Here is a 144179-nt window from a genome sequence, read left to right as displayed (position 1 = left end):
ATAATAAAGTATATGTGTATGAATGCTTGAAGGACCTGTGATGAGGTTATAGCCATGTGACCCAGGGGGCGTGACTACAGACTATATAAGGTAACCAGAGTAGGTCACATGAGAGAGAGCGCATGGATCTGATTGAGCCATGTGGAAGGTCCCGGCAGGCCTATGTGGAAGAAGGTGTGCTACTTTCCTGAAGACCACATGCTGAAGCTGCTGACCTGAGGAGGCCTATTTATATTGGCTGTATGTGAGGAGGGATAAGCCTCCTGTGTTTTGCTGAGGCTCCAGGACTGAGCCTGAAATAATGGACACTTATGCTTGCTTTCACCTGAGCTAAAGGCTATTCCTTATGTTATGGGCTGCTTTATGGGTTGTGAAGCAATAAACCCTGTGAACTTTTAAATGGAACGTGCCTCCTGGTTGTCTCCCATCGCACCTAAGTGAGTAGAATCCCTACAATTGATGGAGAATGCGGGCAGCGGTTCCAAGAAGCACATGTTACCGTACTGGTGGCTCTGAGCCAGGAGAGCAGACGGTCTGGAAAATCGTGAGTAATACTGACCGAGGTCAGAGAAAGTGACTGTTTTGATATTTGTGGGATACCACAGCAGATATACGACACTGTTTGAGAAGCAGACACCTCTGTACGGTGTATGGAAAAATGGAAATGTTTGTATATGTATTTCCGGAGTCTCACGCACACACGCTGTGTCTGTATAGATGTGACCGTAATCCAAACAGCAGATATACGATACTGATTGAGAAGCGGACAGCTGTATACAGTGTTTGTATGGAAAATTTTAAATCTCTGTCTATTTTTTTCTGGAGTCACACACACGCTGTCTCTGTATAGATGTGACCCTAATCCAAACAGCAGATATACGATACTGTTTGAGAAGCAGACAGCTCTACACGGTGTATGGAAAAATTGAAATGTCTGTATATGCCAGGATGTACTCGGTGGTACCATAGACAGACTGCATACGGCACTGCTGTTCGCTGCGGATAACGTCGATCATATCATCACGTTAGATGGGAAGGGGACTTTCCACGGCATGGGGATGATAGCTACTGTGACTCCAGGAAGGAAGGTCAGTCGCACTGTTCTCAGACGGAAGACTGCGGACTTGGAGATAGTTGAACAAAGCAGAGTTGATGTAAGGGAATACCATTTCGCAAAACACACTCACCGAAACATAAAATTCAAGCCCTTGCCATTTCTCGACGCCATTGACCATCGCGTTGATGTATTGTGGGAGATGTCTTTACGCTTCAAACAGCCTGCACCGAGCTGGAATGGAATGATGCACATGCTACATAAAGACTGTGATCATCCGGGGTCGTCTTCGGTAATCTTCCTGCCCATCATTGACATGTATTCCGGAGACAAGTCATGCATCTTCTCTACTCTTGAGTATCTGTGCAACCTTGCTGATAAACACCGATCTGCTGCAGTTGTTACATTCGATCAGCCACTCTACTGGAAAGCGTCAGAAATCAAACACGAGGTGCCTGAAGACAGCCCGGTTCGAGATGTTGTCCTGATGCTCGGGAGCTTCCACACATTGATGAATCTTATGGGTGCCATAGGAACGTTGATGGATGGGAGTGGAATCAAAGAGATCTTGGGAACAATTTACAGTGACAATGCTGTGCAACACATCATGACTGGAAAGGCAGTTCAGCGTGCAGTTCGTGGCCATCTCCTCCTTGATCAGTGTCTTACTCAGCAAGTTGCAGACAAAGTACTTTGCGACCATCCTGGTTTTGCAGACCTGTTGCAAGAACTTGAGCAGTTGTATGCTCGGACACTGACAGGGGAGAGTGACTTGAATTCGGTCATCACTTCTACCTGCCTTAGTGAAATTGTCCACCTCTTGTCCACCAAAAGAAACGGATTATCCGCTCACTCTCGCACCAGTAAACTATGGCTGAATTACCAACAGATGGTGGGAATTGCAAGGGAGCTTATTGAGGCCGATCTTACAGGATCCTGGCTGATGCACCTTCATGCTGTAGCTGAATGTTTGCCCATTCTTGCAGCTGCTGGGCATGGGAACTATGTGAAGGCCGCCTACCTTTACCTCCAGTCTATGACCACTCTGGAAGATGATATGCCATCAGTCTTCCATAGATTTATGAATGGCTTGCATGTTGTGAGGTGGACTGATCGGTACTGGGCAGGCCTGGGTTGTAACCTAGTCATCGAGCAAACTCTGATGTGCTTCATAAAAACTGCAGGAGGACTCACCAGAGGAAGTGGAATGTCCGAACATCAGAGGGCCTTGTGGACTCTGTCTGTGCCAGTGTTCTCTTCCTACAGTGATGCAAAGCAGGGTTTCACTCGCCAGAGCTTTGTCACCAGTGAACAACACAAGGAGGCAAGAGCGTCAAGGATGAGAAGAGATCGTGAAGACCTGGAGAAAATTGCAGATAAACTCAAGACCTTTTCACCTTTCTCTGATGAAGTGTCTCTTCGCAACATTAACACCAGTGTCAATGCAAATAAGAATGTGAATGTCCATAACCTGTTCACCATTGACAGAGAAATAGTGTCAACGATGGAGGGTCAATCACTGTTTTCAGTTAAGTACAAGCGGTCAATGAAAGCCAAGACCCTGGCATCCAGTGAGGCTATTGACGTTGCTAAGGACAAAACAATAGACCCCGCTCTTTTGTTCCAAAGGTTTCTTGTGGTGTCTCAAACTGCTGATCTTTCCCTTGATGAGGTGATGGCCTATGAACTTTCACCATACCCACCATCCCTCTTTGAGGCAAAACATCTCTTACGCAAACCAAACAAAGCACAACTGATGGCTGCTATAAAAGAACAGAGTTCAGATGACGCAGTACTCAAGGATGTACCAGAAGTGGAACATTATGTTCTTGACGGAGGTTCTCTTCTCCATCGACTGAAGTGGTCAGAAGGAAAGACATATTGTTCAATCGCTGAAGACTATGCATCTTTCACACTAAAGCTCTATGGTAAGGCTACGATAGTATTTGATGGTTACATTGGAGGACCAAACACTAAGGACATTACCCATCAGCGACGGCGCAAAAAACGATTGATGACGTCATGACCTCGCCTGTCCATGTAGTTAGTATAAAACTTTGTATAAAAATTGTTATATGAAAATATATAGTATACAAAATGCAAACTTTTCTGTAACCTAAAGCTACAGCTTTGAAATAGGGAAATATTTGTTATTTTTAGTGCGATGGCTGTCATCGTCTTATGACATCATAGTTAGGACCTTTGTGGTGATCAATTTTTGGAAAACTTTTAATATGTTGTTCCCCACATATAACAGTAATAAAAAAATCATAAAACGCTTTCTTGGAATTTGTCCCGATCAAACCGTATTTTGACTGGACTAGTTCTCCGCAGGAGAGTTTATGTCCCAATATAATGACCATTGCTTCATTTCCATACACGCTATTGAGTTCGCTTTCACTGTAGACAACTGTTCAATAAAGTCCCACTGATAAAATTCCTTCTGGTTCAATCCCTTTTAAGTGGGCCTTCTACTTTCCCTGGGTTAAGTTTTGTACAGTTTAGGTTGCCTCTCTGGCCTGAGATTTAATCTGTTGAATCTCTCCATCAAATCTCTCAGTCAGATATCTCTTCATGATTCTTTGGTCCTTAGGATATATTACCTGATGTCTTGTTGTCTTCACACACAACACACTACAGCATGTCAGTCTGACAACTATCAGACCTTATGTCCATATCTACTATACTCTGAGCTCTAGCTAACTCTCATTCAGGGAGTCATCTTTTGCCTACCTACATAGTCCCTATGCTATTAATCCCCCAAAAAATTGATTATAAGTAATTAAACACTAAATCACTTTTAAACAGTGCAATGCATTATTATAACACAAGCATATCTTCAAAGAGGTGTGTGGGCAGCACTTCCACTTGTTAGCATGTGCACACAGCATCCCAGAACAGCAGAGCCAGGTTGGTGGACAGACACGTTGTTGTAGAAGTGCTGAATGTGCATTCAGTAAAAAGATACAACAGACCTGTATTGATAGACATTCACCTTCTTGGCCTTCTTGTAAAAGCAACAAGTGTCCAGAAAGCACATAGACTACTAAGGACTAGATTGGTTGATAGACATTTTGCTGTAGCTGAGTCAATCGTGATCATAGAGGAGATTTTTTGTTGCACAGTTTAGGTGAACTGAAGCAGAGAACAGCAATGTAGAGTTAGGTCTCTTCTATTATAGTGTAGGGGAGGTGGACTGACGTACGGACCTGTCTGCAGTGGGAAGGTAAAGGTATAGTGTGCTTTAGGTGGACTGTTGCATTTATAGATAGGAGACAGCTGGAGAAGGGAAAGATGGGTGTAGTACTACAGTTTGGCCCCAAGATGGGAGTAGAGAGAGTTGTGAGAAATGGACTTAACATCAGATTATGGCTACGGAACCACACAGTCATGGGGGGCGGGGTTACAGGAACTCTGGGAAGAATCCTCAAGGAGGGGGATAAAAAGCAGGTAGAGAGTTCTAGAAGTGGTCAGTCCAGGGAGAGGAGCTGAGGAGAAGAGAAGACTTCAGGAAGTAGAAGTATAGTGCTGAGGTTCCAGAATGGACTGACATCTGAGACAGTCAGGGGGTGACACTGAGAGGAGAAGCCGCAGATGGAGAGACAAGAGAAGCCGCAGACAGAGAGAGCCGCAGACTGAGAGAGCTTGGGGGTACCACAGACGGATGGAATCGGGCAGGCAAAGTGCTGTAGTGGATAGGCCTAGGGCAGCTGCAATGAAAGAGCCGCGAGGGCAGTCATACAGAAGTAAGAAGGAAGCGAAGTTACCCGGGCCTGTGTGCGGAGAGTGTCTAGCTGCTGCTGTATGTTGCTGCGGTCGTCAAGAGGACAGCCAATAAAGAAGACCTGTTGGACGCACTCCAGTCTCCGTCTCAGTCTGTTCACGGCGAAGAAAGGGGTCACCCCCCAGCCGGTCCCCTTACTACATTGGCAGTAAAAAGCAATGTTGTCAGTATAAATCTGACATTACCTGAATACTCAGGAACCATGCAACTGCCTGAATGGGCCTCTAAAGTTCTAGAGCCATGATTTCAAATGTGAATGGTGATCTGGTGCTAATAAAAACAGAGGGAGACTGCAGCCAAAGAAGGAAGACATGAGCACTGGAGCCAGGACAGATGAGTAACATTTAGCACATGCAGATGATGTTCTCCTTTGCTCAATGATCAATGCATAAATATTTCTGTTTAGTTCTTTTTGTGTAGAGATATATCATTGTCTGGTACACTTATTTAAAACTTTCTAATTATCAACATGAATGTATGAATTAGGAAATGTTCATAGTTCTTTATACATTAGGTTTGAAGACATGAGAACTGCTGAGTAGTGATGAGTGAGTATACTCGTTACTCGGGTTTCCCCGAGCATGCTCGGGTGGTCTCTGAGTATTTTGGCATCCTCAGAGACTTCGTTTTTGTTGCCTCAGCTGCTTGATTTGTGGCTGCTAGACAGCCTGAATAAATGAGGGGATTACCTAACAAACAGGCAACACCTACATGTACTCAGCCTGTCCAGCAGCAGCAAATATAAATCTCTGAGTATGCTAAAATACTCGGAGACCACACGAGCATGCTTGTGGAAACCCGAGTAACGAGTATACTCGCTCATCACTACTGCTGAGCAATTATTTTGAAAAGGTATAAGGCTTTGCAATTTTTCATTGGTATAAATCGTTAAAGCTGATTGAAGATGTGGCTAGAACCAGATGGGTGACACAGAGGCCAAAAACGTGATTATCAGGATTTTTTTAATTTTTTAACATTTTGATGGCCTTTTATAGCTCAGAAAAATTTTGGGCTGTGGCCAGCATTATGCTGTGATTGCACTGAAGTGAAATACCAAAAATCCACATCTTGGCAATTTTTTTGCTCATCTCTAGATTACACTCATGTGGTATAATTACAAACTTACTGAATTGAACAAGCTGGAAGGGGTGGATGGAAAGGGGCATATCAGCAGTCGAGAAAATTCAGAATTAAGGTGTCATATACTTCGATATGCTCCAAGGGTATATTGGCATTGCATGTAGCAATTTTTTTTAAAATACAAGTGCTTCTCACTATCATCAAAAAGTTAATGCCATGACTGCAGCCGCAGACGCGGCCCAGCAGGCGCCTCCATGCCGAAGGCAAGAGGGCGGGCGTCCCCCGGGGACACAATATGGACCCTCCATACCAAAGAGGGGGACCCGGGCCTACCCGAACTAGGGAAGGGCAGCGACCGGGATACTGGGCAGCTGAGCATGTGGACAAGGACACGTAGGACTTGATGACACCGCACAACTTCAGGCATAAAGTAAAGTTTACTTAAAGTAAAGACACAGTACATAGACAAAACCAGGACACACGAGGTCATCAGGAAATCAGGACACACGAGGTCATCAGGAAATCAGGATACACGAGGTCATCAGGACATCAGGACACACGAGGTCATCAGGACATACAAGGTCATCAGGACATCAGGACACACAAGGTCATCAGGACATCAGGGTACACAAGGTCATCAGGACATCAGGACACACGAGGTCATCAGGACACATGAGGTCATCATGACATACAAGGTCATCTAGACGCAGGCAGGACATCAGTGTCACCCACAGGACATCAGAGTCACCGGCAGACATCAGACGGGAGTCGTTTGGTTCTGGACATCCAACACAACCTACAGGCACCACTGCAGTCATCCAACTCCAGGCTCCAGGCAGCGGTCATCAGGTTCCAGACTGCAGTCGTCAGGCTCCGAGCATCGGACCTAGGAAGGAACTCAAGCGTGATGGTGCTAACACCACAGGATTGCTGGGCCTGCATGGAGCTAGCACCGCATGGTAGTCAGAGCGCAGGGCAGTAGATGCTCAGCAGGAACACCGGTTACAAGAGACTCAGAGTCACTGGGTGCAAGGCTCCAAACACAGAGGGATTCCAGGAACACAACATAGCAGACAGTTCAGACGTGGTCAGGTACAGGATCAAGGATTCAAGTCTGGATACACCGCCTCCTGGCCAGGGCGAATTTAGACGGGGTCAGGTACAGGATCAGGGATTCAGGCTCAGATATAAAGCCTCCGGAGCAGGGTGAGGGAACAGGACAAAGCAGGAATCAAGCCAGGGAATTTGGTACCATAACCGAGACAGACGAGGTTCACAGACACAAGACACACATGGCAAAGTCCATGAGCTTTGTGAGTTGTGAGTAGCTCTGGCCCCACCCATAGGGCAGGGTCAGCTTTTAAAGGAGCTGCCCCTATGCAATTGGCTAGGGACAGCATTCCAAGTACACACACTAACCCTGATAAAAGCAGGGAAGGTGTGGCTGTGCACGCCCTAAGCTCACACAGAAACCATTGCAGCACAATCAGTGCAGGAACTGCAGCTTAGAGCACCTGGCCATGGCTGCCAGCCAAGACACACGTGGAGAGTCATGCACCAGCTGCAAATGACCTCACAACCCGTGGACACCTTCTACAGCGGCGACCAGGGACCGCACATGTGGATGGCCAAGCAGCAGAGCAAAGACGTAACATCACATGTGCAGATACGCAGCAGAGCAGGGAACTGAGCAGGCTCCATACAGGTAAAAGCCAGCAGTATCCCAGCTCAATTAGCTGGAAAGGAGTAAGGGGTTAAAGCAAAAAACATGCATTGTCACGCCAACAACCAAATACAAACAGAACGGCGTGACATTATCCTCTCCTAAAGCCCCTTCTTCTGAAGTCCCCAAAAAAATACACAGAAACTTTTTCTTGGGATGGGCAGTAAGTCCCAGTTCACAAGCAGCAGAGTTCATTGCTCCAGAAATTCAAACCACTTACCAAGCGCAGGGTTGAGCAATCTAGTCCACTACCAGCTGGGATCCGAGCCATCTCATCCACTGGCCAAGCGGGGCTCGGAAAAAGTCCTACCGTCCTTACATGTTCAGCTGAGTCCAAGGCCAGAGCTTCTGTCACGACTGCAGCCACAGACGCGGCCCAGCAGGCGCCTCCACGCCGAAGGCGAGGGGGCGGGCATCCCCCGAGGATGCAATATGGACCCTCCATACCACAGAGGGGGACCCGGGCCTACCCGAACTAGGGAAGGGCAGCGACCGGGATACTGTGGCAGCTAAGCATGTGGACAAGGACACGTAGGACTAGATGACACCGCACAACTTCAGGTATAGCTAAAGTAAAGTTTACTTAAAGTAAAGTCACAGTACATAGACAAAACCAGGACACACGAGGTCATCAGGACATCAGGACACACGAGGTCATCAGGACATCAGGGTACACGAGGTCATCAGGACATCAGGACACACGAGGTCATCAGGATACACAAGGTCATCCAGACACAGGCAGGACATCAGGGTCACCCATAGGACATCAGAGTCACCGGCAGACATCAGACAGGAGTCGTTTGGTTCCCGACATCCAACATGACCTACAGGCACCACTGCAGTCATCCAGCTCCAGGCAGCGGTCATCAGGTTCCAGACTGTGGTCGTCAGGCTCCGGGCATCAGGCCTAGGAAGGAACTCAAGCGTGATGGTGCTAACACCGCAGGATTGCTGGGCCTGCATGGAGCTAGCACCGCATGGTAGTCAGAGCACAGCATAGTAGATGGTCAGCAGGAACACCGGTTACAAGAGTCTCAGAGTCACTGGGTGCAGGGCTCCAAACACAGAGGGATTCCAGGAACACAACATAGCAGACAGTTCAGACATGGTCAGGTACAGGATACGTACAGGATCAAGGATTCAAGTCTGGATACACCGCCTCCAGGCCAGGGCGAATTTAGACGGGGTCAGGTACAGGATCAGGGATTTAGGCCCGGATATACCGCCTCCGGGGCAGGGCAAGGGAACAGGACAAAGCGGGAATCAAGCGAGGGAATTTGGTACCATAACCGAGACAGACGAGGTCCACAGACATGAGACACACATGGCAAAGTCCATGAGCGTTGTGAGTAGCCCTAGCCCTGCCCAAAGGGCAGGGTCAGCTTATAAAGGGGCTGCCCCTCAGCAATTGGCTGGGGACAGCCTTTCAAGCACACACACTAACCCTGATAAAAGCAGGGAAGGTGTGGCTGCGCACGCCCTAAGCACACACAGAAACCATTGCAGCACAATCAGTGTAGGAACTGCAGCTTAGAGTACCTGGCCATGGCTGCCAGCCAAGACACACGTGGAAAGTCATGCACCAGCTGCAAATGACCTCACAACTCGCGGACAGCTTCCACAGCGGCGACCAGGGACCGCACATGTGAATGGTCAAGCAGCAGAGCAAAGACCTAACACCACATGTGCAGCTACGCAGCAGAGCAGGGAACTGAGCAGGCTCCATACAGGTAAAAGCCAGCAGTATCCCAGCTCAATTAGGGGGAAAGGAATAAGGGGTTAAAGCAAAAACCATGCATTGTCACGCCGACAACCAAATACAAACAGAACAGCGTGACAGTTAATTTATTTCCGTTCTTCAATACAAAAAGTGGAACTCATATATAGAGTCATTACAAACAGAGTGATCTATTTCAAGTGTTTATTGCTGTTAATGTTGATAATTAATGGCTTACAGCCAATGAAGACTCAAAAGTTATTATCTCAGTAAATTAGAATACTTTATAATACCAGCTTGAAAATGATTTTAAAATTCAAAATGTCCGCCTACTGAAATATATGTTCAGTAAATGCACTCAGTACTTGGTTGGGGCTCCTTTTGTATCAATTACTGCATCAGTGCAATGTGGCATGGAGGCGATCAGCCTATGGCACTGCTGAGGTGTTATGGAAGCTCAGATTGCTTTGATAGCAGCCTTCCATTTGTCTTCATTGTTTGGTCTGGTGTCTCTCATCTTCCTCTTGACAATACCCCATAGATTCTCTATGGGGTTAAGGTAAGGCGAGTTTGCAGGCCAATCAAGCACAGTGTGGACAGGTGCCAAGTCCTGTTGGAGAATGAAACTTCCATCTCCAAAAAGCTTGTCTGCAGAGGGAAGTATGAAGTGTTCTAAAATTTCCTGGTAGACTGCGTTGCTGACTTTGGTCTTGATAAAACACAGTGGACCTACACCAGCAGATGACATAGCTCCCCAAACCATCACTGATTGTGGAAACTTCACACTAGACTTAAAGCAGCTTGGATTGTGTGCCTCTCCACTCTTCCTCCAGTCTCTGTGACCTTGATTTCCAAAAGAAATGAAAAATTTACTTTCATCTGAAAGCAACACCTTGGACCACTGAGCATCATTGTAGTTCCTTTTCTCCTTGGCCAAGGTAAGACACTTCTGGCATTGTCTATTGGTCATGAGTTGTTTGACACAAGGAATGCGACACTTGTAGCCCATGTCCTGGATACGTCTGTGTGTGGTGGCTCTTGAAGCAATGACTCCAACAGCAGTTCACTCTTTGTGAACATCCCCAAATTTTTGAATGGACTTTTCTTAACAATCATTTCAAGGCTGTGGTTGTCCCATTTGCTTGTGCACCTTTTTCTACCACACTAATTCCTTATACTCAACTTTCCATTAATATAATTGGATTCAGCACTTTGTGAACTGCCAGATACTGAAGCACTAACCTTTTGTGGCTTACCCTCCTTGTGGAGTGTGTCAAAAATTGCCTTCTGGACATCTTTCAAGTCAGCAGTCTTCCTCATGATTGTGGAGCCTACTGAAACAGACTAAGGGACCTTTTTAAACACTTAGGAAGCCTTTGCAGCTATTTTTTGTTAATTATTCTAATTTACTGAAATAATGACTTTTGGGTTTTCATTGGCTGCAAGCCATAATTATCAACATAAACAGAAATAAACCCTTAAAATAGATCTCTTTGCTTGTAATGGCTCTATTTAATATATGAGTTTAACTTTTTGAATTGAAGAACTGAAATAAATTAACTGATGATATTTTAATTTTCTGTGAAGCTGTCCCGCACAGTTTAGGAAAGACTAAGTGTAACATGAAGGGAAGAGGGGAAGGGAGCCCAACACTATTGAAGTGGGGAGTGGAGACGCCTATGCAGACCTAAAGTCACCTTGTCTGCTCTAAACCTCCCTATAAAGGTTCTGCACCTATCGCAGAGCAGGAACCTAATCCCCGCCTAACCCTGGCAATGAGCCCTGCTTAGGGAAGGACTGGATGTACACTAGTCAATCCCCACTACCACTAAAGACAGCTGGGATAAACAAACAAGGGGAACACATCTTCAGTAGACTCAGAGATGTAACACAGATGTCCTTCAGCAATGCTAAAGAGTAAGATAGCCGACTACAATAGCTCTAAGCCTCAATAGGGGAAAATGGAAATATCAGCGGTGATTCACAGCAGCAGCTTGGGAGTCTATAAACACCCAGGTCCAGGTGTGTCAATTAGAGCTGGAGAATGGTTGCCATTAGGTCAAAGAGTCAGAAGGACTAAGGAGGTGTCAGCAAAGCCAAACACAGAGATCTTCTGCAGCTAGATGCAGTGCGACTGTCTGCAGATTTTAATGTGCACAAAGAGTGTGGATTACTTCTGCGCTGACGCAATAATACAGTTCCAATTTACAAATGGCAATATACATCAAGGATAACAGATTAATTAAATCTGTTATCCTTGATGTATATTGCCATTTGTAAATTGTGACTTCTTGTGCCGGAGAGGGCTATCTCCTAAGTCAAAGTGCAGGTTGATTTACTGCGGATATCTCCTTCTGACAGGTTGGCTTGTAGTGCTGCTCTTCTGTAGCTGTGAGCAGTAATTGACAGTCTCTTGGGATTATCTACCTTGCTGTCGGGAGGAACAATTTCATATTATGAATAGTCCTACTATTTCAGCTTTATTGTTTTTAATAAATTTCTAGATAATAAACTAAAGAAAAATGACAAAAAGGACATTTTCAAGAGGCAAATAATTTATATTTATGTTTTATTAATAATTTTTAAGAAACATCCTAACCCCCCAATTATTTCTTTTGACACATTTTTTGGCAACATTTTTAATAATTTTTATTAATAAAGATTTAGTGCTTTTTTGGGGGAATTCAACAAAATAGTTCATCTCCTTTCATTCAGTACATATCCTTTTTTGAACTTCATTGACTCTTCTGGTGGTTTGACTGCAGCGTGGCCAAATGTGGTGCTTGAGTGCTTCCATCTGCAGGTTCTTTCCAAACTCCTATTCTCTCTCTTTTTTTTGCATTTCCTTTTGTTACGCTTTTGCAGATTATTTAAATGATGGTAATATTTTTTTTTCCAATTTTTGGTTTCATTTCCTGTAATAGATAGAAATTTATTAATAAGCAATTGGAAATTTATTTAATTTGCGCTGTTAAATGTTCAATTACTGTCTTTTATTTTTGAATTGTGATATCACGTGTCATTTGAATGTTTGGTGCCATCTTTTTTTTATTCCGGTATGTACTTAAGGAATGTAAGTGTATTGCGTCTTTATGTTTTGTGTGGCATTTTCTGAGGAAAGGGTCATTGAGACCCTGAAACGTGTTGAATAAACCACCATTACTATTCCATTATTTCTGGAACTGTATTATTGCAGCAGCGCTGAAGTAATCCACACTCTTTGTGCACATTGTTTCATATGGTCGTTAACCGTCCTGTGGATCTGCAGCAGCCAACATTTGAGTCTTCACTAAAGCCCCCTTCACACATAGCGAGATCGCTAGCGATATTGCTAAAGCGTCAACGATTTTATGACGCAACAGCGATACCGGTAGCGATCTCGCTACATGTGACATTTACCTCTGACTCAGCTCCCCGCCGGATATCGCTGATTGCGCGAGATTGTCCTGGTCCATTTCTCGTCATCGGCTTCTGGCTGGCGCCGACGAGCGATTCAATGGACGCGGGCAGAAGACGTCACCCTCGCTGCGTGTGACAGATAAGTGACGACCGCCGACCGCTGCTGCATTGCTGGTGAGATCTGCCTGTTTGGCAGCTCACTAGCGACTATTTAGCGTTGCACCAGCAATCCTGACCGGGTTGTATCGTTGTCGGGATCACTGGTGCATCGCTAAATGTAACGGGACCTTTAGGTGAGCAGTTTTTCTTGAGTTTATCCCACTAAATCTGTGAGATAAGACCCTCTTTGCACTTTTTCCATCCCGTCTCTAAAATTCCTTTCTGCAGATTTAGACATACCCATGACAGAAGCACTTATACTTGCAAATAAAACATGTCTATGCTACACAATCAAGACTGGCATAACAATTAATAATAACCCATTAATTAATATACCTGCTTTTTAATCCCGAGGTCAGATATCATCTGTTTATCCTTCCCTTCTCTATTTGCATTTATTCCAGTTCATCACACAAGCTAAAATAGAACTAGGACTTTAGGGAAGGCAGAGCTGATTGGCGGCAGTGCTCACATGATATAACAATATGATGCAAGGCCTGGGAGAGTGATTGGCAACACGGCTGGAATTACGCTGGCACTGTGAGCAGAAGTGTTGCTATTTTGTTCAGGGCAAACTTGTTGAATGAAATTGGATTGTCCTTGTAGTGGCCAACCCCTTTCAGGTTACTTTCATCCCTTTAGAGCAATTTTTTTTAGAGACAGGGTCTGTAAGGCTTGGTTCCCATGTTTTCAGTGAATCAGGCTCAATTATTTTTGGCCTGACATGATACAACAGATCAGAACTGATGGTAAATCTGATGGATAAATATATCAGTTGCCATCAATATTTATTACCTTTTACTTCCAGGTGCTGTTACAGGGATGGATCACAACAATACATAAATTAATTAATTTTTAAATGCTAACTGAAAGTGAGGACACAACAACATCCATATATGAACCTTGTCTAACTTGTACATATTCAAAAAACATTCCAATCAACTAAAGTCTTCCTTTAGCTAGGTATAGTTAAGATGTATTTGTGCAGGTCCTTCAATCTGCAGTCAAAAAATCATGTACACTTAAGAATCAGCCGCCTCTGTAGGTTTAGTCTAAATAAGCATCTTGTGGCAGTGTGATTTCATGAGACTTCTGAATGACAGAAATGGGATGACTATCTGGCATTTTTGCCTGAGGCATAAGTCTGGCAAAGCACAACTTATGATTTTCAGTTTCAAGATTGAAGAGGAAATTCTTTCCTGTAATTATGCCATGTAGTCACTGCAAAAAGATAGTTTTGGCATAAATAAACTAAGACAGTTTCTTACAAAAAAAACCCACAGATATAGATTGGTTATTAACCCATATGTGTGATTTTATTAGCAGAGTTAGGTATGAAAAAACTAACTGTCCTCATTATTATCGGTGAAACATCACTCTAATTAAAGGCTTTGCTGATAAGCAGTGTCATCATCTGAAGATGAACTACCAGTTTATCTAAAGTTAAAATAAATAGCAATGCGTGGGCATTAAAATTTAACCTTTACTAGGTCAAATAAAATAGTTAAAAATTGTCAGAAAGACCCAAAACAAACACTAAAACAATACAAAACAAAAACCAAACTTGACACACAGGCACACCAGTATCAGTTTCAAAATGGGTGCTCTAATATAAAAATATACCACCTATTGTGCCACACTTTAACAAAATGTGTCCAGTAAGTCAACCCTTGGTGTCTAGGTAAACAAATAGGAATGGTACATTACATGGAGACATGTAATAATAAATAAATTAATGAAACAATCTCACCAGATTTATGCAGAAATGTCGACAAATGTTCCTCATAGAACCCTCAAACAGGTATGTAGGAGGAAGGGTGGAGGATACATTCTCAAATCCACCTTCAGTTTCCAATATTTTCCAATGCTTATGGAAAATATTGATGAGTTGATCCCATTGATTATTAAATGGCATAATCAGTCTAATTTGTTGTGATTTCTTACTACTTTGAGGTGATGGTTTGTAAAGTAGTGTATTTCTGGGAACATCCCTCGCCCTTTGATAACCTCGACGAATGGACCTGTGGCTATACCCTCTCTCACAGAACCTAGAATAAAGGTCCCTTGCTTGTGTTTGAAAAGTTTCTTCTGTGGAACACATCCGTTTGATTCTCAGATGTTGACCTATCGGGATGCCACGAATAATTGATTGAGGATCGGATGATTGTGCATGAAGTAAGGTATTGGTAACGGTCGGTTTTCAGTAGACATCAGTGGTGAGTAGGCCATCAGCAGTTACCTGGATATCAACATCCAAGAAATTCAGTTGGTGATCATATGTATACGTTAACTTAATATTAAGGTAATTAGTGTTTAACTCATCCATCAAACAATTTAATTAATCTATGGAGCCCTCTATGTAGGAGACCTCTGGTTATCATGCCAACCCATTGGTGACCCGCGATTGCGTGACAAAGTCACCGATGGGCTGGATTTCTGGTTCGCTTGCCGGAATCGTGCATTAAATGCCGCTGTCAGAGTTTGACAGCGGCATTTAACGGGTTAACTGCTGCGGGTGGATTGCAAGTCCACCCATGGCTGTTCAGGGCACATGTCAGCTGTTCAAAACAGCTGACATGTGCCAAAATACATGTGGGCTCAGTGCTAAAGCCCTCATCAAAGGGGGAGAAACGACATGTGCAGTATTAGTATGGCGCATGTCGTGAAGGGGTTAAAGAGATGTAACCAATCAGAAAAATCAAACTACATTTTTATTTAGAGGTATTTGCTAATATTATTATCACACCTTCTACATATTGGGATAGGATATGGGAGATGGGAATACACCTTTAATTCATTCAAAGGTTTAATATCCAAATGATGCAAAGCTTTCCTGAATGAAAAAATAAATATCTTATTTTCAGACTGTAAAACACACCCAGGTTTGTACAACAGAAAATAGGAAAAAAATGTTTATATTAAAATTAATTGTTCGGCTGATCCCACCGGACCGAACATCCAGATGTCCACCCATCTCTAATTGTGACCTTTGTAGAAGTTAGCAACATTTAGGTGGTGAAAATAATATTTTTCTTTCCTGTCTTGACAATTTGCATTAATTTCTGAAAAGCTCCTTAATAAACTACCCAGCAGCAGGGTATTTTAGGGGTGCTATTTTTAAAATGTTAACACTGTTGGTGGGTTTTCAATACATAGGTCCCACAAAGTCACTTCAAAACTGAGGAGGTCCCTAAAAAATTAGTTTTGCAAATTTCCTCCTTGAAAAAATGAAAAATTACTGCTACAACTTTAAAGCTTCTAATATCCTAACAAACCAAAATAACATTTTACAAGTGGTGCTGATGTAAAGCAGACAAGTGGGAAATTATATTTATTAACTATATTATTAGTGATAATCGTTGAAAGTTTGAAAATTTCTAATTTTTTAATTTTTTTGGCCAAATTTCTGATATTTCTATAAATAAACATATCAACCTAAATGCATCAATATCATAAAAGATAATGAGTCACAAAAAAGCAGTCTCAAAATCACTGGGATACGTAGATATATTTCAGCGTTATTGCCACATGACGTGACACGTCAGATTTGAAATATTTGGCTTTGTCATTAAGGTGCTAAACTTATGCACAATTTAAGCAACTGTACACTTTTGTAGAAGTTATTCTATTTCCCACAATATAAAGAATTTTTATTGCAGATTTTATATTAATCATTAATGTGCTACACTGCTTGTCTGTGCTTTTTATTACCACACATAAATGTGAGCAAACAAGGACTGTTTCACATACAGTATGTATCATATATGGTGCACAGACTGAGCAATGCATGGAAATGCAGATCGGCTTTTGTCTTGGAGACCTCTCCTGCCAAGTGTAAACCAGCGTGTTTTCTTCTTGTGACAATTTTATTTTTTTCAGCCTGTGCACCAAATATTTAAGCACTTTATCCCTTAATGACCTGAAGTATTTTTGGTTTGGCATTTTCATTTTCTGCTCCCCTTCTTCCCAGAGACATAACGTTTTACTTTTTGGTCAAAATAGCCATATGAGAGCTTGTTTTTTGCAGCACAAGTTGTACTTCTGAAAACACCAATGGTTTTAACATGTCATGTACTGGAAAATGGAGAAAAAAATCCAAGTGTGGTGATATTGCAAAAAAAAGTGCAATCCCACAGTTGTTTTATGGTTTTTTTTACTATGTTCACTAAATGCTAAAACTGACCTGCCATTATGATTCTCCAAGACATTACAAGTTCATAGACACCAAAGATGTATAGGTTGTGTTTCATTAAAGTGGTGAAGAAAATATGTTAAAAAAATGTACAATCTTTTGATACCCGTAGCATCTCTATTTTTCATGTTCTCAGGTTGGGTGAGGGCTCGTTTTTTGCGTGCCAAGCTGACATTTTTAATCATACAATTTTGGTGTGGATACAACCTTTTGATTGCCCATTATTGCATTTTAATTCAATGTTGCAGCAAAGAAAAGAACGTAAAATCTGGTATTTTTACTTTTTTTATTGTTACGCCGTTAAATGATTAGGTTAACTTTCTTAAATTGATAGACAAGGTGATTCTGATATCGGCGATACCAAACTTGTGTATGTTTGATTTTTTTTATTGTTTTATTTTGAATGGGGTGAAATGGGGGTGATTTAAACTTTTACATTTTTTATCTTTTAAATATTTTTTTAAATTTGTTTTACTTTTGGCATGCTTCAATAGTCTCCATGTGAGATTAGAAGCTGCCATAATCCAATCGGCTCTGCTACATACAGGCGATGATCAGATTGCCTGTATGTAGAAGAAATGCTGACTTGTTATGAGTGTAGACCACTGGGCGGCACTTATAGCAATCTGGCAGTGACAAACATAGAGGTCTCCGTGATCGCGGGTCACCGATGGGCGGCATTTCCGGTGTGCTTGCCGGAAGTGCAAGTTAAATGCTGCTGTCAGAGACTGATAGTGGCATTTAACTGCTTAGCAGCCGCGGGTGTATTGTGATTGTACCAGCGGCTGTTAGTGCCACATGTCAGCTGTTAAAAGATGTGGGTTTAGTGCCGGAGCCCACATCAAAGGGAGGGGGTGCGACAATGGCGTACTGTTATGTCCCATGTCAGAAAGGGGTTAAGTATGCTCTACAGTATGATTTATGGAAGCAGTAGGAAGGTCAGACACTGATGAACTTATGGACTGCAGACTATTAGACGCACATCAATTTTAGCAAGATGTTATCTTGCTGAAAAATGCATCTTAGGCCACGTTAACACATTCAGTTTGTTAGGGCTCATGGAACACATCAAATAAGAAATTATAATAAGGTGCGTTTGCAACCCGGAATCCACTTTCCGGTGATGGAGAAACTGCAGCTAGCACAATGGCGGTGCAAGGCTGCAAGAAAACACTTAAAGTACACTGAGATAAATGTCCCTCAGTGTGCACAGAGCGCAAAGTAACACGCTCTGTTACACCACAGAGCGGTACTATGAAGCAAAGCAAAAGGACTATATACCTTGTTAGATTGCACAGGCATATAGAAAAATACTAATTGGGGTTTCTATAACTTAACCCCCCAGGGAACATTAAGCTGTTGGTTGACCCTACTCTGCCACATGGTGTGCTTTAGCATGTGCACCTGAGGATGCCCAGTGCAAATGCTAAGTTCAAGCAGGAGTTTCCACCCTACACTGCTTGTATAAACCAAAACTCACAGTGCTATTAGCGGCACACGTGCACACAGGGTGGTAAAGTAATAATAATAATAAATTTTATTTCTATAGCGCTGACATATTCCACAACACTTTACATTTCAGGGGGGACTTGTACAGACAATAGACATTACAGCATAACAATAATCACATAGATCATAACAGATACCAAGAGGAATGAGGGCCCTGCTCGCAAGCTTACAATCTATGAGGAAAAAAAGGGAGACACGAAAGGTGGGTGGTAACAGTTGCCCTGATTGTATGGACCAGCCATAATGTTAAGTGTGCAACAGTACAGATGCAGAGGGCTAATGGATGCATAAAGCATGTGGGAACGTGATGCGGGGAACCTGGTTATGGTAAAAACGATTGGCTGTGCCACATAGGGATAGATTAGGTTAATGTGTTGAGGCGGTAGGCCAGTCTGAATAAATGAGTTTTCAGGGCACGCTTAAAATTGTGGGGATTGGGGACTAATCGTATTGACCTGGGAAGTGCATTCCAAAGAATTGGCGCAGCACGTGTATATTCTTGTAGACGGGAGTGTGAGGTTCTGATTATTGAGGATGCTAACCTCAGGTCATCAGCAGAACGGAGGGCGCGGGTAGGATGGTATACTGAAACAAGGGAGGAGATGTAGGGTGGTGTTAAGCCATGAAGAGCTTTGTGGGTGAGTGTTAAAAGTTTGTACTGGATTCTGGAGTGGATGGGTAGCCAGTGTAATGAGCCACCAAAGTAGCCACCAACACACCAAACACACATGATACTAGCACACAGGAGTGCACCATTGAGAGATTTTTATACCTTGTTCAAGTCCAGACAGACAGAACCTTGCCTGTGGACCAATCTGAAACTGCCACATCACCAGAGCACCTGACGTTCGAGCACGAGTGGGAAGACACCTTATCATGGACATGCTCAGTAGGGTGAAATCTGGATCTAGGCTCCAGAGCACAGCACTGCAAGTGTAAACTAGTAGTCACCATAGGCTTAGCTGGAGGGCCAGCAATGACTACACATGCAGCATGAGCCTGGGTAAGGTGCTGGGACCAAAGTCTACGCTGAGCAGTTATCCCAGCAGTCAAGTCTGAATGGGAGACCACAGCACCGGACAAGGCTTGAGATCCATCCCGTGCAGTGGGAGAATCCCGGCGCCTAACACAGTATTTGGTCAGTATTTTACATCAATATTTTAAAGCCAAAAGCAGGAGTGCAGCAATCAGAGTAAAAGTATATTAGAAACACATGCATCCCTTCTGTGTTTCTCACTAGAGATGAGCGAACTTCTTCGGAAAATGTTCGCCAATCTCAAATTTGGCACAAATGTAGCACATTCGGATTTGTGTTCGATTTCACAAGTATTTGAACTCAAAGTCAGAAAAATTTGGTCACCGTTCTCTAAATAATCTCGTTTTCACTAATGCCTTTGTCATTACTTTGGCTAGGATAGTGGTGCTGTATGATGAGCAGGAGAGATGGGGGACTTGTTTAATGAGAGGAGAGGGTGTGGAGAGAGGAGCGTGGTGCTTTCTTTCCACTTAACTTTGTGTGTTGATTCCAGCAACCAATAAGGGCTCAGAAACTATGCACATCATAGATGACACAAGGTCTTCTCTGATTGGCTGCCGAAGTCACGTCCCTGGCCATATAAAAAGAGGACATGTTGTTTTGCTGGTGCCATTTTCTCAATGTCACAGTGCTGAGATGCTGCTACTGACAGTGCTGCAAGTAAAGTTGTCAATGAGATAGGATCCTGTCCTGCAATGAAATCTTCCAGCATCTCACTAGATTGTGCAAAACCTGTGTTGAAGTCTCAAGAGGCCCCATTTGCTAATCCAAATCCTGGTGATGGCACTAGGTCGGGGCAACTTCACACATGTGCCTTGCCTGGCTCACGTCCTCAAACTGATGGCATAGCAATTTCTCTGCCACTATCCCAGCCTGGATGCGCTACTGCACAAAGCACGGTTGCTGTGTGCTCACTTCAAAATGATTGCACCCCGTAGATAATTGACTTGCATTGCTATAGGGATTTTTCAGTCTACTGGTTATCCAACATGATGGTGTTTTAATCTGCAACTGTTGCATTTACTGTGGTAGCAGTGATGAGCCCTGGTGCATTATGTCTTTTTGCATGGCCAGGGCAAAAGCAGTACGGATGTGGTGCAAATCACGCTTGCAGAGTTGGCACAGAAGAAGGAGGTCTTCACCCTTCTGCACAGTTTTGATATGGCTACTAAGATGGTTAACACTGACGATGCCATCATCAGCATCAGTACTCCAGTCATCTGCATGCTGGAACACACATTGATTAATCTGTGTGAGGACATGGTCCCAGATGAAGAGGTGGAAGCAGAGGAGGATGCGAAAGAGATAACAATATCTCAAATTTCCAGACTTTTGTTGCAAAGGCATGTGCAATGGCAGGGTGGCTTACAGCAATCAAGGGGTTCTCATGATACTAGACAAACTGTTAGTGAAAGTGCAGGAGCTGAGGAACAAATGAAGAAGGACAAGGTGATTGACATGCAAGTCAGGAGATGAAGAGGATAATGATCACCTCTCTGTTGTCTGTGGTTGGCAAGAGGGAATGAAGGAAGCAATCATGAGTGTTACCCCACCACCAAAACACCATGGACTTGGACCTTATGGAAGCTCCTGACACAAGATGCTCATGTTCTTAGGGCTAGAAATAGTGCTAACCACTGTGTTGCCCCTCTGTTAGATCCACAGTACAAGAGTAAATTTAGTCAGATGCTTCCCCTCTGGAAAGGGACGTATGCATGCTGGAGTATCGAAACACGCTTGAAGACAGTCTTAACATTGGTTTTCCCCAAGACAGCAGTGAGCCACACAGTGTGCATCCTAGTTCTAGACATCCAACCCCGGGAGCAATAATCTATCATAGCAAAAATATTAGCAGCTGCAGTGTAAGTGATATAAGCAATTTGTTGTCATGCACAGTGTGGGAAAGACTAAGTGCAACACAAAAGAATGAGGGGAAGGAAGCCAAACAATAGGGAATGGGGGAGTGGAAATCCCTAGGCAGATCTTATAACACCCTATCTACCCTACCACCCCTAAATTGGTTCCACACCAATTGGCGAGCAGGAAAGCTATGCCACTTTAGTGGTGTGTGACAATAATTTTTAGAAATGTGGAGACTCCAAGTTGGGTCTCCATCTGGTAGGTTACCTGTAGTGGAATGTGTATCAGAGGCTTATTATACTGTTAGTACTCTGTGGAAATTGATGGCACTTTATTAGTGTCTGACAATATTTTTTGAAATGTGGAGACTCCAAGTTGGGTCTCCATCTGGTGGGTTGCCTGTGTAAGCAGGGCTCCTAGACAGGCAAGCTTGCACTTACTATCAGCCATCTACATGTCTTACTTTGCTTATAGTTTTCTACAAATAGTACTGTATGAAACTGATGTTTGCATAATCTGAGTGTGCCTGGAAAAAAAAAAAAAATTGGAGGTGTTGCATTACACCAGAGGTTCCCAACCTTTCTGACCTTGAGAGTCACATTCATCTATGAAAGAGGGTCGCAAGCCACATTTTGCTTTAAGGGAAGGTCTCGAGCCACATCCAGCTTCCACCCCACTCACAGTAGTGACAACGAGAGCCCCATTACTGGTATAATTACTGTCAAAGCTTTCCACTGAAATCACACCAAGACAGCTTGCCAAGCTTCAGGGTTTCCTATCTTACCCCCATTCAGATCTGCTCAACTGTGCAGGGCTACAAACACAAGTCACCATCTGGAGATCTGCTCTTAACAGCTGTTTGCTACACCTGGTGATATTGCACCAAGCTGGCAGATAGTCACGAGCCACACATCACGCACCTATGAGCCACATGTGGCTCCGAGCTACAGGTTGGGGACTCCTGCATTACACTCTCTCTTAACCATCTGATCCTCACTGAAACTTCAATTCCATTCTGTAAATGCTGGCCCAGACCCTGTTACCACATGCATGGCCCATGGGTGCTGCTGAGCCTTTTGAGCCATTTGGAAAGTTCTACTGTGGGTCAATTTATGCCAATTTTCCTTGTTTCTGTCCCTAATTTTAGCTGTTTGGAAAACTTTCTGTCACCCTTTAAGGTGTTGTGTATATGTTTGGTTTGGCCTTATATTGAATCTAATGGGGTTCGGGTACGTTCACTGAACTGTTCGGCGAACAACGTATTTGAAGCTATCCTTTGAAGAATTTTGAGTTTACCATTTAGTCCGGCATTAAGGATCACTCAGTTTTTCATGATACAAAAAGTATACTACTCTCTGATGAAGCTAGATAGGCTTTATCCTGACAGCAAGTCATTTGGTCCCAAATAAAGAACCCAGAAAGCTGATGATTTTTCATATTGTATAGATATACAGTAAATTTAATGAATGTATAAAGAATAAATTAAAATGAAAAATCAGAAAAAAAAGGATATGGTACATCATGCATATTTCATAATTGGGGTTGCATATCAAACTGGTGCAAAGGAAAAATGGACAATGGGCCATGTATCTCAACTTTTCTTATAGCAGTTGTGATCCATCTTTTTTAATTAATTTTGCCTAATAATATGTTTGCTTTTCATAGCAATATGATATTACTGTATACCATGTAAATAAGAATGTAGCTATATTTTAATGTAAAAGTCCCAGACTCTTTTAGTAAATTTATACAGATGCAAATATGATGTTAATCCCTTCACATCATGGACATTTTCTGTTCTTTTGCGTTTGCTTTTTCTACCCCTTCCTCTAAGAGACATAACTTTTTTATACTTTTGTCAATAGAGCCATATGAGGATGTATTTTTTTGCGGAATGAGTTTTACTTTTAAATGGAACTATTCATTTTATGATATAGTGTACTGGAAAAGTGGATAAATATTCCAAGTGCTTTGCAATTGCAAAAAAAAGCGCAATTCCATAATTTTTTTGGAGGGGTTTTATTTACCATGTTCAATATATGGTAAAATTGACCTGTCATTATAATTTCAGAGGTCAGTATGAGTACCCAGATACCAAACATATATACACTGCTCAAAAAAATAAAGGGATCACTAAAATACCACATCCTAGATATCTCTGAATGAAATATTCCAGGTGCAAATTTTTTTTCATTGCATAGTGGAATGTGTTCAGAACAATAAAAAATAACAATTATTAATGTAAATCAAAATGAATATCTCATGGAGGTCTGGATTTGGATTGATACTCAAAATTAAAGTGGAAAATCAAATTACAGGCTGATCCAACTTCAGTAGAAATGCCTCATGACAAGGAAAAGATTCTACATATTGTGTGTGGCCTCCACTTGCCTGTATGACCTCCCTACTGTACAACGCCTGGGCATGCTCCTGATGAGGCTGCGGATGATCTCCTGAGAGATCTCCACCCAGACCTGGACTAAAGCATCCGCCAACTCCTGGACAGTCTGTGGTGCAACGCGACATTGGTGGATGGAGTGAGACATGATGTCCCAGATGTGCTCAATCAGATTCAAGCCTGCGTAATGGACGTGCCAGTCCATAGCTTCAATGCCTTCATCTTGCAGGAACTTCTGACATACTCCAGCCACATGAAGTCTGGCACTGTCCTGCATTAGGAGGAACCCAGGGCCAGCCGCACCAGCATATGGTCTCACAAGGGGTCTCTGAGGATCTCATCTCGGTACCTAATGGCAGTCAGGCTACCTCTGGCGTGCAAATGGAGGGCTGTGTGATCCTCCAAAGAAATGCCACCCCACACCATTACTAACCCACTGTCAAACCAGTCATGCTGAAGGATGTTGCAGGCAGCATATTGCTCTCTATGGCATATCCAGGCTCTGTTATGTCTGTCACATGTGCTCAGTGTGAACTTGCTTTCATCTGTGAAGAGCACAGGGCAACAGTGGCGAATTTGCCAATCCTGGTGTTCTGTGGCAAATGCCATGTTTCCTGCACGGTGTTAGGCTGCGAGCACAACCCCCGTCTGTGGACGTCAGGCCCTCAGATCATCCTCATGGAGTCGGTTCCTAACCGTTTGTGCAGACACATGCACATTTGTGGCCTGCTGGAAGTCATTTTGCAAGGTTCTGGCAGTGCTCCTCCTGTTCCTCCTTGCACAAAGACGGAGGTAACAGTCCTACTGCTGGGTTCTTGCTTTCCTATGGCCCCCTCCATGACTCCTGGTGTACTGGCCTGTCTCCTGGCAGCACCTCCAGCCTCTGGACACTACTGGCAAACACAGCAAACCTTCTTGCCACAGCTCGCATTGATGTGCCATCCTGGATGAGCTGCACTACCTAGCCACTTGTGTGGGTTGTAGAGTCCGTCTAATGCTTCCACGAGTGTGAAAGCACAACCAACATATTCAAAAGTGACCAAAATATCAGCCAGAAAGCTTTGATACTGAGATGTGGTCTGTGGTCCCCACCTGCAGAACCACTCCTTTATTGAGGGTGTCTTGATAATTGCCAATAATTTCCATCTGTTGTCTATTCCATTTGCACAGAAGCATGTGAAATTGATTGTCAATCAGTGTTGATTCCTAAGTGGACAGTTTGATTTCAGAGAAGTTTGATTAACTTAGAATTATATTCTGTTGTTTAAGTGTTCCCTTTATTTTTTTGAGCAGTATAGTATAGCAGTAAAAAATCAGAAATTTGTATGAAAAAAAGTCAGTTTTTACATTAGTCGCTATTTTCCAAGACCTATAGAGTTTACATTTTTTGTCATCTAGGGCTGGATGATGGCATATTTTTTGCACATTGAGCTGATGTTTTTATTGATAGGGTAGATATGATCTAAGAGAACATTTTATTGCATCTTTTGATGCAATAACCTTCTGTAACTACAAGAGATTGGAAGATCATAAAGACATGATATGGAAACATTTTACAGGAACCAGGTCACAGACTGACTGTGGCACAAAGGACCATAAATGGAGTTGCTTTTCAAGTGGGCATTGTCTGTCCTATCTGAATATGGAGAAGGCTTTCTCTTTTAAATTAAGTAATAGATTTCAGGAATTTAAATTAATGTAGGGAAGGTGACCTGACAGACGGACTCACTGGTCAGATTTCAAAAGGGAAAACAGCTAGGAAAGTGTAGGTGACATGCAGTACCTTGAACTGACATTAGCGGGAAGGGAGGAGTGTGAGCATAGGACTTGATATCAGCTTAGGTCTAAGAAACCGTTGGTCATGGGGGGCGGAGTTATAGGGAATCGGGAAAGCTATAAATTTGACAGGAGGGTTCCAGAAAGTTCCAGTCCCCAGGGGGAGCTCAAGTGATGAGGAGACTGTGACAGTTGCTGCACTGTGAGGAAAACCCAACCAGGGCGACTGAGGAGAAAGGAAGTCAGGGGGGGTGGTCCTGACACGAAGTACCGCAGAATAGACGAGGCTCCAGGTGTGGGACACCGTATTGGAATGACGCTTGACCAGTAACATTACTGTTGGTGTATAGAAAACAATAAAAAACAAATCTGAACTGAGAAAGTAAGTTAATGTGTATGCACAATGTAAGTGCATATTAACACATGACCATTAACCAGAGAAAACAAAAAGCAAAAAACACAAATATCCTGAACTAAAAAGTAAAAAATATACTGCAAATAATGCATAAAGGTAGTAATAATAATAAGGGTATTTAGTAAACATAATTTTGATCAAAATAATGCACAAGCCATCCCGCCACGTCACAGCAACCCTTGTGGGACAGTCCCTACTCTAGTATTTAAAACCTTTTCACTTGCCAAGTGACGTGAATGTGAATAAGGATCGAGCGGCTGAACCACTAGTAACAGCTTAGGCCAGACTGGATGGCTTTCCCAGCTCAGAAAAAGGGCGGTCACACCCATATATGCACTGAATGCACAATGAAATGAATAAAAAACAAATCTGACCTGAGAAAGTAAGTTAATGTGTATGCACAATGTTAGTGCATATTAACACATGACCATTAACCAGAGAAAACAAAAAGCAAAAAACACAAATATCCTGAACTAAAAAGTAAAAAATATACTGCAAATAATGCATAAAGGTAGTAATAATAATAAGGGTATTTAGTAAACATAATTTTGATCAAAATAATGCACAAGCCATCCCGCCACGTCATGGCAACCCTTGTGGGACAGTCCCTACTCTAGTATTTAAAACCTTTTCACTTGCCAAGTGACGTGAATGTGAATAAGGATCGAGCGGCTGAACCACTAGTAACAGCTTAGGCCAGACTGGATGGCTTTCCCAGCTCAGAAAAAGGGCGGTCACACCCATATATGCACAATGAAATGAATAAAAAACAAATCTGAACTGAGAAAGTAAGTTAATGTGTATGCACAATGTAAGTGCATATTAACACATGACCATTAACCAGAGAAAACAAAAAGCAAAAAACACAAATATCCTGAACTAAAAAGTAAAAAATATACTGCAAATAATGCATAAAGGTAGTAATAATAATAAGGGTATTTAGTAAACATAATTTTGATCAAAATAATGCACAAGCCATCCCGCCACGTCACGGCAACCCTTGTGGGACAGTCCCTACTCTAGTATTTAAAACCTTTTCACTTGCCAAGTGACGTGAATGTGAATAAGGATCGAGCGGCTGAACCACTAGTAACAGCTTAGGCCAGACTGGATGGCTTTCCCAGCTCAGAAAAAGGGCGGTCACACCCATATATGCACTGAATGCACAATGAAATGAATAAAAAACAAATCTGAACTGAGAAAGTAAGTTAATGTGTATGCACAATGTAAGTGCATAATAACACATGACCATTAACCAGAGAAAACAAAAAGCAAAAAACACAAATATCCTGAACTAAAAAGTAAAAAATATACTGCAAATAATGCATAAAGGTAGTAATAATAATAATAATAAGGGTATTTAGTAAACATAATTTTGATCAAAATAATGCACAAGCCATCCCGCCACGTCACGGCAACCCTTGTGGGACAGTCCCTACTCTAGTATTTAAAACCTTTTCACTTGCCAAGTGACGTGAATGTGAATAAGGATCGAGCGGCTGAACCACTAGTAACAGCTTAGGCCAGACTGGATGGCTTTCCCAGCTCAGAAAGAGGGCGGTCACACCCATATATGCACTGAATGCACAAAACACAAAAAACACAAATATCCTGAAATAAAAAGTAAAAAATATACTGCAAATAATGCATAAAGGTAATAATAATAATAAGGGTATTTAGTAAACATAATTTTGGGAAAGCCATCCAGTCTGGACCTGTTGCACCAGAAACTTGCCTCCAGCTTGTGTCTATACGTTACTGCGGGGTATCCAGAAGGACCACCCCCCAGCCCGGCCCACCGACCCTACAATAACACACCACATCATCTGTGAAACTTGTGAAACTGAGGGGAAATTTATTATGCAACCTACCCCTATAACATGATATATATCAGCCTCACATCAAGGAAGCTAAATACTAGGATAAGGGATCTTGTTCTAGATATTACTAAAGCAATCGAAATCCATGACCCCTCAGTGCTCAAATCCATTCCCAGGCACTTTATTATTGCATGTGGATGTAATGACAGACTGTAGAAAGTCAGGGGTGTAAATATAGTAAGATCAGAGAGCAGATGTGGGGATCTTAGGAAAAGACTTTCTCAAACTGAGGCTTGGTGGAAGATTACACAGCATGGCTTCTGCACTCCTATGTATTGCATAAATCTCAATTTCCTATGATTGACGGCCCCAACCCACAGTTCACAGGAGTATCATAATGACATGCATGGGGTTTTCTGCAGACCCCGGCTGTCATGACATCTAGGTTCTCGCAATGGCGTAAAAAAGACACCAATGAGGCTGCCAGAATTATGCGCTTCTGGCTGGAGCTTTTTAAATTCTGCTGTCAGAGATTGACAGCCAGATTTTACTGGCTAACAGCCACAGCTGAAGTAGCAATCCAAAGCAGATGTTAAAGGCCAGTGACAGCTGATTAAATCAGTGGCTCAGTTGTTAGCATTTCAGCCTTAGGCCGGAGTCACACTGGCGAGGAATACGGGAGAGTGAGAGGCGCAAAAAGCACACATTAGACACGGACAAATGATTCTCTATGGGGTCCCTCGCACCAGCCGTATATTTCTCATCCGTATTCTACACTCCGTGCCAATCGCAGCATGCTGCAATTGTCAGCATACTACGCCCGTAGAACGCCATTGCAAGTCTATGGGTGCGCAAAAAATACGGATTACACACGGAACACACATGTGACTTGCGAGAAATACGCACCAGGTGTCTTTTAGAAAAGCCGGCAATTCAATGCACTATACAGTAAACTCACACTGACAGGTTTAATAAAGAAAGAAAGAATAGATATAGACACATAGAATATATATATATATATATATATATATATATATATATATATATATATACACGCATTCTATGTGTCTATATCTATTCTTTGGTTTCTGTTATAAACCCTGTCATAGGGCTCCATTATATGTCCATTTTGCAAGTCTGCGAGAAAATCTCACCATACGGATTGCATACGGATGCCATACGGATTACATACGGATGCTGACATGCGCAAAATAAGCGACCACACCTTGATTACGGATGAGATACGGAGCACTATTTAGGGTTCTGTCATCCGTATTACGCATGTAAAATACTGACCGTATTTTGCGTTGGTTGGTGTGACTCCGGCCTTACAGTGATGGGGTCATGGGTTCAAATCCCACCAAGGGCAACATCTGCAAAGAGTTTGTATGTTCTCTCCCTGTGTTTGTGTGGGTTTCCTCCAGGTACTCTGGTTTCCTCCCACATTCCAAAGACATACTGATAAGAAATTTACCGTAGATTATGAGCCCCATTGGGGGACAGTGCCAATAATGTCTGTAAAGTTCTGTGGAATTAATGGTGCTATATAGATGAGTAAAATAAAAAAAAAAAATTCATGTGCAGAGAAATATGTGGGGTCTAGTGAATAGCGAATTTGTTTTGAAAACAATCTCCAAACATAAATTCGGCATGAATATAGCACATTTGAATTCGTGATCGAAAACACAAGCAAAATTGTATAAAGTTGAGAAGAATCGGTGACATTCGGTAAAAAGTGCAAGAGAATATTTGCATTGGCACAAAAGCACTTTAACAATGATTATAGTGGCGAATCATGAGAATTTGGTACGTGTTTGATGAAGGGAGGGGGTTTGCAGAGCTCAGAGGCGAGGCGCTCTTGTAAACAGTCATTTTTTTTCTAACTTTATGTGTGCACGTTGCGGCTAGCCAATCAGGGCGCAGGAAACACCCACAATGTCCTTGCATCATTGGTTGCTCAAATCACATGTCCCTCTCCATGTAAGTAGCGGGACATGCAATTGGAAGCAGTCTTACTCATATAAGCTGATGGTGCACAAGGACTTATATGGGTAAGACTCCTTCCAAGGTCACCGTGAGATTTGTTGATTGACCTTTGGTGTCTCAATATAATTACAGCAATGGTGGCATTTTTATCTCTATGCTGATGCTTATATTGAAGTCTTTTTACTATATCAGCCATATTGCAGTGGGGCTACCATAACATACACTGTTACGACATAGTGTCCATAGGAAGCTATCTTCTCAGTCCACATATAATTTGTGTTTTCCTCAGACCTTGGTTTGTTCTCGTCCTTCATTTTGAATTCCTTTGTCCATGTAATCTCTCGTAATTATTTTATTATGATGTCATGATATAATTTAATAAAAATATTTTTGTAAATTTTAAACGGGGTTTTTTGTACTCCCTGTTTTCGCTGTTTGCATAGTGTGTTATAGAGGCCTTATCCACAAAAAATTCTTCTGTTATTAATATCATACAGTAAGGGACCTGACTTTAAAATAGCTTGTAGCATCTACTGTGTTATTGAGGCCTGATCCAGAAGCCATAAAAATTCTTTTATTCCTAGTGTCAGATATTTGGGGACCTGAAATTCAAATTGTTAGGAGCATAACTTCTTTGTCATACAGGCCTCAACCACACACAAACAATTCTTTTTTCTGTGACTGACATGATACAGCATGCCATATTTCAACTTGGAATTTACTGTTGCTGAAACTCAGCTGTTTTTAGAGTTTAAAATCTATTTTTTTTGTTGATAATACTGTGCTCCTACCACACTATCTGAGCAACATGACTGGGAAAAATTGAGTCCATGGAGGAAGGGGAGTTAGGCTTGGTGTTCAAGGGGTATGTGGGGTAGGTGGTGATGTTTGTGAAAGCACTAGTGAAGCAACATCACGTCCTATGCAACAACAACTTATTTTATTGGGGAGGGAGGTGATTCTGGTGGGTGGTGATCCTGATGAGTCTCTGATATCTGAGTCTCACTATGACTGTACTGTGCTTTCAGGCCAAAAAGAGGAGGAGGGTGACTCAAAGGGTGAGGAATGTGATAACACAGAGGAGGATGATGATGACGTTTTAGATCCCAGTTGACATGAACATAGAGGCAAACAGCTAAGCAGGTCATCTGAGGAGGAATATGAGGAGGTTATGTTGCACCGTATGTCACAGATACGTAGTGATGCAGCCACAATGAGCAATGCATGCTCAGCCACAACTTTGCCTGTGACCAGCAGCATCCGCGGGTCTGCAGCTCGCAAGCTAGGTTTGGGCCTTTATTGACGCTGGAAAGGATGAGCCAACTCACGTAATCTGCAAACTTTGCAAAAAAAGTCGAGGTAAAAAGTGCAATAATTTGACTACTACATGTATGAACCTTCACATGCGCAATCAACATGCTTTACTGTGGAAGTCCCACTGCTCAAAAATGCAGACCAGTGGACCTCAACAACCATCAGTTGTGCAATCAATTGCATCTGCTGCTTCTTTCTCCTCCTTTGTTACTGTGCCAACTATTGAGATGCATGTCTTTGACCTCAGAACCTCGGGTTCTTTACCCGCTCCAGTTACGCTAACTGAGAGCCAACTTCAGCTGTAATGGAAGCGGACATGCCTACTGTTTTTGACCAATGTCAGAGAACAAGCACCACCACAAGTTTCTCAATCCACCATAACATCTCCACCTGCATCTCTCTCATGGTCCAGCAGAATATCCAGTTCATCTTGATGAAAGTTAGGTGGTCTACACTTTCAGGGGACAGCTGGCTGCGCTTATCCATCAATGCTGATGTTAACACTAGTGATGAACGAACATGCTCGCCACTACTCGTTACTCACCCGAGTATCACGGTACTCAGTGTACTCAGCGAGCACCGATCTTTTCCGGGATTACTCGGCGGGAATTCTGGTCTCCACCCAGCTTTTTTGATGGACTTTACAGACCCAATCACGATGCAGGGATTGTCTGCCAGGCAATATCCCTGCGGACTTGCCAGCTCAAACACAACACCCTCTACTGAACGGTAAGGGCATCATTGCCTATCTTATTGCTACAAAGGGGATCTGTGTGTCAGTAGTGTTGTTACCACCTTGGGCTAGTAATTGATTTATTGAACGGCTACCAGTACATTATATACATCTGTGTGTTTATCGGATCTACATAGTTTTTTCTTTGCTATTCTCTCCTGGAGTACTGTCTGGGGCCAGTATTTGTTTTATTGGATGGCTACCAGTCTCTATACATTCTTTATACATTCTTTGTTCATCGGATATATGTAGTTTGCACTGTGTTATTCTCTCATGGAGCACGGTCAGTTTATTTAACACTTGTCTATTTGTCTATAAGGTGACACCTACCCCTGACTGACCTTAGCAGCTGAGGGGATTCTAGCTGTGGTTTTCTGCTGCATGGTCAGGTAGCGTTTGTGTGTTTTTGTATTTTCAAAAAAATACAGGCCACACATTTTTCTGGGTGGTATCTCCGTTGCAGCTGATATCTGTGCATGCTCAAAGTTTGGCCAGTTTAGGCCGGTTTTCCTTTTTTTTCCTGGGTGTCACTGTACTTATATACAGCACTATGTTGCATTATTTTAAAAAACAGGCCACATTTTACAGTGGGATATATCTCTGCCACGCCTCATACATCCGTTTGATTATAATTTGTGGATTTTAGGCCAGTATTCCAATGTTTTCCTGTCTGTTACTCAAGTTATATACAGCACTATGTTGCATTATTTAAAAAAAACAGGCCACATTATACAGTGGGGTTTATCTGTGACATGCCTCATACATCAGTGTGCCAAAAATTGAGGTATTTTAGGCCTAAATTCCCTTTTTTGGGCAGTCTGTCACTTTCCTTATATCCAGCACTCTTTTGCATCCAAAAAAACCCAAAAAACATATTTTACAGTGTGGTATATCTGTGACATGCCTCATATGTCCGTGTGATAAAAATTTGTGGATTTTAGGCAGGTATTCCAGTGTTTTCCTGTCTTGTATTCAAGTTATATACAGCATTATGTTGCATTATTTTAAAAAACAGGCCACATTTTACAGTGGGGTGTATCTCTGACACGCCTCATACATCCGTGTGCCAAAAATTCTAGCATTTTAGGCCTAAATTCCCTTTTCTGGGCAGTCTGTCACTCTCGCACTCTCTTGCATCCAAAAAAAAATATTTATTTATTTTTATACAGTGGGATATGTCGGTAAGAATAATTCTGCGTCAAGTTATGGCAGCATCATGACTATGTTAAATGCTCCAACTTCTACCACCATCATCATCTTCAGCCTAGAGGCAGTCACTGCACAGATATAAAGTCTGAGCAGCAGAGGCTGAACACATAGGTGGTGTTGTACTCTGTCTTGTGCTCTGTCTCTGTATTACGAAGGCTAAATCTTTTTGATGAAATCATGCCTGGAAGAGCCACAGCAAGATAATGTTGAAGATTATGGGGACAGGACTCAAAACTACTGAAGCCTGGTGTTCCTGGGCAGGATTGTGACAAGCCCTCACCTACTAATACTGAACTGGTTGGATGATGACGTTTAAAAGGAGCCCATGCATTTTTTATAACTCAAGCTAGAGATTTTGACATTTCGGATGCATTTCCAGAGATGTCAATTGGAGAGCGTGGAGGTCGGAGATGTGACTTCTACTCCACCACACGAGATGCTGTCTCTCCACCACCCGAGGTCCAAACCCACCACCTTCTGTCTTTCCCATTCTCTTGAAGAATGAAAGTTGACAAGGTGACAAACTGCATAGCCCGACAATCTAGAAAGTCCAGTCCAGGCTCATCACACATACCCTAAGATTTTATGTCAGAGGGAAAGAAGAGAGGATGGCGAAGCAACAGAAGCACCAGCAGAAAACCCACATTATGACACACAGCTAACAAGCCACTAGAAAAGCAACAACAAACACGGGACCACCTGGCTACTACAGCCAAGTTCAGTTATAGGTCACACAGTACATGCTTTAGAACAAGAGGAGCATTGACAGCAGATATCCATTTTAAACATGGATCGACCAAAGCACTGAAGTTAAACAGAGTAGACCATAAGATGAGTTAGGTAAAGCAGATGAGTGGGAAGCATTCAGTACAGATGACATAAAATGCAAAACAAGTAGACAGTGTGGGGTGGTGGAGCAACACCGCCTACATCCACCCACAAGCTCACCACATGATATTTCTTATTTTGTCCTTTAATTCTAATTAAAATTAATGCATTTTTAATTTAGATATTCTTATTTAGAACAGTCACAATCATTTTAAGTGTATATTTATGTAACAGTTTCCTTTAAACAATGAAAAAAATAAAAGTAGCAGCTAAAATGGCCCTTCAATAATATAACCAAAGTTCCTATGACCAAATAATATAACCCAAGGGGATATAGACTACTGTTAAATGAATGACCTTTGTTTTGAATAGGTCACCAATGTTAGATTGGTGGTGATGCAACATCCGGCACCCCCAACAAGTAGCTGTTCCCTGTGCCAACAGATTTAATCCATTACAGTACAGCTCTGTGAATTGTATAGTGGCCACATCAGATCCATTTGTATTCATTTACATATGGTTGGATGTGCATTGAATTCACTATGTAATTTAACTCTAAAATGGAAATTTAATTTTCAGACCTTTATCCTTCTATATGGATAATGCTACTTTAAATTCTATCAACATACTGTACATGAAGTTGCAAATGAGCATGTGCTTGGAACATGCAGAATAAACTACATTCAATTTGACAAATTTTGACAAAATCTCTTTGTCCATCTTTAATTAATGCCCAAGATGTAGTAAAGTTATTTGTAAAAAAAAATATGAACATATTACATTTATTCTACTGATAGATAATTGGGATTCACTTCAACCAATAATTTATCAGTTCAAGTAGCATTTCTTGAACCTAAGTCTATATACCCAGAAAAAAATATGTTTCAGGGAAAAGAAATAGAATGAACTCCTTATTTCATACATGCTCTTAGTTTTGTGACAAAACATGGTAAACTAATATGTATTCCTATGAAATATTGTTCATAATGAAATCTGATGCTGCTGATGCCAGGAAATATTTTGCAGTGACATTTCAAAAGGCTGAGAGAAAACTAGAAGCAAGAAGTAGTAAGATAAGCAGCAGATTTTATACAGCCTCAGGGACTGAATACAAAATACATGATGTATACTCATATCGCTAAGTTAATAATAATGTTTCTAAGTATAGGATGGAAAGCAGGTACTTATATAAATATAAAAATGTATGAAAAGCATATGATATCTAAATCTAAAATAACCCCTTACATTTACTTTTTAGTTGTTTTTTACCAATATTTCTGTCATGTAGTTTGCACAATGTGAAAATGTGTGATGCTTATCAAAAACACACCACATAATGTTGGAACTGCTGATAGTTGATAGCATTGAACCAAACACATATCAAATTTGACTATGGCAAGCATATTAGTGGTAAGTAGCGTTGAGCGCATCATTTTAAATTCAAATTTGCCAACTTCACCACATTTTACCAAAAACTTTGAATTGCGGCGAACAAATTTGTGTAAATCTCAATACTGGAAAGCTTGTAATTGCTCAGAAAATGCACACTGACCATAAGAGCTCACAATCTGCAGAAGAGAGAGAGAGAAAACCAGCTGGCCATAAGAGCTTATACTTTACAGAACCAAGAGAGAGAGAACAATGCTGATCATAAGAGCTTACACTCTACAGGAAAGACAGAGAGAGGACCCAGAAATCTTGCATGTTTTTAAGAGACGAAATACTTATTTTCCACCATAATTTTCAAAATAAATCTTGCCAAATCAGACAAGGTGATTTTCTGGATTTGTTTTCTCATTTTGACTCTCATAGTTGTGGTCTACCTATAATGTCAATTACAGGCCTCTCTCATGTTTTTAAGTGGGAGAGCTTGCACAATTGGTGGCTGACTAAATACTTTTTTTCCCAACTGTACATGATTCTGTGCTGCCCCTTATTCCCCTATACCATAGCACTATGGTAACCAAGGAATATTCTACATCAAAATATTTTTTTTCCATTTGATTTATTGGAAGAAATAAACGGTCAGCTTTTGCATTTGGATAACATTGATCCAGTAAGGCATGATTCCTATGCCATGCTGGATTTTTGGCTCTTTGAGCTGTGGTGGTAGATGTACTGGTTATTGAAGCAGCACTCTAATCCAATTCAATCCCTGAAATGAGAAGCAGACAAAGACCAAGAAATTCATACCATTTTCCACCAAGAATAAACTGTCAGAGAAATCAGGGATTATGATGAAAATTATGATTCTGCAATTAAAAAGACCTGGGAACAAAACACAGGTGTCAAGATGATGATTTCAACAGTCAAGTGCGATATTTGACTATTGCAGGTGATGCAAATCCAAAACAGGAATGCATACTACTTTTTGGCTAATTTTTTTCAAGAAGTACCATATTTTTCGGATTATAAGACGCATCCCAAATTTTGAGGAGAAAAAAGGAAAACTTTTTTTTAATAAAATGGTGGTGCTTCTTATAATACATGAATCTTATTGCTTACCAGGGGTGGTGGCTGCGGTGAAGTGGGGTCCCAGGGTTGCTGCTGGAGGAGGCAGGAGTGGGGTGATGCTGCAAGCCGCAGGCTGGGATCAGGGGGTGTCCGATGTGAACTGCGCCTCTGCAGGTGTCTGGTGCTGCTGGGATGCTCGCTACTGCTGCCTGGGTTGCCCGCCATTGCTGCCTGGGGTAACCTTCACTGCTGCCGACACTCCGGTCAGCAGCGGCGGACACCCTGGGAAGCATCTGCATCACCCAGGGCAGCAGCGCCAGACACCCCAGGCAACACCGCCGGGCACCCCCTCATCCCAGTCTGCAGCAATGGTACTGGTAAGGTATACACACATTATAAAATGCACCCCATCCCCCCAAAAATTTTTCCCCCCAAAAAATGATCTTTTCACCCCCAATCTTTATTTTCCCAAGGGACATAAGACCCAAAACGTATTGTGCAATTTGTCCTGAGTACGCTAATACCCCATATGTGGGGGTAAACTACTGTTTGGGCATATGGCAGAGCTCGGAAGGGAAAGAGCGCCATTTGACTTTTTCAGCACAAAATTGTCTGGATTTGAGATCGGACGCCGTGTTGCATTTGGCCCCTGATGTGCCTGAACAGTGGAAACCCCCCACAAGTGACTCCATTTTGGAAACTAGACCCTCCAAGGATCTTATCCCAAGAAAAAAATAGGAAGCTAAATGCCTTAAAATAAATGCAATTTTATTTGAACAAATACTAAAATCAATCACAAAAAAATACAGTAGTATGATAATATACTTACAATGAGGGCAAACAAATGCAAAAGACAGGCATTGATAAAGGTACATATGGGTTTTAAACAAACATGTATATTTGGATCTTATTAGTCCATAAGCAGAAGTGATGCAGGAGTAATTATAAAAAGGAGTGTCTTACATTGATGAATGGAGCCTAGTAATAATGGCTTCCCTTATAAAAATCTCCTTATATATCTCCATGTTGCAAATGACCAGTAAAAAATCCTAAGTCAATAAATAAGCCTCATAGAGTAGCAAGCCAGCTGAATTCCAATTTGTAATGGCTGCAGTGTGCATCAGCTATAAAGAAGCACATAGTGCAGTGCATTCAGTTATATCACATATTGCTGGCCAGATAAAAGAGAGGAAAAAATAGCTGCTGCAGAGTGAATATCGTGCCTTATCAGCCTGGGCACCCCTGAAGCACGTTGCGCAGTTTGGGCTTCTTCCAGAGGGAGCGTGTGCATAGAAAGCTCTTCATCAAATAGGAGGCCCATTAATCTGATCACAGCGGTGTATTAGTGGCGCTTCCGCCGGCGAGCTCTGTGTGACGTCGGCTCAGATCAGCATCAGATGGTGCCCGCCACACCCCCTGCCCGACTTGTCAGATCTGGGGGGCGGTGCGGACAGCAGGGGAGAAGCGTCACCATGTCAAAGTCAGGAACAGAAAGCCGTCAGGAGCATGCATCGTCATGATCAGTGTTCCTAATGAATGTCTGCAGCAGCAGGAAAGATAAACAGATGAATGCTTCCAAGGAAGGGAAAAAGGGGGATGAGGAGACAGAAAATATATGAAAACTAATCCTAAGAGAAGGAGGGAAGTAAAATATGCAAACCGAAGAAGTATGCAAATTGCTAAAGCGCACATACATAGTACATGTCTAATGCAACATTACAGAAAAGTGATATAAAGTGCAATTATGCATAGAGAAAAACATTATATCATCAGGAATAGTTAATTATAAACATATAAAAATTATATATATATATATATATATATATATATATATATATACCAAATATAAAAGGTGCATTAATCTATTAGCAGCAACTGATATACCACAATTATATATTATATGGCATAAATAGTAATCCATATAAAATGAATAAATAAATATAAGTGACATGTTTTTGCAAAATCTCATATAATATCAAAAATATTGCATATATTAATAAAGTGCATCTGTGCATGTGTAAAATTAATCGTGATAATACATTAATATTGCATAAATGTGCAAAGGACAGTGCATCTTAAAATTGCGCGGATACAAATTTGCGAGTTTTTTCTTCTTTTGTCTCTTCTCCCTCATAGGTCCTCCTTGCTGCTTTTCAAATCGGTCAAAGGGATGGATAGCAGAATACAATGGGCCTCAATCGAGAAAGGACATCATCCAATATATCAGACATCAGATAGGTAAATATAAAATATCTAAAAAATATATACAAAGACACACGTTAAAATCAGAAAAAAACAAAAGAGCATTCTACAGGAATGGAGCAAAACTTAATATCTCATTCAGACCCGCTGGTTGAACTGATTGGATCCCAGAGATCCAGCGGGCTTCTAGCTACGCCAATGTCTTGCGCCAATTGCCTCCCCGCAAATCAATATACACCTTATTAATACCCGTGCCTTTCAGGAGTTTAGCATTACAGTCGTGATGTGCTTTAAAGTGCTTTGCTATTGGTTTCAATAAAGCCCAATTGTCTTCAGTTTGTGCATTCACAGTGTCATGGTAGTGTTCTCTCACCCTAATTCTTAGAGGCATGGATGTTAGTCCAACATAAATCATAGGGCATGGACATACTGTGTAATAAATTACTCCTATGGAGTCACAGGTGATATGTTGGGAAATGGTGAATTCCTTCTTACCGCTGCTTGATTCAAATTTGAGAGCTCGATTCATGTTGGGACAGGCTATACATTTGCCACAGGAATAAAATCCCCATTTGGGCCCTTTGGATCCAAAGGTTCTATTTAGTTTTGGTCCTGAATAATGACTGTGCACGAGCTGATCCTTGAGATTTGGTGGGCGCCTGTAAGTTATGGACGGTTGCAAAGGAATGTATTTAGCTATAGTACAATCTGCTTGCAGTATTGGCCAGTATTTGTTCAGAATGTCTCTCATCTTCATCCATTCATGGTTATAGGTAGCAATGAATCTTACCTTTGATTCGCCTTTGAATCTAAAGGGCCTGTCACACTAAGTGATATCACTAGCAATATCGCTATAACATCACTGTTTTTTGTGACGTTATAGCGATATTGCTAGCGATATCGCTATGTGTGATATTTACCTCCGACCGCTCCCCCGCTGGTTATCGCTGATCGCGCGAGAACGTCCAGGACCGTTTCTCATCATCAGCTTCCTGCTGGGGCTTCCTGCTGTGGAGACGAGCGACTCGTGGATGCGGGCGGGAGGACGTCAGGATCGCCTCGTCTGACAGGTAAGTAGCGACCACCGACCCCTGCGATGTCGCTGGTGAGATCTGCCTGTGTGGCAGCTCAATAGCGACCACTTAGCGATGTACCAACGATCCTGACCGCGTCATATCGCTGGTTGGGATCACTGTTGCATCGCTAAGTGTGACAGTACCTTAACTTGCGGTTGCAGCAAATCATTTCTATTAGCCTTTCTGGCCCGTGAGAAACATTTCTTAATACTTCTTTTGGAGTATCCACGTTCTTTAAACATGTCAGATAAAAGATTGGCTTGCTGAGTAAAAGATTGTTCAGTGGAGCAAATTCTCCTGGCCCTCAAAAATTGCCCAGTTGGAATTCCATTTACTAACGGTTGCGGATGTGAAGAAGTAGCATGAAGGATGGAATTTACTGCAGTTTCCTTATGGAACACATTCGTTTCTAGGATGCCATTATCCCCTTTTGTGATCAAAATGTCCAGAAAATCAATATTTGTCTTAATATACTTACAGGTCAGTTTGAGGTTTAGAGTATTGTTGTTCAAGATATCAACAAAAGCAAGAAGATCTTGCTCAGAGCCTTGGCAAATTAGTAGGACATCGTCTATATAATGAACCCATAGCAGGGCTCCCTCAATGTATGCTACAGGGTTCATGAAAAAAATAGACTGCTTCCCATTTTCCCAAGAATAAATTAACATAAGATGATGCATATGCCGCCTCCATTACAGTGCCCTGCTTTTGTAAGTAAATGCCTCCCTTAAAGTTAAAAATGTTATGTTCCAAAGCAAACAGAAGGATCTCCAATAGGAATTCAATAAATTCAGCATCATAGTAAGAGAGCTGTAAAAAGATTTTAACCGCCAAAATGCCTTCTCTGTGCTGAATAGATGTATATACAGTCATGGCCAAAAGTATTGACACCCCTGCAATTCTGTCAGATAATACTCTGTTTCTTCCTGAAAATGATTGCAAACACAAATTCTTTGGTATTATTATCTTCATTTAATTTGTCTTAAATGAAAAAACACAAAAAGAATTGTCCTAAAGCCAAATTGGATATAATTCCACACCAAACATAAAAAAGAGGGTGGACAAAAGTATTGGCACTGTGCGAAAAATCATGTGATGCTTCTCTAATTTGTGTAATTAACAGCACCTGTAACTTACCTGTGGCACCTAACAGGTGTTGGCCATAACTAAATCACACTTGCAGCCAGTTGACATGGATTAAAGTTGACTCAACCTCTGTCCTGTGTCCTTGTGTGTACCACATTGAGCATGAAGAAAAGAAAGAAGACCAAAGAACTGTCTGAGGACTTGAAAAACCAAATTGTGAGGAAGCATGAGCAATCTCAAGGCTACAAGTCCATCTCCAAAGACCTGAATGTTCCTGTGTCTACCGTGCGCAGTGTCATCAAGAAGTTTAAAGCCCATGGCACTGTGGCTAACCTCCCTAGATGTGGCCGGAAAAGAAAAATTGACAAGTGATTTCAACGCAAGATTGTGCGGATGTTGGACAAAGAACCTCCACTAACATCCAAACAAGTTCAAGCTGCCCTGCAGTCTGAGGGTACAACGGTGTCAACCCGTACTATCCGTCGGCATCTGAATGAAAAGGGACTGTATGGTAGGAGACCCAGGAAGACTCCACTTCTTACCCCGAGACATAAAAAAGCCAGGCTGGAGTTTGACAAAACTTACCTGAAAAAGCCTAAAACATTTTGGAAGAATGTTCTTTGGTCAGATGAGACAAAAGTAGAGCTTTTAGGGCAAAAGCATCAACATAGAGTTTACAGGAGAAAAAAGTGGCATTCAAAGAAAAGTACACGGTCCCTACAGTCAAACATGGCGGAGGTTCCCTGGTGTTTTGGGGTTGCTTTGCTGCCACTGGCACTGGACTGCTTGACCGTGTGCATGGCATAATGAGGTCAGAAGACTACCAACAAATTTTGCAGCATAATTTAGGGCCCAGTGTGAGAAAGCTGGGTCTACCTCAGAGGTCATGGGTCTTCCAGCAGGACAATAACCCAAAACACACTTCAAAAAGCACTAGAAAATGGTTTGAGAGAAAGCACTGGAGACTTCTAAGGTGGCCAGCAATGAGTCCAGACCTGAATCCCATAGAACACCTGTGGAGAGATCTAAAAATGGCAGTTTGGAGAAGGCACCCTTCAAATATCAGGGACCTGGAGTAGTTTGCCAAAGAAGAATGGTCTAAAATTCCAGCAGAGCATTGTAAGAAACTCATTGATGGTTACCGGAAGCGGTTGGTCGCAGTTATTTTGGCGAAAGGTTGTGCAACCAAGTATTAGGCTGAGGGTGCCAATACTTTTGTCCGGCCCATTTTTGGAGTTTTGTGTGAAATGATCAATGTTTTGCTTTTTACTTAATTCTCTTATGTGTTTTTTCATTTAAGACAAATTAAATGAAGATAATAATACCAAAGAATTTGTGTTTGCAATCATTTTCAGGAAGAAACTGAATATTATCTGACAGAATTGCAGGGGTGTCAATACTTTTGGCCATGACTGTAGGGACTCAATGTCCATAGTATCTAACCACCTGTCGTCTTCTATTGGAATTCCCTCTATTTTCTTCAAAACATCCCCTGTATCCTTAACATAAGATGGAAGGTTACTCACCAATGGCTTCAAATAAAAATCCAGGTACTTACTAATCGTTTCACATAAATTACCATTGCCGGAAAAGATAGAGCACCCAGGGGGGTTCAAAGAATCCTTGTGTATTTTAGGAGTGAAATATATACACGCCATTCTGGGGTGTTCGGGCACTAAATGTTTGCAGTCTGCAGCAATGGTACTGGTAAGGTATATACACATTATAAAATGCAACCCATTTCCCCCAAAAAAATTTTCCCCAAAAAAAATGATCTTTTCACCCCCAATCTTTATTTTCCCAAGGGAAACAAGACCCCAAAACTTATTGTGCAATTTGTCCTGAGTACGCTAATACCCCATATGTGGGGGTAAACTACTGTTTGGGCATATGGCAGAGCTCGGAAGGGAAAGAGCGCCGTTTGACTTTTTCAACACAAAATTGTCTGGATTTGAGATCGGATGCCATGTTGCATTTGGCCCCTGATGTTCCTGAACAGTGGAAACCCCCCACAAGTGACTCCATTTTGGAAACTAGACCCCCCAAGGAACTTATCTAGATGTGTGGTGAGCACTTTGAACCCCAAAGTGCTTCACATAAATTTATAAAACCTGGGCGTGAAAATTGAAAAATCAAATTTTTTCCACAAACATGATCTTTTAGTCCCCAATTTTTTTTGTTTTCCCAAGGGTAACAAGGAGGAGAAATTGGACCCCAAAAGTTATTGTGCAATTTATGTTACGGTACTGCAGTGCAGGACTAGGGTAGGAGGGGGAGAACTGACCCTGCACTGCGACTAGGCTGATACCCTACGATGGAGTGGGTGACCCATTCCTTGTGAATTGAACCACCGACGATCCTAGGCTAATCTCAAGTGAAGACCTATAGATCGGGGGAAGGGGGTCCCTGAAAGATCTGAGAGCTGGGTACAAAACGGGTCACCTCCTAAGAGAAAACAATGAGAAGGCTGCAGAAACAAACTGAAAATAGAAACTAAGACTAGCAGAACCAGAGGTTCCAGAAATGCACTAATTAAACACACAGAAGGCAAAGCAAGGATCCAATGGATTAACACTATTGTCCAGCAAGGAATGGAAGACAGGTGAAGGTTAATAAAGGGTGATATAATCACCTGACCAAAGACAAACCCAGCACCAGGGGAAAAAGACAAGCTGCCCAAACACTACAAGAAAATGGCGGATAGTCACAAACTGAACAGATCCTAACAATTTGTCCTGAGTATGCTGATACCCCATATGTGGGAGGAAACTACTATATTGGCACACGTTGGGGTTCAGAAGGAAGTGGTGATGTTTTGGAATGCAGACTTTGATGGAATGGTCTGCGGGTTTCATGTCGTGTTTGGAGAGACCCTTAAGTGCCTAAACAGCGGAAACTCCCCACAAGTGACCCTACTTTGGAAACTATACCCCCAATGAACTTATCTAGATATGTGGTGAGAACTTTGTACCTTCAAGGGCTTTCATTATTGGCGGATCTTGACGGATTGCCGTCCGTTGCATCCGTTTTTGTACGGATCCGCCAAAATGTTGCTGTCCGTCAACATCCTCAAAGACTTCCAAACGGAGCTTGCAACGTTTTTTTGGCCAGCGGATCCTCCACACACTAATTTAACCCGAAATTCTGTCTGGGTGCCGGACAAAAAAAAAATCTCTCTCTCTCTCTCTCTCTCTCTCCGGCCAGTGGCTCCTTTAAAATTATTCATTCTGCGGATCCATCATAAAACGGATCCTATTGCATCCGTTCACATCAGTTACAGACGGATCCGCTTTTCTGCCTTTTTGGCGGATTTTGACTGATGCAAATAACTGAAGTGGGAAAGAAGCCTTAGGGTTTCACAGAAGTTTATAACGTATAGCCGTATGATTAAAAAAATCATATTTTTTCCACAAAAATGATCTTTTCACCTGCAATTTTTACTTTCCCAAGGGAAACAGGACCTCCAAAGTTATTGTGCAATTTGTCTTAAGTACGTTGATACCCCATATGTGGGGGTAAACCACTGTTTGGGCGCATGGGAATGAGCGCCGTTTGACTTTTTCAACACAGAATTGGCTGGACCCCATGTCGCGTTTGGAGAGCTCCTGATGTGCCTAAACAGTGAAAACCCCCCACAAATTACACCAATTTGGAAACAAGACCCTCCAAGGAACTTATCTAGGTGTTTGGTGAGAACTTTGAGCCCCCAGGGGCTTAACAGAAGTTTATAACGTACAGCTGTAATATTAAAAAAATCATATTTTTTCCACAAAAATAATCTTTTCACCCCCAATTTTTATATTCCCAAGGAAAACAGGACCCCAATACTTATTGTGCAATTTTTCCTGAGTACGCTGATACCTTATTTGTTGGAGTAAACCACTGTTTGGGTGCATGGCAGAGTTTGGAAGGGAAGGAGCGCCGTTTGACTTTTTCAACGCAAACTTGTCTGGAATTGAGATCGGATGCCATGTCGCGTTTGGAGAGCCCCTGATGTGCCTAAACAGTGGAAACCCCCAACAAATGACCCCATTTTGGAAGCTAGACCCCCCAAGGAACTTTTCTAGACGTGTGATGATCACTCTGAACACCCAAATGCTTCAAACAAGTTTATAACGTAGAGCCATAAAAATAAAAAAAACATTTTTTCCATAAAAATGATATTTTTGCCCCCAATTTTTATTCCCTAGGGTAACAGGAGAAATTGGACCCCAAAATTGTGCAATTTGTCCTGAGTAGGCCCATTTGTGGGCATAAACCACTGTTTGGGAGCATGGCAGAGCTTGGAAGGGAAGAAGCACTGTTTGATTTTTTCAATGCAGAATTGGAATTGAGATCAGATGCCATGTCGCGTTTGGAGAGCCCCTGATGTACCTGAACAGTGGAAACCCCCCAATTCTAACTCCAACCCTAACCCTAATCCCAGCCCAAACCCTAGCCCTAACCCTTGCACTAACTCTAGCCCTAAACCTAGCCCTAACCCTAATGGGAAAATGGAAATGAGAGCTATAATTTTTACATACTTTGGCCCATAGAGTCATTTGAGGTCTTATTTCTCACGGGACGAGTTGACATTTTTATTGGTACCATTTTCGGGCACGTGACATTTTTTGATCGCTTTTTATTACGATATTTGGGAGGCAGAATGAACAAAAACCAGCAATTCATGAACTTCTTTTGGGGGGGGGGGGTCATTTATACCATTCCACGTTTGGTAAAATTGATAAAAGCAGTTTTATTTTTCAGGTTAGTGCGATTACAGCAATACCTCATTTATACAATTTCTTTATGTTTTGGCACTTTTATACAATAAAAACAATTTTATATAAAAATAATTATTTTGCATCGCTTTATTCTGCGAGCTATAACTTTTTTATATTTTCACTGATGATGCTGTATGGTGGCTCGTTTTTTGCAGGACAAGATGTTGTTTTCAGTGGTATCATGTTTATTTATATCCATCCTTTCGATCGCATGTTATTGCACTTTTTGTTCTGCTGTATGATGATAAAGCATAGTTTTTTACCTTGTTTTTTTGGGGAGGTTCTCTAAAGGGGTTAACTAGTAGGACAGTTTTATAGGACGGGTCGTTACAGGTGCGGCAATACTAAATACCATATTTTTTGGACCATAAGACGCACTTTTTTCCCTCAAAATTTTTGGGGAAAGTGGGGGGTGCGTCTTATGGTCGCAATATACTTACATCCGTCCATGGCTGGTGCGGGTGCCACGGGGCTCTGTGGTGCGATGGTGGCAGCAGGCTGTGCTCCGGTTCAGGGGTAGCGGCTCTCTGTGCTCCGGGACGAGATCTGAACCTGTGCATGCGCCGTCCCCGGACGGGCGGCCATCTTCCTGGCGTCCATGTTCCTGAAGGCCACCGCAACATGGCAGCAGCCAGCAACGGATGTGCGGAGGGCCTCCGGGCTTCGAGGAAATGCCGGCGGATCCGCCGCCCCTGCACCGGAGCACAGCCCGTCGCCACCCTCACCCCACAGAGCCCACCTGCCCCAGCTGCTTCAGCCCACCTGCCCCAGCCCAGCACAGCCCACCTGCCCCAGCACAGCCCACCTGCCCCAGCACAGCCCAGCTGCCCCAGCACAGCCCAGCGCAGCCCATCTGCCCCAGCACAGCCCGCCGCCACCGCACCAGCCTGGACCACTGAATGACCCCTGTAACCACTCCTCCACCTGTGCCAGATCCCTTCCCAGGTAAGCTGAATTCAGACTGTAAGACGGACCCCCATTTGACACATTATTATTTTTTTCCCTATTTTCCTTCTGAAAATTGGGGTGCGTCTTATGGTCTGGTGCGTCTTATAGTCCGAAAAATACGGTATATACTTTTATTGTGGTTTTTTATTTACAAAAAAAGAATTTATTAGGGAATATTGTTTTATTCATTTATTTAGGAATCTTTTTATTATTTTTACACTTTTTTTACTTTATTATATTGTCACGGGGGCATTGCTACATAGTGTCAGATCACTGATCTCCCTGCAAGACCCCGAAGGCCCCTGTGGCCATCTTGGTTCAGGCGGCATGCAGTGAGGAGGCCCTCGGAGCAACACGAGCACATCGCGTTGCTCCGAGGGTCTCAGGGAAGCATACAGGGAGCCCCCTCCCTGCATCATGCTTCCCTATGCCCCTGGAACACTGCAATCATGTTTGATCGCAGTGTGCCGGGGGTTAATGTGCCGGGAGTGGTCCATGACCACTCCCCGCACATAATGCCTGGTGTCAGCTGTGATATTCATCTGATACCCGGCCGTGATCAGCCGCGCTCCCCCAGTGAGCGCCGCCGATCTATGTTGACATACTATCCTGTCCTTGGTAATTAAGTCTCTGGGCACATGGATGGAATAGTACGTCATCTGTCATAAAGGGGTTAATAGGCTGTTGGTTACCACTAGTTACCATTCATTTTTCTCTAACAATGGAAATTTAGGTCACTTGGACTGTGTTTGAGGGCTCCAAAGAGATCAATATACTCCAAGGAGACCTTAGCGTGTTGCATACATATTTTTCAGTCAATTAGAGGCTTTACAGTTTTGAGATTTGCAGTAAATTTATTTGCTATCAATCAAATTTTATGGGAAAAATGGTCATAGCAATCTAATTTGAATTTTAAAAGATGTGCTCATCTCCTCTAATAAGTCTAAATATGAGATTTTTAAAAGTCAGGATGCATGTGGCAAATCAATGAAAGATTCTTCGAACCATGACTGCAATAATCAGTTAAGCATGATGGAGTATCAGATAAGTTTGAGGATGTTTAGCACATCTGGAGTTGGTGATTTTCTTTTGATTGAAAGCATCATGAATGCCCATTACCTCTGACAATCTGGCCTCTTACAGAGTGTGTCAGGGACCTGATCTCCCTACCGTGATTTTGTGCTCCAACTATTTTCAGCACAAACTTCATTTGCCTGTCATGTGGTGATGTGAATGGCTATTATTTATTGCAGTAAGAGTTTACAGAAGTGTTTTATCTGATTTCAACAAGTTTTTGTGACTTTTGGAAAAGCTAAGTGAAACTAAGAATCGTATCTGTTCAGAATGTGTTTTTCAGCATGTTTGAATTATATGGTGCATAATATTTGTCTATTAATATATCTATAAGTTTCCTTATATCAAACATATATTAAAAGGTTGCATAACCAAACGCAATTCAGCTCAATGAGAGGCAAAAACAAACGCATGCACAACACCTTATAACGGCCCCAAATGCTGCCAAAACACATCAGTGAGGGACAGACACCAGGGAAGTGGCCCCAATTGACCCACAGTACCAATTTTGGCATGGAACTGCAGCAACCAGCCAGGCATGAGGTATCTTGGTCTGGGACAGCATTTACAGCTTTCAATTTAGTGTCACAGTAAAATGAGATGGGTGAGGGATCTGTGTAGGTCCCCTTTGCTGGGAGCCCTGATACCAAATTAAACACCTATACATACTTTCAGGCTGAGCCACTCTCACCTGGCACAAATATCAGTTTTGTAGATGACCATTGTCAGAAAAAATTAAGGATAGTAACATGGGTAGTTGAGTCTAAGGAAGTGTAGGTCTGACGGTGTCAGAGACCTACTGCTACAGGCAACACGCATTAAGGAGACCCAACCAGGAATGTTCACATTTACCAAAATTATTGGCAGACACCATGTTAGGCGTCGAGTTTCCCCCACTGCACATGGGGAATCGCAAGCCATGTTCTCTGCGGTCTCCCATTTCTCTGCAGCTGCAGAGATTCCTGTTAAGCAGAGATGTCGGTCCAGACGTCTTGCCCAGGCTGATGCTACGCGTCTGCTTGCTCGTTCTGGCTCTGCTATAACTCAATGCTTTTACCGCTATCCCCCGGGGGTTCTTTTAAGGTCTAAAAGCATCTGAAAATGATGGAAACACTGCTCAAATGACACAGGGACATCATGGGGATCGCCCCTGGAAGCATTTCTGACTCCTAGTTCACAGCTTTAAACAATGTTGTCAAAGTTTCATGCAATTTTTACCGGACCACCAAAAAACATACCAAAACAAAAACAAAAAGGATTTTGCTTGGAAATATGTTAAGGTACATCCTTTCCAGGTTAATGACTTGTATATAAGGCAAAATTATTAACCCTACACCAAAATGTTCCTCTCCCACTTGGGCTATGTTCAGACGCAGAGTTTTTGAAGCGTTTTCAACTTTAACATTCCTTTCAACCAGTACAAATGCATTTAATTGGAAATATCACTGTAACATTTAACAACCCTAGCTGGCCATGTGGTGTGTGAAAAAAAAAGCAAACACATCTTGCTTCATTTATGATCGAGGGACTCTTAAAGTCACAGAGCCTATTTTTACCAGGGCATGAAGCAGCATTAATCTTCTTAACCCCTTAATCCCATATGACGTACTATCCCGTCCATATGCCCTGGGACAGCGATCTGTCACAGGACAGTGATGTCCCACCTGGGACAAGGTAATAAAGTAAAAAAAAAAAAGTGTTAAAATAATTTTTAAAAAATCGCCAAATAAATTAGAAAAAAAAATATTCCCTAATAAATTCATTTTTTGGAAATAAAAAAAAAACAACAATAAAAGTACACATATTTCGCTGCATCCGTAACGACCTGCCCTATAAAACTGTCCCATTAGTTAACCCCTTTAGTGAACCCCTTAAAAAATTAAAAAAAACGAAGCAAAAAATAATGATTTATTATAATACCGCCGAACAAAAAGTACAATAACACGCAATCAAAAAGACGCATATAAATACCCATGGTACCGCTGAAAACGTCATCTTGTCCCGCAAAAAACGAACTGACATACAGCATCATCAGCGAAAAAATAAAAAAGTTATAGTTCGCAGAATAAAGCGATGCAAAAATAATTATTTTTTATATAAAATTGTTTTCATTGCATAAAACCGACAAAACATAAAAAACGACATAAATGAGGTATCGCTGTAACTATAACGACCCGAAGAATAAAACCGCTTTATCAATTTTATCACAGATGGAACGGTGTAACCGCACCCCTCCAAAAGTAATTCATGAAATGCTGGTTTTTGTTCATTCTGCATCACAAAAATCGGAATAAAAAGCGATCAAAAAATGTCACGTGCCCGAAAATGATACCAATAAAAGAGTCAACTCGTCCCGCAAAAAATAAGATCTCAAATGACTCGGTGTGTTAAAAATACGGAAAAATTATAGCTCTCAGTATGTGGTGATGCAAAAACTATTTTTACAATAAAAAGCGTCTTTTAGCGTATGACAGCTGCCAAACAAAAACCCGCCATAAATAGTAAATCAAACCCCCCGTTATCACCCCCTTAGTTAGGGAAAAATAATAAAATTAAAAGAAAATGTATTTATTTCTATTTTACCATTAGGGTTAGGGTTAGGGCTAGGGCTAGGGTTAGCGCCAATGCTAGGGTTAGGGCTGAGATTAGGGATAGGGGTATGTTGGGGTTAGGGTTGGAGTTAGAATTGGGGGTTTCCACTGTTTGGGCACATCAGGTGCTCTCCAAATGCAACATGGCATCTGATCTCAATTCCAGCCAATTCTGAGTTGAAAAAGTCAAATGATGGTCCTTCCCTTCAAAGCTCTGCCATGCGCCCAAACAGTGTTTTACCCCCACATATGGGGTATCAGCCTACTCAGGACAAACTGCAAAACAACTTTTGTGGTCCAATTTCTCCTGTTACCCCTGAGGAAAATAAAAAATTGGGGGCAAAAATATCATTTTTGTGGAAAAAATGATTTTTTTATTTTCACGCACTGGCGTTATAAACTTCTGTGAAGCACTTGGGGGATCAAAGTGCTCACCACACATCTAGATAAGTTCAGTGGGGGGTCTAATTTTCAAAATGGGGTCATTGTGGGGAGTTTCAATAGTTTAGGTACATCAGGGGCTCTCCAAACGCACATGACACCCCCAGACCATTCCATCAAAGTCTGCATTCCAAAACGTCACTACTTCCCTTCCGAGACCCGACGTGTGCACATACAGTAGTTTTCTCCCACATATGGGGTATCAGCGTACTCACGACAAATTGGACAACAACTTTCGGCATCCAATTTCTCCTGTTACCCTTGGGAAAATAAAAAAAATTGGGGACTAATTGATAATGTTTGTGGAAAAAATACGATTTTTTTATTTTCATGCCCGGGCATTATAAACTTCTGTGAAGCCCTTGGGGGTTCAAAGTGCTCACCACACATCTAGATAAGTTCCGTGGGGGGTCTTGTTTCCAAAATGTGGTCATTTGTTGGGGGTTTCCAATGTTTAGGTACATTAGGGGCTCTCCAAAGGCAACATGACACCCACAGACCATTCCATCAAAGTCTGCATTCCAAAACGTCACTACTTCCCTTCCGAGCCCCGACGTGTGCCCATACAGTAGTTTTCTCCCACATATGGGGTATCAGCGTACTCAGGGCAAATTGGACAACAACTTTTGGGGTTCAATTTCTTCTGGTACCCTTGAGAAAATAAAAAAATTGGTGACTAAAAGATCATGTTTGTGGAAAAAATACGATATTTTTATTTTCACGCCCGGGCGTTATAAACTTCTGTGAAGCACTGGAGGGGTCAAAGTGCTCACCACACATCTAGATAAATTCCTTGGGGGGTCTAGTTTCCAAAATGGTGTTATTTGTGGGGGGTTTCCACTGTTTTGGTACATCAGGGGCTCTCTAAACACGACATGGTGTCCGATCTCAATTCCAGCCAAAAACATCAAATGGCGCTGACTCCCTTCCGAGCTCTGTCATGCGCCCAAATAGTGGTCTACCCCCACATATGTGGTATCAGCGTACTCAGGACAAATTGCACAATAACTTTTAGGGTCCTGTTACCCTTAGAAAATTAAGAATTGAGGGTGAAAAGATCATTTTTGTGGAAAAAATATGATTTTTTAATTGTACCGCTGTATGTTATAAACTTCTGTGAAGCCCTTGGGGGTTCAAAGTTCTCACCACACATCTAGATAAGTTACTTGGGGGGGTCTAGTTTCCAAAATGGTGTCATTTGTGGGGGGTTTCCACTGTTTTGGTACATCAGGGGTTTTCCAATCACGACATGGTGTCTGATCTCAATTCCAGCCAAAAACGTCATATGGCGCTGCTTTCCTTCCGAGTTCTGCCATGCACCCAAATAGTGGTTTACCCCCTCATGTGGGGTATCAGCGTACTCAGGACAAATTGCACAATAACTTTTAAGGTCCTGTTACCCTTGGGAAAATAAAAATTGAGGGTGAAAAGATCATTTTTTGGAAAAAATATGATTTTTTAATTGGACCGCTGTATGTTATAAACTTCTGTGAAGCACTGGAGGGGTCAAAGTGCTCACCACACATCTAGATAAATTCCTTGGGGGGTCTAGTTTCCAAAATGGTGTTATTTGTGGGGGGTTTCCACTGTTTTGGTACATCAGGAGCTCTCCAAACGCGACATGGTGTCCGATCTCAATTCCAGCCAAAAACATCAAATGGCGCTGACTCCCTTCCGAGCTCTGTCATGCGCCCAAATAGTGGTCTACCCCCACATATGTGGTATCAGCATACTCAGGACAAATTGCACAATAACTTTTAAGGTCCTGTTACCTTTGGGAAAATAAAAATTGGAGGTGAAAAGATCATTTTTTGGAAAAAATATGATTTTTTAATTGTACCGCTGTATGTTATAAACTTCTGTGAAGCCCTTGTGGGTTCAAAGTTCCTTGAGGGTTCTAGTTTCCAAAATGGGGTCACTTATGGGGGGTTTCCACTGTTTAGGTACATCAGGGGCTCTCCAAACGTGATATGGCGTCCGATCTGAATTCCAGCCAATTTTGCACTGAAAAAGTCAAATGGCGCTCCTTCTCTTCTGAGCTCAGCCATGCGCCGAAACTGTGGTCCCCCCCCACATATCAGGTATCAGCGTACTCAGGACAAATTGCCCAATAACTTTTGCAGTCCAATTTCTCCTGTTACCCTTGGTAAAATAAAAAAATTGAACCTGAAATTTTTTTTGGTGAAAAAAAGTTAAATGTTCATTTTTTTAAAATATTCAAAAAATTCCTGTGATGCACCTAAAGGGTTAATAAACTTCTTGAATTGTGGTTTTGAGCACCTTAAGGGGTGCAGTTTTTAGAATGGGGTCACTTTTGGGTATTTTCTATCACATAGACCCCTCAAAGTGGCTTCAAATGTGATGAGGTCCGTAAAAATAAAATGGTGTTGCAAAAATGAGAAATCGCTGGTCAAATTTTAACCCTTATAACCTCCTAACAAAGAAAAATTTTGGTTCCAAAATTGTGCTGATGTAAAGTAAACATGTGGGAAAGGTTACTTATCAAGTTTTTTGTGTGCCGTATCTCTGTGATTTAAGGGCATAAAAATTCAAAGTTGGAAAATTGCAAAATTTTCAAAATTTTCGCCAAATTTCCGTTTTCTTCACAAATAAACGCAAGTCATATCAATTAAATTTTACCACTACCATGAAGTACAATATGTCATGAGAAAACAATGTCAGAATCACCGGGATCCATGGAAGCATTTCAGAGCTATTACCTCATAAATGGACAGTGGTCAGAATTGTAAAAATTGGCCCGGTCGTGAACGTGCAAACCACCCTTGGGGCTTAAGGGGTTAAAGGGTCATTATTAAACAGTGGGTTTCCTAAACTTTTATTGCCTATGAAGTGAATGGATGGGCTGCCAAGAATGACGACGCACCACAATACCCCTTTCACGACAGGTACAGGAGGGCTTCCAGAAAAAATGCTGCATTGAATGCAAGGCCTGTCTTTCCCCAAAGTGACATGCACCACAATAAGCTTTTCAAGCCACAAACTGAATGGCCACCAGAAAATCCACTTCACATTATTCATTTCATAATCCCAATCTCTTTTCTTATACGTTGACTGCAAGGCCTGACCTGCTGCCAAGCCATATGCACCCTAATATGCCTTTGAACCCAGGTACTGGATGGACACCGGAAAATCCACTTCACATTATTCATTTTGTACTCTCATTCTGTTTTCTTATGTATTGACTGCAAGGCCTGCCCTGCAACCAAGTAATATGCACCCCAATAACCCCAATCCCCCTTGTAAGAAACATGGAGGAGGGACACTTAACAAAAAATGTCCTATTAAAAAGGAGCTGGTCTCCTAGACTTGTAATACCCATACACTAAGTGTATGGGCTGGCAAACATATTCCCCTGTGGGGTACACCTCAGCCTTTTTCATAGCAATTATTTTGCAGCCAGCATAACCACCCACCCATGTTAAGAAATCGACACTTGCTGCAGCAGCATGGAACACGTTAACCCTGGTGATCTAGTGCAACGGGGTCTACCAAGCTGGAGTACCTCTTTCAGTACCACCCCGTGTTTTCGGAGGTCCGCTCTGCATTGGCTGGAGTCTGAATGAATGATGCTGGCTGGAATTCCTTGGTTACATGGGCGCATATAAAGATCACTGCTTCTCCATGTATCTCCAGTCTGACAACACTTTACTCACAGGACACAGAATATATCACACAGATACAGAGGGCAGGCCAATAGAAAAGCGGCAGGCCAGACATGCATTACAAAAGCCGCAGGTGGCCGGAGCCTGCCGATGTTTACTGTGGGAATTACAAAGGTGGGGGGAGGGCGGACAAAACGAGAATATCGTGTCCCCTCTGCCCAGGGGCGCAGCCTGTGGGCTGATGCATTAGGGACATGCATCTCACATAGAACCTATTATACATACATATAACTGCACAACATATTCTGGGTGCTGAGTGGTTCGGTAGCACGTAACACCCACCCTTGTTAAGAAATCGACACTTGCTGCAGCAGCATGGAACACGTTAACCCTGGTGATCTAGTGGAGGTGGATGATGAGACGTGGAGGAAGGCCTCATTAAAAAATAGGCTCAATTTAAAAGAGCGGGTCTGCTAGACTTGTAATGCCCATACACTTAGTGTATGGACTGGCAAACATTTCCCCTGTGGGGAAGACCTCAACCTTTTTCTGAACAAGTATTTTAAGCCCAACATAACCAACGACCCTTGTTAATACTTTGACACTGGCTGTGGCAGCACGGAACACGTTAACCCTGTTGATCTAGTGGTGGTGGATGATGAGACGTGGAGGAAGGCCTGATTAGAATATAGGCTCAATGTAAAGGAGTTGGTATCCTAGACTTGTAATGCCCATACACTAAGTGCATGGGCTGGCAAACATTTTCACTGTGGGGTACACCTCAACCTTTTTCTGAACAAGTATTTTACACCCAGTATAACCAACGAACTTTGTTAATAATTTGACACAGGCTGTAGCAGCACGGAACATGTTAACCCTGTTGATCTAGTGGCAGTGGATGATGAGACATGGAGGAAGGCCTCATTAAAAAATTTGCCCAATGTAAAGGAGTGGGTCTCCTAGACTTGGAATGCCCATACACTAAGTGTATGGGCTGGTAAACTTTCTCCTTGGGGGTACATATTTTTTTAAATTTGGTGACGGGAATAATAACACCCTTGGCAAAAAATAGAGTGGCTGGAGCATGACGGAATACTTCCACCCTAGTGTTCTAGTGGTGGTGGACGGTGAGGATGAGGAGAAGGAGGAGGAAGTCACCAAATAGCAAAAATCAGGAAGCGTAAACCATGTTTGGTTGTGAAGAGGTGCATGGGAATACATCTGCCAAAAAGACACTACTTTGGAGTTTATGTTTCACTGTCATCATTTGGTGGTGTCGAGAAGACTGTCCCAATCCATCCCAGTTAATTTTTATAAGAGTCAGCCTGTCTGCATTTTCCACTGAAAGGCGAATGCGCTTATCTGTAATAATTCCAGCAGTGGCACTAAAAACCCGCTCTGACAAAACGCTAGCGGCAGGGCAGGCCAGGACCTCCAAGGCGTAGAGAGCCAATTCATGCCACGTGTCCATCTTGGATGCCCAATAATTAAAAGGCACTGAGGAATCACAGGAAACGTTGGTACAGTCAGCAAGGTACTCCCTCAGCATTTTAGAAAACATTGCATTCCTTGTGAGATTTCCTCACGCCTCAGTGCCAGGGCTATGGGAGGGTTTGAGAAAACTGTCCCAGAACTTTGCCAGTGTTCCCCTGCCTCTGCTGGATTGGAGTTGTGTCTCTATCGCCTGTCCTCCTTGGTTAACCAGCAAACTGTTATTGCTGCTGCCAGCGTTTCGAGATTGGAATTTTTTTTTGATAATTTGGAAACAATGGCCATGTGGTACTGCACCATTTTAGGACACCTGTCTGCCTGTGGAACAAGAGATTGAAAGTTCTTCTTGTAGCATTGGTCTAAAAGTGTCACTACCCAGTAAAGACTGTTACCCAATATTTTTACAATACGAGGGTTACAGGAAAGGCAGCACAACATAAAGTCAGCCATGAGTGCCAGACTAGTAACAGGCAAGCCTTCTGTGTCCTCACCAATAGGACGACTGACCAAGGTGTCCTCCCCTCTTCGGTTTGATAGTTGTGCTTTTAGTACTGTCTATAGTGCATGAAATTAGCTCCTGTTCCTCCTCCTCCTATTCCTCATTGTCAGTCAATCCACGTTGGGATGACATGAGGCTGGGCTGTGTGTAATCACCCTGTATGGTTCCTTGATCCATATCCTCCTGCTCTGCCTGTAATACATCCTCTTTAATTGTGAGCAGAGAGCTTTTCAGAATGCAGATGAGCGTGATGGTGACTGTTATGAGCGAGTCACCGTAGGAGGCAAAAGCAGAAATACAAGCTAAGTCCAGAAAACCAGAGAAGTTGGTAACTATCAGATTGCAGACCCCTGAACCTATCAACACAACTAGCAGTAGCCGTGGGGGGTTCCTACGATGCCCTAGACCCCTCGATCACAGCCGGAGAATTACATAGGCCTAAAGAAAGAAAGGGGAAATCTAAACTGCCCCAGAGCAGAACTCAAAGCATTAGGCAGCCCCCAACATATAATGACGGTGAAGCAAGATGAAAATACTAACACAGACAGAAAGATAGACTGAGCAAAGACGGGTCCAAAACTACCTAGATAGGAAAGGACAGGAAGGCTGCTGTCTGCAATCTGCCAAAACCCTATCAAAGACATAAGCCAACAAGCTGATATGAAAAAGGCCCTGAAGCAGCTAGGCTTCAAAAACTAAATCAGCACTCAGGTATTTTCAGAAGACAGAGCTAAATGAATTCAGCACACCCCAGCAGGGAATGGCAGAAATCCAGGAAAACAAAGCAAAACAAAGTCAAAGCACCAAAGCAAAAGGCCGAGCAGCAAACTTAGCTTTAGAGGAGCAGGAATTCAGACTGGTCTCCAAGGATCCCACAGAGAAATCACCCGCAGGGCAGAAGGGCGTCGGCAGCCTTATATCCAGTCAGTAACTCCACTCAGCCAGTCATCATCATCAGCCTCAGGTGTTTGATAATCAGGCTCACTACCTTTCTTTACCAGAAGAGGGAGTTCCTCGGGCCTCAGTAATGAAGGGGAAAATGAACTCACAACAGGTGACGCTAATTATGGCGTCATCACCGCTCACCATCTTGTTGGACTCCTCAAAGTTTTGGAGGATGACATGGCTGACATCCATGTCCAGTCCTGAGGTCTTATGTGTAGAGTCAAACTTGAATAATGGCGGCCTTGTTGATGCTGGTATTCAACAACTGCCCTCTTCTTCTCACAAATCCTTTTCAACATATGCAGTGTAGAGTTCCAACGCGTGGGGACATCACACACCAGTCAGTGAGCTGGAATCTGCAATCGCTGCTGAAGCATGACAAGGGTGGCTGAAGCTGTAGCTGACTTTCTAAAATGGGCATTAAGGCGGCGTACTTTCACCAGCAGATCTGGCAGCTCCGGGTAGCTTTTCAGAAAACATTGAAAACGGTTGCCTCGCCTCAGGGCCACCACCAGTTTCTTGCTATGGTCACGCACAACCATGCCTAGCTGGGGATTCAGTGGTGTCAGCCACACATCTGCCTGCTCTTTCAGAGCTGTCAACAACTCTTCAGCATTGTGCGGATTGTCATTCAAGCAAATTAGCTTAAGCACAGCCTGTTGCCGCTTGGCTTTGGCAGTGCTGCAGTACTTGGAGCTTATGAATCATGTGCTCATTTCAGAGATGGAGGCTGAAGAGGAGGAAGTGCAGGATCTGTACACAGTGGGGGCAACCCTGATTGACATAGGGCCCGCAATCCTTGGCATCGGTAGGACTTGTTCAATCCCAAAGACTGACTGGGTCCCGGCTTCCACTATGTTAATCCACTGTGTCGTCAGTGAGATATACCATCCCAGGCCACAAGCACTTGTCCACGTGTTAAGGGAGACTACTCAGACCCTCAGGTACCCTTTTCCTCATTTTCTAAAGTGTTACTGCATGTGGAACTGTTTGTGGATGGTAGTTCTTTTTCCTCTACAGCCTTCGTGGACTGCGGATCATCTATTAACCTCATTGACTCCCAATTAGTCACACACTGTAAGATAGGGACAGTTGGCTCAAGGTTCCGATCAAGGTGATGGCCATTGACTCCTCTCCCCTCACTAAGGAGGGAATTCTCTTTATATCTGACTTGTTTTCGCTCAGAGAGGGCGCTACTCATATGGAAAACCTAAGTTGTTTTGTTCTGGACAATCTACCTGCAGGGTTGGTGTTGGGCATGCCCTGGTTACAACGTCATAACCCAGTTATTAACTGGAAAACGGATTAGATTGTTCACTGGGGGTTTAATGATTTTAAGTTATGTGATAAATCCGCACTGCTGGTTGAACCTGTTAAATCTGTGTCTGTATCAGCTGTCGAGCTGGAAGGTATTCTGGAATGCCTGAAGGACTTCGAAGATGTATTCTCCGAAAGCGAGGCCGAGACGTTACTGCCACATAGACCCTTTGACTGAGCTATTGAGCTGGTCCAGGGGGCTAAATTACCTAAAGCCTGTCTGTTTAATTTGTCCGGTCCTGAGCGCTTGGCTATGAAGGAGTACATTGCTGAAAGTCTGCGCAAAGGACACATACGTCCTTCAGTCTCACCTGTGGTGGCAGGATTCTTTTTTGTAAAGAAAAAAGATGGCGGGTTACGTCCCTGTCTCGATTTTCGGGAGCTTAATCAGATTACGGAACGGAATACGTACCCCCTTCCGTTGATTCCCGATTTGTGTAACAAACTATCAGGGGCAAAGTGGTTTTCTAAACTGGATCTTCGGGGGCATAAAATTTGATAAGGGTCCGAGAGGGGGATGAATGGAAAACCGCATTCCTCACGACCGAGGGACTGTTTGAAAAATTTAGTCATGCTGTTTGGTCTTACCAACGCCCCCGCCATATTTCAGAATTTCATCAATGTGGTATTCTCGGATCTCATTTTTATGGTCAAACCTTATCCGGATTGTTTGTGCAGCATGTGGTCCGCTTGCATGGGGTACCCCTGAATGTGGTGTCTGATCGTGGTGTGCAGTTTGTGGCTAAGTTTTGGCATGCTTTCTGCAAAAAATTAGGGATATCTCTGTCATTTTCGTCTGCATACCATCCTGAGAGTAATGGTCAGACGGAATGCACTAATCAGTCTCTGGAACAGATCCTCAGATGTCTGACTTCTGCTAGACAGAATGACTGGTGTGATATACTGCCGTTGGCTGAATTTGCCTTCAATAGTCGGGTGAGTCAATCCACTGGTATGTCCCCTTTCTTGATCAACTATGGGTTCAGTCCTCATTTTGGTGAGTTTTCTCATCTGGATACGGGGTGCCCCAGGGCTGAGGACTCTGTGCAGCGGTTAAAAGATACATGGGCAGTAATCCAGCAGTGCATATCTAGGTCTCAAGGCAGGTATAAGTTTTTCGCGGACAGGAAATGAACACCTGGTCCCATGTTTCAGGTTGGAGAGAAGGTTTGGCTCTACACGCAGCCAAGTTGGTCCCCAAATTCATTGGCCCATACAAGATTGTGGAAAAAATCAACCCAGTAGCATACAGGCTGCGCCTTCCACCCTTTTTCAAGATCCCTAACGTCTTCCATAGATCTCTACTGAATCCATTTGAAGCAGTCCAGGGAGAATCCAAGTCCGCTGCTCCTCTGGTTTCGGTTGAGGGACATGTGGAATATGAGATTGGTCACATCGTAGATTCTAGGTTGGAACGGCGGTCAGTACAGTACCTAGTTCATTGGAAGGGGTATGAGCCGGAGGACAGGTCCTGGGTGCCAGCCTGGTTAATGCATGCGGATCGTCTGGTTCGGGCTTTCCATGCTAGATACCCGGGCAAGCCTGGGGGTCCAGAGGCCCCCCGTTGATAGGGGGGTACTGTCATGATACCAGTGCTGGGTGACCGGCACTTCTGGGGCTTAATGTTCTGATCTCAGTGCAGACTCTCACCTGCACACCTGGAACCTATTATGGTGGCCTCTCATTGGTTCTGGGGAGGCTTCTTATAGCCTCAGGAAGCTCCCATCCCCCGTCAGTTATACTTTCGCCCTTGGCATTGTGTGGTGACCCCTGAGTGTGTTAGTGCTGTGTTCTGGTTGCATGATTCTCTGTGTATGACTCGGTCTGTTCTCTGGATATTGCTTTGGATTCTGCTTGGTACCTTCTTTGTCTGTTTGGTTTTGATCTCTGCTTGTCCCTGACTATCCGTTCTGTCTCATCCCTGGTACTTTACTGATATCTTGTGTATGACCTTTGGCTTTGTCTGACCTCCCGTCTGTTTATCCCTCCTGTACCTCGCTTGCCTGTACTGTGCATGACCCCTGATTTGCCTGACTTTGAGTTTTCTACCTTCTTTGAAAGCAGGACGCTAAGCCACGCTCCCTTGCAGTCACATGACCATTCACATGACCGTAGGTCCTGTGTCAGCTTGCTAAACTTCTACATTCAGGTCCTGTGCATCTTTATTTTCTGGCTATTCTTTTCCTCAGGGGTCCCTACGGTACGGGTGAGTCCCTGCTTAGCGGAGGCTGACACCGACTTTCTAAAAAGTCAGGTCGAACGAAATCGGCCGACTATAGGGAAAAGTCGGGGTCCGACTAAAACACGACACCCAATGCAAATCAATGGGGAAGCAAAGTCGGCAGGGAGTGGAGGACAGTAAACACACCTACAGGGCCCATTTCAATGACAACGACATCAATTCGTATTACTTAATCTTGGCAACCTTAATTTACTTTATATTAATAGTTACGCATTGAAAACTGGGGGTTATTTGGCTAAAGTTGTGGGAGGGTATAGCTGGCGACAGGTTTTCGTGTGCCCTGGGCCAAAGAGTGTCAGTGCGCCCTTTTAACACATACCACAATTCATAATGCTCGTTACAGCACAGAAATATAGGTATAGTACAACGCAAAATACTTCATTGCTTACATGACATGACTGATATCTATTTTAAATTCTACAATAGCTCAAAAAACGGACAGTATATTACTCCATACAGTATTATGGCCACCACCTAGTGCGCCACACAGAATAATGAGCCCCATATATTTCTCCATACAGAATAATTGGTCCCATATAATGTTCCATACAGTATATGATGAGCTCCACACAATGCAACAGTATATGATGGTCCCCATGGATGATGCTCCAGTGTCTTATGGGCCCAAATAATGCTCCATATATAATGGGCCCCATTTCTAATGCTCCAGTGTATAATGGGCCCCATAAATGCTGCTCCAGTGTCTGATGTCCCCCATTTGGAATGCTCCAGTATATGATGGGCCAAATGGATGATGCTCCATTGTCTTATGGGCCCCATATATCATTTTCCAGTGTATATTGCTCCCCAAAAAATGCTCCGAACATTTTAAAAAATTAAATACCTCTCCTCGCTGGGCACTGCTCTACTCTGGACTCTTCATCATTGCCATCTTCAAGCTCTCTGCACTTGTACTGTTTCGGTAGAGGGCATACAGATGTGATGTCATCGCGCTCTGTAACCTGAATGTCACTGTCAGGAAAGGCGGAAGACGTCACGGCGGTGGAGCAGGGAGAGGTAAGTATTGCAAGTGCTGTGGCCCTGAGCAAGCATGGGGGCCTACTCACGGGTGACTGCACTGGCACAGGGCCCCTCATAGTACGACGGTATGTCTGATGGCGAGTGTGCCCTCCCACCGGCAGAGACACTTTATTGTACTATGAGATGCCCTGTGCCAGTGCCGTCGCTCAAGGGTGGGGCCACACACCTGTCCAGGGCAACAGAACTTGCCCAGGTGTGGCAGGTGGTGACCCCTGTCCTGGTGTGGGGGGCAGCTCATTTAGGGAGGTTTAAAAAATTGCTTATGTTGATGTGTAGGCTGGACTTTCAGCTGCTGCAAATGGAGGAATTGGAGAAGTCAGAGGAAGAGGAGGACAAAAGCGAGCCTTTTTCCTGGCAACCTATGTGTTATCAGGGGAGGGTGGGACAAAATGTTTTGAAACCCATGCATGGTTAATTTTTATGAAGGTTAGATCATCAACATTTTGGGTCGACAGACGGGTCCTTTTTTCTGTCAGGATTGATCCAGCAGCACTGAAGACTTAATAATCAAAGGGGAATGACCTGTGAGGGAGAACCTCGATATGGGAGGAGTAGTTTGTAACCATAGTTGACAACTGCTGTCTCCTGTCACTTGCAATCGATTCTGTATTAGCTGTCGTGTGCGTGGGACTTGAGAAATCAGACCACAACATGGTCAGGAAACCCCTGTCTCCAACGCCAGTGTGCACCATGAACACCTCTTCCATTTTGCCCCCTACAGCTCGTGGGAGAACCAGCTCCACTGCTGTGTGCTGGGAATGCCTCAAACAACCGGTTTACCAGAGTTGCTTGTTTGTTAGTCAATATTAGCTCTAGATTCTCCTGTGGCATGATGTTGTGTAATTTGCATTTATAGCTTGGATCGAGGACGCTGGCCAACCAGTAGTCATCATCCCTCATCATTTTGGCAATGCGGGGGTCCCTTTTTAGGATCCGCAAGGCATAGTCACACATGAGGGCCAATGTTCCAGGTGTCAGTGCTGCACTGCCAGTGGTGGGTGGAGGAGCACTTTCTAGCAAATCCACATCCCTCCATAAATGCACAAACCCTGTCCCTGACCTTGGCATGCCCACAGTTTTTTCATGCCCCCTGAGAAGCATCCTCCTCCCCAAAATAATCATCCCCCTCATCCTCCTCCTCATCTTACTCTTCTTCCTCCACCTCCTCCACGCCAGTTCCCTGACCAGACAATGGCTGACTGTCATCAAGGCTTCCCTCCTCCTCCTCCTCCTGTTGCTCCTCAGTTGCAGATGCCTGATCCTTAATGTGCATCAAAGTTTGCATGAGAAGACACATACGTGGTATGCTCATACTTATGATGGCATCGTCAGAGCTTACCAGCCATGTGCATTCCTCAAAACACTGAGGGACTTTACAGAGGTCTTTCAGCTTTGACCACTGCACACACGACAATTCCATGTCTGCCCTCAAACTGCCTGCCCATGTATCCTCCCACAAATGCATAACAGCCTGCCTCTGTTCGCACAGCCTCTCAACCATGTGCATGGTGGAGTTCCATCTTGTGGCAACGTCTATGATTAGGCAGTGCTTGGGGAGGTTGAGTGATCGCTGCAGCTTCTGAATACGACTGGAGTGGACGCTCGAGTGACGGATGTGTGAGCACAGTCTTCGCACCTTATGGATTAGGGCTGTTAACTCTGGATTATTATTTAGGAAGCACTGCACCACCAGGTTCAAGGTGTGAGCCAGGCATGGTATATGCATGAGTTTTGAAAGAGGTATGGCTGCCACAAAATTGCACCAATTATCACTGACTACCTTGCCTGGCTCAAGATGTCGACTGCCCAGCCATGACTCAGTTTGCTGATGCAAGTAGTCGGCCAGTACCTCTGCGGTGTGTCTGCTGTCGCCCAAAGATATCATTTTTAAAACAGCCTGCTGCCGCTTACCACTAGATGTTCGATAGGGGGACACCTTGTGTGCAACACTGACAGATATGGATGGAGTGCTCGTGTGACTGCGCTCTGTGGACGAGCTTTCGCTTATGGAGGAGGGTCGAATGCCTACAGCCAACTATTTCCTATACCATGGGCTAGGCAGCACTGTTGCACTGCCGCTGTCCCCTGTGGAGCCTGCATCCACCACATTAACCCATTGCGCAGTGATGGACACGCAACGGCCCTGGCCATGCCTACTGGCCCATGCTTCTGTTGTGAGGTGCACCATTCCACTCACTGATTTTTTTAGTGCATGGACAATGCGGTCTTTCACATGTCGGTGGAGGGCAGGGATGGCTTTTTGAGAAAAGAAGTACCGACTGGGTAGGTCATAGCATGGGACAGCGCAGGCCATGAGCTCTTGGAAAGCTTCGCTTTGTACCAAACAGAAGGGCATCATCTCTAATGAGATCAGTTTGGCAATGCAGGCATTCAAAGCCAGTGTACGCGGATGAGAGGATGAGTACTTTCTTGTCCTACTCAGAGTGTCTGGTAGGGTGAGCTGGACTTGAGAACTGCATATGGAGGAACTAGCATTGGACATGACGGACTGAGAAGGGGTTGGTGAAGGTGAGGGTGTTGATGGACTAGATTCAGTGTTTCCTCACGAAAATATTGTGATTGCCTGACTGCTTTGGCCTTGCGATGACACCTCAACATTTCTTGATGGTGGTGTGCTTAGCATTGGCCTTACAGTGGGGGAAGCGATGGAGCGTTGCCAGCTAACTTCAGACTGAGCAGGTGCACATGTGCTACCTAAGGTTTTGTAGTCCGTCCATACTTGCAAGTGCATGTTGGTTAAATGTCTAAGCATGCAACTGGTATTCAAATTTCTTAGATTTTTCCCTCTGCTAAAGGTCCTTTGGCACTTCTTAGAGATAACCTTTGCATCATCAGTAGGATTTTGTTCAAAAAAGTGCCACACTGCACTCTTCCTGCTATGGTACAAATTTTCAGGGCTTGCACGCTGTGCTAATTTGACTGTCTGGCCAATCTGTCCTGTAACTCTTTTAGTTTTCTTGGCAAGTTTTTTGACAGAAATGGGCCTGCCGGATAACCGCTGCTGCAATGACGACGCCTGCTGCGGATCCTTCTCCTGTTCTGACCTTTTGTCACCACCACCCTCTCCCCCAATGGATGCCAATCCGGGTCAACAACTGGGTCATCCATGACTTCGTCTTCAATGTCATCTGCACCTTCCTCTGTACCTTCCTCTGTGTCACCGTGTAAGGTGGTATAGTATGCGGGAAGGGGCACCTGAGTTTCATCAGGGTCTGATTCGGGCTCAGTAGACTGTGAGGGCAATGTAGTGCTATGGGTGAACGTACCAGCAGATTCATCTAGCAGTGGCTGTGCATTAGTGCACTCCATGTCAGATTCTTCTTGGACTGGGGAATTCAGGATTTGACTTGATAACCCAGGAATGGTATGTGAAAACAGCCCCATTGAGTAATCTGAAGTGTGTGCTGCAGCATCCTTCACTTTTGGTGTGGGTGAAGGACATAACGAAAGGTGTTGTTCCTGACCAGAGGCCTGCACTGACGACTCTGTGCTTGCAGTTTTTGGAACTTCAGAAGAGGAGGCGATAGAGCTGGAGGCTGTTTCGGCAATGTAAGCCAAAACCTGCTCCTGATGCTCTGGCTTTAAAAGCAGTTTACCTATTCCCAGAAAAGGGAACCTTAAAGGCCTTCTTGTGCCAGACAATGACGCAGGCTCAACACCTCCTGCCTTAGCTGCTATTGTGCTTTTGCCAGAACCAGCCGATGCACCACCACCACAACCATCAGTACCAGCCGTGCCCCCCCCGCCAACGTCCGCGGCCTTTTCCACCAGACTTCCTCATGTTTGGGAAAATGTACCAAAAATGCCAGCAGAGAAATGGTACTGTATGAGTAGCGTACAGCTGTGTAAGGTGTATGTAAGAGGTGAAATCTCCGTATATATTTTGGGAGTCACAGACGCTCACCAAGTATGTATTTCACCGTAATCCAACAAGCAGAATTACGGTACTGTATTAGAGGTTTACAGCTGTATACCTTGTTGGTGAAGCTGTCAATCTCTGTATATGTATTTACGGAATGTCACACACACGCTGACTCTGTGTAGATGTGACCGTAATAAGAACACCAGATATCCGATACTGTTTGAGAATCGGATTGCTCAATACGGTGTATGGAGAAATGGAAATGTCCGTATATGTATTTATGGAGTGTCACACACACACACTGACTCTGTGTAGATGTGACCGTAATAAGAACACCAGATATCCGATACTGTTTGAGAATCGGACAGCTCAATACGGTGTATGGAGAAATGGAAATGTCCGTATATGTATTTACAGAGTCTCACAGACACAGGCTGACTCTGTGTAGATGTGACCGTAATATGAACACCAGATATCTGATACTGTTTGAGAATCTGACTGCTCAATACCGTGTTTGGAGAAATGGAAATGTCCGTATATGTATTTATGGAGTGTCACACACACACGCTGACTCTGTGTAGATGTGACCGTAATAAGAACACCAGATATCCGATACTGTTTGAGAATCGGACAGCTCAATATGGTGTATGGAGAAATGGAAATGTCCATATATGTATTTACAGAGTCTCACAGACACACGCTGACTCTGTGTAGATGTGACCGTAATTAGAACACCAGATATCTGATACTGTTTGAGAATCTGACTGCACAATACCGTGTATGGAGAAATGGAAATGTCCGTATATGTATTTATGGAGTGTCACACACACACGCTGACTTTGTGTAGATGTGACCGTAATAAGAACACCAGGTATCCGATACTGTTTGATAATCGGACACCTCTATATGGTGTATTGTTATCAATGGGTCACCGAGGAGAAAAAAGCAAAACAAGCTAAGTCACAGAAAACCAGAGAGGTTGGTATATATGCAGATTGCAGATCCCTGATCCTACCACACAACTAGCAGCAGCCGTGGAGCGTACCTACGATGTTCCTAGATGCTTCGTCACAGCCAGAGGACTAAATAAGCCTGAAGCATGAAAAGGGGAAAACTAACTGCCCCAGAGCAGACCCAAAAGGAAAGACAGCCCCCACACATGTATTGACGGTGAAACAAGATGAAAGCACAAACACAGGCAGGAAAATAGGCTGAGCAAACAATTGGGCCCCAACTAACTAGAAAGGAAAGGAAAGGACAGACATTGTCTGCAACCTGCAAAAAACCCTACAAAAATAATGTCCAACACTTCTGATAGCAAAATTAACCCTGAAGTCACTAGATTTCTCCCACTATATCAGCAGTCTGAAATATTCTGAGACAGAGCAAAATTAGGCCAATCTAATAAGGGACAAAAAGTAAATTGGCAAATGCAGGGAAATAAGAGTGGAAATTCAGCGCAACCCCAGCCGGGGCTGACCATACAAAAACTGAATGGAACAACAAAATCAAGTGTGAACATTAGCAGAAAAACTTAGCTTTAAATGACTGGAACAGAGCTGAAAACCAAGAGCTGACAAGGCAGAAGGAATCACCAGCACCAGAATAGGGCGTCGGCTGTCTTAAATCCAATCTGCAATTGCTGAAGTCCAATCGTCATCCTCATTATCAGGTGGCAGATCTCTACTGATTAAATCAGCCTCACTACCTCCTGTTACCACCAGAGGGAGTCTGGAAGGAGAACTCACAACTGGTGAACCAGAGAATGTACACACAACAGTGAATGTAAGGAAAAATGTTAAGCTCCATGTATTTTTTTACGGAGTCACACACATATAGCATGTATTTGTCCATGATCCCAGCTGGTACAAGGTAGTGTGTGAGGAGCGTACACCTCTATATGGTGTGTGAAAAAATTTACGCTCAGTATCTACTGTACAGAAAAAAAGGAATAAAAGGATTTTTGCTTTTAAAAAAGCAGTCTGCTCAGCAGTGTGCAAACAACAATGCAGCTATCAGGGAGCCTTATAAGGCAGCCTAATCACCAACAGAACTGCTGCATAAAAAAGTGTGAAAAAATGAATGATTGGTAACTGTGCAGAAAAAAGGAATAAAAATATTTTTGCTTTTAAAAAAGCCCTCTGCACAGCAGTGTGCAAACAGCAATGCACCTATCAGGGAGCCTGCACACAAATATATCCTCCCCTGTCACTGCACACTATACTGTGTTGTGTTGTACAGTGACATTCGCTATCAGCAGAAGCAATTTTTTTTTGGCCTGCATAAGCACTCTCCCTATTGAGAACGAGCAGCAGCAACCTCTCCCTATGCTAAGATCGGCAGAAGTAAGATGGCGGTCAGCGGTCACGGCCTTTTATAGGCACTGTGACGCCACACAAAGCCAGCCAATCACTTCAATGCCCTTCTCTAACATGGTGGGGGCCGCTGCCTATGTATTTGCGTTGCCCACAGTGAGCGTACTTGATGATTGAATGAGAAAAGGTGCTGGAAGCATTGTGGATAACGCGACTTTGGCGCTCAAGTCGGCAACCTCATGACCGACCTCACGGCGGATTCTGAATTTGGTCGACCCGTTTCGCTCAACTATATTGCATTCCAATGTCTGGGGTATAGACAACTGAAGGCTGTGCTGGGACAAGGAAGTGGACGTGCTTGATGATGGTGCTATTTGACTGTGGTCAATGGCAGGTGCAGGGCAGGAGACAACTTCGCAACAGTGGAAGAAACTGTGGTGTCACCCGCAAACACAGTGCCTGCAGCATAGGGATGGGGGCACAGTTGGGTGCTTTGCTGCCATGTGCCTGATCATGCTGATAAGGCTGGTAGTTTTGCTACCCCTGCTGATGCTGGCATGACAGGTGACGCAAATGGCCAGTTTGGGGTTATCGGCAGAGTCTTTAAAAAATAACCAGTCTCGGGAAGACCTAACAGTTGGACTTGCAACTTCCTTCATGTTGGTGTCACGGGGAACAGTTGAACACGTTCTGTCTGCAGCCACCACACTGATTTTTCCTGCCTGAAGTGGTGCTACACGTACCTCCCCCTGTGTGCTGCTGTTATTGCTCTGCATGTCCTAATGCCAGGTTAGGTCTGTTACTATATCATCCACCATATCATCTTCCACTTCTGCACCCTGGTCCTCCTCCTGACTTTCCGACAGTTGTGTCTCATCATCGTCCACCTCTTGTGACTGTGGCTGCTCAAATATTTGTTTATCACTACATGGAATATCATCTTGCACCGCTTCAATTGGACCGGGCTAGAGGCACGAATTTCCAAATGGAAAACTGAACAGCTCTTTGGAGTGTCCAAATGTAGGATCAGTTGTCTCAGGGGACTCAGCATGGTGGGAGGAAAGAGAATCAGGGTAAGGAATATGCGGTCCTGATTCACAGCTACTGTGACTTGACCGTGTGGAAGACAGGGTGCTGGTGGCAGTGGATAAGTAACTGGAAATATTATCCGCTATCCAACCAACAACCTTTTCACACAGCTCGGGCTTCAATAGTCCCCTAGGACTTCGGACACTAAGGTCCAGTGAGAAGATATGGGTGTTTTTGGTTGCCCAATTTCAGCTTGGCCACGGCTTTGGCATGTACCATCACCATCACTTCCATTTCCCCATCCCTTGCCACGCGCTTTGCCCATTGTAAATGGACTAGAATATTATACACGTTCACTACAAATAGCAAATTTGGGAGCCAACTTATATGTGATACGTGTGCAGGAAAACCACACTTTTACCTATCTGGAATGTAGGTGAAAATGTTTTTTGGCTTATCAGATTTGTGTTAATAAGTACATTAACTAGAGTTGAGCGAAACGGGTCGAAAAAATTCAAAAGTCGCCGACTTTTGGCAAAGTCGGGTTTCATGAAACGAAACCCGACCCTAGGATGAGGTCGGCCACGAGGTCGGCGACTTACGCGCCAAAGTCGCGTTTCAAAAGTTTGTTTTGCGCTCTTTTTCAGCCAATCAGGATCCACGGACACTGTGGGCAACGTGATGACCTAGGCACGGGTCACCACCATCTTTCAGAAGGGCATGCAAGTGATTGGCTTGCTTTGGTGGGCGTCACAGGGGGTATAAAAGGGCGTGCACGCCGACCGCCATCTTACTTCTGCTGATCTTAGTATAGGGAGAGGTTGCTGCTGATTCTGTAGGGAGAGCGTTAGGCAGGGAAGAAGACAAAAAAACTGCTTCTGCTGCTAGCGATTTGGCCTGCACAACACACAAGTCACTGTGTGTGCAGTGCAAGGGGAGGCTATATTGTGGTGTATCAGTGGTGTTGGTTGTTGGGCTGCCTTTTAAGGCTTCCTGACACGCTGGCATTGCTGTTTACCCACTGCTCCGCAAACTGCTTTTTTAAAAGCAATCCAATCTCCCTTATCCTCTAGTCACTTTTGTCACAGCTGTGCCATCGAGCCTGTCACATAGCGCTCAGATATCAGTGGGCCTCACACAATCCACAAGTGTCCAGTGTCCAAAAGTGTGCGCAGAGATTCAAAATCTCCATTATCCTCTCGTCACTTTGGTCACAGGCAGCTGTGCTATCGAGCGTGTCACATAGCACTCAGATATCAGTGGGCCTCACACAATCCACAAGTGTCCAGTGTCCAAAAGTGTGCGCAGAGATTCAAAATCTCCATTATCCTCTCATCACTTTGGTCACAGGCAGCTGTGCCATCGAGCGTGTCACATAGCGCTCAGATATCAGTGGGCCTCACACAATCCACAAGTGTCCAGTGTCCAAAAGTGTGCGCAGAGATTCAAAATCTCCATTATCCTCTCGTCACTTTGGTCACAGCTGTGCCATCGAGCCTGTCACATAGCGCTCAGATATCAGTGGGCCTCACACAATCCACAAGTGTCCAGTGTCCAAAAGTGTGCGCAGAGATTCAAAATCTCCATTATCCTCTCGTCACTTTTGTCACAGGCAGCTGTGCCATCGAGCCTGTCACATAGCGCTCAGATATCAGTGGGCCTCACACAATCCACAAGTGTCCAGTGTCCAAAAGTGTGCGCAGAGATTCAAAATCTCCATTATCCTCTCGTCACTTTGGTCACAGGCAGCTGTGCCATCGAGCGTGTCACATAGCGCTCAGATATCAGTGGGCCTCACACAATCCACAAGTGTCCAGTGTCCAAAAGTGTGCGCAGAGATTCAAAATCTCCATTATCCTCTCGTCACTTTGGTCACAGGCAGCTGTGCCATTGAGCCTGTCACATAGCGCTCAGATATCAGTGGGCCTCACACAATCCACAAGTGTCCAGTGTCCAAAAGTGTGCGCAGAGATTCAAAATCTCCATTATCCTCTCGTCACTTTTGTCACAGGCAGCTGTGCCATCGAGCCTGTCACATAGCGCTCAGATATCAGTGGGCCTCACACAATCCACAAGTGTCCAGTGTCCAAAAGTGTGCGCAGAGATTCAAAATCTCCATTATCCTCTCGTCACTTTGGTCACAGGCAGCTGTGCCATCGAGCGTGTCACATAGCGCTCAGATATCAGTGGGCCTCACACAATCCACAAGTGTCCAGTGTCCAAAAGTGTGCGCAGAGATTCAAAATCTCCATTATCCTCTCGTCACTTTGGTCACAGGCAGCTGTGCCATCGAGCGTGTCACATAGCGCTCAGATATCAGTGGGCCTCACACAATCCACAAGTGTCCAGTGTCCAAAAGTGTGCGCAGAGATTCAAAATCTCCATTATACTCTCGTCACTTTGGTCACAGGCAGCTGTGCCATCGAGCGTGTCACATAGTGCTCAGATATCAGTGGGCCTCACACAATCCACAAGTGTCCAGTGTCCAAAAGTGTGCGCAGAGATTCAAAATCTCCATTATCCTCTTGTCACTTTTGTCACAGGCAGCTGTGCCATCGAGCGTGTCACATAGCGCTCAGATATCAGTGGGCCTCACACAATCCACATGTGTCCAGTGTCCAAAAGTGTGCGCAGAGATTCAAAATCTCCATTATCCTCTCGTCACTTTGGTCACAGGCAGCTGTGCCATTGAGCCTGTCACATAGCGCTCAGATATCAGTGGGCCTCACACAATCCAAAAGTGTCCACTGTCCACAAGTGTGTGCAGAAATTTTAAATCTCCCCTGTCCTATAGACACCTTGTACCTTGTTTTACATTACTATATAGTTTGTTGGATTTTGTCTACATTTCTACCAAAAATGAGGAAGGCTGGTGGAAGAGGCCGTGGAATTGGGCGGGGGTTGGCAGCTGGTAATGATGGTGTTGGTGGTGGATCTGATGGTAGTGGCAAGAGCAAAATAGGACCGAATGCAGGAGGTGCTGACCCTGCGTCATCGTCTGGCTACATAAGGCCTCAAACGCTTAGTTTTCTAGGAGTTGGCAAACCGCTTTTAAAGGCAGAGCATCAGGAAATAGTTTTGTCTTACATTGCTGACTCAGCCTCCAGCTCTATCGCCTCCTCTTCTTCAGTTGTAAAAAGTAAAAGCACTGAGTCGTCATTGGAGGCTCATGTTCATGAACCACACCTTTCCTTGTGTCCTTCACCCCAACCAAGGAAAGGATGACACAGGCCATACTACTGATTACTCCATGGAGCTGTTTTCACATACCATGCCTGGATTATCAAGTGAAATGGTGAATTACCCAGGCCAAGATGAATCTGACATGGAGTGCACTGATGCACAGCCGCTGATGGATGATTCTGCTGGTACATTCACTCAGAGCACTACATTGTCCTCGCAGTGTACAGAGCCAGATTTTGACCCTGATGAGACTCAGGTGCCCCTTCCCGCACACTATACCACCATACATGGTGACATAGAGAAAGGTGCACATGACATAGAAGAGGAGGTGATGGATGACCCAGTTGTTGACCCAGATTGGCATCCATTGGGGGAAGAGGGTGCTGCTTCCAATAGCTCAGATGAGGAGCATCCAAAGCAGACATCGACATCGCAACAGCTGTTATCTGGCAGGCCCGGAGCACTCCAAAGACAGGTTCCAAACATCAAAAGAGTTGCTGGACAGCTTGTCCATAGGGTCAAAAGATCACAGCGTGCTAGGCCGCAAAATGTCTGCCAAAGTAGGAAGAGTGCAGTGTGGCACTTTTTTGAACAAAATCCTCATGATCAGGCCAAGGTTATCTGTAAGAAGTGCGCAAAGACCTTTAGCTGAGGGAAAAATCTGAAAAATTTGAATACCAGTTGCGTGCTTAGACATTTAACCAGCATGCACTTGCAAGCGTGGACACAACACCAAACCTCAAGTGCCACATGTGCAACTGATCACAACGAAGGTAGTCAGCAACGCTACATTGTTTCCCCCACTGTAAGCCCACCGGTTAGCACAGCAGCAAATGTTGAGGTGTCATTGCAAGACCACAGCAGTCAGGGAATCCCACTGTTATATCAACGAAAGACTGATTGTAGGCCATCAGAAACAACACCAACTCCATCACCATCATCAACCCTCTCTCAGTCCGCCCTGTCCACCGCTACTTCCACCATATGCAGCTCTCAAGTCCAGCTCACCCTCCCAGACACTATGAGTAGGTCAAGAAAGTACTCAGTCTCTCATCCGCGTACACTGGGTTTGAACGCCCACATTGCCAAACTAATCTCGTTTGAGATGATGCCCTTTCGGTTGGTGGAAAGCACAGCTTTCCGCGAACTCATGGCCTATGCAGTACCACGCTATGACCTACCCAGTCACCACTTCTTCTCTCGCAAAGCCATCCCAGCCCTCCACCATCATGTGAAAGACCGCATTGTCCATGCACTCAAGCAGTCAGTGAGCGGAAAGGTGCACCTCACAACTGATGCATGGTCCAGTCGGCATGGCCAGGGCCGTTACGTGTCCATCACTGCGCACTGGGTTAATGTGGTGGATGCAGGGTCCACAGGGAACAGCGGTGGTGGGATAGTGCTGCCTAGCCCACGGTATAGGAAACAGTTGGCTGTAGGTGTTCGACCCTCCTCCTCCTCCTCCTCCAGAAGCGAAAGCTCGTCCACAGAGCGCAGTCGTACGAGCACTCCATCTGCAGCTGCCACTGTTGCACACGATGTGTCCCCCTATCGAGCAGCTAGTGGAAAGCGTCAGCAGGCTGTGTTGCAGATGATGTGTTTGGGCGACAGACACACCGCCGAGGTGCTGGCCGAGTACTTGAAGCGACAAACTGAGTCATGGCTGGGCAGTGTACATCTTGAGGCAGGCAAGGTAGTTAGTGATAACGGCCGTAATTTTGTGGCAGCCATAGCCCTTTCAAAACTCAGCCACATACCTTGCTTGGCTCACACCTTGAACCTGGTGGTGCAGTGCTTCCTCAAAAATTATCCGGAGTTAACAGCCCTGCTCCAGAAGGTGCGAAGACTGTGCGCGCACATCCGCCGCTCGCCTGTACACTCCGTTCGTATGCAGAAGCTGCAGCGATTGCTCCACCTTCCCAACCATCGCCTCATTATCGACATTGCAACAAGGTGGAACTCCACCCTGCACATGGTGGAGCGGCTGTGCGAGCAGACGCATGCCATAATGCATTTGTGGGAGGATACACGGCCAGGCACTTTGAGAGCAGACATGGAGTTGACAGGCGTGCAGTGGTCGAAGCTGAAAGACCTTTGTAAAGTCCTTCAGTGTTTTGAGGAATGCACACGGCTGGTAAGCGCAGACGACGCCATCCTAAGCATGAGCATCCCACTTATGCGTCTGCTCATGCAAACTTTGACGCACCTTAAGGAGCAGGCGTCTGCAGCCAATGTTGATGAGGAGGAAGAGGAGGGAATCCTTGATGACATTCAGCCATTGTCTGCTCAGGGACCTCTCCTGGACGAGGTGGAGGAAGAAGAGGAGGAGGAGGAGGATGATGGGGATGATTACTTAGGGGAGGAGGATGCATCTCGTGGGGCAAGTGAAAATGTTGGCGTGGCAAGGTCTGGTACAGGGTTTGTGCGTGACTGGAGGGATGTGGATTTGCCAGAAAGTGCTCCTCCACCCAGCACTCGCAGTGCATCATTAACACCGGGAACATTGGCCCACATGTCAGATTATGCTTTGCGGATCCTAAAAAGGGACCCCCGCATTGCCAAAATGATGAACGATGACGACTACTGGTTGGCTAGCATCCTGGATCCACGCTATAAAGGCAAATTACAAAACATCATGCCACAGGAGAACCTTGACCTAATATTGGCTAATAAACAAGCAACTCTGGTAAATCGTTTGCTTGAGGCATTCCCAGCACACAGCAGCGGTGATGGTTCTCACACGAGCCGTACGGGCCGGGGGCAGCTTGGCAGAGGTGTTCGTGGTGCACACAGCAGAAGTGGCGTTGGAGACAGGGGTTTCATGACAATGTTGTGGACTGATTTTTCAAATACCGCTCACACAACTGGTAATGCTGCATCGATGGAAAGTGACAGGAGACAGCAGTTGTCAACTATGGTTACAAACTACTTTTCCTCCCATATCGATGTTCTCCCACACAGGTCATTCCCCTTTGACTATTGGGCTGCTAAACTGGACACCTGGCCTGAATTGGCCCAATATGCTTTACAGGAGCTCGCTTGCCCAGCTGCAAGTGTGCTATCGGAAAGAGTCTTCAGTGCAGCTGGATCAATCCTGACAGAAAAAAGGACCCGTCTGTCAACCCAAAATGTGGATGATCTAACCTTCATTAAAATGAACCACGCATGGGTTTCCAAGGATTTTGTCCCACCTTCCCCTGATGACACATAGGGTGACAGAAAAATGGCTTGCTTTGGTCCACCTCTTCCTGGTACTTCACCTATTTCGCCTTTTGCATCAGCTGAATGTCCAACATCAACATATGCCACTTTCTAAAACTCCCTAACTGTGCTGCCTCCCCCCCCATGGCCGGGGTCACCACCTAGCGCACGACACCGTGCGAGTGCCGTTGCCCTGGACAGGTGGGTAGGCCGACTCTTGGGCGCGGGCACTGGCACAGGGTCCCTCATAGTGCAATCAAGTGTCTCTGACGGTGGTGGTGCACACCCGCCGTCAGACACACCGCTGTACTATGAGGGGCCCAGTGCCAGTACCGACGCCCACGAGTGGGCCCCCCTTGCTTGGGCAGGGCCCCAGCATTTGTAATCTTTACCTCTCCCTGCTCCTCCGCTGTGTAATCTGGGCCGTCAAATCCATACTGTGCCTGACACCGTCTGAGCCTGCCTCCTGAGACATATATTTTGAATGTGTACGCTATCCATACATGTTATCAGGGGATACGGTACATTTTCTAACCTTTGTGCAATCATGTGCAATCCTTACTGGGCCTGACACCGTCTGAGCCTGCCTCCTGAGACATATATTTTGAATGTGTACGCTATCCATACATGTTATCTGGGGATACGGTACCCTTTCAAACCTTTGTGCAATCACGTGCAATCCATACTGGGCCTGACACCGTCTGAGCCTGCCTCCTGAGACATATATTTTGAATGTGTACGCTATCCATACATGTTATCCGGGGATACGATACCCTTTCTAACCTTTGTGCAATCACGTGCAATCCATACTGGGCCTAACACCGTCTGAGCCTGCCTCCTGAGACATATATTTTGAATGTGTACGCTATCCATACATGTTATCCGGGGATACGGTACCCTTTCTAACCTTTGTGCAATCACGTGCAATCCATACTGGGCCTAACACCGTCTGAGCCTGCCTCCTGAGACATATATTTTGAATGTGTATGCTATCCATACATGTTATCCGTGGATATGGTACCCTTTCTAACCTTTCTGCAATCACGTGCAATCCATACTGGGCCTAACACCGTCTGAGCCTGCCTCCTGAGACATATATTTTGAATGTGTACGCTATCCATACATGTTATCCGGGGATACGGTACCCTTTCTAACCTTTGTGCAATCACGTGCAATCCATACTGTGCCTGACACCGTCTGAGCCTGCCTCCTGAGACATATATTTTGAATGTGTACGCTATCCATACATGTTATCCGGGGATACGGTACCCTTTCTAACCTTTGTGCAATCACGTGCAATCCATACTGGGCCTAACACCGTCTGAGCCTGCCTCCTGAGACATATATTTTGAATGTGTACGCTATCCATACATGTTATCCGGGGATACGGTACCCTTTCTAACCTTTGTGCAATCACGTGCAATCCATACTGTGCCTGACACCGTCTGAGCCTGCCTCCTGAGACATATATTTTGAATGTGTACGCTATCCATACATGTTATCCGGGGATACGGTACCCTTTCTAACCTTTGTGCAATCACGTGCAATCCATACTGTGCCTGACACCGTCTGAGCCTGCCTCCTGAGACATATATTTTGAATGTGTACGCTATCCATACATGTTATCTGGGGATACGGTACCCTTTCAAACCTTTGTGCAATCACGTGCAATCCATACTGGGCCTGACACCGTCTGAGCCTGCCTCCTGAGACATATATTTTGAATGTGTACGCTATCCATACATGTTATCCGGGGATACGGTACCCTTTCTAACCTTTGTGCAATCACGTGCAATCCATACTGGGCCTAACACCGTCTGAGCCTGCCTCCTGAGACATATATTTTGAATGTGTACGCTATCCATACATGTTATCCGGGGATACGGTACCCTTTCTAACCTTTGTGCAATCACGTGCAATCCATACTGGACCTAACACCATCTGAGCCTGCCTCCTGAGACATATATTTTGAATGTGTACGCTATCCATACATGTTATCCAGGGATACGGTACCCTTTCTAACCTTTGTGCAATCACGTGCAATCCATACTGGGCGTGAGAACGGCTGGCGAGCTGTTAAGAAAGCTACAGCACCTGTCCAGACAAGTACAGGGATTCCCTAGCGAGGAGACTTATTTGATTGTTTTCAATGTTGGGACAGCAATTTTTGGGGAGCACTATACTCTGGAGAATGATAGATGGGGCCCACCATACACTGGAACATTCCAAAGGTGGACATCAGACACTGGAGCAGCATTTACAGGGCCCATTATACACTAGAGCATTAGAAATGGGGCCCATTATGTTTGGAGCATTATTTGGGCCCATAAGACAGTGGAGCTTCATCCATGGGGACCAACATATACTGTAGCATTATGTGGATCTCATCATATACTGTTTCAAACATTATATGGGACCAATGATTCTGTATGGAGAAATAGATGGGCCTCGTCATGAGATGTAAAAAGTGAGGTATTTTTCATTGTACTATACCGCTATTTCTCTGCCGTATCGGAGCATGATGAGTTGTGGTATGTGTTAAAGGGGCGCTCTTTCGCCCAGGGCACATAAAAACCTGCAGCCAGCCCTCCCCCCCCACAACTTTAGCCAAATAACCCCCATTTTTCAGTGCGTAACTTGTATTATGAAGTTAATTAAGGTTGACAAGCTTAAGTAAGAAGAATTGATGCTTTTGGCATTCAAATGGGCACTGTAGGTGTGTTTCCTGTCCTCCTCTCACTGCCGACTTTTATTCCCCATTGACTTACATTGGGTTTCGTGTTTCGGGACGACCCCGACTTTTCCCTATAATCGGACGATCTTGCTCGACCCGACTTTTGGAAAAGTCGGGTTTCACGAAACGAAACGCGACCCTAAAAAACCAAAAGTCGCTCAACTCTAACAGTAACAGACTGCAAAAAAACTAAAATATATATGCCTAAAATTACCAAATTTTTGGCACAGATAAATGAGGCGGGTTAGGGAGATACCACACCGACAAATCTGTGACCTGTATTTTTTGCTTTTTTTGGCTAAATAGTGCTGTATAAAAGTACAGTGACACACAGGACAAAAATGGAAAACCAACCTAAACTAGCCAAACTTGGAGCATGCACAGATAAGAGCTGGCACGGAGATACACCACCGACAAATGTGTGGCCTGTATTTTTTGCTTTCTTTGATTAAATAGTGCTGTATATAACTACAGTGACAGAGAGCAAAAAAAAATTGAATTTATGGCTAAAATGACCAAAATTTTTAGCAAACAGATGGATGAGGTGTGTCACAGATACACCACACTGTAAAATATGTGGCCTGTATGTATTTTTTGGGGGGTTCAGCAAAATGGTGTTAAGAAATTGTGTAAGACACTCAAAAAAATCTACTCTACCGTACCACATAAAAATAAATACTTCTCTGCGCACTCAAAAGTGATTTTTGGGACCCCTTTATCCCCTTTACTCCCAAAGGTGGTTTGCATGTTAATGCCCGGGCCAATTTTTACAATTCTGACCACTGAGGTAATAACTCTGGAACGCTTCCATGGATCCCGGTAATTCTGACACTGTTCTCTTGTGACATATTGTACTTCATGTTAATGGTAAAATTTCATTCATATAACTTGCGTTTATTTGTGAAAAAAACAGAAATTGGAGAAAATTTTGCAATTTTCCAACATTGAATTTTTATGCCCTTAAATCAGAGATATGGCACACAAAAAACTTAATAAATAACATTTTCCACATGTTTACTTTACATCAGCACAATTTGAGAACCACATTTTTTGTTAGGAAGTTATAAGGGTTAAACTTCACCAGCGATTTCTCATTTTTACAACACCATTTAATCTTTAGGGACCACATCAAATTTGAAGTCACTTTGGTAGAAAACACCCAAAAGTGACACCATTCTAAAAACAGCACCACTCAAGGTTCTCAAAACCACATTCAAGAAGTTTATTAACCCTTCAGGTGCTTCACAGGAATTTTTTGAATGTTTAAAAAAATGAAAATTTAACTTTTTTTTAACAAAAAAATTACTTCAATTTTTTTATATTACCAAGGGTAACAGGAGATATTGGGCGGCAAAAATTATTTTGCAATTTGTTCTGAGTAAGCTGATGCAGAACCACTGTGGGGGGAACCACTGTTTCGGCGCATGGCAGAGTTCAGAAGGGAAGGAGCGCCGTTTGACTTTTTCACTGCAAAATTGGCTGGAATTGAGATCGTACGCCATGTCGCATTTGGAGAGCCCCTGATGTGCCTAAACAGTGGAAACCCCCCAATTCTGCTTCCAACCCTAACCCCAACACACCCCTAACCCTAATCTCAGCCCTAAACCTAGCCCTAGCCGTAACCCTAGCCCTAGCACTAGCCCTAACCCTAAACCTAAGCCTAATGGGAAAATGGAAATAAATACTTTTTTTTTAATTTTATTATTTTTCCCTAATTAAGGGGGTGATAAAGGGGGATTTTATTTACTATTTAAAGCGTTTTTTATGTTTGGCAGCTGTCGCATGCTAAAAGACACTTTTTATTGTAAAAAAAAGTTTTTGCATCACCACATTTTGAGAGCTATAATTTTTCTGTATTTTGACACACAGAGTCATGTGAGGTCTTATTTTTTGCGGGACAAGTTGACATTTTTATTAGTACCATTTTCGGGCACGTGACTTTTTTGATCGCTTTTTATTCCGATTTTCGGGATGCAGAATGAACAAAAAACAGCATTTCAATAAATTCTTTTGAGGGATGCGTTTACACCGTTCTGCGTGTGGTAAAATTGATAAAGCGGTGTTATTCTTCAGGTCAGTACAATTACAGCAATATCTCATTTGTTTTTTTTTATGTTTTGGCGCTTTTATGCAATGAAAACAATTTTATATAAAAAAATAATTATTTTTCCATCGCTTTATTCTGCGAGCTATAACTTTTTCATTTTTTTGCTGATGATGCTGTATGGTGGCTTGTTTTTTGCGAGACAAGATGATGTTTTCAGTGGTACCTTGTTTGTTTATATCCATCTTTTTGATCGCGCATTATTGCACTTTTTGTTCAGTGGTATGATGATAAAGCATTGTTTTTGCTTCATTTTTTTGAAGGGGTTAACTAAAGGTGTTAACTAGTGGGACAGTTTTATAGGGTGGGTCATTACGGACACGGTGATACTAAATATGTGCATTTTTTATGATTTTTTTTATTTAAAAAAAAGAATTCATCAGGGATTTTTTTTTTCTAATCTATTTGGGAATTTTTTATAAATTATTTTTATTCTTGTTTTTTTGTTTTTTTACTTTATTACATTGTCCCGGGGGGAGATCACTATCTAGTGTCAGATCGCTGATCTGACACTTCACACAGCGATCTGATCAGCGGTGTCAGACAGGTGCTGCTACCTTCTCCAGACGTAGAGGATGCCCCCATGTTCCCGTCACAGGTCTAAGAGTTAAAAGATCATTAGAAAGGACTTTGTACTGTCCCCTCATGTATTTATACATTGTAATAAGATCACTTAAGCCTTTGTTTTTCCAAACTTAATAACCCCAAGTGTAATAACCTGTCTTGGTATTGCAGACCCCCCAGTTCCCTAATAACCTTGGTCGCTCTTCTCTACACTCGCTCTAGTTCAGCTATGTCTTTCTTATACACTGGAGACCAGAACTGTACAAAGTATTCTAAGTGTGGTCGAACTAGTGGCTTATATAGCGGTAATATTGTGTTCTCCTCATGAGCATCTATGCCTCTTTTAATGCATCCCATTATTTTATTTGCCTTTGCAGCAGCTGCCTGACACTGGCCACTAAATGTGAGTTTGTCATCCACCCATATACCCAGATATTTTTGCATTGATTACCCTTCAGAGTTTAGTGTCATCTGCAAATATTGAAATTCTACTCCATATGCCCCCTACAAGGTTATTAATAAATATGTTAAAAAGAAGCGGGCCCAACACTGACCCCTGCGGTACCCCTCTGCTAACAGTGACCCAGTCCGAGTGTGCTCCATTAATAAACACCCTTTTTTTCCTATACCTGAGCCATCTCTTAACAGACTTACATGTATTTTCCCCTGTCCCCATTATTCTCATTTTGTGCATCAACCTTTTGTGTGGCACCGTATCAAAAGCTTTTGAAAAGTCCATGTACACCACGTCCACTGCATTCACTGGTCCAGTCCGGAACTTACTTCTTCATAGAAACCCATCAGATTAGTCTGACAGGAACGGTCCCTTGTAAACCCATGTTGATATTGTGACATGAGATTATTCTTCTTCAGATACTCCAGTATAGCATCTCTTAGAAAACCCTCCAGGATTGGCAGGCACGGTACTGCTTAAGGATCGTGCCTCTGACTGTAAAGCCCCCATGGATTTGACGATAAGCAAACTCCGTGCAGTGCCTCCCCCTTCCACTACTCCCCCCTAGGTGATGCCATAATTAGGATGCCCCACTGACCAACGGAAAGAGAGGAAGGGGCGTCGGGCCATACCCTCAGGGGTTAAATTCAGGTGCTGGGGTGGGGGTCTCTCTCTTTCCTCTCCAGCTGATATCTAGGAGCTTTGTTCCAGGAATTCCCTGAAGCCATGTCCGAGGAATTGATTGCGGCCCTGCGGCAGAGAGCAGCACAGTTGGGTGATCTGTGTATTATAGCCCTTTTATCTAAACTGGATGCGCACCCACCTGTGCCCTCTCCTGATCCCCTATTGCTGCATGCCTCCCCTTTGTCTCCTGGGGCCCAATCCTCCCCTGGGCCCCAGGCTTCTCTGTCAACCCCTCATCCAGCTCCAGTGCTGCCCTCGCAGCACACAGCCTCCTCATCCGTCCATGCCCTGACCTCACCTGTCTCCTCCTCTGGCCTTCATCCCCCTGCAAAGTCCTCTTCTCAGCAGCCACCAGGCTTATCTGGGGCTGCTCCTGCCTCCACTACAGCTGCTCGGGCCTCCTCTTCAGCAGTCCTGGTGAGACCTGGCAGGCGCTCTAAACGCTCATCGCGCCCACCGGAGTGTCTCCATGTCGGTGGTGGTGCCGCCCCTGGTCACCGACGATCCCGGATTGCTGCTGCTGCTCTGGGGACCGTTCTGGCCACTCGTGCCACCTCAAGTTGGCCGCAGGCCCGGACTCCATTGTTAGGCTCCGGGCGTCTATCCAAGCCCATTGCCACTCCCACTTCCTCCACCAACGGTCCACCCATCTCACCACCCACCCCTTGTCTAGTGCTGAGCGGTGGGTGGAGTCGGTCCGAAGCTCCCCCCATTTCCGCCCAGCATCACCACAGAGGCCCGACCAGCAGTACGCCCACCTCTATTATTTCAATAGGTGCCAGTCATCAGAGCTGGCTGCAGGCTCCGCCAACCCAGCATCACCACTGCTCCAGTGGCCGGCCCAGCACAGCCCCAACCACTACAATACCGAGGCCAGGGCAGCAGCTTCTAGAGGGCAGGCAGCGAAGCACTGAGAACAGATTAACCCTTTCCAGTAGCAGTAACATCCCACTACCAAACCTGGTCTCCCACGTCTCTCCTATGGGCACTGCTTTGCCGCCCGTGCCGAACGTCAGGAGTTCGGGTGGAAATAGCCATGGTGCTGCCGAGTGTGCTGTCCGGTCCAACCCGACCACTCAGGACACTCTGCAGCAAAACCTATGTGTAGCACAAAACACAAACCAGCACACTACACACCACCAACCCCCACAATGTCACAAACACCGTCGCACACTATTCCATTGGCGGTCAGAACGCCATCCCCCTCAAGACGCACATCACAGCCATTGAACGCCTTTATTGATAGCAATAATAACTCCACACCACTTACTCGTGAACCTACCAACAACCTGCATACATCCAACCATCAAGGACGTAGTCACATACGTCACAGATCCTCCACACCCTCCTCAGTGGATTCCCACCACCACCATTCTCACTGTCTCTCTGTCTGTCGCTGTTCCCATTACAGGCGAAGGCGTAGCTCCAACAGGAGCCGCCACAGGTCACGCTCCTCCAGATGGAGGTCACCTTCCACATCTGGACGGCCCGATGCGTCCGAGGGGCACCGCAGCAGGCATTCTTGGACATCCAGCAGAGACATTGCACGAAATCTCCACCCCACACCAGTAGCCAGAGGTGCATCGATGAACATCTTGCGACCTCCAGCCAGACCGTCATTCAGGAGGGAGCGCTGCCACGAGCTCACGACAGCCATCGGCTGTGACGTGCTCCATCGTCATCATCAATCCGAGAAGATCCACCTGTATCCATCGTGGCCCAACATCATCAAAGTTCTATCACCGAAGCAGGTTTTCAGCTATGTTCCATTGCCCAAAAAATTTCTGGGCCATATCGGGCTGCCAGCCGGGAGCAGGATATCGCCAGGGTACCTCCTTCAACTGGAGACACTCGATCAGTGACAGACAGTGGTGAGTCACGTATAAACAACATGCATAACAAAATACACAACACAGAAGAGAGCAACCTGGCATCTGCCATCAGGGCGCTAGTCAACCATTTGAATCAGCCCGGAGGTCAACCCATCACCAGGAGCATACCTCAATTAGCTAGTCTATACAAAGACGCCTTTTTCTGCGGAATTAGTCCGCTAGGTACACACATAGACCTTGAGAAGAAAGAGAAGATCTGGAATAATGAATATGTAGACATATGGTCACTCTTATCAGCGGACCAACAGTCAGTGGATAAGGAAAGGAGGTCTGGCGAATGGTCATATGATAGAAATAAAGGTAAAATAGCACATACAATGAACAACTGGCTGCAGACCTTCGCAGTCCTCGGCTGTATAATGGGCCAAAAACATCCTGAACGCTACTCTGAGTTATTCATATACCAGGATTTAATATTTAACTCCTATAAGTCTCATGGCGGTGTTGCTTGGAAGCGCTATGACGAGGAGTTCCGCAGGAGGCTAGCCCTGCAACCTGATCTAGGATGGGGTGTAAAAGCGACAGATCTTTGGCTATGACTAATGCTTACACAAACCCCCCCTTTTCATCAATGGCCACTAGTTTCTCAGCAGCCGCAGGCCAGAACTCTGTGGTCGTACGGAGACCAGGGGCCTGCTTGTTATACAATAATGGAAACTGTTGCTTCCAGACGGCATGCAGATATAGACACGACTGCTCAGCCTGCGGAGGCAGACAGCCTGCATCAAGGTGTACACGCCTCGCAAGTGGAACTGCTATGAGGCAAAACCCCGGTGAGTGTAGCCGCAATGGGCCCCTGGCTAAGCCTTTATCCCAATAAAGAAGCTTCTCAGCAATTATACGACGGTTTTAAGTACGGTTTCTTCATCCCCATTAAATTTAACCGAACACCAACATCGGCAAAAAATCTAAAATCAGCTCGGGAGTTCCCGGAGATTTTACAGCAAAAAATCACAAAAGAGGTCGAACTAGGCAGGATGGCGGGCCCATTTCAATCATTACCATTTAAAAATTTCAGAATCTCGCCTTTAGGTATTGTGCCAAAAAAAGAACCCGGTAAATATCGGCTAATACATCACCTTTCCTACCCAAAAGGCGATTCGGTCAATGACGCTATATCCCCAGAAGACTCGTCGGTAACCTACGCTTCGTTTGACAGAGCAGTTGAGCTTGTGCGCGTGGCGGGGCCCTGCTGGCAAAAACCGACAGTCAGCTTTCCGTCTTTTACCTGTGCACCCTGAATGCTTTCATTTGTTGGGTTGTAAGGTAGACCAGCTATTTTATTTCGACATTTGCCTACCTATGGGCTGCTCCATTTCCTGTCACTATTTCGAGCATTTCAGTACCTTCTTAGACTGGGTAGTGCATCACGAAACAGGCAGCAATTCAACAATCCACTACCTTTTTGTTCATCGGACCCAGGGAATCCAAACTCTGTTCTTTTCTTCAAAAGTTTAAATTTATTTCTAGGCATTTCGGTGTCCCACTATTGCCGGAGAAAACGCTCGGTCCGTGTAACGTTCTCCCTTTCCTCGGTATTGAAATAGACACAAATAAGATGATTTTTCGTTTACCGGCGGATAAATTGGAAAAAACACTCCAAATAGTTAAAAGTTTCCGCGTTGAAAAGAAAGTCACCCTCCAGCAAATGCAGTCCTTACTAGGTTTACTCAACTTTGCCTGTCGCGTTATGCCAGTTGGCAGGACTTTCTCACGCAGGTTATCATTAGCTACAAAGGGCATTGCCCAGCCGGGCCACCAAATCAGAATTAATCGCTCAATGAAAGTGGATTTGTCCGTCTGGAAAACATTCTTGGAATCCTACAATGGGCACACATGTGTCATGTCTCAGGAAACACTAAACAGCTCCCTAGGTCTAATGGTGGGCGCGGATCTCAAAAATGGTTTTGTAACAATCTACTGCAACCAGTGGTGCAAAAGCAGATGGCCGGTCCCGTGGACCTCTGCCAGCTGGGGCCGCAACCCCGTTTTGTGGGAGATATGTGCCATAGTTACATCAGTCGAACTATGGGGTGACAAACTAAAAAATGCTAATATCAGATTTCTAATCAAAAACCCAGGAAGTGCAAAATGTTTAAATAGCATGTCTTCCTCATTGCCACCGATTCTTGCGCTGTTGCGCCGCCGTGCACTATTATGCCTTAGACACAACATCTGGTGCCGAGCCAGTGTGACGTCTACTGTGGATGATAAGATGGTTAACTCTCTGTTGTCTTCCGATTGGCAGGCCTTCAAAGTCTTCCTTCCAAGCGCAGAACCAACGGGCCTACTGTGTCCTCCCTCCCTCTGGGACACAGTGGCCAATCACTGATGCCCTTGATCCGAGCCTCAGTGACACCGGCTACCTGGCAGGTTTATGGTAAGGCATGGGTAGAGTGCTCGCTAATTAAAGGGAGGCCAGTCGATATATGTGATCAGGCGAGATGCGATGTGGTGGTAGAAATCCTGAACCAGCTCAAAAGTAGAGGCACGTTGGGCACATTAGCGCAGCATCATTTATCATGATTAGCCTTTTTCTTTCAGCTAGTGGGATGGGCCGATATACCTAAATATTTTTTCATAAAGCAAGCCGTTAAAGGCTGGAAAAGGCTCCAACCCAGTCAGGAATGTCGTCGCCCTGTTTTTTTAAGTCTGTTGCATGATATTATAAGAATATCTAAAACGGTATGCAGGTCACAATATGAGTCAACCCTAATATCTGCAGCATTTGTGATCGCATTTTTTTGGGCGCTGCGAATTAGTGAACTAGTGCCGCATTCTAGAACAGCATCAGCAGGTGGGTTAATTAATGAAGATCTAGCAATATGCAACGACGCTATGCGCATTAGGGAGCGGAAATCAAAATGTGACCCCACCAGTAATGGGTCGTGGGTCCTGGTCAAGGCTCTAGACGGCCCCATATGCCCGGTCAAAATAGTCAGACACTACACAGCTATAAGGAACGAAAGTAGATTTTTCCTCTCACACACCGACGGGTCCCGCTTACTAAATATCAGTTTCACACAATTTTTAAGAAATGTATACAAGCTGTCGGTGTAGACCCAAAGAATATGGAACGCATTCTTTTAGAATCGGAGAGGCCACTGAAGCGGTTAGGGCCGGTGTAGCTGAAGCTGAAGTACAGTGATTGGGCAGTTGGAAATCCATATGCTTTGCAAGATACATAAGACCAGACCTGCTATAACACATCTTGTTTCTTACAGGAGGTCATAAGCCCGCAGTTTGGGTATTGGGACATTCATTTATTTATTGGGCGTGCAAAAGAGTCGAGATACGCCCTGGTGGAAAGAATTTTTACTTCCCACAACTTGTGGTCAACTGGAGAGGCATCAGAGTGCTCCAGTGGGATCAGATCTACCCAGAGTTGGTTAAAATTTCTAAAATGGCAAAAGGGCCACTGATATTGGTGTTACATGCTGGTGGTAATGATTTGTGCAAGACAACAGGTGCGGAGCGCTTCACGACAATGAAAACTGACATAAAGCGGGCTGTTTGCTTTATACCAGATTTGGTGGTGGTTTGGTCCAATATTATATCACGAACGGTCTGGCACGGAGCTAAAGACCTTAAGGCCATCGACAAGTCAAGGAGAAGGATAAACGCAAAGATGGCAACGTTTGTCAAAGAAAACTACGGCATCGTGGTTCACCACCACAACCTGGAAGAAGACTTCTCATCCCTCCTGAGACCGGACGGCGTTCATCTAACAGATATCAGGCTAGATATGTTTTTAGCTAACTTGCAGGATCGGGTTGAACAGGCCTTAATGATGTTGTGTGGGGGTTGGAGTCCTGTGTAGGTAATACACATAATCCTCTGTGGCAGTTAGTGCATAGGGGGGGCAAGGTTCGTAACCTCTCATCAGCCGATGTGCCCAGCGGTCGCGGGCTTACACATTTGAGTCCATTGCGAATTGTACTTGCCTCTCTCTGCTTATTAAAAAAACTGTGACCGACCTGTTCAACCCATCCATGCTTTTCGGTGTTTTGTTATTATGGGATTGGTGGGAGGTGGGATGTCACTGCTTACGACACACAGGTCTCTGCAGACTGGCAGGCACGGTACTGCTTAAGGATTGTGCCTCTGACTGTAGAGCCCCATGGATTTGATGATAAGTGAACTCCGTGCAGTGCCTCCCCCTCCCACTACTCCCTCCCAGGTGATGCCATAATTAGGACGCCCCACTGACCAACGGAAAGAGAGGAAGGGGCATCCGGCCACACCCTCAGGGGTTAAATTCAGGTGCTGGGGTGGGGGTCTTTCTCTTTCCTCTCCGGCTGATATCTAGGAGCTTTTGTCCCACCCTCCCTCCCTTAAATATTAGCAGATGTGCGGCGCAAGTGTTGTTTAAAACTTATATTTAAAAAAAATATATATATATTTGATTTTGTGCAAATTCATTATTCATGTTAACTTTTTATTCTGTCACAGCGGTTAGTGTAGAGGGGGGGAAAGGTTCGTAGCCTCTCATCAGCCGACGTGCCCAGCGGTCGCGGACTTACAGCTTTGAGTCCGTTGCGAATTGTACTTGCCTCTCTCTGCTTATTAATAAACTGTGACCGACCTGTTCAGCCCATCCATGCTTGTCGGTGTTTTGTTATTATGGGATTGGTGGGAGGCGGGATGGCACTGCTTACGACACACAGGCCTCTGCAGTCTGTACCCACAGTAGAGGTTAAGCTTACTGGCATATTATTTCCAAGTTCAGATTTTGTCCCCTTTTTGAATATTGGCACCACATTTGATATACGCCAGTCCTGTGGTACAGACCCTGTTATTATGGAATCTTTAAAGATTAAAAATAATGGTCTATCAATGACTGTACTTAATTCCTGCAGTACTCGAGAGTGTATCTTATCTGTTGACATTTAATGGAGAATTTTTGTTTTCACTGATCAGGTTGTCCGTCATGGGATTTTCTTGTGTAAATACTGTAGAAACAAAGTCATTTAGCATATTCGCTTTTTCCTCATCCTCATCCACCATTTCACCCAGACTATTTTTAAGGGGGCCAACACTATCATTTTTTAGTTTTCTTTTATTTATGTAATTAAAGAATATTTTGCGATTTTTTTTTTTTTTTATTTCTCTGGCAATGAGTCTTTCTTTGCTGCCTTGATTTGCGTTTTACAGAATTTATTTAATTTTCTGCATTTATTTAACCCCTTTCCTACAATGGATGTAATATTCCGTCCATGTGACCTGGGACCTAATTCCCATTGACGGAATATTACGTCATAGCGATCAGCGGCGCCCACGTGGTGAGCGCCGCTGATCGTGGCCGGGTGTCAGCTGATTATCACAGCTGACACCCGGCACAATGTGTGAGGGATGGTCATGGACCACCCTCAACATGTTAACCCCTGGCACACCACGATCAAACACGATCACGATTTACCGGGGGTTAAAGGGAAGCATCGGCAGGGAGGGGGCTCCCTCCATGCTTCCCTGAGCCCCAAACAGCAGCGCAATGTGCAGCACTGCTGCGGGGGGCTCCTTCTGAACAGGTCCCCGGATCCAATATGGTGACAGGGACCTTCGGGGGCCTGCAGGGAGCTGGCTTCCTCATGCCTGCAAAGCGCAGGCAAGGAGGAAGCCTTCTGCACTGCCTGTGACAGATTGCTGATCTGTCACAGTGATCTGTGATGTGACAGATTAGCGATCTGTCACAAGATAGTGATGTCCCACCAGGGACAATGTAATAAAGTTAAAAAAAAGTGTAAAAATAATTTTTAAAAAATCGCTAAATAAATAAAAAAAAAAAAATATTCCCTAATAAATTCATTTTTTGGAAATAAAAAAAAAACAATAAAAGTACACATATTTGGTATCGCCGCATCCGTAACGACCCGCCCTATAAAACTGTCTCATTAGTTAACCTCTTTAGCGAACCCCTTAAAAAATAAAAATAAAAACAAAGCAAAAAATGATTTATTATCATACCGCCGAACAAAAAGTGCAATAACGCGCGATCAAAAAGACGCATATACAGTGGGGAAAAAAAGTATTTAGTCAGTCAGCAATAGTGCAAGTTCCACCACTTAAAAAGATGAGAGGCGTCTGTAATTTACATCATAGGTAGACCTCAACTATGGGAGACAAACTGAGAAAAAAAAATCCAGAAAATCACATTGTCTGTTTTTTTTTCATTTTATTTGCATATTATGGTGGAAAATAAGTATTTGGTCAGAAACAAGCAATCAAGATTTCTGGCTCTCACAGACCTGTAACTTCTTCTTTAAGAGTCTCCTCTTTCCTCCACTCATTACCTGTAGTAATGGCACCTGTTTAAACTTGTTATCAGTATAAAAAGACACCTGTGCACACCCTCAAACAGTCTGACTCCAAACTCCACTATGGTGAAGACCAAAGAGCTGTCAAAGGACACCAGAAACAAAATTGTAGCCCTGCACCAGGCTGGGAAGACTGAATCTGCAATAGCCAACCAGCTTGGAGTAAAGAAATCAACTGTGGGAGCAATAATTAGAAAATGGAAGACATACAAGACCACTGATAATCTCCCTCGATCTGGTGCTCCACGCAAGATCCCACCCCGTGGGGTCAGAATGATCACAAGAACGGTGAGCAAAAATCCCAGAACCACGCGGGGGGACCTAGTGAATGAACTGCAGAGAGCTGGGACCAATGTAACAAGGCCTACCATAAGTAACACACTACGCCACCATGGACTCAGATCCTGCAGTGCCAGACGTGTCCCACTGCTTAAGCCTGTACATGTCCGGGCCCGTCTGAAGTTTGCTAGAGAGCATTTGGATGATCCAGAGGAGTTTTGGGAGAATGTCCTATGGTCTGATGAAACCAAACTGGAACTGTTTGGTAGAAACACAACTTGTCATGTTTGGAGGAAAAAGAATACTGAGTTGCATCCATCAAACACCATACCTACTGTAAAGCATGGTGGTGGAAACATCATGCTTTGGGGCTGTTTCTCTGCAAAGGGGCCAGGACGACTGATCCGGGTACATGAAAGAATGAATGGGGCCATGTATCGTGAGATTTTGAGTGCAAACCTCCTTCCATCAGCAAGGGCATTGAAGATGAAACGTGGCTGGGTCTTTCAACATGACAATGATCCAAAGCACACCGCCAGGGCAATGAAGGAGTGGCTTCGTAAGAAGCATTTCAAGGTCCTGGAGTGGCCTAGCCAGTCTCCAGATCTCAACCCTATAGAAAACCTTTGGAGGGAGTTGAAAGTCTGTGTTGCCAAGCGAAAAGCCAAAAACATCACTGCTCTAGAGGAGATCTGCATGGAGGAATGGGCCAACATACCAACAACAGTGTGTGGCAACCTTGTGAAGACTTACAGAAAACGTTTGACCTCTGTCATTGCCAACAAAGGATATATCACAAAGTATTGAGATGAAATTTTGTTTCTGACCAAATACTTATTTTCCACCATAATATGCAAATAAAATGAAAAAAAAAAACAGACAATGTGATTTTCTGGATTTTTTTTTCTCAGTTTGTCTCCCATAGTTGAGATCTACCTATGATGTAAATTACAGACGCCTCTCATCTTTTTAAGTGGTGGAACTTGCACTATTGCTGACTGACTAAATACTTTTTTTCCCCACTGTAAATATCCATAGAACTGCTGAAAATGACATCTTGTCCCGCCAAGAACGAGCTGAGACACAGCATCATCAGCGAAAAAATTAAAAAGATATATCTTGCAAAATAAAGCGATGCAAAAATAATTATTTTTTTATATAAAATTGTTTTCATTGCTTAAAAGCGCTAAAACATAAAAAACAACATAAATTAGGTATCACTGTAACTGTACTGACCTGAAGAATAAAACCGCTTTATAAATTTTACCACACACGGAACGGTGTAAACGCACCCCCCAAAAGAAATTCATGAAACGCTGGTTTTTGTTCATTCTGCGTCCTAAATATCAGAACAAAAAGCGATCAAAAGATGTCACGTGCCCGAAAATGATACCAATGAAAACGTCAACTCGTCCCGCAAAAAATAAGACCTCACATGACTCAGTGGGTCAAAATACGGAAAAATTATTGCTCTCAATATATGGTGATGCAAAAACTATTTTTACAATAAAAAGCGTCTTTTAGCGTGTGACAGCTGCCAAACATAAAAACCTGCCATAAATAGTAAATCAACATCCCCCTTTATCACCCCTTTAATTAGGGAAAAAAATAAAATAAAAAAATGTATTTATTTCCATTTTCCCATTAGGGTTAGGGTTAAGGTTAGGGCTAGGGCTAGGGTTAGGGTTAGGTCTAGGGTTAGAGTTAGGGCTAGGGTTAGGGCTGAGATTAGGGTTAGGGGTGTGTTGGGGTTAGGGTTGGAGTTAGAATTGGGGGGTTTCCACTGTTTGGGCACATCAGGTGCTCTCCAAACGCAATATGGCATCTGATCTCAATTCCAGCCAATTCTGCGTTGAAAAAGTCAAATGGTGCTCCTTCCCTTCCAACCTCTGCCATGCACCCAAACAGTGCTTTACCCCCACATATGGGGTATCAGCCTACTCAGGACAGATTGCAAAACAACTTTTGGGGTCCAACTTCTCCGGTTACCCTTAGGAAAATAAAAAAATTGGGGGCAAAAATAATAATTTTTGTGGAAAAAAATATGATTTTTTTATTTTCACGCCTGGGCGTTATAAACTTCTGTGAAGCCCTTGGGGATTGAAAGTGCTCACCACACATCTAGATAATTTCTGTCGAGGGTCTAGTTTCCAAAATGTGGTCACTTGTGGAGAGTTTCAACAGAGGCACATCAGAGGCTCTCCAAGCGCGACATGACACCCGCAGACCATTCCATCAAAGTCTGCATTCCAAAACATCACTACTTCCCTTCCAAGCCCTGACGTGTCCCCATAGAGTAGTTTTTTTTCCCACATATGGGGTATCAGCGCACTCAAGACAATTTTGACAGCAACTTATGGGGTCCAATTTCTCCTGCTACCCTTGGGAAAATAAAAACATTGGGGACTAAAAGCTCTTGTTTGTGGAAAAAATATGATTTTTTTATTTTCACGCCCAGGCGTTATAAACTTCTTTGAAGCACTGGGGGGTTCAAAGTGCTCACCACACATCTAGATAAGTTCCTTAGGGGGTCTAGTTTCCAAAATGGGGTCATTTGTCAGAGGTTTCTACTGTTTAGGCACATCAGGGGCTTTCCAAACGCAGCATGGCGTCCAATCCCAATTCCAGCCAAAAAAGTAAAATGGTGCTGCTTCCCTTCTGGGCTCTGCCATTTGCCCAAATAGTGGTTTACCCCCACATGTGGGGTAGCAGCTTACTCAGGACAAATTGCACAATAACTTTTAGGGTCCTGTTACCCTTGGAAATATAAAAATTGGGGGTGAAAAGATGATTTTTGTGGAAAAAATGTGATTTTTTAATTTTATGACTGTACTTTATAAACTTATGTGAAGCCCTGGGAGGTTCAAAGTTCTCACCACACATCTAGATAAGTTCCTTGGGGGGTCTAGTTTCCAAAATGGTGTCATTTGAGGAGGGTTTCCACTGTTTTGGCACATCAGGGGCTTTCCAAATGCGACATGGTGTCGGATCTCAATTCCAGCCAAAAAAGTCAAATGGTGTTGCTTCCCTACAGAGCTCTGCCATGTGCCCATATAGTCATTTACACCCACGTATGGGGTATCAGCGTACTCAGGACAAATTGCACACTAACTTTTAGGGTCCTATTACCCTTGGGAAAATAAAAATTGGGGGTGAAAAGATGATTTTTGTGGAAAAAATATGATTTTTTAATTGTACGGCTGTACATTATAAACTTCTGTGAAGCCCTTGTGGGTTCAAAGTTCTCACCACATATCAAGATAAGTTCCTTGGAGGGTCTAGTTTCCAAAATGGGGTCACTTGTGGGGGGTTTCCACTGTTTAGGTACATCAGGGGCTCTCCAAACTTTACATGGCGTCCGATCTGAATTCCAGCCAATTTTGCCTTGAAAAAGTCAAACGGCGCTCCTTTCCTTCGGAGCTCTGCCATGTGCCGAAACAGTGGTTCCCCCCACATATCAGGTATCAGCGCACTCAGGACAAATTGCACAATAACTTTTGCAGTCCAATTTCTCCTGTTACCCTTGGTAAAATAAAAAAAATTGGACCTGAAATAATTTTTTTGTGAAAAAAAGTTAAATGTTCATTTTTTTTAAGCATTCAAAAAATTCCTGTGAAGCACCTGAAGGGTTAATAAACTTCTTGAATGTGGTTTTGAGCACCTTGAGGGGTGCAGTTTTTAGAATGGTGTCACTTTTGGGTATTTTCCATCATATAGACCCATCAAAGTGACTTCAAATGTGATGTGGTCAATAAAAATAACACGGAGTTGCAAAAATGCAAAAATGAGAAATCGCTGGTCAACTTTTAACCCTTATAACTTCCTAACAAAAAAAATTTGGTTCCAAAATTGTGCTGATGTAAAGGAAACATATGTGAAATGTTACTTATTAAGTTTTTTGTGTGCCATATCTTTGTAATTTAAGGGCTGTGGTGTATTGACCACTGTGTCTGCTAGGGGGCCCTGTGTGGGTGTCCCAGGAGAGAGGATGAGTGGAAGGATGTTGACTGACCGTTATGTATCTCAAGGTGGGTGTCCTTGGGATGGAAGCTTGAACATGTGCGCTGGTAAGTAGCGGTACTGCTGAGCTTCTGTTACACTGTGTCAGGGAGAGCGTTCCAGGTAGCTGGTGAGATGGGTGGACTGGCTACCTACAAATCCACCCAGGGGTGTGTCTAGAACGCCATAATAAAGAATGTATGAATGCTTGTAGGACCTGCGATGAGGTCATAGCCATGTGACCCGGTGGGCATGGCTACGGACCATATAAGGTGGCCAGGGTAGGTCACATGTGTGTATGCTTGGACCTGGTTGGTCCAATTTGGAATGTCTCGTCTGGAAGATGAGGCTGCTTTCCTGACAGCACGTGGACACTGTGTTTAATGACTGCAAGTGTCTGACAGTTCCCAGGGAGAGGGAATGAACGTCTGCAGTGTGGTGAAGCAGCCATGAGGTAACCCTGACAAGGGACATGAACTGTGAGGCTTGAGAGCCTGCGTATTGGACATTGCATAACCTGTGTGACCACAGGGTCCACAAAGGGAAGCTCTGTCATGAACGTTATGCTGTTGATATTAAGAACCTGTTGCTTTGGTTTATGATGCCTGAATAAACCGCATGGACTGTTATTGTTTTATGGAAAACCCATGCCAGATCTGGTTATTTGGCTGCCTAGCAAGTATCCCCTACCTGAATAACAAGTGCTACCTTACAGGGCATAAAAATTCAAAGTTGGGAAATTGAGCAATTTTCAACATTTTTGCCAAATTTCCATTTTTTAAAAAATAAACGCAAGTAATTTGAATGAAATTTTACCACTAACATGAAGTACAATATGTAACGAGAAAACAGTGTCAGAATCAGTGGGATCCATGGAAGCATTTCAGAGTTATTACCTCATAAAGGGACAGTGGTCAGAATTGTAAAAATTGGCCCAGTCATTAACGTGTAAACCACCCTTGGTGGTAAAGGGGTTAAGGATGATTTTATATATAAACACACAGGGAGGTCCCCATCACTTATTTGCACAGTCTGAACAGACTATAGCACTGTAAATTAACAGCCCAGTCATGTCTATTGTCCAGCCATGTCTCAGATATCCCCACCATGTCATAATTATGTTCCAACAAAGTTAATTCTAATTCCTCCATTTTGTTGGTGATGCTTCTGGCATTAATATACATGCACTTTATGTATCGCTCAATACCTCTATTCTTCTCTAAAATCTTATCTGTTCTAACCCCACCCCCACACCACCCCCAATTTCTTTTTGTGCCCAGATCACTATCTGCACTATTCTCCCCTCCTATAAAATGATTACCCTCCCTCCAATCCCTAGTTTAACCCTCCTCCAACCCTCTAGCCATTTTCTCCCCCAGTAGAGTTGCACCCTCCCCATTGAGGTGCAGCCCATCCCTAGTGTAGAACGTGTAGCCAACTGATAAGTCTGCCCAGTTCTCCAAGTACCCAAACCCCTCCTTCCTACACCAATTCCAGAGCCACTTTTTATCTCCCTCATCTCCCGTTGCCTCTCTGGCATGGCACGTGGTACAGGCAGTATTTCAGAGAATACCACCTTGGAGGTCCTTGTTTTAAGTTTGTGGCCTAATTCCCTGAAATCATCTTTAAGGACCTTCCACCTACCTCTAACTATGTCATTTGTGCCAATGTGCACCATGACCATTGGATCCTCACCAGCCCCTCCCAATAATCTGTCAACCCAATCTGCGATGTGTCGACTTGAGGGCCAGATAGGCAGCACACTGTTTGACGATCCCTGTCTTTCTGACAGATTTCCCTATCTGTTCCCCTAATAATTGAGTCCCCCACTATAAGCACCTGTCTGGCCTGCCCTGCTCTCCTATTTCCCCCCTTACTGGAGCAGACACTACTCTGGCTTTCAGAGGACATGCCTTGCTGCAGCAGTGCTTCCCCTGCACTGATACTCCCCTCAGCTGCCAACTTAGCAAACTTATTGGGGTGTACCAGATCAGGACTAGCCTCCCTGGCACTCTTCCCTCTACCCCGCCTTCTAACTTTCACCCAGCTAGCTGCCTCACTGTCCTGCAGCTCTATACTACCATCCTCCCCCACATCTATCCCATTGAGCATCTGCTCATTGAGCATCAGACTTCTTTCCATATTGTCTGTGGATCTCAGTGTTGCTAGCTGCACATTTAGATCCAGTATCTGTGCTTCAAAATGCACAAAGTGTTCACATTTCGCACAGCAGTATGCACCCTCTACCGGCTGTTCAAGGATTGCAAGATGTACACTGGATGGCATTGTCAATAATGGAGCACATTTCTTAATGGGGATTGCACCAGATAGAAAAGTAGGTAAAATGAAATAAAAAGTATTAATGAAGTATAACAGCAATTCAGTAGTCCCTCACTTTGAAACTCCGTGAATTCAAAGTCACTGAATCACAAGTCACACACTTACCACTGTTCGCACTTACGCTCCGGTCACACTCAGCTGGTTCTCACTTGCTCAGGCAGAAGATTTAAAGAGTTTTTTTTCCCTTCACCAGCAATCCACCCTGCAGCACAATGCACTTGCAAAAGAAGAGAATGAGGATTCCTATGTGAGGGACACTGATTACTTAAATCCTCATATTGGGTCTCTTCTTGAGAAGACTTATCTGCCCCACAAGGAAAACCTGTGGAGGTAACAGTTTGGTGGACTGCCACTGTTTTACAAGGTTTGATACTAGGGTCAGTAGAACATGACAGGGTGAAGGGTAATTTCTTATACTCGCATGTTGAGTGACAAAGTTTGCAAACATAGTGAAGGGAGGAAATGGTACATTAAAATCTGTTTATAATGAGAACTGTGTGTGACGAATGTCTCCTGAAAGTTGTAATGGAGCTTTTGAACAAATGGGCTGACACCCCTAGTCATGTCTAGTAATGCCAAACCTGGCAGATCTTTCTGCCTGAGCAACATATTCTTCCATTAACAAGTCGTTAAGTTCTCTGAGCTTTTGGTAACTCTTACTCACTATTTTGAGAAAATTCTCAATTGGATTACATGAAGCATTTAGCTTCTATTGACCCATAAGATTCATCAAGTTTTTACCACACCGAACAAAGGCCCGTGTTTGGATACTTTACGTTAATGTCCCTGATTCATTTAGTGTGTTCAGCAGACTCACTTCCAAGCCACTTTGGCAGGAAATCTACGAGATCTCGTAACTCCTCACTGTTGGAAAATCCAAATCTCTCATGGCATTATGGAAGGAGGCTCGCCATGCCCTGTAGTGCTCAGCACAATCAGTGAACTTTACAAGTCTCTTTTTTACCATCTCTGGCCTTGCAAAGAACTTAGCAAAATTCATCATGGCTTGGTCAGTGCTGATATGCGCTGGTGTGCTGTTGTTATGCTACATGTGTGGTGTATTACCATACCTGTTTGGAGTTTCTGGCTTAGGGTATTCCGTACAGTACCGCTCTGATGCAAAGAGTGTCCCTTTAAGGTGGAATGGAGGCTGTACCGTTTGTTGTGTTGAATGGTAGTAGTGGCCAACTTAATTTTGCTGCAGAATTTCTTGCTTGTAGTATTGTATTCTAGTATTGCAGATCAAGGTAATCTGTATTTGTTAGTTGATGTAGTGGATCAGAGTTGTCATCTGGTCTGTGGTGCTGGTGGATATACTCTGAGACACATTGTGCTGGATAAGATAAGATAATCCTTTAATCATCCCACCATGGGGAAATTCAGAGCATTACAGCAGCAAGGCAGGAACAAGTACAGATACAGATGCATAAAGGCATTACATTGACAGTAGGTAGGTACATATACGAAAAAAAAGGATATAACCGGACTATCACATCTTCTAGGATCTAGGATCTTGGATCTAGGATCTTGTTGATCCTAGTCTGGTCCGAGTATGTCGCTGCATTTCTCAGATTTGGAAAACTCCACAGCGTCAAGGAACTCTGCCTTCACTATTGCGTCTGCTGCCGCAAATTTTTCCAGAGACACTTGCAGTCATGCTCTCTTCTGTTCTTGATCTGCCTGCAGGCATGCTCTTTCTGCTTTCAACCGTGCTCTCTCTGCTTCCTGGTCTGCTTGTTTTAGCTTTAGATGCATGTCTTGCGCAGTGAAGGAAAATCTGGCAAACAAAGGTATGTACTCAAATAATGTTAATGTGCTGTATAAGGACAGGTAGAGATAAGCATTGTTGCTGTCCAAATGCAATCCACTAAAGCATAAGGCCGCACTAGAACCAATGTCACTCTATAGGACCATGCAAAATTGTTGCATGCCAGAGTTTGATCCGATCCTTGGATCATACTCCGCCTTGCAAGTCAATGAGTGCTTGGGAAACATTGGACTACACTCAGATGACATCTAAGTGCAGTACAATTATCCCGTTCTCACAAAATAATATGTAAAAGAAAAAGATTTCCCTGTGATCACACACTGATCAAACCCAGCCATTTGCATAATCAGCCCAATTCTCTATGAGGAGAAAATATATGACTGTTTGCACTTGCCACTAAGCTTAAAAATATTGAGTTAAACTACAGTCATAAAGATAACAGTTTAAAAATTTTAATACATTGCTTGTATATTGCTTGCCAAGTCAATTTGAACAAATTTGTTTTATGGTGTTGATTTAACCCCTTAACAACCGCTGATACGCATTTTAACGGTGGCAGTTAAGGGTACTTAAACCACAGCACAGCTTTTTAACGGCACTGAGGTTTAAGGTTATGGCGCCCACAGCGTCGGAAATTCTTTGGGGTCTTGGATGCCGGGGGTAGCCGAGACACAAGAGAACATGATTTGGGTCGAATTTTACCAACCCCAGTGTTGTGATCGCTGTTATATATGGTATAACGATAACCGCAAAAAAAGTCAGATTTACCATTTAATTTATCTCTCCTCTGCTGTGATCGCACATCAGAGGAGAGAGAAATAGGGTCCCCCGATCACCCCCGGTAACTCCATTGTCCCTGCAGGCCTCCCTGAAGTCCCCCGGGCCATCAGCTTCTTCACCTGGGAGAAAAATGGTGGGCACATGCACAGTGCGCCCACTGAGATCTGCTGGCAGGCACCTGGCAACAATACAAACAAAAAGCACAGAATGACAAATGTGCAAAAATACCTTGCAATAAGACATATAACAGTAGTCAGCAAGTGCTGATTAAAGGTAATAACAAACACAGGGTATTTAGTCGATACGTTTTTTTGCTGACTACTGTTATATGTCTTATTGCAAGGTATTTTTGCACATTACCTTGACGTTGGTGAGGCAGCTTGGTATACATTTTTTTGCAAAAAAACGTATCGACTAAATACCCTGTGTTTGTTATTACCTTTTATCAGCACTTGCTGACTACTGTTATATGTCTTATTGCAAGGTATTTTTGCACATTTGTCATTCTGTGCTTTTTGTTTGTGTTTCAGTCAGGGTGGTGTGAACATGGTCCAACAGACTTGTTCACATTGTGCATGTCACATGTGTGTTCTTAACCTGGCAACAATAGGAGATTCTTTCCTATTGGTTCATTTTAATCACTGTGATAGACCGTATCACAGTGATAAAAATAAAGAAAATAGCAAATACAACCCCCCTTTATCACCCCCTTAGTTAGGGAAAAATAATAAAATTAAAAAAAACTATTTATTTACATTTTCCCACTAGGGTTAGAGTTGGGCTAAAGTGAGTTGGACTAAAGTTAGGGTTATGCTTTGGGCTAAAATTAAGGTTAGGCTTGGGGCTAAAGTTAGAATTAGGGCTGGGGCTAAACTTAGGGTTAGGGTTGGGCGTAAAGTTAGGGTTCGGGTTGGGGCTAAAGTTAAGATTGAAGCCTTGATTTTTACAAAACATTTCCAAATGAAAGAAAAGCAAGAAGAAAAATACAACAAAGTCTTAATGTATTCAAAACAAAATTTTTCTTTAATCTATATGCACACAATAATGCATTCCATTTTCTTTGTTAGTTGCAAGGCTTTGCTATATTAAGCTTTGATGTTAATAAGAAGTCTTGAAATGTAATGGTAATTTATACAGTCTCTCTCCAAAGAATATTTTCTTCAGATTAATATGACCTGCAATTGCTAAATGCAGCCAATGATTATTTTTTTTGCATTAAGAAATGACACAAGAAAATTTCAAAATATCCGCTCCATTAAATAAAAGTGTCTCACTGATTGTTACAGCAATCTGGTTTGTAAATTAATGAGCATTGTGAAAGGTGCTTGAATTTACATTTACCTTTCTTTTTTAAAATTCAAAAAATTTTGAATACAAAGTGAATGTTTTGTTTACATTTTATTCCATATGGAAATTTTAATGTTATTGTTATTACTAGCGATGAACGAATAATGAAATATTCTGATTCGAGAAAATTGGCACAATAAATTTCCAATATCCATGTATTCTTATCAAATAACGAATCCAATGCAAGTCAATGGGAAAGCCGAATATTTTTCTGCTGGACCGAAAAAGCAGGTCTGGGGGCATGGGAAAAAAGCTGCAATGGATTGGAAAGAACTAAAAGTAACGTGAGTAACTTGAAAACGAGTTGGCTTTATGTTTGACCTATTTGCGCTCCCTTCCCTACATCACTCCTGGTGACGTCACCATGACCCCACTCCCCCTTTTCTCTGCTGCATAGCGGCGGCATCTCTCGGCCGGAGTACACCGCCATCGTCCATCTGCCTCAGCAGCTGTCAGCTCCAGAGGCTCCTCCTTGGTGCTGCGCCTCTGTCTTCACCATCCTCCTACAGCTTCTACTCCACATGCTTAAGCACGCTACATGCTGGATCCATTTTTGCAACCCCTGCACCTTCTTATTGAAGTAATTGTTACATCTAGAGATGAGCGACTTTGCCTTTTTTCGGGTCGAGTCGGGTTTCATGAAACCCGACTTTCGCAAAAGTTGGGTCGAACGAAATCGGCCGACTATAGGGAAAAGTCGGAGGCTGACTGAAACACGAAACCCAATGCAAGTCAATGGGGAAGCATAGTCGGCAGGGAGTGGGAGACAGTAAACACACCTACAGTACCCAGTTCAATGCCAAAAACATCAATTCTTATAACTGAAGCTTGTTAACCTTAATTTATTTCCTAATAATAAAGTAGTTATGCATTGAAAACTGGGGCTTATTTGGCTAAAGTTGTGGGAGAGTAGGGCTGGCTCCAGGTTTTCGTGTGCCCTGGGCCAAATAGTGTCAGTGCGCCCCTTTAACACATACCACAACTCCTGATGCTCCGATACGCCACAGAAATATAGGTATAGTACAATGACACATACTTCACTGCTTTCATGACAAGACTGATATATTTTAAATTGTACAATAGCTCAAAAACAGGACAGTATATTACTCCATACAGTGTTATGGCCACCACATTGTGCACCATACAGAATAATGAGCCCCATATATTTCTCCATACCAAATAATTAGTCACATATAATGTTCCATACAGTAGCTGATGAGCTCCACATAATGCTCCATATATAATGGGCCCCATTTGTAATGCTCCAGTGTATAATGTGCCCCTTAGATGCTGCTTCAGTGTCTTATCTGCCCCATTTACATTACTCCAGTACATGATGGGCCTCTTGGATGATGCTCCAGTGTATCATAGGCCCTAATAATGCTCCATATATAATGGGCCCCATTTGTAATGCTCCAGTGTATAATGGGCCCCTTAGATGCTGCTCTAGTGTCTGATCTGCCCCATTTACAATGCTCCAGTACATGATGGGCCTCATGGATGATGCTCCAGTGTTTGATGGGCTCCAATAAGGTTCCACATATAATGGGCCCCATTTGTTATGCTTCAGTGTTTTGGCACTATTATTATTATTATTTATTGTTATAGCGCCATTTATTCCATGGCGCTTTACATGTAAGGAGGAGTATACATAAAAACAAGTACAATAATCTTAAACAATACAAGTCATAACCGGTACAGGAGGAGAGAGGACCCTGCCCGCGAGGGCTCACAATCTTCAAGGGATGGGTGATAATACAGTAGGCGAGGGTAGAGCTGGTCGTGCAGCGGTTTGGTCGATCGGTGGTTACTGCAGGTTGTAGGCTTTTCGGAAGAGGTGGGTCTTCAGGCTCTTTTTGAAGGTTTCGATGGTAGGTGAGAGTCTGATATGTTGTGGTAGAGAGTTCCAGAGTAGGGGTGATGCGCGAGAGAAATCTTGTATGCGATTGTGGGAAGAGGAGATAAGAGGGGAGTAGAGAAGGAGATCTTGTGAGGATCGGAGGTTGCGTGCGGGAAAGTACCGGGAGACAGGTTGTGGATGGCTTTGTATGTCATGGTTAGGGTTTTGTAATGGAGTCTCTGGGCAATTGGGAGCCAGTGAAGGGATTGACAGAGGGGAGAAGCTGGGGAATAGCGGGGGGACAGGTGGATTAGTCGGGCAGCAGAGTTTAGAATAGATTGGAGGGGTGCGAGAGTGTTTGAGGGGAGGCCACAGAGCATGAGGTTGCAGTAGTCAAGGCGAGAGATGATGAGGGCATGGACTAGGGTTTTTGCAGATTCTTGGGTGAGGAATGAACGGATTCGTGAAATATTTTTGAGTTGAAGTCGGCAGGAAGTGGAAAGGGCTTGGATATGTGGTTTGAAGGAGAGATAAGCGTCAAGGATTACTCCGAGGCAGCGAGCTTGTGGGACTGGGGAGAGTGGGCAGTCATTTACTGTAATTGATAGGTTCGTAGGGGGGGTCACGTGAGATGGGGGAAAGATGATGAATTCTGTTTTGTCCATGTTGAGTTTCAGAAATCTAGCGGAGAAGAATGATGAAATAGTGGACAGACATTGAGGGATTCTGTTTAGTAGGGAGGTGATATCTGGTCCAGAGATGTAGATCTGTGTGTCATCAGCGTAAAGATGATACTGAAAGCCATGAGAGTCTATGAGCTGTCCCAGGCCAAAGGTGTAAATAGAGAACAGCAGGGGCCCAAGGACTGAACCTTGTGGGACTCCGACAGATAGGGGGCGAGGTGAGGAGGTGGTGTGTGAGTGGGTGACGCTGAATGTCCGGTCTGTTAGGTATGATGAGATCCAGGATAGGGCCAAGTCTGTGATGCCGAGGGATGAGAGGGTCTGTAATAATAGGGAATGGTCCACTGTGTCAAAGGCAGCCGACAGGTCCAGGAGGAGGAGGACAGAGTAGTGTCGCTTGCTCTTGGCGGTTAAGAGGTCATTGGTGACCTTAGTAAGGGCAGTTTCAGTGGAGTGGTGTGATCGGAAGCCAGATTGTAAGCGGTCGAAGAGGGAGCAAGAAGAGAGATGGGAGGACAGTTCAAGGTAGACGTGTTGTTCCAGTAGCTTGGAGGCGTAAGGGAGAAGTGATATAGGGCGATAGCTAGATACAGAGGATGGGTCAAGAGAGGGCTTTTTGAGGATAGGTGTGATGGAGGCATGTTTAAAGCTTGAGGGGAAAACACCAGTTGTTAGTGATAGGTTGAAGAGATGGGTTAGGGTTGGGATGAAGACTGTGGTGAGGTTTGGTATGAAGTGGGATGGGATCGGGTCGAGTGCACAGGTGGTGAGATGTGATCTTGAGAGTAGAATGGAGAGTCGATCTTCTGTAATGGTGGAGAAGTTGGTTTTGAAGGTGGAGGGCTGGGAAGTCAGGAGGAAGGGCTCTGGGGGTTGTTGACCAAAACTGTCCCTGATGTTATCAATTTTCTGCTTGAAAAATGAGGCAAAGTCTTCAGCTGAGATGAGTGGGGAGGGAGGAGGTGCTGGGGGGCGGAGGAGAGAATTGAAGGTGTTGAATAACTGTTTAGGGTTGTGAGACAGGGAGGATATGAGAGATGAGAAGTAGGTTTGTTTAGCTGTGGCGAGTGTGGTCTTGAAAGTAGTGAGGGACTGTTTGAATGCGATGAAGTGCTCGTTGGAGTGGGATCTTTTCCATCTGCGCTCAGCAGCCCTGGAAGCTCGCCTCAGCTCTTTGGTCAGGCTGGTGTGCCAGGGCTGTCTGTTGATTTTGCGAGTTTTGGTATGTGTAAGTGGGGCAGCGGATTCCAAAGCTACAGCTATTGTGGTGTTATATAGAGCAGCAGCGTCATCTGCATTGTGTAAGGAACTTATATCTGTGAGAGGGAGGAGGACTACCAGCAGATGCACCACCACCACCAGTAACAAGTGACCCTCCACGCCCACATCCGCGTCTTCTTCCACCAAACTTCCTCATGTTTTGGAAAATGGACCCAAAATACCAGCAGATATATGGTACTGTATCAGAAGGATACAGCTCTATACAGTCTATGGATAACAGTAAATGTCCGTATATATTTCATGAAGCATACACAGACGCTCACAGGCTCTGTATGGATTACCCAATAAAAGAACAAGTTGAAAAAGGGTACAGTATCACCAGATACAAGGTATATATAGTATAGTGTAAACATTCTGATTCTCCGTATACATTTCAGGAGGCAGACACAAACGCTTTCAGGCCCAGTACGGATTACACAAGAATATGAAAAGCTGTAAATGGGTTATGTAACACAAGCTTACAGCTGTATACAGTGTTAAGGTAATATTAACATTCCAAATATATTGCCTGAGTAACAGACAGACGTTTACAGGCTCCTTATGGATTACACCAGAATCTAAATAGCTAAAAAGGTTACTGTATCAGAAGTGTTCTGCTGTATACAGTGTTGGCCAAATTGAAAATATCGGTATATATTTCCGTAGTCACCCTCAGACACTCACTCAGTTTGGATTTGACCATAATAAAAAATGTTGTAAAAAGGGTCCTGGATAACAAGATAGCAAGTATATATTTTTAGGGTACAATTGAAATCTCTGTATAAATAATCCCGTAGTCACTCACAGACGCTTACACAGTATGGATTTGACTGTAATGCTAAATGTCGAACAAAGGTACTGTATAACAAGATACAAGCTGTATCGAGTATAGTGTAAAAATTTGTTTCTCCGATTCACCGTATATATAGAAGGCATAACCCACACATGCTCAATCACTATGGATGATGTAGGAAAGGTGGACTTACAGACAAACCAGCCTGTAGTGAGAAGCAGAGGTATAGCACAGTGTAGGTGTCAAACCGCTAAGATAAAGAGAAAGGGTGCAGTGTTTTAGCTTGCCCATTGGAGGGCAGTGTAGGAGTGGGACTGAATAACTGCCATTGGTCAGAGAAACTGTTAGGTTATGGTGGGCGGAGTTACCAGAAATGGAAGTATCAAAGGCTGAGGGTAGGTTCTGGAAGAGTCAGTCAGCGAAGGGAGCACAGTAAAGAGGAAGTTCTGCTGAGGAAATAGAGACAGTGGAAAGGCTCCAGAGAGGACTGACAGTTGAGGCGGTCATGGGGGGGTGGCCCAGAGGACGGTAGCCGCAGATGAAGACAGCTGGGGCTATCATACGGACAGTGTGCTCAGATTGGTGCAGCGCTGTGGTGGATGGGCATAGGCCAGCCACAGTGGAAGAGCCACAGAGGATGCCACGATTATAGTTACAAAGGAAGTGAAGGTACCGGGGCTTGTGTATAGAGAAATGTGAAACGGCTGTGGTGAATTGCTGTTGTCGACAGAAAGATGGGCACTAAACACGGACCTGTTCAATACAAACTCTGTCTCAGTCTCGTGTTTGTCTGCGGCAAGAAGAGGGTCCCCCCCCACAGTTGCTATCCTACAGATGATACCTTAATACAAATTTTTGAAACAAGGTACCGTATCAGCACATGCCAGGTGTGTCCAGTCTAGGGTTAAATTTCCATCTATACTTCCGGAGTCAGACACAGACTCTCACAGGCTCACTATGTATTACACCAGAATTACAAAAGTAGAAAAAGAGAAAGGTATTCATAGTGTACACCAGTATACAGTGTTGTGTTACTTTTAAATCTTTGTATATATTTCAATCTCAGTAAGCCAGTCACGAATCTCCGCTACTGGAAACTACATGGATACAAGTATAGATGCAAAGTTGAGTGTTAGCAGAAATTTTTGAATTACTCATCGCGGGGAAACCTCCCGGTAGATGTTGCAGAGGCGATGCAGACCCTCAATTACTGTGTCTGTGGAGAAAGCGAGAAAGGTTCATTGTGAAGAAATGATTGCTTTATCGCATTAGCGTGGATCACATCACCGTTACTCGTCTCCATCAAATTGTGATCACAGGGAGAGATGTACCCATGGTCCTCACTGTCTATCATGATGTGTCTGGTCATTTTGGAGTGCAAAAGACAGAAGCCAAAGGCAATAGGCGATTCTATTGGAATGGCATGATAGGAGACATTGAAAAATGGTGGCAGGAATGTCACACGTCGGTGAATATCACAACTGTGAAAGATGATCATAAAGCACCACTGCATCTGCTTGTAAGTTGATGTCCATTTCAAATGGTAGCCATTGATCATCTGAAGGTAGATTCTAGCAGTACAGGCCATAGCTACATCTTAACCATCATTGATCAATACACCAAATTTCTAGTGGCCGTCCTTGTGAAGGATTTAACTGCACAGACTACACAACGGTGGAGCAGGGAGAGGTAAGTATTGCAACTTGCAAGTGCTGTGGCCATGACCAAGCGGGGGGGTGCAATCGTGGTCGACGGTACTGGCACAGGGCCCCTCATAGTACACTGGTGTGTCTGACGGCGAGAGGGCCCTCCCACCATTTGAGACACTGTATTGTACTATGAGGAGCCCTGTGCCATTGCTGGCGGCCATCAGTGGGCCCATCCACCTGTTCAGAGCAATGGCACTTGCCTGGGTGCACCAGGTCCTGACCCCAGCCATTGGGGGAGGGGTGGGCAGCCCAGTTACAGAGTGCTTTGGCCTTGCGACGACACCTCCACATTTAGTGCTGGTGGTGTGCTTAATGGTGGCAGTGGTCTTACTGTGGGGGTAGTGATAGAGCGTTGTTGGCTACCTTCAGTCGGAGCAGGTGCACATGTGCTACCTGAGGTTTTGTAGTCCATCCATGCTTGCAAGTGCATGTTGATTAAATGTCTAAGCATGCAACTCGTATTCAAATTTCTGAGTTGTTTACCTCGGCTAAAGGTCCTTCCGCACTTCTTACAGGTAACCTTTGCCTCATCAGTAGGATTTTGGACAAAGAAGTGCCACATTGCACTCTTCCTACTATGGTAAACATTTTCTGGCCTTGCACGCTGTGCTAAGTTGACTGTCTGGTCAAGCTGTCCTGCAACTCTTTTAGTTTTTGTTCCACGTTTTAGGACAGCTACGGGCCTGCTAGATAACTGCTGCTGCCATGTCAATGCCTGCTGCGGATCCTTCTCCTTATCTGAACTATTGCCAGCGCCACCCTCCTCCCCCAATGGGTGCCAATCCAGGTCAAGAACTGGGTCATCCATCACCTCCTCTTCAAAGTCATCTGCACCTTCCTCTTTACCTTCTTCTGTGTAAGGTGGTATAGCATGCGGGAGGGGGCACCTGGGCTTCATCAGGGTCAGATTCTGGCTCAATAGACTGCAAGGGCAATGTAGTGCTGTGGGTCAATGTACCAGCAGAATCATCTAGCAGTGGCTGTGCATCAGTGCACTCCATGTAAGATTCATCTTGGACTGGGGAATTCAGAATTTGACTGGATAACCCAGGCATGGTATGTGAAAAGAGCTCCACAGAGTAATCTGAAGCGTGGGCTGCCCCATCCTTAACTTTTGGTGGGGGTGAAGGACACAAGGAAAGGTGTTTTTCCTGACCAGAACCCTGCACTGATGGTTCCGTGCTTGCAGGTTTCGACCGTTCAGAAGAGGAGGCAATAGAGATGGTGGCTGTTTCGGCAATGTACGCCAAAACCTGTTCCTGATGCTCTGGCATTAAAAGCGGTTTTCCTACTCCAAGAAAAGGCAACCTTCAGGCCTTCTTGGGCCAGAGGATGACGCAGGCTCAACACCTCCTGCCTTAGCTGCTATTGTGCTTTTGCCAGAACCAGCCGATGCAAAATCAGTACCAGCTGTTCCCCCCTGCCCACGTCCGCGGCCTCTTCCACCATACTTCCTCATGTTTGGGAAAATGTACCAAAAATACCAGCAGAGAGATGGTACTGTATGAGGAGCGTCCAGCTGTGTAAGGTGTATTAAACAAGTTAAATCAACGTATATATTATGTTAGTCACAGACGCTCTCACGGTATGTATTGGACCGTAATCCAACAAGCAGATATACAGAACTGTATCAGAAGTGTACAGCTGTATACCATTTTTGTGCAACTAACAATCTTCATATATGTATTTACGGAGTGTCACACACACACTCTGACTAGGTATAAAAGTGACTGTAATGCGAACGGCAGATATACAATACTGTTGGAGAATTGGACAGCTCTATACGATGTGTGTAAGGAAAATTGTCAAGCTCCGTGTATTTGTGTAGGTCTGGAAAAACTCCTCATTTTTTTTTTCCAGAGTCACACACAGGTAGCTTCAATTTGTCCGTGCTAGAAGGCGGTACATGGTAGTGTGTGAGGAGCGTACACCGCTCTTAGGTGTGTGTTTGTAAAATTGTCAAGCTCCATGTATTTGTATACGGACTGACACAAGCTGTCTCTGTCTAGTTTTGACTGTAATCAAACAGCAGATATACAAAACTGTTTGAAAAACGAACACAACTCTAAGGTGTAGGTCTGGAAAAATGGAAAAAATCCTTGTTTTTTTTCCAGAGTCACACCCAGATAGCTTCTATTTGTTCGTGATACCAGCCGGTACACGGTAGTGTGTGAGGAGTGTACACCGCTAGACGTTGTCTGCATGGAAAATTGTCAAGCTCCTTGTATTTGTATATGGACTGACACATGCTGTCTCTGTCTAGTTTTGACTGTAATCAAACAGCAGATATACCAAACTGTTTGAAAAATGGACACAACTCTAAGGTGTAGGTCTGGAAAATGGACAAACTCCTCGGCTTTTTCTTCCAGAGTCACACCCAGATAGCTTCTATTTGTCCGCGATACCAGCCATAACACGGTAGTGTGTGAGCAGCATACACCGCTATACGGTGTGTGAAAAAATGAATGCTCAGTAACTCTCCAGGACAAAATAATAAAATTTGGAGTGCTTCGAAAAAAGCAGTTTGAACAGCAGTGCGCACACAGCAATGCAGCTAGCAGGTAGCCTTAAAAGGCAGCCTAATGACCACCAGCGCTGTTGCACAGAACAAAAATCCTCCCCTTTCACTGCACACTAACTGTACAGTGAAAAGTGCTATCAGCAGAAGCAGTTTTTTTTCCCTCTTCCCTGCCTAACGCTCTCTCTGTTCAGAATCAGCAGCAGCACCTCTCCCTAATGTAAGATCGGCAGAAGTAAGATGGCGGTCGGCGTTCACAGCCTTTTATACCCACTGTTACACCACACAAAGCCAGCCAATCACTTCAATGCCCTTCTCTAAGATGGTGGTGGCCGCTGCCTATGTCATTGCGTTGCCCACAGTGTGCGTCCTCCATCATTGGCTGAAAAAAGGAGCTGAAAGCATCATTTGAATCGCGACTTTGGCGGTCGGGTCGCAGACTTTGGCGGTCGGGTCGCCAACTTCATGGCCGACCTCACGCTATGGTCGGGTTTCGTATCATGAAACCCGACTTTGGCGAAAGTCAGCGATTTTTTAAATTGACCTACCCGTTTTGCTCAACTCTAGTTATATCACTTTTTGCCCACCTTAATTGGTGGCTATTTCACTAAGTATTGACAAACGTTATGTTTACTTGACCTGTTTACATACAACTTTTGGCTATTTACACACTTCCCACAACCATCAACTATACTTCTTTTAGGGGGATTCATTAGTATTATTGTACCTGGGTCCAGATAGCCAGCACAGGTATTGAATTGTTCAGTCAATGTTGTTAGACTATTGTGCCGGTTTTGTGGATTTCCAAAAAGACCTACCAAATTAAACCTATATTTTCTTTAAAGGGAAAATGCTAAAAAACATATTTTCCTATATAACTACATGTTTCAAATGCAAACTAAAAATAAAATAAAAATTATACCTCTATTAAAGGGTATCAATGTTTTGTGCTATAAATACCTTCTCAGGAGAGAGGTAAAGTAGTCAAAGGTAATAGAGTGCTATGATTATGCACCACAAGGATATCTGCATAGATTAGAGGCAATATTTGAGTTACAATAATAGGGTTACAGACGATGAGTGATTAGAGCGATAAAAAACCATGAGTGATTAGAGTGATATAAAGAAATCTTATTGAGTGCGGCTGATGATCAAGTGGAGGTGAATCAAAAGGGTTAATGATTGACAATCATAACTAAGAACACTAATAGGTATATGGGGAATCAGTTGATTGATAAGCCTGGTAGAATAAATTCCTTTCACCAATTGATAATATATATGGTGGATCTAACAAAGGGTTTCATGCCTATGGTTAATTCCTACCAGTCAGGACCACCAATAGTCATATGAGGGTAGATATGGCACAGTAATTACCTTTCCCCAATTGATGAGAGGTATAGAAGATCTTACATGGGCAGATAGTGGACAATCTTGAATGGCTGTCCACACTATTGACGGTGGGGGCTAGTGGCTTGCTGCATAAGATCTTTCTAGTGAAGTAGAGTGCTGTCCCGGCCTGTGGTAGGTGCTCTGTGTGGCTCCTATTCTTCAATGTGCGGGCATCTGTGCGTGGCGGTGTAGTCTAATACAGTCAAACTGTTCGAGAAGCAGACAGGACCTGTGTGGCATCAATGGTCACGTGATGCACACGTGACTGAATGGAGCAAGAGGCGAGGTAAGGACCAATTCCTACGCATTTTAGAAATGCATGGTTTCCTTTGTCAGGGATGGCCTTGAGGGTATTGTGGCTGCCTTATATCCTGTGTGCCATGTCACTCATATAGAGGTTAATAGAATGCAAAAAATTCCACTTTGCTATTTAGTCCTTTTGGCTTTAAAGAGTCCAGATAAAATATCCATCTACTTTCAGCTTGGGACATTTGTTTAATATAGTCCCCTTTCCTCCATTGCTTAAAGACAATTTCTAAGCCTGTGACTATTGTCCACTGGATTAGACCCCCATGATAGCCAAGGTAACGATTAGGTAGTGGATGCCCTTCAAACTTATTTTTAATGTTCCTAAAGTGTTCATTGATTCTGACATTCATGGGTCGCTTAGTACGACCCACATAGAGTTTGTTACAAAGACTTTTTAAAATATAAATAACCCCTATAGTGGTGCATGTAATGAAGTCATGATTAATAAAATCCTTCCCACCACTAGAAATAGTTTTTTGTTTAGGTGTTTGTAATGATTTATTTATCTTACATTTACAGCATGGGTAAAAGTCTGTCAAGTTGTTCAGATATATTAGGGGAATTTTTTTAGAGAGTTAGTGTTCTGGACTGATGGGGCAATCAAGTTCCCCTGGTTTCTTGATTTTTTATAAACAAACTTGGGGTGTAAGGGTAAGCTCCCCTATTATTTTATCATCTTTCAGAGTATCCCAGTGTTTTTTCACAATTCTTTTTAGAAACTTGGCGTTTGTGTTCTATTGGGTTATAATGGGTATATCTTCAATATTTTCCAATCTATCCTTCTTCCTTTTATTCCCTTCAAGGAGGTCTGTTCGAGATAGATTTTCAACTGAGTTTCTAGAATCTAGGAGGAGACAGTTATCAGTCATACCTAGTGTTGAGCGATACCATCTGATATCCAGAAATATCGGATCGGATTGGATCGGCCCGATACACCAAAAGTATCGGGTATCGCCGATTCCGATACCGGAAGTCCCATTCAAGTCAATGGGACAGAAATATCGGATTTAAAAAAAACCCTTTCTTTCCTTGTACATCAAGTTCGGGAGGGGGGAAGAGTGTGGGTGGTGCGTAGGCGGACAATGTGCGTGTCTGTGCGTGCGGGCGGACTCTGTGCGGGCCTCTAGGGGGTCTGTACGGGCCTAACAGGGATCTGTGCCGGTTGCCGGTGGTGTGTACGGGCCTGCCGGGGGTCTGTGCCGGCTGCCGGGGATCTGTACGGGCCTGCCGGGGTCTGTATGGGCCTGCCGGGGGTCTGTGCCAGCTGCCGGGGGGTCTGTGCTGGCTGCCGGGGGGGTCTATGCCGGCTTCCGGTGGTCTGTACGGGCCTGCCGGGGGTCTGTGCCGGCTGCCAGGGGTCTGTACGGGCCTGCCGGGGGTCTGTGTGTGCAAGTCCCATCGGGCGATGCCTGCTACAATGGCAGTGATTGACACATTAGCCAATGATGGGACAGTAGTAGTTCCATCATCCGGCTAATGTGATGAATGTAAAAAAAAAACAAAAAAAACAAACATACATACTACATACATACATACTTCATATATACTAAATTCATATAACATACATACATACTACATACATGCTACATATATACTACATTCACACAGCATACATACATACTACATACATACAACATACATACTACATATATACAACATTCATACAACATACATACATACTACATTCTTACAGCATACATACATACTACATACATACTACATATATACAACATTCATACAACATACATACTACATACATACTTCATATATACTACATTCATACAGCATATATACATACTACATACAAACTACATATATACTACATTCATACAGCATACATACATACTACATACATACAACATACATAAAACATGCTACAGATATACTACATACATACTACATACTACATATACACTACATTCATACAGCATACATACATACTACATATATACTACAATGATACAACATACATACTACATACATACTGCATATATACTACATTCATACAGCATACATGCATACTACATACATACTACATACATACTGCATACATACTGCATACATACTACATGCATACTACATATATGCAACATTCATACAACATACATACATACTACATATATACTTCATATATACTACATTCATACAGCATACATACATACTACATATATACTACATTCATACAACATACATACATGCTGCATACAAACATACAACATACATAAAACATGCTACAGATATACTACATACTACATATATACAACATTCATACAACATACTACATATACAACATTCATACAACATACTACATATATACTGCATTCATACAACATACATACATACTACATATATACAACATTCATACATACATACTACATATATACTACATTCATACAACATACATACATACATACATACTACATTCATACAGCATACATACATACTTCATATATACTACATTCATATAACATACATACTACATACATACTGCATATATACTACATTCATACAGCTTACATACATACAACATACATACAACATACATAAAGCATGCTACAGATATACTACATACATACTACATACATTACATTCAAACAATACATACATATAGACATACAGTACATATAACATAGAGTACATACTCACCATTACTTGTCACATTGTTCCCCGAAGCCAGTGTCATCTGTGAAAAAAAATATGAAAAAGACAAACCACCAAATACTCTCTGTTCCACAGAGTGTCCCACACCGATTTTCCGTGGAGAACAGCAGCATCAGCTGATGCGACCGTTCTCTAGGGGCTCCTGGAATCCAATGACGGGAGGTAGGTATCCTTCCGCACTGTATTCCTCCACCACTGTAAAAAAATAGACCCTAGTCTCACTTTATGACAAAAGCCGTGTGGGAACTTTCTCACACAGCAATGCCAACAGTGAGACTAGGGGCAATTTTTTTTACAGTGGCGGAGGAATACAGTGCAGAAGGATACCTACCTCCCTTCATTGGATTCCTGGAGCCCCTAAACAACAGTCACATCAGCTGATGCTGCTGTTCTCCACGGGAGATCGGCGTGGGACACTCGTGGATTTCTGTGGAACAGGGAGTATTTGGTGGTTTGTTTTTTTCATATTTTTTTCACAGATGACACTGGCTTCGGGGATCAAAGTGACAAGTGATGGTGAGTATGTACTCTATGTTATATGTACTGTATGTCAATATGTATGTATTGTATGAATATGTAGTATGTATGTAGTATGTATGTAGTATATCTGTAGCATGTTTTATGTATGTTGTATGTATGTATGTAGTATGTATGTATGCTGTGTGAATGTAGTATATATGTAGTATGTATGTAGTATATCTGTAGCATGTTTTATGTATGCTGTATGTATGCTGTATGAATGTAGTATAATGTAGTATATATGTAGTATGTATGTATGCTGTATGAATGTAGTATATATGAAGTATGTATGTAGTATGTATGTATGTTGTATGAATGTAGTATATATGAAGTATGTATGTTGTATATATGTAGTATGTATGGTTTTTGCTTTTTTACATTCAACACATTAGCCGGATGATGGGACTACTAATGTCCCATCATTGGCTAATGTGTCAATCACTGTCATTGTAGCAGGCATCGCCCAATGGGACTTGTCATCCCATCGGACGATGCCTGCACACACAGACCCCCGGCAGGCCCGTACAGACCCCTGGCAGCCGGCACAGACCCCTGGCAGGCCCGTGCAGACCATCGGCAGCCGGCACAGACCCCCGGCAGGCCGGTACAGACCGCCGGCAGCCGGCACAGACAGCACATCATGATGCGCACAGACCGCACATCATGATGACATCATTTCAGCAGCCAATCACAGCCACAACAGTGGCTCATTGCATTATGGGAGCTTCCGATTCCGGTATTAGATATAGAAAAAATATCGGTACTCGGTATCGGAATTCCGATACAGCGAATATCGGCCGATACCCGATATTTGCAGTATCGGAATGCTCAACACTAGTCATAGCCCTTATAAATTTTTTAGTAAGTGACTCTGCCTCCATAGCAAAATTCTTTGGTTTGGAGCAGTTTTGGTGGGAACGCATAGACTGGCTTTTAGGAACATTGATAAGCCAACTAGGTAAGTGGCAACTTTTGATGGAAATATACGGGTATGTATCAGCCCTTCTTCTATAAATATATTTAGATCTAAAAATTAATGGTTTCAGTGCTAGTTAGAGTTGAGCGAAACGGGTCGGTCAAATTCATAAGTCGTTGACTTTCGCTGAAGTCGGGTTTCATGAAACGAAACCTGACCATGTCGTGAGGTCGGCCACGAGGTCGGCGACCAGAGCAACAAAGTCGCGTTTCAAAAGATGCTTCCAGCGCCCTTTTTCAGCCAATGATGGAGGACGCACACTGGGCAACGCGATGACATGGGCATCGGTCACCACCATCTTTGAGAAGGGCATGCAAGTGATTGGCTTGCTTTGTGTGGCGTCACAGGGGCTATAAAAGGGCGTGCACGCCGACCGCCATCTTACTTCTGCCGATATTAGCATTAGGGAGAGGTTGCAGCTGCTGATTTTGAATAAGGGAGAGCGTTAGGCAGGGAAGAAGAAGAACCAAAAAACTGCTTCTGCTGTTAGCGATTTCCACTGTACAACACAACAGTTCGTGTGCAGTGACAGGGGAGGCTCTATATTTGTGCATCAGCTCTGTTGGTTATTAGGCTGCCTTATAAGGCTCCCTGATAGCTGCATTGCTGTTTGCACACTGCTGTGCAAACTGCTTTTTTAAAAGCAAAAATACTTTTCTTCCTCTTTTCTGCACAGTTACCAAACGTTAATTTTTCCACACTTTTGTGTGCAGCAGTCATGCTTATTAGGCTGCCTGCTGCCATATTTGGACTGAGAGCATCATTGTCAGCCTCCTAAAATCTCTAGGGAGCTTCCAGTTCTCCCCAATACTATATACACCTTGTACTTTGTCATACACCAGCCAATTTCAGTCTGTTAAATTGAGGTGTAATCTATAGTGGGCCTGAGATAATAGTTCAGCCTCCTAAAATCTCTAGGGAGCTTCCATTTCTCCCCAATACTATATACACCTTGTAACTTGTCATACACCAGTCAATTTCAGCCTGATAAATTGAGGTGTAATCTATAGTGGGCCTGAGATAATAGATCAGCCTCCTAAAATCTCTAGGGAGATTCAAATTCTCCCCAATACTATGTACACCTTGTACTTTGTCATACACCAGCCAATTTCAGTATGTTAAATTGAGGTGTAATCTATATTGAGCCTGAGATAATAGTTCAGCCTCCTAAAATCTCTAGAGAGATTCAAATTCTCCCCAATACTATATACACCTTGTATTTTGTCATACACCAGCCAATTTCAGCCTGTTAAATTGAGGTAGAATCTAAATTGGGCCTGAGATAATAGTTCAGCCTCCTAAAATCTCTAGGGAGCTTTCAATTCTCCCCAATACTATATACACCTTGTAGCTTGTTTTACAGTACCATATAGCTGGTGGTATTTTGGGTATATTTTTCCAAAAATGAGGAAGTATGGTGGAAGAGGCCGTGGAAGTGGGCGGTGGTTGCCAGCTGGGGTACTGATTGTGGTGGTGGTGGTGCATCTGCTGGTAGTGGCAAAAGCACGATAGCACCTAATGCAGGAGGTGTTGAGCCTGCGTCATTGTCTGGCTCCACAAGGCCTCGAAGGCTCCCTTTTCTGGGAGTAGGTAAACCGCTTTTAAAGCCGGAGCTTCAGGAACAAGTTTTGGCTTACATTGCTGACACAGCCTCCAGCTCTATCGTCTCGTCTTCCGAAGTTTCAAAAAATAAAAGCACTGAGTCTTCACTGGAGGCTCCTGGTCAGGAACAACAACTTTCCTTGTGTCCTTCACTCCTACCAAAAGTAAAGGTTTCGGCAGGCCTCACTACAGATTACTCCATGGAGCTCTTTTCACATACCATGCCTGGGTTATCAAGTCAAATTGTGAATTCCCCAGTCTAAGATGAATCGGACATGGAGTGCACTGATGCACAGCCACTGCTAGAGTTTTCTGCTGGTACATTCACTCAGAGCACTACATTGTCCTCTCAGTGTACTGAGCCAGAATCTGACCCTGATGAAACTCAGGTGCCCCTTCCCGCATACTATACCACCTTGCATGGTGACACAGAGGAAGGTGCACATGAAATTGAAGAGGAGGTGATGGATGACCCAGTTGTTGACCCAGAATGGCATCCATTGGGGGAAGAGGTGCCACTGCCAATAGCTCAGAAGAGGAGGAGGAGGATCCACAGCAGGCATCGACATCACAACAGCTGTTATCTGGCAGGCCCGGAGCAGTCCAAAAACGGTTTACAAAAACCCAAAGAGTTGCTGGACAGCTTGGCCAAATTAGCACAGTGTGCAAGGCCTCAAAATGTCTTCCATAGTAGGAAGAGTGCAGTGTGGCACTTTTTTGAACAAAATACTAATGATCAGGTAAAGGTTATCTGTAAGAAGTGCACAAAGACCTTTAGCCGAGGGAAAATTCAGAGAAATTTGAATACCAGTTGCATGCTTAGACATTTAACCACCATGCACTTGCAAGCATGGACGGACTACCAAATCTCACGTACTGCATATGCACCTGCTCCGAAAGAAGATAGTCAGCAACGCTACACCGCTTCCCCCACTGTAAGCTCACTGGTTAGCACACCATCAGCAGCAAATGTTGAGGTGTCGTCGCAAGGCCAAAGCTGTCAGGGAATCACAATGCTATTGCTACGAAAGACTGAATCTAGGCCATCAGCAAGACCACCAACACCATCACAAACTCTCTCTCAGTCTGCCATGTCCACTGCTAGTTCCACCATATGCAGCTCTCAAGTCCAGCTCACCCTACCAGAGACTCTGAGTAGGACAAGAAAGTACTCATTCTCTCATCCGCATACACAGTGTTTGAGCGCCCACATTGCCAAAGTAATCTCATTAGAGATGATGCCCTCCCGGTTGGTTGAAAGCGAAGCTTTCTGCGAGCTCATGGCCTATGCAGTACCACGCTATGACCTACCCAGTTGGCACTTCTTTTCTCGAAAAGCCATCCCAGCCCTCCACCTGCATGTGAAAGACCGCATTGTCCATGCACTCAAGCAATCAGTGAGTGGAAAGGTGCACCTCACAACAGATGCATGGTCCAGTAGGCATGGCCAGGGCCGTTACGTGTCCATCACTGCGCACTGGGTTAATGTGGTGGATGCAGGGTCCACAGGGGACAGGGCCGGTGGGACAGTGCTGCCTAGCCCATGGTATAGGAAACAGTTGGCTGTAGGCGTTCGACCCTCCTCCTCCTCCTCCAGAAGCAAAAGGTTTTTGAGCTGCACGTCAGTGGTTAATGTCTGGAGCTCAGTGCAGTTTTTGACCTGCACACCTGGGGTTAATGATTGTGGCCTCTCTATGGTTCTGGGAGAGCTTCTTAAACCCCTGGGAAGCTCCAATCCCTGTCAGTTTTACTTTTTCCTTTGGCTGAGTGTGGTGACCTCTGTGTGCCAGTGTCTGTTCGTTGTTATAGCTTGTTTATATGGTTCTGACCCGGTTCTGTTCCCTGTTGTGAGTTTGCCTGTTGATTCTGACTGCTGGGGGCGTGGTCTAAACTCCAGAGAGCTAGGAGCTGCACAAGAACTCCTAGGGGCATAGACAGGGAGGATAGTCAGGATGTAGCCAATGAGTCATACACAGGATAGCTGCAAGGTACAGGAGGGGTGAGCAGAGAGTAGTCAGATCACAGGCAATGCGTCATACACAGGGAGGGTAGCGAAGTACAGAATCAACAGGCAAGCTCACAGCGGGGAACAGAACCTGGTCAGAACCATATAAACAAGCTATAACAATGAACAGGCACAGGCACACAGAGGTCACCACACTTGGCCAAAGGTAAAAGTGTAACTGACAGGGATTGGAGCTTCCCAGGGGTTTTAGAAGCTCCCCCAGAACCATAGCGATGCCACAATCATTAACCCCAAGTGTGCAGGTCAAAACCTGCACTGAGCTCCAGACATTAACCCCTGACGTGCAGCTCAAAAACCTGCACTGGGATCATGACAGTGGGCTGCTAAATCCTTCACTGGGACTGCCAATACAAATTTGGTCAACTGATAGATGATGGTTAAGACGTAGCTATGCCCTGTCCTGCTGGGCTCTATCTTCAGATGATCAATGGCTTCCATTTGTTATGGATGTCGACTCACAATGAGATGCAGTGGTGGTTTATCATCAGCTTTCACGGTTTTCCAACTCACAGACATGTTACATTCCTGCCTACATTTTTAAATGTGTCCTCTCATGCCAATCCAATAGAATTGCCTACGGCCCGTCTTTTGCACTCCAAAGTTACCTGACAGATCATGATAGGCAGTGAGGACAATGTCTACATCTCTCCCTGTGAACACAATTTGATGGAGATGAGTAACGGTGATGGGATCCACGGTACTGCGATACAGCAAACCTTTCATCACAAGAACTGTTTTTGCTGTTTCCACAGACAAAGTAATTGAGGGTCAGCATCGCCTCTGAGAATTCTCCCGGGAGTTTTTCCTGTGATTAGCAATTCCAAAATTTCTGCAATCGCTTGACTTTCCGTCTGTACTTGTATCCATCTCGTTTCCTCTTGCGGAGAGTCTGGACTGTATTACTGAGACTGAAATATATATGAAGATTGAAAAATACCCCAACAGTGTATACTGGTGTACGCTTCGAATACATTACCCTTTTTCTACTTTTTAGATTCTTATCTAATCCATACTGAGGCTGTGAGTGTCTTTGTCGGGCAGCGGAAATATACACAGAGATTTTTAATGTTTAAACTATGCTATATATACCTGGTATCCCGTGATACTGAACCCTTTCTCAACTTTCTACAATCTTGTCGAATCCATACTGTGCCTGAGACCGTCTGAGTCTGCATCCTGATTAGAGATGAGCGGTGTTTGAGTCGACCTGTTCGCCAAGTTCAAATTCGAGCTGTTTTGGGTGGTGTTTGCTTAAAATTCGGCTGCTCGAGGTTACGTTCGAGAACGGTTCGTTCACCAAAAGTGTAACTTTATTTTCACATTAATAATGGTTTTCAATGTTAATAGACAGTTTCATGGAATAGTAGCAATGTCTGGTAGCCAGTGGTGTAGTGCACCTGTCAAGGAGCTACACCATGTGTGTTTCTAAGAATTTTTTACTGCATCATGTCCAGAAAATCCTTTTGGGCCTTGTAGCACTGTCTGCTACTCAGCAGAGGAGCCCACCCGTGAACCTAGCTATGCCGCCTGTTTATGAAAGAATCAGTTTTTGACTGCATTTAGCCCAGTCACTACTTTGGGCCTAGTAACTATGTCTACTGCTCAGCAGAGGAGCCCACCTGTGAACCTAGCTATGCTGCCTGTTTATTTAAGCTCTGTCTGCTACTCAGCAGAGTTGCCCACCCGTGAACCAAGCTATGCCACCTGTTTATGTAAGAACTGCGTGCTACTCAGCAGAGGAGCCCAGCTGTTAAGCAAGCTACAGCACCTGTGGTTTGGAAATTAATTTTGTCACATTCTTTCTGGAATGCCGGCTAGGCCTAATTCAGGAATTCCGGTTGACCTGCACTTACTGGGAAATCCTCGTTCGAGGGGAAGAATTGGGATCCCAGATCCCCATCACTAATGGGGTTCAGCGGGTTATCCGCACCAGTAAGCGACACACGCTGGTCCTTTCAGTTTAGCGCGCATGCAGCCCCGGACATGTAAGTGCATGACGTACCTGTTATTGCTCGATCTCGCGTGCCAGAGCCTCGCGTGTCCCTCTAGTAAGCTGGACGCGGACCGCAGGGTCATGCCGGAGTGTCATTCGTTAACAGAATTAAGATGACAAATCGCTAGCACAACTAAAAACTGCCTTGCACCACCACCCACAGAATCGACAAAGCTTGCAATCTGTCCATCTTTTCCGTAGCTGGCATGGTTGAGGTTGCCCGTGAGGAGTCCAATTGAGTCGCAGGCTCCACTCCTGGTGGTGCCATTCTGGACATTCCTTTTAGGTTCAGCTTTGCATCCACACTGCCCCCGGAAACCAAACACTTTGCCTTCATGGACACTGTTTGGAGGGTCGTGGGAATAACGCCGCCCGATCGGCAGTTGGCATAATTTATGGTGGGATGTCTAACGGTATATGATCGTCTTCGATTTTAGAATTTTAGATTTTTTTTATTTTAGATTTTTAGTCCAGCCTTTCTTGACTTTACAAGGGCATGACATGCCTATATCTGTGTCTCCTCCTCCTCCTTTTACTCCTCCACCTCTTTTCTATATATAGTTGCCCTTTTCCATAAGTTATTTTTGTCTTCTGAGCATTTTGCCTGCTTTGGCACACCTTTTAAGGTGTTTTGTAATTGTTTTCTATGTATTTGTATGTGTTTGTGTTTGCTTGCCATTGGTTTCAATGGGGCTCGACGGTGTTCGTCGAACGTTCCAAGGACATTCGACGAACTTGCCTCCTGTTCGACGAACCGAACTCAAACACTAGCGGGGTGGCTCAACACTACTCCTGATATATAGACGTACATTTTTAATGTTTAAACTATGCTATATATATCTGGTATCTGGTGATACTGTACCCGTTCTGCAAGGAAGTCCTCCTCCATCCACCACTCTAAGTGTATCATTGACACCTGGAACATTGGCCCACATGTGTGATTATTTCTTGCGGATCTTCTTTTTATATTGTGGTGTGATCCATCCTGAGCATGTGAGAGTCTGAGGGTTACTCCTGCAATTTATATGTAGATTTAAAATTTACCCCAACACTGTATACAGCTCTACGCTTGTGATACATTACCCATCTTCTGAAGTTTCAAAAAATGCAAGCACTGAGTCACCAAGTGCTGGCTCCTGGTCAGGAAGAACCCCTTTCCTTGTGTCCTTCACCCCCACCAAAAGTGAATGATGCAGCAGGCCACACTTCACATTTGTCCATGTAGCTCTTTCCCACATACCATGCCTGGGTTATCAAGTCAAATCGTGAATTCCCCAGTCCAAGATGAATCTGGCATGGAGTGTGGGTGGTCAACCAGGGCAGTGGGGTTAATCGGTACCGGGCCGGTGTCTCAGAGGGATGTGTCACGTTGGTGGTGATGACCCGTTCCGTGGCCCTGGGCGTCCATGCAAAGGGGTGAATAATGTTTATAGGTGAATGATACATGACGCCACCTGTGGTTTCTGATCACATTGACCCACGCTGCAGTGTCGCTACTCTGGGACAGATGTTGTGGTGCAGCTAAGATGTAGAAGCCCTGCACAGGTAGGACCGTAGACGCAGGGCAGATGAAAGAGTTGGTAGATGGTGTGCAGTGCAGGATGTAGCAGAGCCATGCGCCAGGCGCAGGAGAAAGATGACAGACACAGTCGTGCAATTCCTTTACCTGTACTTGGTAAGTGCCGTACAGGACCAAGAGTACAGATGGAGAAGGAGTTGGTCAGCCTGGAAGCAAATTAGGAATTCTCTCTCTGCAGATAGGTAGTGTGGTCTCAGTTCTAGCGCTTATCTGAGGTACTCGCAGTACTGAGTTCACTGAAGTTCCCCCTGTTGACTCTATTTTGAAGCTTTCTCATTTGGCAGGCAGCTGTAGCCTTTTCCTTCTGGCTCACACAAGTCGCTGTTGGGGCCTCCGAGCCTTAGTTGGGAACAGAGCATTTACAGCTGCAACTTCCTCCAGTTTCTGCTGCAGGACCGTCAGTGTCCCTACAAACTCGGAGACCGGAATCTGGACCATACACTCCTGCTAGGAGTGAGCCTTAACTCTGCTCATCCTCCAGCTCCCCTTCTCACATCCACACACTTCCCCTTCCCTTCACAGACTGCCCTAACTTCCCTCCTCCCGACCACAGAGAGCAGCTCCTCAGCAGTCAGGTTCAGAGCTCTCCCTCCTGGCCTTGAGTGGGAAATGTGTTGTGTGTTGGTTTAACTGCTAGAGAGATCCTTCATTGCTCCCAAGCATGACATCACACTCCCTAGGAGGAAGGTAATGCCACTGTGGCGACCGTACTCCTGGGCCCCCACAAGTGCACTGATGCCCAGCCACTGCTAGATGATTCTGCTGGTACATTGACCCAGACCACTATATTCCCCTTGCATTCTACACAGCCAGAATCTGACCCTGATGAAACTCAGGTTCCCCTTCCCACATACTATACCACCTTACACGGTGACAAACAGGAAGATGCAGCTGAAAGTGCAGGTTCCTTGAGCAGGTGGGGGGCATACTCATGGGTGACGGCACTGGCACAGGGCCCCTCATAGTACGCAAAAGTGTCACCCGCCGTCAGACTCACCGCCATACTATGAGGGGCCCTGTGCCAGTGCCATCGCCAACGAGTGGGCCCCCCCTGCTTGCACAGGATCACAGCACTTGCAAAGTTGAAATACTTACCTCTCCCTGCTCCACCACCGTGACATCTTCTGCATTTCCTGACAGTGACATTCTGGTCAGAGAGCCCGATGACATCACGTCTGTGTGCCCTATGCCTAAACAGTCCAAGTCCAGAGAGATGGAAGATGGGGACGACGAGGAGTCCAGACTAGTACAGGGATTCCCTAGTGAGGAGACTTATTTAATTGTTTTAAAGGTTGGGAGCAATTTTTGTGGAGCACTATACTCTGTAGAATGATATATGGGGCCCACCATACACTGGAGCATTCCAAAGCTGGACATCAGACAATGGAGCAGCATTTACAGGGCCCATTATACACTGGAGCATTAGAAATGGGGCCCATTATATATGGAGCATTATTTGGGCCCATAACACAGTGGAGCTTCATCCATGGGGACCAACATATACTGTAGCATTATGTGGAGCTCATCATATACTGTATGGAACATTACTTGGGCCCAATAATTCTGTATGGAGAAATATATGGGCCTCATTACTCTGTATAGTGCGCTATGCGATGGCCATAATACTGTATGGAGTAATATACTGTCCGTCTTTGGAGCTATTGGAGAATTTAAAATGGATATCAGTCGTGTGATGTAAGAAGTGAAGTATTTTTCATTGTACTATACCGCTATTTCTCTGCCATATCAGAGGATCATGAATTGTGGCATGTGTTAAAGGAGCCCATTGACACTCTTTGACCCTGGGCCCACGAAAATCGGGAGCCAGCCCTGCCCCCCCAACTTTAGCCAAATAACCCCCAGTTTTCAATGCCTAACTATTATTATAAAGTAAATTAAGGTTGACAAGCTTAAGTAATAAGAATTGATGTTTTTGGCATTAAAATGGGCACTGTAGGTGTGTTTCCGGTCCTCCACTCACTGCCGACTTTTCTTCCCCATTGACTTGCATTGGATTTCGTGTTTCAGTCGGCCTTCTACTTTTCACGATAATCGGCCGATTTTGTTCGACCCGACTTTTGCGAAAGTCGGATTTCATGAAACCCGACTCGACCCGAAAAAAAGGCATGTCACTCATCTCTAGTGCTAGTGGATGAAGCGAATTTTAAAAACAATTTATCCTTTATTCATTTCAATGTAAAACTCAGTTAATAGCTCAGGGCCTCCTGACCAAATGAATGAAACATCATTAATAAAATTTTGCCACAGCACCCGGTTTGTGCGCAGCTCACCCTTGGGGAAGATGGCCTCAGTTTCCCATCTACCTACGTATAAGTTTGCATAACTGGGCTCAAACCTGGTCCCCATAGTGGTGCTCCACTGCTGGGAGTAGTAGTCCGTTTCAAATTTAATATAATTATAGGTTAAAATGAAGTGCATGCACTATATGATGAATGCAACTTGTTTACTAGGCAGTTGTTCTGATTTATTTAAAAAAATCCCTTCTCGTGTTGAATCACGGTGTATAATAAGGTGATGTCCAGCATGTCGAGAATGTTGAGGCCTTGCCATAAGATGGTAATAGTGGTGCTATTTTCTCTAGGTGACAGTCTACATACCGTGACAAATTGGCAGTCAGGTGTGAATGTGACAATTTTGTGGATACTATGGAATTTGCGTGGGATAAAACAAGTCTGAGACCAAAGCTGAGACAAATAGGTGTATTTCACAAGTAAAGAAGTAGAACACAAACAAGCTGGGACTTTCCTAAATTTGTAATGAAGTAACAGCAGAAAACAGAAATGTCAGCAAACTTAGTAGCAGGGTGTGACAGCTGATACAAACAAGGCCAGCAGTAATATGCCGCAAGAGTGCGACAGGCACTTATACGTGGAAGTCCAGCAGTATTATGCAAACAAGAGTCGACTTGCGCTTATACATGAAAGTCCTGCAGTAGTATGTAAACAAGAGTGTGACCCAAACTTATACGTGGAAGTCCAACAGTAGTATGCAGAAAGGGTGTGATGGGCACTGATACATGGAAGTCCAGCAGGAGTATGCAAACAAGAGTGTGAGGGGCACTTACAGTATATATGGAAGTCCAGAACTATGCAGATAGAGGAGATGACACCTTTCATGGAAGTCCAGAAATACATAGGTGGAGCATAGCAGGGAGAAGGTCCTTAAATGTACCTTTTGGGTTGAGAAGTCCCACTCAAGTCGCACAAAGCAGCCCACAACAGAACACAGTCTTAGAAGTCAGGACAGCAGGTAAAACCAGTCAGGATCCTGAAGAAGCTTAGAAGATTGAAGGCAACTGGAAGTGGTGAGGCAGAGCACCGAGTAATGAGCATCAGCAAGAACTCCAGAGGCAGGCCAGGAGAAAGCTCAGAAGCAAACAGCAACAAAATACTCAGGCAAGGAGGATCTCCCGTCCTGGACTTGAATAGCAGGGCAGACGTGAAGTTCCAGGACAGGGCGAAGTACAAGACTCCATCTTGGACATGGGCAAAACAGGCTTCATGGAAACATCCAGAATCCTTACATTGAATGTCTGAGATTATAGGATGTCCATGGGGGTTTGTCATGCTTTTATGCACTTTGGGTAAGTAATAAAAAATAGCGATCCTAGGGTGTGGGATATTAATAAACTCAAACTCATGTTTATTCAGAATGCCTATTTTAAATCCCTTGGTGATCAGTTCTTTCAGTTCAATGGTATAATTACATGAGGGATCACATGATTTTATAGGTGTGTGTATCACTTTAGAGACATAAGGACTCCCTGTGATATTCTGAGTGTTAGGGACCGCGGAACGCAGTAAATCATAAATAATAATAAGTGCGTTCACCGCCCGGGGTCCACCGTGCGGAAGGTGTTACGCTGCTGCTATGTAATGGCAGATACACAATATGGCAGTATAACACACGCGGGTTGAACGTCACCCGGAGTGCGCTGGGCAGTCTCTGTTACTTCACAGAGGCGCCGAGGCATTAAATACAAAGACCGAGCCTGTTGAAGTCACAGGACTCAGTGGAATGCACGCATGGTATATGTCATGATCCAGTGTTGGATCTGGCGGTATTAAAAGCACAAAGTGAACTTTTTTTACTTTGGTTAAGTTCAAAGGTGTTTTGACTGTCCCCTGTGGTGGTTGTGGTATTGCACTTTGGGTTTTTGTGCACTTAATTAGGTATCAGGTGTCACACCCTATAAAGGTGTGCTAGAGGTGTGCAATCACTGCCTGTGATATTGTGAGTTTGTTTCACTCTAGTTTGGAGAGCCTGGAGGAAGGATGGAGCTGGTGAGGAGTCCTGCGCAGCTTAGCCAGGGGGGATGTGTTTCAGCTATGGTGTCTGGACGAAGGGCTGGCATGGCGTGGTGGAGTCGCAGTGATGGTGTCAGCGGGAAGTGTCTGCATGGGCTGGTGGAGTGGCGACTATGGAGAGTGGCACTCACCATGTGGGACTTGGCCGCTGAGCTGGACTCAAGCATGCTCGACTTCGTGTCAGCAGCTGAACTCATCCTTGGGACTCTGGTTCTAAGCAGCTGCAACTGGTGTTGGACTCTGCTCCAAGGCTGCACTAAGGTGAAGGGTCCTGTTATGGTGATGGATCCAGGTGGAGGAGAAGATACACTCAGGTGGAGGGCTCTGTTGCTAGGAGCGCACGCAACAGAGCAAAGCTAAGTGGTGTTTCCCCTGTATTGTCTCTTTCCTCATGTGTGTTATTAGTGCAGTGGTGGGATTAGTCTCCGCACCGACCCATTCCCTAGTGAGGGTTTAGGTTCAGGGCGAGCAAGGGCGTTGAGGTACGCGTGCGGCGCCCGGTGCGAAACCGGCATAGGGAACGTTAGGAGTGCAGGGACACTGGCTCAGGGGAGCTCAGGAGGTCTCCAATTCCCTTTTCCCTATTGCAGGGCCCACCATTGTTATAGTTTCCCAGGTTCCCCCTTTATTATTTGATTATTGTATGTATAACGTGTAATACCTAAATTCGCCCGGTGGAGGCGGCGTATCCACCTGCACGTTTTTATTATTTAAATACGCCCCACTGGAGGCGGTGTATCCAGGGTCACGTGTGTTATGGGTCTGCCTTGCGGTATCATCTGCGTCCTGACACACGTGACCAAGACATTATCACAGGCCCTACAGTTTTTTTTTTTCTGGTGAGCTTTGGCCATGTGGAGACCGCTGAGTAATTGCTGCCGGGCCTCACTGATGTGAGTGGGGAGCGGCAAGGTGTTTAGAGCCGCTGCAGCAGCAGTTATCACGGTCTGGGGCCTCTGCTCAGATAACCAAAGGGAAAAAAAAAAATGGCGGCTGCGGTCTGGCAAAAGCCCCTAGAGTCGCTGCTGGGGAGCGGGACTTGCTCTCGCACGGGGAGGTACCCAGACAGGTGGGAGGAATGGTGCCCCACGGAGCTGCCTGGTATTCCCTGAGGTGAAGGGGTACATCCCTGTGGTGAGCAGACTAGGTGTGTAGTCGCTGCTGGGGAGCGGGACTTGCTCTTACAGGGGACGCACCCAGGCAGGTGGGAGGAATGGTGCCCCACGGAGCTGCCTGGTATTCCCCGAGGTGAAGGGGTACGTCCCTGTAGTGAGCAGATTGGTGTATAGTCCGCGGGGCTCATGCCAAATCTTCAATGCCGCCCCCTCCTGGTCGTGTGGAGGCGACCAGCGAGTATATATATTTTCCTCCATATTCCTGCGGCTATGGTACTAAAACCCCCTAGAGTCGCTGCTGGGGAGCGGGACTGGTTCATGCATGCGGGCGCACCCAGGCAGGTGGGAGGAATGGTGCCCCACGGAGCTGCCTGGTATTCCCCGAGGTGAAGGGGTACGCCCCTGTGGTGAGCTGACTGGTGTGATAGTCCGCGGGGTTTACGCCATATCTTCTATGCCATCGAAGAAGCCGCCCTCCTGGTCGTGTGGAGGCGACCAGCGAGAGTATATTTCCTCCATTTCCCGGTCCCCTTCTCCTCCTGGTGTGTGCAGCAGGTGTGCTGCGGGGGAGTAGGGACAAATCTCTACCCTCGCCATTAACCAACCCTAGGAGGCGCAGTCCTCATGGTGAAAGGGTTGGAGGGTGGTGTCCCTTGGTGAATAGTGGGGGTGTGAGTGTGGTGACACAGGGGGACGCCTCTGTTGTCAAGTCCAGAGTGAGTTCACCAAAAAATGACAAACGAATGTGTGTAATAAACGTTCAGGTCCGGACCTGTGTGTGAACGAGCGTGTATGTGTGCCACCAAAAAACATCTTGGAAATGTGTTGTGGAGTCTGATCAGCTCATAACAAACAAACATACACATACATAAACTCGTTCCCCAGGTCGGCGCTGTGGAGATGAGTGGTGCCTCCAAAATGAACATGTATTGCCAATACCAGCGGTGTTTGTCATGAACCTGAAGTGTCAGGTAATGGTGGGGTGAACTCAGGATCTGGGCGTCCCCGCTGTAGGTGTTTCCCTAATGAGGGGTGGTCTTGAGGGTCCAGAGGCCCCTCTTTAAGGAGGGGGTACTGTCATGATCCAGTGTTGGATCTGGCGGTATTAAAAGCACAAAGTGAACTTTTTTTACTTTGGTTAAGTTCAAAGGTGTTTTGACTGTCCCCGGTGGTGGTTGTGGTATTGCACTTTGGGTTTTTGTGCACTTAATTAGGTATCAGGTGTCACACCCTATAAAGGTGTGCTAGAGGTGTGCAATCACTGCCTGTGATATTGTGAGTTTGTTTCACTCTGGTTTGGAGAGCCTGGAGGAAGGATGGAGCTGGTGAGGAGTCCTGCGCAGCTTAGCCAGGGGGGATGTGTTTCAGCTATGGTGTCTGGACGAAGGGCTGGCATGGCGTGGTGGAGTCGCAGTGATGGTGTCAGCGGGAAGTGTCTGCATGGGCTGGTGGAGTGGCGACTATGGAGAGTGGCACTCACCATGTGGGACTTGGCCGCTGAGCTGGACTCAAGCATGCTCGACTTCGTGTCAGCAGCTGAACTCATCCTTGGGACTCTGGTTCTAAGCAGCTGCAACTGGTGTTGGACTCTGCTCCAAGGCTGCACTAAGGTGAAGGGTCCTGTTATGGTGATGGATCCAGGTGGAGGAGAAGATGCACTCAGGTGGAGGGCTCTGTTGCTAGGAGCGCACGCAACAGAGCAAAGCTAAGTGGTGTTTCCCCTGTATTGTCTCTTTCCTCATGTGTGTTATTAGTGCAGTGGTGGGATTAGTCTCCGCACCGACCCATTCCCTAGTGAGGGTTTAGGTTCAGGGCGAGCAAGGGCGTTGAGGTACGCGTGCGGCGCCCGGTGCGAAACCGGCATAGGGAACGTTAGGAGTGCAGGGACACTGGCTCAGGGGAGCTCAGGAGGTCTCCAATTCCCTTTTCCCTATTGCAGGGCCCACCATTGTTATAGTTTCCCAGGTTCCCCCTTTATTATTTGATTATTGTATGTATAACGTGTAATACCTAAATTCGCCCGGTGGAGGCGGCGTATCCACCTGCACGTTTTTATTATTTAAATACGCCCCACTGGAGGCGGTGTATCCAGGGTCACGTGTGTTATGGGTCCGCCTTGCGGTATCATCTGCGTCCTGACACACGTGACCATGACAGTATACTGTCACAGGACTCGGGCCCAGGACACAAGGTCCACGTCCCTCTAGACCTACCGTGCATGTGACATCGCACTCGCGGACGCCAAGAAGTACTGCTGACTGCAGTGTGGCGACAGACGCTGCCACTGTACGACAATGCCCGGTAGCTGGCACACTGTCGGACGCTAGCCCCGTGGATGATGTGCACTGTGGCCTGTAGCTTGCCACTGACTGGCGCTGACTCTAATGCTAGTTCCCTATCCACACACGTAATATCAGAGGGAGGGGAATCTTGATGAGTCTTTCGCAAGTCCATGCATCCGTCATCATTCACACAGGTAGCAACTAGAGTCTATACTAGCGCATGGCCGAGAGGCCATGCAAACCTTTCATAGCCGGGACCTTCTGAAAGCTTCCAGATCCCTGAGATGGACCAATCAGATCTGGAGAAGGACCTGTGCATGTGACTCCCGATCTCCAGTGGGAGATCATCTCGTGAGCATGCTCAGTGGAGCGATGGAAGGACTTAGCCTCTGGAGTGGCTTGCTGCTGAGCAGCCTGCATTGCTATTGCTAGCCCAAAGGTGACAGCAACAGCCAGACCCACAGAGCAGGTCAGAGCAGAGCGTCGGGAACGACGGGGCTGCTGAGCCAGCTCCTCTGCAGTCGATGGAGAATGGGAGACCGCTGAATGCAAGGCTTTGCATTCCTGCTGTGCTGCTGCAGGAACCTGACGCCTAACATTGAGTAATTGAGCACAACAATACACCCCCATTATCTGCTGGATGTATCACGATTTCTTTATTTTCTTATAGTTGTACAATAGCTTTATGTTGTCTAAAACTGAGATTGTGCCTAAAATTTGAGCATTTATTTTTGTTAACTTTTCTTTTGTCCTTTATAACAATTTTCTGAAACATTTTGAAGGATTACGAGTATTCATTGAGCGGATTAAAATTGGATTTGCTGCGTAAAGTATTATGTATATAAACTCGGTCCTGGTTTTGGTTTTCGACTGGGTTAGTATCACTCCCCTTTTTCAAAAAATGTTTTTTAATAGCTAGGTTCCTCATAAAGAGTTTAACTCCAATGAAGGCTTGAAATTTATCGAACTTGGTTGCGGGGGCATATCGGGTGACCTGTATCATACATTTGGGAGAGCACTCACTCCTAAATTTGGGAGGTCCCTCCCTCATTCCAAATAATTAGCAAGGTAGTAGAATACATTTTCCTGATCCATTTACAATTGCCAATTAAAAAAGGGCAATTTGAATTTTGTGCTTCGCCTGCCACCACCACGTCCACCACCATGTCACTATGTGGCCCTCAATTTACATTTTCAGATGGCTAGCAGGTGCTGTGAAATTTGAGTTTGGGAAGGGCCTTCAGGTGGCCCTGTATAATTCATTTGGGAGAGCTCTCACTCCTACATTTGGGAGGTCTCTCCCTCATTCCAAATAGTAAGATAGTGGAATACATATTCCCCATCCATTTACAAAGCCAGTTAACCCATTCCCGACCTTTGACGCCACATAGGTATCATGAAAGTCGGTGCAAATCCTATAATGCCTATGTGGCGTCATGAATTCATAGCCCCCTTGCGGGTCAGGTGACTGGGGTCACTGAAAAGTCACCTGACCTGCACACACAGGACCCTTTCTACTTCACCCCAGGGGGGTGACTTAGCCCCCCGTGGCATCGATCGCTCTGATTAGCTGTTTCACTGTTAACAGCCAATCAGAGTGACTGTAATATTTCACCAATGAAATTTGGTGAAATATTACAATCCAGCCATAGCCGATGCTGCAATAGCAACTGCCATGGCTGGAGACACCGATCAGACCCCCCCACCGACTGACGGCGCCAATCAGCCGCCGCCACCAACTGACTGTGCAGATCAGCTGCCACCATCATCATCTGCTCCCCCTCACCTTCCCTCTGCTCCCCTTGCCTTCCGATTCCCCCTCACCCCCTGGTACCTCCTATGTCCCTCTGTCCCTCCCGGTGTCCCGCCATCCCTGATCATGGGCACCACCATCTTGGAAAATGGCTGGCGCATGCGCAGTGCGCCCACTGGAATCTGCTGGCTGCAGATTCATTCATTTATTTGATCACTGTGATAAACTCTCACAGTGATCAAAATAAAAAAGTAAATAAACCCCCCCTTTATCACCCTCATAGGTAGTGACAAATAATAAAATGAAGAAAATATTTTTATTTTTCCATTAGGGTTAGAACTAGGGTTAGGATTGGAATTAGGGTTAGAAAGAGTTGGAGTTGGGTTGGAAACAACAAAAACCCTCACTGTTGCATTGATCCACTCTCGCCTGGATTACTGCAACGCTCTATTAATTGGCCTCCCCGTCACTCGACTATCCCCTCTCCAGTCCATACTCAATGCAGCAGCCAGGATCGTCCATCTGGGTAATCGGTACTCGGACGCGTCCGCTCTTCGCCAGTCCTTACATTGGCTGCCCATTCATTATAGGATCCAATTCAAAGTACTTGTTCTCACCCACAAAGCTCTCCACAGTGCGGCACCCCCTTACATCTCTTCTCTCATTTCTGTCTATCGGCCTAGCCGATCGCTGCGCTCTGCAAACGACTTTCGACTAACCTCTGCACTAATCCGTACCTCCCACTCCCGACTCCAAGACTTCTCCCGTGCTGCTCCTATCCTCTGGAATGCTCTACCCCAAGAAATCAGGACTATCCACAATTTGCATAGTTTTAGGCGCTCCCTCAAAACACACCTGTTCAGAGCGGCCTATCACATTCACTAATCAAAGTCATTCTCTGTGTAAGTGTGCGTGCGTAGCCCATTCACTATCTCCATCCATCCTTCACTCCTGCAAGAGGGCTGGACCTTCATTGTAAATACACCATTGTAAATACACACCTGTACTCTGTATCTCCCTCACCTCATTGTAGATTGTACGCTCTCACGAGCAGGGTCGTCTTATTTCGTCTTATTTTGCTTTAATTATTGTATTGTTAGCGTTGTTACTTATGACTTGTGTTTTGAAACTGTTAAACTGTAAAGCGCTGCGGAATATGTTGGCGCTATATAAATAAAGATTATTATTATTATTATTATTAAAGAGGGTTAGGGTTAGAAATAAAGTTAGGTTTGGAATTATGGTTAGGGTTGGAATTAGGGTTGGAATTAGGGTTGGGGTTAGGGTTGTAATTAGGGTTAGGGTTGTAATTAGGGTTAAGGTTAGGGTTAGGTTGAGGTTGGGATTAGGGTTAGGCTTGTGGTTAAGGTTAGAGTTGGAATTAGTGTTAGGGGGTGTGTTGGGGTTAGGGTTGTGGTTAGGGTTATGATTAGGGTTGGGATTAGGGTTAGGGGTGTGTTGGGGATAGGGTTGGAGTTAGAATTGAGGGGTTTCCACTGTTTAGGCACATCACGGGGTCTCCAAAAGCAACATGGCGCCACCATTTGTTCCAGCCAATTTTGCGTTCAAACAGTGCTCCTTTCATTCCGATTCCTGACGTGGGCCCAACAGTGGTTTACCCCCACATATAGGGTATCAGCGTACTCAGGAAAAATTGCACAACAACTTTGGGGGTCTAATTTCTCCTGTTACCCTTGGGAAAACAAAAATTTGGGTGCTAAAAAATTATTTTTGTGGAAAAAATGATTTTTTATTTTCACTGCTCTGCGTTATAAACTTCTGTGAAGCACTTGGGGGTTCAAAGTGCTCACCACACATCTAAATAAGTTCCTGGGTGGGTCTAGTTTCCAAAATGGGGTCACTTGTGGGGGGTTTCCACTGTTTAGGCACATCAAGGGCTCTGCAAACATAACGTGTGCCCAAACAGTGGTCGCCCCCCCACATATTGAGCACCATCGCCCCCCACATATTGAGTACCAGCATACTCAGGACAAACTGTACAACAACTTTTGGGGTCCAATTTCTACTGTTACCCTTGTGAAAATAAAAAATTGTGGGCTAAAATTCATTTTTTGAAGAAAAAGAAAATATTTTTATTTTCACAGCTCTGCGTTATAAACTTCTGTGATGCACCTGGGGGTTCAAAGTGCTCACTTTGCATCTAGATAAGTTCCTTAGGGGTTCTAGTTTCCAAAATGGGGTCATTTGTAGGGGAGCTCCAAAGTTTAGGCACACAGGGGCTCTCCAAACACGACATGGTGTCCGCTAACGATTGGAGCTAATTTTCCATTCAAAAAGTCAAATGACGCTCCTTCCCTTCTGAGCCCTGCCGTGCGCCCAAACAGTGGTTCCCCCACACATGGGGTACCAACGTACTCAGGACAAACTGGACAGCTTTTGGGATCCAATTTATCCTGTTACCCTTGGGAAAATAAAAAATAGTGGGCTAAAAAATCATTTTTGAGGAAAAAAAATGATTTTTTATTTTCATGGCTCTGCGTTTATAAATGTCTGTGAAGCACTTGGGGGTTCAAAGTGCTCACTAGACATGTAGAAAAGCACCTTGGGGGTTCTCGTTTCCAATATAGGGTTACTTGTGGGGGGTTTCTACTGTTTAGGCACATCAGGGGCTCTGCAAACGCAACATGATGCTCGCAGAACATTCCATCAAAGTCTGCATTCTAAAATGGCACTCCTTCCCTTGTGAGCTCTTCCATGCGCCCAAACAGTGGTTCCCCCCAAATATGGGGTATTGGTGTACTCAGGACAAATTGCACAAAAACTTTCGTGGTTCAATTTCTCCTGTTAGCCTTGTGAAAATAAAAAATAGCGGGCTAAAAAAATCATTTTTGAGGTAAAAAATGATTTTTTATTTTCACTGATCTGCATTATAAACTTCTGTGAAGCACTTGGGGGTTGAAAGTGCTCACCACACATCTAGATAAGTTGCTTCGGGTGTCTAGTTTCCAAAATAGGGGCACACAGGGGCTCTCCAAATGCGACATGGTGTCCGCTAATGATTGGAGCTAATTTTCCATTCAAAAAGTCAAATGGCGCTCCTTCCCTTCTGAGCCCTGCCATGCACCCAAACAGTGGTTTATGACCACATATATGGTATCAGTGTACTCAGGAGAAATTGCCCAACAAATTTTAGGATCCATTTTATCCTATTGTCCATGTGAAAATAAAAAAACTGAGGCAAAAAGAAAATTTTTGTTGGAAAAATTAAAATGTCCATTTTTTTCCTTCAACATTGCTTTAGTTCCTGTGAAGCACCTGAAGGGATAATCTTCTTGAATGTAGTTTTGAGTAGCTTGAGGGGTGCAGTTTTTGGAATGCTGTCACTTTTGGGTATTTTCTGCCACATAGACCCCTCAAAGTGACTTCAAATGTGAGGTGGTCCCTAAAAAAATGGTTTTGTAAATTTTGTTGTAAAAATGAGAAATTGCTGATCAACTTTTAACCCTTATAACTTCTTTTTTCTGATAAAATCACCCTTGGATCCGCCACAGCCTTTCAACCCTGGATTAGGTCAGCATATAGCTATACAGTTTCAGATATTTATCAATCAGATAAGACACTATCCTGGCGCTATTTTTTCTCCCCAGCTTTTTTTTTTTTTGCATTTTCTACTACACATGACAGTCCTATTAGAACAGCCAAACTTTACACAGGTTAATCAACGCTTGAAATGATGTCAGCTTTGTACTGACTACTATTCAACACGAGTTTTGTGTAATTAGCTAATTCCCATTATTTTAGTTTTAAAAATGTTATTTTCCCTCTAAAAAGTATTTCAGTTTGTGAATCAATGGGTTTGTACCAAATTTTCATGACTTTAAATGTGGAAAAAATTATGAAATTCTTCTTCTTGGTACAATTGCTTTACTTGAAAAAAAATCTGGTATATTTACATTGATGTTAAGCCTTTTTTTTGCATCCAAACCATATGTGTTATGTTTTCCTATTCTACACTTGCTGCTTCAGCAAGCAATGTACTTGTCAGTTAATATTCTTTCCGTCTTTTATGATTTTACACTACCCTAAAAGATATTGCATTAGAGGCCCAAAATAGTTTGTTAAAAAAAACTATTGCTTCTTGGATCTGCACTGCCCTGCTTCACTGTCTCATGATGATCTTCTGGCATAAACATTGTCAAGTAATGGTCATACATGATCAGTAACTGATTATCGGCTGTAGTCTTCAAATTATGTCAGAAGTGTAAGGAGAATGTTTGACAGGATACAAAGTAACCAGTGCGCAGTAGCAGTAACAGTTTAAAAGGCGAATACAGTTTTCTTTCTTAATTCCCTGGGCCCATATAAGATACATTGTAATGGAGAGACCCTGTTTAACGTAAAATATCCCTTATATCTTTGGCTCAACAGAGTTTCCTTTCACCCAGTTGCCACTCACACATATTCAACCCCTCCGAGGCACTTGAATGATGTTTGCAACACGATGCAGTGACCTCCAAAACTGCAGCGATGTTAGCAATATGATGAAACCACTGCATGCCAATGCAATTAGCTGATTAGTGCTCCTTTTGACCTCAGGAGTGCTTGTGCATCTTCATTTGCATTGATATCTTAAACGCCTGAATATATATTAATGTCAGGAACTTACATGTATCTTCCCATCTGCAAAGACATTGATTTTGCCATTTTTTTAATAGTTGACACCACCTTGGGGGCACTGGCTTTATAGTGCCTATGTCTTACAAAACAACCCTTAAAACGTATCCCTCTATACTGGTATAGAATCAATGCTAATTGAACCTTATACAATTTTTTAGCAAATTATATTTCTAAATGTATTGATCTATGGGTATCATGTTTTTAGTATTGTTTTGTATGACAGTATTGATTACACTTCAACTGAGCCTTCTACTGCCTGATTTGAGTTTACAGTGCAAACTGGGTCTTTAAAATTTTTGTAGCACATAAGACCATTGTATTTTAGCTATTCCACACAACCCAGAAAATAAATATTAATTTCTAGAAAGTAATTGAGATGATTACATCTATTTTACTTAAAAAGGATATCTGATTAAAATGTCTTTGAAACATCTAATTTTTAATCATGCATTTGATGAATCCGAAATTCACATCTAGTATTCAAGAGGAAGGACTGATATTACATGAAAATGTAGATTTATGATTCAAACTCTTATATAATTGCTTAACCCCTTAATGTCCAATGACGGACACAGTCCGTCATTAGACATCTCCCCTGCTTTGATGAGGGCTCCGGCGCTGAGCCCGCATCAAAGCCGGGACATGTCAGCTGTTATAAACAGCTGACATGTGCCTGCAATAGGCGCGAGCAGAATCGCCATCCGCCCGCGCCTACTAACTAGTTAAATCCCGCTGTCAAAGCTGACAGCGGGCATTTAAATAGAACTTCCGGCCGCCGGGCCGGAAGTGAGCTCATCTCCGACCCCGTCACGCGATAGGGGGTTGGCGTCATGTTGCCTGGACAACCAGAGGTCTCATAGAGACCTCTATGGTTGTTCCAGGCTGATGGCTTTCAGCGCCGCCCGGTTGTCGGTGCTGAAAGCACAGGAGTAAATCTGCTACATATGGGCGATCTGCTCATCGCCCATATGTAGCAGAGCCGATCGAGTTGTGCATGCTTCAAGCCTCCTATGGAGGCTATTGAAGCATGCCAAAAGAAAAAAAATGTTTAAAAATAAAAAAAAAACCTAAAATTTCAAATCACCCCCCTTTTGCCCCAATCAAAATAAAACAGTAAAAAAAAATCAAACATGCACATATTAGGTATTGCCACATTCAGAATCGCCCAGTCTATCAATAAAAAAAGCCTTAACCCGATTGCTAAACGGCGTAGCGAGAAAAAAAGTCAAAACCCCAGAATTACCTTTTTTAATCTCTGTGACAATGCATTAAAATGCAATAACGGGCGATCAAAAGAACGTGTCTGCATAAAAGTAGTATCATTAAAAACGTCAGCTCGGCACGCAAAAAATAAGCCCCACCCGACCCCAGATCACAAAAAATGGAGACGCTACGGGTCTCGGAAAATGGTGTTGTTTTTTTGTTTTTTTAAGCAAACTTTGGATTTTTTTTTCACCACTTAGATAAAAAAGAACCTAGACATGTTTGGTGTCTATGAACTTGTAATGACCTGGCGAATCACAATGGAAGGTCAGTTTTAGCATTTAGTGAACCTAGCTTTTTTGCTAAGAAAAAAACAAGTGTGGGATTTTGTAGTATGCGAAATGGTAAAATGAATGGTGTTGTTCAAAAGTGCAACTCGTCCCACAAAAAATAAGCCCTCACATGGCCATATTGACAGAAAAATAAAAAAGTTATGGCTCTACGAAGAAAGGGAGCGAAAAACAAAAATGCAAAAACGAAAATAACCCCGGTCCTTAAGTGGTTAAGCAGTTATTTTTCTCTTGTCATTACTATATTATTGGTTACATCTATGGGACATCTCCTCCAAACATGGGTATTCTTATCACATACAGCTCTGGCAAAAATTAAGATACCACTACATCAAAATCCTGTCATGCCAACCCAATCTCCAGACCTGAACCCCTTTGAAATCCTTTGGAATGTAATCAAGAGGATGTTGGATAGTCACAAGCCATCAAACATAGAAGAACTGCTTTAATTTTTGCACCAGGAGCAGTGTGAAAGACTGGTGGAAAGCATGCCAAGACGCATGAAAGCTGTGATTAAAAATCATTGTTATTCCACAAAATATTGATTTCTGAACTCTTCCTGAAGTAAAACATTAGTATTGTTGTTTCTAAATGATTATGAACTTGTTTTCTTTGCGTTATTTGAGGTCTGGAAGCACTGGTTCTTTTATTTAATTTTCACCATTTCTCATTTTTCGAAAAAAATACAAAATTTATTGCTTGGAAATTCGGAGACATGTTGTCAGTAGTTTATAGAATTAAAGAACAAATTACATTTTACTCAAAAATATACCTATAAAGAGAAAAATCAGACAAACTGAAAATTTGGCAGTGATCTCTTAATTTTTGCCAGAGCTGTACATGTATGCCATAACCATGGGTTTTCCAGGGATTGTTTACAGCATGTAGAAACAAAGAGTTCAGCTCACCGTAGTGGAGATCTTGGTTTGCGGAGCATGGGACTGTTGTGTCAGAACATAGAACAATCAAAACATAGAAATCCAACTTAATGATGTAGTGAAAAAATTCTTCTTTTTATTCACTTTAAAAAGTTTTCAGTAGAGGATTAAAAGATCAGCATGAACAATTAAGTGGAAATGTAATATTGACGCGTTTCTGGAGAACTAGCACCCTTGCTCATGATATCGAGACATTTACTTGCAAGACACTTATATGCTCAGATCCAGTTGCACACAGCGGTATGGTGATTAATTAACTAAGCAAAGTGAAAACATATGAAAGACAAGCAAATTAAAAACATATACTTTGGCTTTGAAAGACAATATATGATGTTATACAATGTATATTAGACAAAGATCGAATACAATAATTCAAGAAAGAGTAGACTATTTAGACCATAATAGTAGCAAAAAAATCGCAACCAAAATATGGAAAGAGAGTAATCAAAAGTGTTGAGCAATACCACCCAATATTGAAAAATATCGGATCAGATTGGATAGGCCAATATAAAAAAAGTATCGGGTATCGCCGATTACGATCCCAGAAGTCCCATTAAAGCCATAGAGGGTTAGCCCAATCAAATGGAATAGCAGGAATTAAATTTTTTTTTAAAGACGTTCACAGTTACAAAGATATTGACTATGTTAACCTCTTTTATATTTTGTCAGATATGTATGTTTCACTACTTCCATGCTCTTCACTAGAGTTGAGCGAAACGGGTCGAAAAAATTCAAAAGTCGCCGACTTTTGGCAAAGTCGGGTTTCATGAAACGAAACCCGACCCTAGGATGAGGTCGGCCACGAGGTCGGCGACTTACGCGCCAAAGTCGCGTTTCAAAAGTTTGTTTTGCGCTCTTTTTCAGCCAATCAGGATCCACGGACACTGTGGGCAACGTGATGACATAGGCACGGGTCACCACCATCTTTCAGAAGGGCATGCAAGTGATTGGCTTGCTTTGGTGGGCGTCACAGGGGGTATAAAAGGGCGGGCACGCCGACCGCCATCTTACTTCTGCCGATCTTAGTATAGGGAGAGGTTGCTGCTGATTCTGTAGGGAGAGCGTTAGGCAGGGAAGAAGACAAAAGAACTGCTTCTGCTGCTAGCGATTTGGCCTGCACAACACACAAGTCACTGTGTGTGCAGTGCAAGGGGAGGCTATATTTTGGTGTATCAGTGGTGTTGGTTGTTGGGCTGCCTTCTAAGGCTTCCTGACACGCTGGCATTGCTGTTTACCCACTGCTCCGCAAACTGCTTTTTTAAAAGCAATCCAATCTCCCTTATCCTCTAGTCACTTTTGTCACAGCTGTGCCATCGAGCGTGTCACATAGCGCTCAGATATCAGTGGGCCTCACACAATCTACAAGTGTCCAGTGTCCAAAAGTGTACACAGAGATTCAAAATCTCCATTATCCTCTCGTCACTTTGGTCACAGGCAGCTGTGCCATCGAGCGTGTCACATAGCGCTCAGATATCAGTGGGCCTCACACAATCCACAAGTGTCCAGTGTCCAAAAGTGTACGCAGAGATTCAAAATCTCCATTATCCTCTCGTCACTTTGGTCACAGGCAGCTGTGCCATCGAGCGTGTCACATAGCGCTCAGATATCAGTAGGCCTCACACAATCTACAAGTGTCCAGTGTCCAAAAGTGTACGCAGAGATTCAAAATCTCCATTATCCTCTCGTCACTTTGGTCACAGGCAGCTGTGCCATCGAGCGTGTCACATAGCGCTCAGATATCAGTAGGCCTCACACAATCTACAAGTGTCCAGTGTCCAAAAGTGTACGCAGAGATTCAAAATCTCCATTATCCTCTCGTCACTTTGGTCACAGGCAGCTGTGCCATCGAGCGTGTCACATAGCGCTCAGATATCAGTAGGCCTCACACAATCTACAAGTGTCCAGTGTCCAAAAGTGTACGCAGAGATTCAAAATCTCCATTATCCTCTCGTCACTTTGGTCACAGGCAGCTGTGCCATCGAGCGTGTCACATAGCGCTCAGATATCAGTGGGCCTCACACAATCTACAAGTGTCCAGTGTCCAAAAGTGTACGCAGAGATTCAAAATCTCCATTATCCTCTCGTCACTTTGGTCACAGGCAGCTGTGCCATCGAGCGTGTCACATAGCGCTCAGAGATCAGTGGGCCTCACACAATCTACAAGTGTCCAGTGTCCAAAAGTGTACGCAGAGAATCAAAATCTCCATTATCCTCTCGTCACTTTGGTCACAGGCAGCTGTGCCATCGAGCGTGTCACATAGCGCTCAGATATCCGTAGGCCTCACACAATCTACAAGTGTCCAGTGTCCAAAAGTGTACGCAGAGATTCAAAATCTCCATTATCCTCTCGTCACTTTGGTCACAGGCAGCTGTGCCATCGAGCGAGTCACATAGCGCTCAGATATCAGTGGGCCTCACACAATCCAAAAGTGTCCACTGTCCACAAGTGTGTGCAGAAATTCTAAATCTCCCCTGTCCTATAGACACCTTTTACCTTGTTTTACATTACTATATAGTTTGTTGGATTTTGTCTACATTTCTACCAAAAATGAGGAAGGCTGGTGGAAGAGGCCGTGGAATTGGGCGGGGGTTGGCAGCTGGTAATGATGGTGTTGGTGGTGGATCTGATGGTAGTGGCAAGAGCAAATTAGGACCGAATGCAGGAGGTGCTGACCCTGCGTCATCGTCTGGCTACATAAGGCCTCGAACGCTTAGTTTTCTAGGAGTTGGCAAACCGCTTTTAAAGGCAGAGCATCAGGAAAAAGTTTTGTCTTACATTGCTGACTCAGCCTCCAGCTCTATCGCCTCCTCTTCTTCAGTTGTAAAAAGTAAAAGCACTGAGTCGTCATTGGAGGCTCATGTTCATGAACCACACCTTTCCTTGTGTCCTTCACCCCAACCAAGATTGAAGGATGACGCAGGCCATCCTACTGATTACTCCATGGAGCTGTTTTCACATACCATGCCTGGATTATCAAGTCAAATGGTGAATTACCCAGGCCAAGATGAATCTGACATGGAGTGCACTGATGCACAGCCGCTGAAGGATGATTCTGCTGGTACATTCACTCAGAGCACTACATTGTCCTCGCAGTGTACAGAGCCAGATTTTGACCCTGATGAGACTCAGGTGCCCCTTCCCGCACACTATACCACCATACACGGTGACACAGAGGAAGGTGCACATGACATAGAAGAGGAGGTGATGGATGACCCAGTTGATGACCCAGATTGGCATCCATTGGGGGAAGAGGGTGCTGCTTCCAATAGCTCAGATGAGGAGCATCCACAGCAGACATCGACATCGCAACAGCTGTTATCTGGCAGGCCCGGAGCACTCCAAAGACAGGTTCCAAACATCAAAAGAGTTGCTGGACAGCTTGTCCAGAGGGTCAAAAGATCACAGCGTGCTAGGCCGCAAAATGTCTGCCAAAGTAGGAAGAGTGCAGTGTGGCACTTTTTTGAACAAAATCCTCATGACCAGGCCAAGGTTATCTGTAAGAAGTGCGCAAAGACCTTTAGCCGAGGGAAAAATCTGAAAAATTTGAATACCAGTTGCATGCTTAGACACTTAACCAGCATGCACTTGCAAGCGTGGACACAACACCAAACCTCAAGTGCCACATGTGCAACTGATCACAACGAAGGTAGTCAGCAACGCTACATTGTTTCCCCCACTGTAAGCCCACCGGTTAGCACAGCAGCAAATGTTGAGGTGTCGTTGCAAGGCCACAGCAGTCAGGGAATCCCACTGTTATATCAACGAAAGACTGATTCTAGGCCATCAGAAAGAACACCAACTCCATCACCATCAACTCTCTCTCAGTCCGCCCTGTCCACCGCTACTTCCACCATATGCAGCTCTCAAGTCCAGCTCACCCTCCCAGACACTATGAGTAGGTCAAGAAAGTACTGAGTCTCTCATCCGCGTACACTGGGTTTGAACGCCCACATTGCCAAACTAATCTCGTTTGAGATGATGCCCTTTTGGTTGGTGGAAAGCACAGCTTTCCGCGAACTCATGGCCTATGCAGTACCACGCTATGACCTACCCAGTCGCCACTTCTTCTCTCGCAAAGCCATCCCAGCCCTCCACCATCATGTGAAAGACCGCATTGTCCATGCACTCAAGCAGTCAGTGAGCAGAAAGGTGCACCTCACAACTGATGCATGGTCCAGTCAGCATGGCCAGGGCCGTTACGTGTCCATCACTGTGCACTGGGTTAATGTGGTGGATGCAGGGTCCACAGGGGACAGCGGTGGTGGGACAGTGCTGCCTAGCCCACGGTATAGGAAACAGTTGGCTGTAGGCGTTCGACCCTCCTCCTCCTCCTCCTCCAGAAGCGAAAGCTCATCCACAGAGCGCAGTCGTACGAGCACTCCATCTGTAGCTGCCACTGTTGCACACGAGGTGTCCCCCTATCGAGCAGCTAGTGGAAAGCGTCAGCAGGCTGTGTTGCAGATGATGTGTTTGGGCGACAGACACACCGCCGAGGTGCTGGCCGAGTACTTGAAGCGACAAACTGAGTCATGGCTGGGCAGTGTACATCTTGAGGCAGGCAAGGTAGTTAGTGATAACGGCCGTAATTTTGTGGCAGCCATAGCCCTTTCAAAACTCAGCCACATACCTTGCTTGGCTCACACATTGAACCTGGTGGTGCAGTGCTTCCTCAAAAATTATCCGGAGTTAACAGCCCTGCTCCAGAAGGTGCGAAGACTGTGCGCGCACATCCGCCGGTCGCCTGTACACTCCGTTCGTATGCAGAAGCTGCAGCGATTGCTCCACCTTCCCAACCACCGCCTCATTATCGACATTGCAACAAGGTGGAACTCCACCCTGCACATGGTGGAGCGGCTGTGCGAGCAGAGGCAGGCCATAATGCATTCGTGGGAGGATACACGGCCAGGCACTTTGAGAGCAGACATGGAGTTGACAGGTGTGCAGTGGTCGAAGCTGAAAGACCTTTGTAAAGTCCTTCAGTGTTTTGAGGAATGCACATGGCTGGTAAGCGCAGACGACGCCATCCTAAGCATGAGCATCCCACTTATGCGTCTGCTCA

Source organism: Dendrobates tinctorius, unplaced genomic scaffold (assembly GCF_039654945.1).
Source record: "Dendrobates tinctorius isolate UK_male_01 unplaced genomic scaffold, ASM3965494v1 ptg000154l, whole genome shotgun sequence".
Classification (NCBI taxonomy): domain Eukaryota; kingdom Metazoa; phylum Chordata; class Amphibia; order Anura; family Dendrobatidae; genus Dendrobates; species Dendrobates tinctorius.
The sequence above is the reverse complement of the archived record's forward strand: the minus strand, read 5'-3'. Positions refer to the sequence as shown.